The sequence below is a fragment of the Diadema antillarum genome, unplaced genomic scaffold, assembly GCF_040938485.1.
Source record: "Diadema antillarum isolate AM-2024a unplaced genomic scaffold, OU_Dant_1.0 seq00000177_RagTag, whole genome shotgun sequence".
Classification (NCBI taxonomy): domain Eukaryota; kingdom Metazoa; phylum Echinodermata; class Echinoidea; order Diadematoida; family Diadematidae; genus Diadema; species Diadema antillarum.
This window is the reverse complement of record NW_027271244.1, coordinates 1,410,708-1,554,886: the sequence shown is the minus strand read 5'-3', so window position 1 is coordinate 1,554,886 and position 144,179 is coordinate 1,410,708. Positions and strand designations below refer to the sequence as shown.

Here is a 144,179-nt window from a genome sequence, read left to right as displayed (position 1 = left end):
GATCATTCCGTAACCGACGAACGGTTGATCACAGTGCATGGCTAGTTATTTTCCTCAGATACAATGTACTTGTAAATATATGTATCTGTAAGTAAACTGTATAAATGTCTGCAAGAATCTTCAGCCTCTTGAAGGAGGCAGACTTATAGGTGATGGCTAGCTAGCTGATCTGTGGGAATCAGTGGGAATGCTGGGGGATGATTGTTCCAATCCTTGTGGGAGAAGGGCCTACATCATACATGTATATCTATATATATCTTCAGTTACTAGCCATCCCCTTTAATCAGAAGAAGAAGAAGGAAAAGAAGAAGGAAAAGAAAAAGAAGAAGAAAAAGATAGAAGAAGAAACTGATTCTCTTCATCTTTGCTGTGGGACCTCCTCATCATTCAGAACCCTAATGACGTCATCATTTCCCCAACACGCGCGACGCATGTCTGTTGTGCAGCACCTCTTTGGTTGTTCAGTGATAGGATCCTAGGATGATCGTACACGTCCACCGCGCGCGTGCGTGGGGATCTTCCATACAGAACTCTTCAGAGCATGATGACATGCGACATACATAATGCATACATAAAATACGTACCCGTACGCGCACACAACCACACGAGGCCGCCGCCAGGGAGAACGAGAAAGAGAAGACCGATCTTTCTTCGCATATCTCGACGAAATTTTCCTGTTCTTGCGCTTTTTTTCCGACCAGTGAGTTTTAGAACTGTATGGTAATTGATTTGTGTTTTTGCGGTATAGAATATTGACGTGGCTGGCACTATATTCTCGGAACAGTATCATGAAAGTTTTCGGTATTGTTGGTCGTTTCACACGGTAATAAATTACACAGCAGCATACGCAGCAAGCAGCAGCAGCAGCATGCAAGCGCCACAATGCAACACACACAGCGTGCTGTTTTGTCGTGGCCATTTTTTTGCACACTGAACCATTTCTGTTCATGACGATTGGGTTGCACAAGGCCGCGCCGGTGGCTGAGATGAGCTGAGCTGAAGAGAAAATACCACATGCTGACTTCCTCATGATCATGTTCAAGCAAAGAGAACTTAGGCTATGATATGTCTTGTAATTTGAAAGTGTATGTTGACTTTATAGCTGACAGTGTGATTATGATTGGTTGTAAGATGATATAAAGTTTTGGTACCTCAAAAGTTTCCCTGAGTTTCCTTCCAGCTTGTCTGTACTTACTCATAGTCTTACAATAGTTTGAGTTTCAGGTTAAAGTACCTTTCATATAACTAACTAACGCTAACACTGTGAGACTTACTCGGCACAAAGTGCTCTCATGTCTTTACAAGTAATCATACAATAATGGTTTCGTACCAGAGCAGAGCAGGCTCTGACATGTCTGAAAAATTCGAATGAGCCGTTAGTTTGACTCGACGCGGTACTGCGATAATTATTATACACGTATTGTACGAAACCATTATTGCATGATTACTAAAACACGAGAGCACTGTCTTTGGGGCGAGTAAGTCTCGCAGTGTTACAAAGGTACTTTCACCTGAAACACAAACTAAGACAAGGAAACTCAGAGAAATTTTTGAGGTACGGTACCAAAACTTAATATTATCTTATAAGTTATAAATACATGTGTACCATACATGGTAGTGATGAAATTGGTGGGTAAAAATATATGTGGTGTGGAGAAAATACTGATCGGTAGGCCCTACTGTAGAAGTGGAAATTTCTGTGGTTTTGATTTTTTTTTTTTTTTTTGTGCATTTTGCGCAACCAGAAGCTAGCGTGAAAATAATGTGAAAGCACGCGAAATGTTTTTGCATGCCATATCATGTTCCAGCTGTTGATGTCTTGATTCTGGGGGATTAAAAACATGCGGAACTGTACTCTTCTTAGTCGGCCAAGTGCAGAAAAATTAGTTGCGAGAAAATATCCACTTTTACAGTAGATCTACTACTAGTCTAGTGCACATACACATAGTGACAGTGTAGAAACTAGAATCCACTTGTTGGATGATCAAGATTCGAGAGGCTTGTAAAAGACAGAATTTATGATGGTCTAAATTAGTAAATATGTAAATGTTGCCCAGAGACAGTGTACATATACATGTGTTATTAAATTACCAATTCTAAATTTAATCATTTTATGCCATTCTTAATTATTGTTGTTCAAAGGTGACATTTAACAGTTTTTAAAGCTGAAAAAGCATTTGTCCCTCATGTGGGAGGGTTATGACTATATTCTATCTTGCTGTATATACTTGTTACAAGTAGTCAGAGGAAACAATTGGTCTTTCTGCCATCAATTTCAGATACTTGTATCATGGCCTACGGGGGTTAGGACTGTCGGACTCGTGTATGGCCAAAAATTTATTTTGCTACACGCTTGGCCTTACATGTCACCATCGAATGGGGGACTGAAATGACACCACAGTCCACATGAAGTACCTACAACTGAAAATTATATTAATTTAGTTGTAAACATCACAAATAATTTCAGTGATTGGTTGTTTGAGATATATGATGAAAAGTACCTAAAATTCATTCTGTGTTTTGTACAAATAGAAGTACGCAGTATATGCAACTTACAAAGTGGAGAAGGCTGAAGTGATACTAATCTTTGCCATAAAAATATGAAATAGATTTACATCAGAATGAATGAGGGTGCTTACATACTACAATGTATTTGGGCATTGGGGGAACTCTAACAACATGTGCATTGTCTCCATGTGCAAATTGTCTTGTATTCACTAAATAATTGGTATCTCATTACATTAATTTGATTTGATATGAATCTGTTGACAATTCCACAATAAACTAACATACATGCAATGAATGTGTCTGCTTTCATTTGTAGTTGTCGAAGTTGTCATGAAATCTAATCTTTTTCTTTTTTGTTTTTTATGCATTTTTCAGAGTGGTGGTTTTTTGAATTTTCAAAGACCTAGAATTTTGAAAGGCTGCTACCATTTTTCTTGTGGTAAGTACTTTTTGATTTTTTCCCCTCCAAGATTGTTGTACATGGGATTTGTTTTTATCAGAATGACATCTTATAGCTACTTGTTCATATACTAGTACACTGTATGGTGTGCTGCTTAAATGTTGAATGTTGATTAAATGCTGGCTCCCTTCATTTTTACTTTTGATTAGGGGAGCTGTATTTTAGTACGTACTTTATATTTTTGATTTTTTCAAATGGCAAATGTGTTAGATATCCCTTGTTAAAAATTTTGTAACTACACGTATTGTGTGCCAAGGTTTCAAGTTACATTGTACGTACATTGTATGTCATATAAAGACAGACCACACAAGTTATGTTGGTACATTGTAGCCAGTACCAAGGAGGCAAATGGAAAAAGAAATACAGCTGTGTTGTGGGTACTTGAGACAATTACCCGGTATTCCAAATGAACTACTCAGTGATATAAGATGCATGCCTCAAGTTCATGGAAAGGGAAAAGAAGATGGAAGCTGGTACCCGAACTGTGATCCCCCCCCCCCCCTAATTATGATAAACGAACTATTTGAACAGTTTTAATAATACATATTACATGGACTTAGCTGAATCTACCTCATTTTGGCATGACATCTGTACTGATATATTTTTTTGTAACTATTACAAAAGTGTTTTTGTTGTATCTGAACTAAATCAAATCTAGGGGATTCTCCTATCTTTTTAGAAGAGGTTGATAGGCTAAAGTATTCTATAATGAAATTTGGCATCTTTAGAAGATAGGTCTCTCTTTTTAGTAGAAATCATGGAATTGCTGAAAGCTAGTTATCAATGGCATTATTCAAATTAACGGATTTGCTTCTACAAAGCATTTTTTGATGTAACTTGTTTGGTGGCTGAACTTGTGTAGTTGCTCAAATCACTTGTATGTGTGTGGTGTATCTGTGTGTGCCTGTGCACATGTAGTTTGTTTTGCAGTGTACATGCAGGGGTGGATCCAGGAATTCCGTAAAGGGGAGGCGCCTTTACAAAATCAAAGGGGGGGGGGGGGGGGCGCACACCCCCTTTTTTGTTTTTATTTCTTTTGTTGGAACAAAAAATAAAGAGACAGCGTGCGTCCTTCCTGTGGTTTCACCACTGTACATGTATAGGGCCTATGTAGGCCTACCTGCTTTAAATAGGAAGCTAAACCCAAGACATTAAGGAGAAAGGGGGGGGGGGGATTACAAAGCTACAGGCAAATCTGTCCATATGATGGGGCAATTTCAACTTCTGATTAATGTGCATTTTAAAGAAGAGAGTCCAAAATACACTTCACGATGTATTTTGGTAAATATTGGATGGAACACCTGCTGGTAACATGGAATGGTATGGTGTGTAATCTGTGCTGGTTACGAGATTAGCTTGTTTTATGCGCTGACCCTTTGTCCTACTCTGTCTTTTGTCATACAGTGCACTCTTGTTACAACGAACATGGTTACAACGAAATTTCGTTATAATGAAGTAAATCTTCTGGTCCCAAAATTATCTCCAGTAAAGTCTATGGTACAAAATTGGCTTATAACGAACACGGTTATTGCGAAATTTCCGTTTTAACGAAGTCTTTTCCGAGCGCCACAGACAAGGACAAACAAAAGTAATGTGCTCTGTTATAACGAAATGCGAATTGCTTTGGAAAATACGTAGCGGAACAGGCATATAATAGCGTCTCTGCATGGGTGAACGCTTCACACCACTGTGTGTTCGCTCCTTGTGTAGATGATGCACAGTTTCTGAGGGGAACTTCCGTTTATCATTGTAATACAGTTATCCCATCACATTTCACATAGCTTTCCAGTGTATGATGAGTATTCAGCAAGCAGAATATGACATATATACGTGGTTTCCTTGTTTTCGTTATAAATTGTATTTGTTTGGTTATAACGAAAGAAAACTGCCGGTCCCAAGCATTTCGTTTTAATGGGAGTGCACTGTACCATAGGATTGCAATAGAAATGAAGAAAAAAACTTCTCTAGTAAGTAAGCAAATGCAAGTATGTGCGAGTCTGTTTGTGTATGTGTTATGGAACAATACATGTGCACAATATGTATGCTGATGTCTGTATGTTTGCAAAATACAACATTTGTGCTGTGCATTGTCAGCGATGATTTTATTATTAATTTTTTACTGTGTGTGCATGTCACATTTTTTTTTTCACATTTGTGGCAAGAGGAAGAGGAGACGCAGAGGAGGGAGCATTTTTAATTTTTTTTTTTGCCCCAATCTTTTTTTTTTTTCCCTGAACATAGCTTTTTGACCCCCAAACTTCCAAACAAACTCCGCCAAGATGAGCAGACATCACTATCAGGGCTCTGTAGGAAACTATGTCGGTCTCGGTTACGCGCCGTCCAACTTTGCTATCAGTAACAACACCAACAACAGTGATCCGGCGTCAAGGGCATCGCGGTTGTTTGTGGGGAATCTGAACCCACGGGAGGTGACGGAGCGCATGCAATTGTACAACTTGTTCTGCAAGTATGGACACATCTCAGCCATTTCACTACACAAGGGATACGGCTTTGTGCAGTTTACCAATGAGATGGATGCTAGGGCAGCTGTTGCCGGAGAGGATGGCAACCTAGTTGGAACGCAGAAACTTGGTAACATCCAAATCCTTACATTTTTTTTTCCTTTCTTTTTTTTTTGGGGGGGGGGGATTGCTGTAATAGATGGAGAAGTCTGCATCAATTCCTGGAATAGGCTAGGTCAGATAAAAGATATCACATGGTACTTACTTTGTATTTCCCCCCCCCCCCCCCCGAAAAAAAACACCCAAAACAACAAAACATGTAATAATGATAATGAGTGGGAATACTGGGAATGTCAAATGTATTACCAAAAACTGTAAACCTCTTGATAAAAAAAAAAACAAAACATTGCTTTCTGGCATTATGGCATTACATCAATATAGGTTTACAACTTCTGGGTAGTTTAGATTGGGCATGGATGAAGGGGACCCCCAGGTAAAGAATGAAAAACATGCATCGACTGTGCTGACGTGCCAGATAATACCCAGTCTCCACTGACGAGTATAATTACATGTATTTACAAACCAGGTTTCAAGAAAAATTAAAATTGTCCTCTTGTGACATGTTGAATTTATTTGTCCATAGTTTACCTTGGAAGGGGTCCCTACCATGTGTCCGTGATTTCTTTGTTTTTATATTTGTATGTTTTTGTTTGCAGTCTCGGCATAAATTGAACTATGTTTTGCATGTGATGACACGGATTTGCTCTACTTCTTACTTTTTTTCTCTTTTTTTTTCTATCAGATTTGTGTATTTCAACAGAAAGGAACAAGACTGGCTTCAAGAGGGGGTCATAGTAAGTATTGTTACACTGATATAGAACCCATCACATACAGACTCGCACAGAAATAATTTGCTGAACATTGATTTTGATCACGTATGCAGGCTGAGGGGCAGTCATGCATGCAAGAGATTACACATACTGAAAGGACACAGTCTCTAATGGCCAAACATCCTTCTAATCTACTTATTGGGTCTAGATGTACCAACAGCATCAAATTTGAACGATTTTTAGCTCACCTTAAGTGAGCTATTGCGATCGCTCTTCGTTCATGATGGATTTTCACCAAACTTGGCAGTTAGCATCTGTAGGATGTTGTGATCTCAATTTTTTTTAAATGGGCACCATGCCCCACCCAGCCCCCCCCCCCCCCCCCCCCCCCCCCAAATAGAAAAGAATTAAGGTATCTTTGAAAACCTTCTTCTCTGGAATCAGAAGTGATAGAGCTAAGTTAAGACTGAGTTAGTACATTGATGACTGTATTTTAAGTTTGTTTGATAGCAGATCCAGGGGTGCCCCCTTGCAGGCAGGGGGAGGGGTGGGGATGTCCACATTCGGGCCTAAATTGTACATTTTCACTTTCTTGAAAACCTCATGATGGATGTTCACCAAACTTGGCAGGTAGCATTCCTATGGTGTGAGGATCTCAATTTGTTAAAATGGGTACCATGCTCCAGAGCCTCGATTCAGAAGTATATTGATATAGCAACGAGACCAAATTGGTTAAAAATTCATTTATTATGACTGAGCTACTCATTTGGAAATGCTATCATAGCTTGATAAGCATATCTATGCCCTACAAACAAAATGACACCAAAAAGGTTTGCCACCTCAGGTGGTACCAATATCTGGCCTGGCCCATGAACTAATAGTCTCGTGCCCCTCATATACTTTCTGAATTTAATTCAGCTAACTGCATCACGATATGATGACTCATTTTTGGTATCAAGTGTATGGTCATTCATGCTTGTTTGTGTGATTTTTCTCTTATCGTATTCTCAATCTCTACCGATCTCGGCAAATTACAAGAGGAATGTGGAAATTAAAAGGGCTGAAAAAGTATGGCTCTTCCATAAAATCGATGTACATCGATTGATAGGTATTTGATTGACGTACTTTGCATTTCTTTTGAAATAGCGACACTGACTTCGATGGAGGGTATGGTGCCAGTGCCCAGGCCAAGAAGAGGAGGTTCCAAGATAACACTTTGATGGACAAGAAGAGTGGTGATGGTAAGTATGCACAAAACATGTACATGCAATTGAGGTTTTCTCTAGCTCTTTTATTTCCTACCCATGCATTTCTATGACATGCCACATGCATTGTGCTCCTTTCCCTGTGGTTACATTACTAGAGTCACATTCATTGCTTTATGGATGGTCAAGTACAACAAATTAATTTAATCCAAACCCTGTGAATCCTGTTATCTCTCATAAGATCCTTCTGGTTAAAACACGTACGTTGTAGTAGTTTAGTTTAGTTCCCCAAGTTCAGTTAAAGAGATATAAATAGACAATCAAATCAAACATATAGACAGTACATATACAAACCAAAAATTATTTTGGGTAAGTACATAATCATAGTTAAAAAGTGTGTTTTGAAGATTGACATAACAATTAAGATAAATGGTGGAGGAAATCAGCAGTAGGCCATTGGCCTTTCGAGGCTGATCCCATGAACAAATTTACATTATTAAAGCTGTATGTCATTACACACTGTGTCATAAAACGTGAGTCACATTAGAAAAGAAACCGGATTTACAATGAATAAGGACAAGAAAAGAACATCCAAAAGGAAGGGACCCAGACGTACCAAAAACAACCATAAAGGAGTGGGACAAGTGGGCAAGAATTATGTTTAAGTGTAATTAAATAAACTCAATTTGTGCGTACAATATTTCATAAAAATCTGCATAGGGGCAAACAAAATAACATGTAACAATAGTGAGTACCGTCGAATATACTGTACAACTGTATAATCATGAATTTTAAAGGCATTATTTACCATTTCCAGATGAAACGAAAACCCAGCTTTAGTGCTTCAAAATAGTGCTAAAAATGTGTTTGGAATAGAAACAACCAATGTAAAAATTTGAGTCAGTATGATTAATGTTAAGATTGTTAAATATACAAAATGTGAACAATAGTTCTGATAAAAATATTTCTAGACTGAACCATATACAGTTATGGTTTATTGAGAAAAATAGTGATATATCCTTTCATTTTAGGCTTTATATTGCACAATTTGTACATGGTACTCTATGTTTTGTGATCCAACTGACCAACATATATGCATCAAATGTGATATCTCAAATATTTTTGAAGTCGCTACTCTCAAAGGTAAACTGTGCCTTTAACCTGATTCTACAGTGGGTATGTCGAGCAATAACGGGAGCCGCGCCTGGCCACTGAGGGCGCACCGCCGCGAGCAGAGCACCATGGGCGCGCGCTATTTCCAACCTGTACCACTCCGCATGCCCCACCCGAGGTGGCCCCCCTATGACCCCCACTACGGTGCCCACTACGGCGCCCACTACGGCGCCCACTACGGCGCACCTCGCATGCGCGCCAGGGTGAAGGTCACCGAACAGGCACCCCCAATGGAAAACACAGAACAACATGAATAAGCAAAATATCGGCCAGTGCACTGGATAGACAAAGTTCTATGAAGAATAAGCTTTAATCAACTGTAATTTAAGCTATCTTTTGAATGATAAAATGGTGGGGCGTAATTTCAAACTGGGGGTAACTTGAGTTCCTTATATTTGGGCCAGTATACCGTATTTACTTTCTTGACAGACTTAAGATGGTAATACACAAATTGTCAGAATTTTTTAGTTTTGTATAAAGTAACTTTGTTATTACAGATAAAATAATCTTTGTGACAACCACATAAAATATATTGATGGATAGGTACTAAACTTTGTCATGTGTTTTGTGAAGGAAAGCATATATGTCATGTATGCTATGTATATTTTGCAAGCAAGGACTTGTAGGAGAACTTCATGAATGGTTGACTTTGTGATTGAGAATAAAGGTGATTGAATAAGAAATGGCAGCGTCCCCATTTAGGAGAAGAGTTGGCAACATCCCACTGTGGATATAACGGCCATACTGCATTTATGTTGCAGGAAGCAGTATGTCCTAACTCACAAAATTTGTTAGGAACTGTATACAGTATCAGTACAGTGCGTTGCTGAAAACGGGCGTGTGAATTTTTTGATTCTGTCGACATGATTTTTCAGTGCTGACTGGGTTGAAATATGTACAATTTTCCTTCCTTGGAGTGGCCATATATTTTGTGAGTCTAAATTTTCACGAATCGAGACTTCCTGACGATTTAGCGAGTGGTTAATTTCACGATTATAGAGTCCTGCACTGAGCGGAGAAATATGTACGTGTAGGTCACATTCATATCAGGATCAGAGTCAATATTTTCGTGTGTTTTTAATTTTGCGAATGGCGGCTGATTCGTGAAATTAGCGAAAATAAAAAACGTCACGACATATTTGACATTATACAGTATTTGTTTTGCTTAGATTTCTATTGCCACACTCTAGAAATGAATTATTCTCGCGCTCTGATTCGTAACATTACCACTCTGTACGGAGTGGGCCCGTCTGAAAAAAAAAGAAAGAAGGAAAGTTTGTTAATCCAAAAACGACATCTTATTTTCAGATTAACTAACCTTCGTAAAAAGAAACGTCTTTCCATTGTCAGACTAATTTAACTTTGGACCGAGATTTAAACCTTCGGCATAGCGAACCATAACAATGATTTGTTACAATTTTTTCATTGATATTTCGTGAAGCAGCATGCATTTCGGTAGTTTGAAACGTGTAAATGTAGTGATGTCATTTCCCTGCTAGTTCACACTAAGTTCGGTCACGGTGAAAGTTCTGTGTGATATCTTAGTTTTGCATACGAAATTTAAAAAAATGATGCAAGTCTTTCCAGCAATAACGCACTTCCGTAGATGCGTTTAAACGCAGTTTCTAGTTTTGTACGAAAACTGCAAGTCTTTTCTGCAACACTCTTGTGTTTAATATACAGCGTTGCGTGAGATTATTTTGATGGACTTCCATTTGATTTTTTAGAGTTGCATTTAAACGCAATTGAGTTTTAGTTTCCTACAAATTTCTAGTCAGTATGATTATCAAATGCACCCTTTTTCAGTGTTCTGCGTGAGTTGATGGACTTGCTTGTGATTTTCAGAGTTGCGTTTGATTTTATATTTTGCATACGAAATAAAAAAAATAATGCAAGTCTTTTCAACAATAATGCACTTCCATAGATTTTAGAGATGCATTTAAAAGCAGTTTTTCTTGTTTCGTACGAAACTGCAAATCTCTGCAACACTCTTGCGTTTAACTACAGCATTTCGTGTGATTTGATGGACTTGCATTTCAATTGATTTTTAGAGTTGCGTTTAAACGCAGTTCGTACAATTATTTTCTAGCTTCATATATGATTATCACATGGAAGTCATTTCAGCAACGCACTTGCGTTTAAATGCAAAGGTGCGTGTGATTTGATACACCTGCATTTGATTAGTTGCATTTACACTGTACATCAAGTTTCTAGAAACGGGCCCGGTTTCCAATACTGCTTCAGAATATTTAGCGTTAAGATATTCAGATTAACTAAAATGCCTAGATATCATGTTTGGAAAGTATATATCTACTAGGACCCAGGTGTTCGAAATGTGTCTGTTTTGTGAATAACAATCGAACCTCATCCCATTTTTGGATAAACAAAATCACCGGTAACAAACATTCCTGCAAGATGCGTGAACAACCATTTTTAATGATTAAATGCAGAGCGGAGAGGTTATATTATTTGACAAAATTGTGTACGTTACTAAGTGTAACCACACATAATATCTTTTTGACTTAGCTTAGAAGGCAAGTGTACATCCCAAGGTACAATGCATGTAATTGTAAGACTAAAAGCGAGAAAAAAAAATGTTCAAGAACAATTTTTCATTGCACGCTCATTGGACCATGCAGCTTTAGCTCCACGTTTGCATCGTAAGTTGCATCACGCTGACCCTCACCAAACGATACACACAGACACAAACACTCAGAAAGAAAGATGGAGAAAAGGGAGAAAATGAACTGCCTTGTATGCTCTCTCTATTCAGGCGTACAAGACGATGGATGCATGGCGCGAACGCCATCGTGCCATACACTAGCGAATGAGCGAGTAGAAATGTTGCGAATTGGAGCGGGAAAACAGTTGTTTTCAGAGAATGGCAATCAGAATCTAAGTGAAAGATTATGTCGACTTGAACAAGGGAATTAACACATATTTCAGCTCATTTGGCACTGAAAATCATGTCGATTTACGTGAGTTGTCGATTTATGAATGTCGACTAAGACGCGAAAATTTTCAAGGAATAACAAAGGCAAAAATGGGGACTTCTCTATCGTGTCGACTTAAGCGAGTTGTCTCAGACTGTGGGAGGGATATCACCTTGAAGTGTTTTCATTTGGAGATACATTGTATGTATTGAATAGAACACTTCATGGAAAAACTACTGAAATGCGTGATCCTTCTTTGCATTCCTTTTGAGGTGAGGAGAGACTAAGGGATCACCTGCGGCGTCTGTCCGTCCGTCCATCCGTCGTCTGTCCGTCCGTCCGTCCGTCCGTCCGTCGTCTGTAACGCTACAAAAACTTCAATAACTCTTTACTCTGGGCTTCAATTGCAATCAAACTTCGAAGGAAGAGAGGTCATTCAAAGTTTCACATTTTACCATACATGAGGTCACCTCAAGGTCAAAGCTCACAGGCAGGGGTCAATGAACTTTAGGGCCCAACGTTAAGTTTTTATGGCGCGTTTCTATTATGGGTCATAACTTTTGATCCATGACTCCATTTGTGACTTAACTTGGATGGTAGATGTCCCTTGGGGAGTGGATGGTCACCACAAGGTCAATGGTCACAAGCATGGGTCAATGAACTTTTAGAGCCCGATGTTAAGTTTTTATGGCACGTTTCTATTATGGATAATAATTTTTTATCAATAGGTCCGTTTGTGACCAAACATGGATGGTAGATGTCCCTTGGGGAGTGGATGGTCACCACAAGGTCAAAGGTCACAGGCAGGGGTCAACAAACTTTAAGGGCTCAATGTTATGTTTTTATGGCATGTTTCTTTTTTGCCGTAAATTTTTACTCTTTTATATCTCTTTATCTGTTATATCTCTTTTTTTATCTCTTATATCCCATTCACGTACAATTTCTTGTACGTGAATGGGCGAGACACATTATGGCACTTGCCTTGTTATCTTTGAATATTGCCCATCAATAACACATGGGGATGATATCATGGACATTGGACAATTTAAGAAACTAGTGAAGAATTCTCTCTTTCACACTCAAAGGACTTCTGTTAAATGCTATATTTTTTTTTTGCTTTTTCTTTAAATTTCCCGAAATCTCAATGTAGAACCCACAACATGGATCTGCTCATATTGTAAGCATGTTGAGGTCTCTGCGTGGGAGCTGATGAAGCACGCTGCAGCTGTCCATGGTACTCAGATCTACGACCTGAACGGAGCGAAAGCAGAAGGTGATGGTGCAGAATAAGCCCCCTTTTGCTCCGTACAGGGCACATCTTACACCAAAATTGGTATGGGAATGGTAGGGGGAGGGGGGAAGGGGGAAGGGGTTGGAGAAGTACATGACTTAACTAACCACAATGTTCTCATCACTGCAAACTCTTGCTTGCTTCAGTAGTATACAATTTTGTTGTTGATGAAACAATCATCACAATACTCTTTAAAGATTTGGGTCAGAATATTATTCCTTTGCTTCCTCTGAAAGAGTTAGATTTTGTATTGATAGGAGGGACTAGGGTATATTGTATGTGTGTCTCGTCTGGCTGGGGATTTTGTATTAATACGAGGGAGTTGGGTATATCGTAAGTGTGTTGTCTGGTTTGAGATCTAAGAAGCTATCTGGGTAACCATCACAACAGTTTTGGCACACACCATAGAGGAGTTAAAGATATTGCACTGCCGTTGCCACCATGTGATGTTTACTTCTCTCAGACATTGTGTTAATTTGCATTTACGTTTTCCATAGTTTGTGTGCTCAGTGAGCTGAAGTTGTAAGATCAGCAGTAACTTGGTATAATGTAAATTGGTCAACACTACTGTACCCTCATTCTACCTTGCTGACCTTCCTGATTCAATGTAACGGTAGTACATGTATACGAATCAGTTGTATGATTGTAATTATTTTTAGTAACAACTGATTTGACTGTGAAAAAGTGACCCTTAAATGTTAAGAATGATCGTGTGGCAGGTGGAAGAGAGGATCTGACCGTATGAAATTGAGTAACCTTTATGTGAGAGCAGATGAGACTTTAGGAGGGCTGACATAAAAGTGCTAATAACAGATCATGCATTTCAGGCTTTGGAGAACTGTTCACCTAAATTAGTGAGAAGAGAACTGCTCTCTCATTTGATTTTTTTTTTTTTTTTTTTGGTGTGTGTGTGTGTGTGTGTGTTTAATCATAAAAACAAAATAGCATAATTTGAGCCAAAAGGCCCAAGTCAAAACAGGTACCCTTCATCTCAAAGTAGTGATGGATAAGAACTGTATTTATAGGTATAGGATCCCCATGGTGGTCACACATTTACGTTGTATCAAATGGCCCCACAACATTGCTATCCGGCCATATAGAGTCTGTTCAATGCATCGGGTGCATCATGTCTCTTGAACAGCCATGACCAGTGAAATAACACACAGAGCTTTTAGGTCACATCCAGCTGTTGACTGCAGTAGCTTCCATTAGTTATCAGACTATCATTGATACTCTGCAGTGGATGTACATGGCTTACAGGACAATAATTCACATGGTATCTATGTGTTAGTATGAATGAGTTGTTCTTGGTGTTAAATATTTGAGGATGTAGTGACATTGTACATTAAGTATCTCAAGCGTTCTCCTAACTGTCCTAAGTGTATTAGAGTCTTTTGGTTGTTTAGGACAGGGGAGAAGGGAGATCACTGGTTTATGATACACTGTAACAAGTTGTGATTACAAGGATTTTTGTGCGTTCTAATTCCCATGTACACCTTCAGTTTTGTGTAGAGATGATGTATATTTTCTAATTTAATGCAACAATACTTTTCTGCTTGTTAAAATGTGAAAAAAAAAATGATGAGACTAAATTCATTCAGTAAGGACAGATTGCTCTTTCCTTGTTCCTTGTCATTCTTATTGTCAGTTCCATTCTGTTTGGTTTTGATTTGTTTACTGGTGTACATAAATCCGTCATTGGATCTGCCTGTAGCATATGTGAGGACCCAAATGTGCCTAAAATATTTATTGTTATACCTTTACAAAATGAGCTGTGATGATATTAGCAGCACAATGTGAATCCACATTGCAGAGCATTGTAGGAGTTTGGACTGCCCATTTCATATAAATGCTGTGTTGTATGCCATCTGGCACCGATAAGTCCAGACATTGAACTAATGAGACTTGCACAGCTCAGATGATTCTCATTTCAATGACCAATGTTTTGTTTTGTTCTGTTTTTTGTTCATTCTTTTGTTAGTTTTGTTTTGAGGTGATGTAAATAATGTACTTTAACGAGGAAGATGTGGAAAGCTGAGCCGAGAATTGATAAACGTGCATGTAGAATGTATGTTTGATTCACACGGCTAGGACCAAGTGTATTTAATATGAAAGTCCTTGTCATTTCCCTGTATGATGTTCAGACTATTAGGGATTTATTTCATGATTCCTGTACCCTTATGTCATTGAAAGTAAATGTCAATGATTTTTGTGAATCCTGAATAAAACATTCACATTTGTCAATACCCAAGCAATGATGTTTTACTGTCAGCCAGTAGGGAAACATGTACATTATAGAGCTGTAAGAGCGTATTCTTGGTTGTGAGAGGAGATTTTGTTTTTCCCCTTTGCTTGCATGAATGTGGGTTAATATGAAGCGACTTGAAATATGCTGGTAGCTGGAAAGTGAGAAAAAAAAACTGCGGCTGTTAACTGAAATGTTAGGGAGCTTTAGATTTTAGATGCGCGGATGTTCAAAAGGAAAAAAAAACACATTGTCTGAGCGTGTGCAGAAGCACGCGTCAACTTGACGTGCGCTTCTGCGCACGCTCAGACCATGTTTTTTCCCCTTTGAACGTCCGCGCATCTAAAATCTAAAGCTCCCTATTATAACATGAATATTGGTGCAGGGTGTACTTAGATAGTGATTGGTGATTGGTCATAATGTAATCATGTGACTGATGAAGCAGGGATTGAAGTTGTTATACATGTACATGTATTGCCTGCAGTGATATATGTACGTCAGGTGATATAATTCCAGAATTTGACTGGCTGCTGACAGAACTAGAATGAAATGTGTATTTATGTAGACCACAATTATGATATGATATGTATAACGTATTGCCTGTTTATCATGGTACAAGTTTGTAGTACGCTGTATAACACTTGACTGTCCCCTGGGAGTTATATTTTCCCCTTGAGACAATATTTTCCCTCGATGTTATGATCTTCAGGAAATCGTCTTTTGGGGAAAACACTCCTTTTGGCCTTTCGGGTGCTATATTACACCTTTAAAAAGGCAACATCTGTTTGATGTGAAGTGGTGTACATGAAAACTGGTCAATGATTAGTCATAATGTAATCATGTGACTAATGCAGTGAGGATCTAAGTCATTACAGTAGATCATTCATATTGCAAGCACATTCTACATGCGGTGATGTCATGTTGGCTAACATAAATGTACAGTAATTCCAAAATTTTGCTGGCTGACGACAGGTCGAGAATGAAATGATATGTAAATACATGTACACTACATGCATGTAGACACTGTACCCAGTGATATAGCAAATACTGTACAGTTGTATTGCCTTGTCTGTCGTAATGTAACACTTGACTTCTCACAGGAGTTTATATTTCCCCTCAAGATGATATTTTCCATCAGCGCTGCACCCTTCTGGAAAATATAATCACTAGGAAATATAGAGCCGTGTGGGGATGTAAGGACAAGTACATTGTACATTGTAAATACCAGGTAAACATTTCCAGCCCCACTAGCAGCCAGTGAAATTCTTAACTATGTAAATAGCATTGTACCTGACATCACTGCAGGCAATACAATTGTATAACAATTTTGTTCCTCCTGCATTAGTCACATGATTGCATTATGACCAACTACTGACCAGTATTTTTGTAGACATTTAAATAATGTTATATACTTGATGTGTGTGTGTGTGTGTGTGTGTGTGTGATTGTTTCTGTGATAATAAATGAATATATATGTATATATTTATACATATATATGTATGTATATATAATTATATATATATATGTATATATATATATATATATATATATATATATATATATATATGTAATGTGCATTATATCGTCGTGCGCATGGCAGATTGTCGTTAGCGCGCTTCCCTGCGCCTGGCAGATTGTCGTTACAGTGTGGGAGTGCGCATGGCAGATTGTCGTTAGGGTGTGGGAGTGCGCATAGGGCACGGAAGTTAACAACATTCTGCCATAACGCAATCTGCATGCGACGATATGTGTACTAGCAACATGTTTATATATACATTGTATCTACATGTACATGCTTATGAAATGCAGGTGTATACACAAATACACACACACACACACACACACACATGTACTAGGGGCGGATCCAGGAATTCCGTAAAGGGGGGGGGGGGGGCTTTACTAAATATAAAGGGGGTGTTCACACATTACATATGCATGTATTGGGTAGTAAATCAAAATTTCAAAATTAGATGTCCACCAAGGCTATCATCTTTAAAAATGTGATTATGTACTGTAAAACTACAAATGTTTGCTTGCATTTTACTTGCGAGAGCCAAAATTGACTAATATTTAATGTCACAAACTTTTTTGCATTATACAGTACAGTATATACAATGTAGTACATGTATGGTAAAAATAAAATTCCATCCAGATACATGTATTGCATTGCCAGGTATAGAAACAAAAATCAGATAAGTAGGTCATTAAAAATTGGGGAGAAATTTAGACACATAAAAGAATTCGAAAATGTAAAAGTTAATGACAAATTTGGAACTGTAATCAAGGTGTGAAGAAGCTCAGCAGTTGGTTTGTCAGGGATGCCAAGTTCAAAAGATTTTTATGAGTGAGATTTTCATGACCTGGCATCTCGGCGCGTGAATGTGCGCGCGAGCGAGGGTGTGGGAGGGGTTTTCCCCCTGTGGCTTCGCACAGTAGGGAGCTTTTTCAATTTTTAGCTCTTAATGGTGCGATCAGGTGCATACTTAAGTGGCTATTTTTTACTTGTTTCGGAAGACAAAAGGGAAATTTACCTTCAATTTCAACTATCACTTTAATCTTTTAAGCTATGCTCCTTATAGGCCCAAGTCGCCCGATGAGTGAGAAAATAGGTGCCATGCGTGACATCGTGAGACGGACCCTAAATGCTTAAGTCTCATGCTGAATGCGTGAGACTTGGTAGCTCTGGTTTGTACATGTACACAAAAATTCATAAATTCTTACATTTCTCCCCAACACATTTTTCTTTGGACCCTTTCTTTGTAGAGATAGAGTACAGTTAATAATATTTCTGTGTGTTCTCAGTGGACAAGTTTTCTCTTTGCCCACAGACAATGTATTTGAGGAAAATGAAAATTAGTGAAATTTTGTGAGCCAAAGAGGAGGTGAGCTGCTTGATGCCTAGATCACACAGATTTGCCAATTTGCTTTACTGTGTAAACTTTCATAATTCATAACTTATTTATGTGTCTGCCTTTTACTCTAAATTTTCACTGATCTACTGGCTTTGATATTTTTACTTTCATACAAAGTAACAATACCATTTGAAGAGTTTGTTCGCAAAAACCGATAAGTCCATATTTGTCAAATGGGGATATTTGCGATTAAAGGTCAAGAAAAATAAGGAGAATAAAAAATAATTTTTTTGCTTCTTTTTACCATAACTTCAAAAATGTGCCTTATATGTAATGACCAAGATATCATTTAACAGGTATTATTTTGTACTTTATGACAGAGACCGTACTTCAAAATCTTCAAAAATGGATATTGGTTTTTGCGAACAAACTCTTCGTTTGTATCATGAGGAAATTCTTGATTAGTTGAAAATTAGTCTGAAGAGAAAAGAGTAAGATTTTCTAAGCTCACCAACGACAATCTGGGTACATGTACCACTTCATGAAAATTGTCATCAGTGACAAGTTGGCAATCATGACAATTTCAGTAAAATCCCTGGTTTTGATTCGCTGAGAAACTCCGGTCACTGAGTGCATGTTACTATGGTGATTGTCAGAGACTGATGATTTGTCAGGGCTGACAACAACTCTCATGATCAGATGCCCTGGTCAAAAACATAGAAATAAAGGATGTGAAATTGTGAATTTTTGCTTCATAATTTTCTCTAAAAAATGTAATTCTGCAAAGAAATATTCAGTGTACTCCCATTACGATAAATATGGTTACTAAGAATAAGATTCTTGTACAACAAAGTAAGAATTCAAGTGATTAAATTATCTTCTAATTTATAATACATTTATGTACACATTATTTATCAGCTATAATGAAATTTTGAAATAATGAACGAAAACTGCCAGTCCTGAGGACTTCAAAATAATAATGGGAGTTACCTGCATATAATCTTGTTATAATGTGTGTGTGTATACATATACACTGTATATAAATATATTATACTGAAAAACGAGGAATTTTTGCGTGCATTTTAATTCGCAAATTTCGCGAGCGCCAAAATTCGCGAAATTAAAATGCACGCGAAAGCTTTTGTCTACACTACATGCATTGAATGCCAGTAGCAATTCGCGAAAATTTCATGCCACGAAAAAGGCTGTCGGCTCCAATTCGCGAAAATTTCTTGCCGCGAATATATCATGTTTTACAGTATATATATATATATATATATATATATGTATAGGGCCTACACCCACACACATATATGTAGGGCCTACACCCACACACACACAACACATATCCATAGACATGTATTTATCTATTTATGTGTTTTATCAATATTCAATTCAATTCAATTCTAAATTCAATTTATTTGTGTTTCTGGAAATTTAATTTGTTTGCATGCATACCCGATTACATCGATACATTATACAAAGACAAAGCACACATATACATTAATTGCAATTTGTAACAGATACTTGGACGTTACCGTCACATTACCATCTTCTTACAACAAAACAAAGTGCTCAAGCTATGTTAATCAGTGAATTTGTTCACTTTCACAAGAACAAAACATATATTGTGTGGCATACGATACAACAAGTAGTAACAATCTATCTAAATGATACGTTGTATATATGCATTGTATTATCAAGGAGGTACTACTCGTAGTACATGGCCGTCCGTGTGGGTCGAGTCGAGTCGTAATCGTCGGGAGTCGTTCGACGTTGTACGCAAGCGAGAGATTTCCGAGGCTAGAGGCCGTGCCCATGCGGATGCGGCCGTGCCGATATGCGTAGTATAGACGACGTGACTGGTGCGTAGCGGAGCGGCTGTTGGGTGGTGCATGCGACACACGTTGCGGAGAAGTGCTGTTCCCACCAAAGAGGTGCTCGTGGTGCCATTGAAAAACAGGTAAGTGTTTCCTTAGTCCAGTTTGTATTTGCGAAGGATGTTCTTCCTTTCTATGAGACGGCTATCCAGTGTCTAATGTTTTTCTCCTATCATTCTTCTAGTCTACCTACCACATCTCATCTCATCTGATGTTCGTTGACCCACATGTGTGTGATTGTGTGTGTTACAGTGCAGCAGGGAGTCAAAGCTGCGGTGCACAATATATACATTAGGGGCCTACACTTGGCTGACTTGCAGTGATGGCGATTTTGTACTTTGTGATTATGAATCGTCGGTACAGAATCACGTATCGGGTTATTTTACGAAAATCTGCCATGCTCCTATTGTACAGTGTATTACACAGTATGTAAACTGGTATGTTCCATCCAATTAATACCCATGCCTTGTTGAGCCTGACTCTGAGACTGAGGCTTGCGCTTGGCCTTGGGGGTGACCACTGTCCATGACAGATGAGCTGAGTCTAGGGCACCATGCCAATTTCAGTGAAGGAATGACGGTAACTGACGTTACGCTTACATTTGCCATAGGGTTTACACATACAAAATCATGATTGGAAATAGTGTTGTGATGATATTTTATAATTCTGACCTTTCAGAGTGATATGCCGATATGTTTGACATGGGATCATACCTTGGTTCATCAATTACAAGTTATACGCAAACGAAATGAAACATTTGTCATTAGTCCATTTTCTTTGTGTAGGGCTAGGCTGTGGCTGGAGCTGGAGGGAAGTTTTTACTAATGAAGTGGGGATGTATGGTAGAACAAGCACAAGTAACGTTAGATCTGTCGTACTCCGACTCGATTATCTACCATTTACTCCATTCAATTGTATTTGTACTCCATCCCCAACACTGCAGTCACAAGCCTGTGTGAGTGTGTCATCACCAGCCAGCCACACATTTCAGTCAGGGAAGCCCGCTCATAAGGTGGGCTTCTGCTCATAAAAGGAACCCTCCTTGTCATGCTCAGTCATGCTCATGAGGCCCTTTGGCCTGAGATGCTGATGAGACTCCCTGTTCACTTCTCATCCATCTCACATCTGACACATTGTTTCAAGTCTGCACAGTTAATTTTTGATATATATACACACACACATGTCCATTCTCCAGTGATTAAAAGAAGAAAAAAATCTGTTTCTGCCTTTTGACAAAAAGTGAGTTGTAATCAACCTGTGTGCAGCGACCCTCTGATGCACGGGCGCCATCAGGCTAGGCTCGCTCAAGGCAGGGCTGCTGCTACACTTGACCGAAACTCTTCTGTATCTGGTCGTCGGGGAAATGTTCTGCGGAGACTGCGTCTGGCTTCACGTATCCCCTCCTTATACACGGAGGAGAGCGATAACGTCAACAAAATAAAAGATTCCTCCAGACAGACGGATCTTTCTGTCTACTGCTACACCTATTGGCCTGGACCGACTCAAAGTTTTCTGTGCTTTTTTCTTCGGCTCTCACCTCTCCACGCACGAATCAGCCCCATAAAACTGAAGTCTGACATTTTACAAATATTTGTAAAGATGAAAATAAAATCAGAACTACCCTGATCATGTGGATATATTCCAAATAACTGTAAGTGATGGGGTAGGTTGGTACTTGAATATGTCAGCAAGCTAATCGCTTTCTTTGTGAATTCCTACAATTGGGCGCCTTTTATGCAAGCTTCCAGTAGCAGACAGTGCGTAAGCCATGCAATAATATACAAATGATGCACAGGATAGAGTGCGTTAGTGTAGGCGTAGTGCACTCGAGGGTATTTACAATTGTGAAACATGCACGAGGCGAAGCCGAGTGCATGTTTACACTAACGCCACGAAATAATCCTGTGCATCATTTGTTTTATAAAATGGGTCGAAAATTCGAAAACTAACATCATTTTTCAGCGTTTTTCACGTACCTTTGTGGGTCAAGACGTCCGAAGATGTTCGTCCCAAACTTTTACGCACGTCGCACTCGCGGAAGTCCCGCACATACAGTATAAGTATAATGGGGGGTTGGGTTTCCGGACACCCGCATGAAAACTTACTTATTTTACATAGAATATGCACCCTTTACCTTAAAGACTTGATATAGACTCCTCATATAGGCCTACTAGACAACATACTCTGAAAACGGCGTGAGAATTAACCTGCTAAATCGTTGGATTTGCTCTTCAAAGTGACTCCATTACGCGTCCGGTCCCATAACGCTTGGTCTACTGTACTGTACAAAGTGTACGTATAGTACAGTATACGTACGTACCCCACATATGTTATGCACAAGGGAAGACAGGCCGGCCGGCCGGCAGCCCGAACTAGAAGTTGTTTACAGGATTGACAGCGCGTACGCGTATGCATGCAATTCATCAAAGGAGCCGCCGCGCGCACAGACGATCGGCAATCTACCATAGGATTACAGGCAGTGCAGTTGTACTGAAGTAGAGGAAGGAGGTGTGTTTCATTTCAGCGCTTCCTATTGGCTACATTCTTGAACCCATTTTATAAATTGCTATGTACAGAAGTCTCCTCCCGTGCATGTGTGGACAAGCTCACTCTGAAAATCCCACAGCTTGCATTGCTTTTATGATAAGTTTGCTGACAAATTTGACTATCCACCTACTTGTGTCAGTATGGAATATTTATTTTAGTAATTTTGAATGTATGCACAAGATCAGGTTAGTTCTGATTTTGTTTCTTTTTACGAAAATTTGTGAAATTATGTCAGTCTTCAGTTTCATTGAGCATAACATTTTTATGCACAGAGAGGTGAGAGCCACAGAAAAAAGCACCAAAACTTTTGAGTCGGATCTGGCCTATGGGTCTGTGGCAGCCCTGCATTGAGCGAACCTGCTTCAGTGGGTTGCTGCACATGGTTGATTGAAACTCTATTTTTGTGAAAAAGTGCAGATAAAATTTTTCTTCTTCCTTTCATCATGGAGAGTGGAAATGTGTATCAACATTAAACAAAACAAAAAATCACTGTGCGAGCTTGTGACAATTTATATATGTCAGATGTGAGATGGATGGGAAGTGAAGAGGGGACCTCATGAGCATCTCGAGTCTAGGGCCTCATGAGGAGGAGAGATCCTAATGAACCGGAGGCCCCCCCCCCCCCCCCCCCCCCCATACAGGTTTCCCGGACTGATTTGTGGTTGTATCCATGGACCATACTCGCCCAAGTGGTAGTATTGTGAGACAGAAAATTGGTCTGTGCAGAGGAGTTTGATAAGAGTTTTTTATTTTCATGTGACGGTTTTCAAAAAAACAAAATCACAACAACAGCTAGAGAAACCTCCCATGTCATCTATACACTCCAAGGGGAGATTTAACCACTGTACTGTCCCTATGTCATAAATGAACATCCTAGAATGATAAATTCAAACTTTTTAAAGCAACATACATGTATATGATAAATACAGTGAACTCACCAGCTTTTCGAAATATCAGAGAATTGGATGGTATTTTTGTAGAAATAGACACAGCTACCAGCTCATTGACACATAAATAGCATGCTGATAACTGATCATCGGGACATCGGCAACTGCTGCCATTCAAGCTAATTACAGTCTGACCTTTCCTATCTAGCCTTCCTCCATCTGGATCTCTCTATTATCCTTAAATGCAATCTCAGGCATGATTTTTTTTTTTCTTCAATGTTATAATTACTGGAAAAAAGGTCGGATTTCAAACTTATACAACATGCCTGTGCAAACTCACATGAATTATTCTCAACATAATTGATTTATATTCACCTCTAATTTTCATCTAAATAACATGCATTCAGACATTCACTACCCCCAGATCACTGCAAAAACATTTACAACAAACATTTCATTGAATCAGGGCATAGTACAGGCGATCGTTTTTCGGCAGCTGTGTATATTATACATCAAGTTTCTCATACCTGGCCAAATCTTTTATCTGGATTAGCGCTGACATGTCTGGATAGGAGAGATCGGATTGTACATAGATTGGTTTTCATGGGCAAAGCATCCCCCTTCAGTATTGGGTACGAGAGCCTTCAGTCTGCATCTGTTTTAGGAGAGGGATTCCACAGAACATAAATTATACCAGTCAAACCTGTCTATAGCGGCCACCCAAGGGAAACAAAAAGAGTGGCCGTTATAGACAGGTGGCCACTATAGACAGGTTATCCAACCTTTTTTGCATTGCCTACATGCACATGTTTCATTGATGTATACTTCTATTGTAAGTAAGCCTACTCACATGTAGGCCTACATGTATGTGTATACGTATGCACACGTGTGTTTCATCCATTGAACAATGCCGGTGCTTATGAAATTGTTGCACAGTATAGCATTATTATGTACAGTCGTGAAGAAAGCTTAACACTAGTGCATTATTATGACTGAATGAGTGATGAATGCAACGGTGGCAATCACTGAACGTTGCCCATGAATGACTAGCACGGCTAAGCAGAAAAACATGCTGAATTATCAGCTCGGCTCAGGCTCCATCAGGTCTGTGGCCGCTATAGACAGGTTGAAATCTACCGTGGGAAACAAAATTTGTGGCTGCTGGCCGCGTCAACAGGTGGCCGCTATACACAGGGTCTTTTACACGACTTTTCTCTCGGGGGGATTTTTCAGTGACTGCTATAGACAGGTGGCCGCTATAGAGAGGTGGCCGCTAAGGCAGGTTTGACTGTATCTGCAAAAATACAGAATAATCTTTTTTAGGATACAGCCACTACATGTGACTAGACCGAGACTGCATTTCTGCCAGTGTGTCATCGAGGAGGTCAGTAGCTACACAGTGTGAATAAGCTCACTGGAAAACACTAGGCAGACTTCACAACAAAACAGCATGTTGACACATTTACTAATATACTTCTCATCATGTTGGAGTGTAGTTTGAAACAGCGAACAAAACTGTCAAAGTAATGTTTTATGCAGCAATAGGCGCAACCTGCAACAAAGAACATGTAGATTCCCATTATCACAAGAACAGTATGTTGCTCAGTGCACTCGGGTCAGAATAATTTGCAAGCATGAATACAGTGCAGACTCTGCAGTGGTCAATGATCATGTTGAAATCTAGTCCTTCATGGATCCCAGGATTTCTAACATTAGGCAGGCCAGTCAGCGGATGCAATCTATTTCAGGAAGGGAGAGAATATCTTGTTCAATAACATATATATCCAAAAGAATAGGTATAATTCAAAAGTGACAACACATCTGAAACAGTCACTATGTTTGTGGTTGAAATCAAAGTTGCCATTGCATTTTATCAGCAGGGCATTGCAAATGCAAAATTTTGCTCACCTGCCTGTACATTCTGTATGCTCCCTCGGGCAAGGGCCCTTTATAATTTTAACAGGCAGCTGTCATTTCAGCTTTAGTTTTAATTGAATTTGAGTTTTGAGCACCTGTACGAATTGTTGCATGTACATTCATTGATGGTGTTGACTTTATTTGAGAGAGTAAATCGGAGAAAAAAGCTCTATGCACCCAAGCACACTATTTGGATTAATTATCCTAACATTGGTGATTGATCTGTAGCTTTTATGACATTCATTCTGAATCAAAGTTGTGATCATGGAGTTCATTTTCATATTGCATCATTTTTTGTTTATTACTGTTTTATTTTTACATTTTTTATTATTTTATTTCAGATATTATATTCCGAAGGAAGGGCTCCTCATATTTTTTTTCTTTTATTTTATGTTGTGGTAAGTAAGCATGCATCCCTTACAATTTATTCACCCTTTGTGCAGAAAATATTTTGCAACATTTCAGAATTACGTCATTACAGTATGGATGGAACATTATGTGAAGCAGTAGCGGATCCAGAGGGGGCGCATGCGCCCCTCTCTTTATGTTTTGTTAAAACAAGAGATATAAAAAAAAAAACATGGGGGGAGGGCTCTTACACCCCCTTGTGATTTTTTAAAGGTGCCTCCCCTTTACAGAAATCCTGGATCTGCCCCTGTGAAGGGTTAATGATCCGTACAATTGTTATGTCCACTGGCAGATGAAAAACCTTATATTTCATTGTTTTGTTTTCTTGTGTGTTGAACTATTTTAGAGTAATTAATATGTGCTTGCAGTTCTCACCAACTTCTCAAGCCTGGAAATGTATTGAATACATGTATTGAAACATGGTTGGTATGTAAATAGCTCACTCTTCCCTCCCCAAAAAGATCGAAATGTTCTGAATCAGAATGATGCTTTACTGCACTGACGGTCACCTGCAGTATAATAAGGATGTGAACAAGGATGTGAACCATGTACATATAATTTAGCTGCAATGATTTCTCTCAACTGTCCCCAAAGCACCATTCCTCCTGAAGGATGAACAGAGCTCCATTTGGTGGTCCACGACCAGTCAACAATTTTATGGGCGGTGGAGGCGGAATGGGAGGGCCACCACACAACAATCCATCCAGCCACCTGTCCATAGGCACCAGCACCAACAGCCAAGACCCCGCAGCCAAAGCCTCGAGGGTCTTCATAGGAAACCTGAACCCGCTTCACGCAGATCGGCAGCAAATCTTCGAGATATTCCGGGAGTATGGCACCATTACAGGAATCTCCCTCCACAAGGGCTACGGCTTCGTCCAGTTCACATCGGAGCTGGAGGCCAGAGCTGCTGTGGAGGCGGAACATGGCAGGAGGCTAGGAGTGCACAACCCTCAGCACTTAGGTAAGCCAGTGCAGTGGCAAATGTTCTCCACAGTAATTTGCATTTGGATATTAGCTTAAAAACATTCAGAACACAGGGCCCCTGTTGTTGTAAACGGTCCACATTGTCCTGGTCTACCTTGCTTGGGATTTCCATTAAGCTTTTGCCTTCAGAGAGAGTCTGTTGTGAGAATATTGTGAGGAAATATTGTCATTTGGGTGGTAGAAGGCTTCCCCCACCCTCCCCATTTTTTATTTCTATTTATTTTGTTAAAAAAAAAATAAAAGGGGGGGGGGGGCACGCCTGATGCACCCCCACCTGGATCCGCCACAGGATGTCGTGGCCTGAAAAAGGCCTACCCACTCCCGACATTTCAACAAGCATGTTCTCGCTAAAAACTTTCATGGGCTGGGGATGATGAATAATTAAATGACTGAGCTTCAACCAACCTTGAATTGTAGAGGGCAAGCTTTTGTCCTCTCCTGAGGACTTTCTCAAGCCTTATGCAGTGGAGCTATACCCTTTCGCCAATCTATGGTCCAGTGATTACCAAAGACAGGCAACGGCAGCAAGACAACACTCCACTGCATAAGGCTTGAGAAAGTCCTCAGGAGAGGACGAAAGCTTGCCCTCTACAATTCAAGGTTGGTTGAAGCTCAGTCATTTAATTATGTTCTCGCTGTTTTCAAGAGAAAGAGTAGGACTCTGAAGAACACTACTTTGACTGCTGGTGAGGCCACTTTAGGTAGGGAAAACATAATGTTTGACTAAAGGAATGCATGAATTGATAAATAAACAAAGAAATGAATGAATGAAAGTTTGTGGATAGAAGGAGGCCTACGATTCACCATAGTCATGATACTGCTGTGGATCAAGTAGTAATTATTCATGGAAACTGCACGCTTCTGTCTGCTTTTCCAGATCTCCGTGTTGCCAGTGAACCCGACGAGAGCAGACCTGTAGGATTCAAACGAGCGTTTGGAGAGTTTGCAAATTAGTGAGTTGTCATTTCTTATGCTTCTAGGTGATGTGATTTTGATTAATTGCATTCATATACCGTTACAGGAAAGTTGTGATGAATGAATAATCCTTCAAAACGAGTGTAATCCTTGGAAACATTAGCTTTCATCATGAAGCAGTAGAAAAAAAAAACAATAACACTACAATATGTTCCCCATTTATGGAGAAGACAAGCAGTTCTATAGTTAACGTTTTTAAGATGTGTTAGGATGTGTGAAGTGTAGTGTTTTTAAGATGTGTTAGGATGTGTAGTGCTTTTCCTATCAACTGAATGATAAGCAAGCAAAGGAAAATCTTGAGCAATATTGTCCTAAATTTCCAAATCTGTGTTTGCAGCATTTAGAATGTGTGGTGCCATGATCTAATCATTTGCTTTGTTTAACTGGTCCACTGTCAATGGCATTTTGTGGTTATATATTTGTAATGCACTATCTACCACACAGACAATTGGGAAGGGTTCTCGTGAAACTATTTATATATGAAGGATGGCAATGTACAGCAGCATCGTATTCAGTGAGGTTAACTTTCAGTTTCAGTCAAAAATAAATTTCTGTAACATGAGATACACTTGCAAGGCAGGATGGTCATGATTGAATTATTCCAGGGTATTCGTGAATATTCTTAACCCTAACTAGGCCGGGCTATTTAGGTAGTTGATAGAGCCGGGGCCGTCGACCGCGCGATCGCGACGAAAATTGGCACACACATTGCCTATGATGTAATCTAAAATACCATGGAGTTATTTTTTCAAAAAAAAATCATCATTTATGCTAAATTATGCTAATTTATGCATGATGATGCATAAAATCAGACTATTTGGTATAAATCACAAAATAAAGCTCAAAACAGGCACATTTTTTGTGTAAATATTCTTTTCAGTGTCCTTAGCAAATGTAATGAAAAAAATTGTGATATCAGAAAAAATTCTTAAGTATTTTATTGTTTTTTGGAATTTCTTATGTATTTCTTTGTTTTTTCGACTTTACATTTTTCATTGTTTTTTCGATGAAATTTGTCCGCGACATCGCTCCGAACAAGAAAATATGTTATTCATTGATTTTAATCAATAAAACACCAAAATAATCATGCTTTTATGAAATTTGCCTGTAAGCACAGTTTGCATTGAAATTTACACGAATTAACGTTTTTGAGCAATTTTTGGTCTGACATGCATGTACATATTTATGCGTAACTTCGGAACCGCGTGCCTGGCGTCGCAAATTTGGTGTCAAAAGATGCGGGAGACTCGAAAGAAAAAAGTCATGAAACGTCGCGGCGATAGCTTTTTGCGATTGCGATACGTCACGCGGAACGTCGAGGGGGGGCCTCTGAGGCCCCTCCCCCCGGCCTAGTTAGGGTTAAACCTGGAACTACCAGTAGTACACATGAAATAGGAGAGAGAAAAAATGTTAGTCCAGATCTGAAAGTCTTTTATCAACGGCAGTGTTTTTCAGTGAACAGTCATTGAATTTTCTATCATGTAGGTAACTATGCTGAATGTTTTTCCTCAGTGACTTTCAGGACATATTTGTTTCAGTGAAGAACAGCAGATTGTATCCAATCGAAAAGATTGGATTTCATTCTATGATTGTCATTTACTGTCTGTCACTTCCACTGGTAATGCCCAACCTGTCAAAGGAGATACTGAGCAGAGGTCAGTCAGTGACAATATGCTTACAAATCATGTTTGATTGGATGAGGACATAAAACCTTCTTGCTCTGAACTATGACCTTCACAGTGAGTTCTATGATCCAGCACTACTGCCTGCACAGCCTTCTGCAGCCAAGAGGAGGAGATTTCATGATGCTTCCATGGATGATGAGAGGAGTGGAGATGGTGAGTACCTGCCCCCTTTTAATGAATTGGGAGTGGTAGATGTAGTGACCAGAGAACATGGTATAGAATGATACCACCCAGGGTGCTGCAAGTCGGCAGTTTTCTTTTGTTATGTCTAAATTTAGTTATGACCAAGCAAGTAAATAATAAAATTACTTTGAGTGGATAATGTTGCTGCCTGAATGTTTGCTTCGTTGTGATTGAAATTTCATATTAGCCATGGTGGTTGTAACAGGAGTGCACTGTACTGAACAAGCTGACTTCACATAAGCGAGGGGAAACCTATTTTAGGCAGGTCCTTTGAAATGAGAAAGTTTCTGTATATCAGGTATATATGTTGCTATATCAGTAGCAAAAACAGAAGGAATTTGTTTTATAGGGATCAAGGATAAGAAGTATTTTGCCACATGTGTTTGTGTCTTTGTAAAGAAGTTTTTGCTGTGTGAGTAATCAACATATCTGAATATCTTGTTTTTCCTACCACCCCTAAAAGAACCCCCTGCATGGATCTGTGCCATGTGTAAGCACGTGGAGGTGTCACCCTGGGAACTCATGAAACATGCTGCCGCCGTCCACCAGGTGCTCATTTATGACCTCAAGGCAGGTGGGGGGAGCAAGGCCCCCAGCGGCAATGGCACCATGTAAGGCCTGCCAAAAGGGGCGGTAGGGTGCCTGCAGTCGCAGCTCCTCTGCCAGTTTCTGTACGTTGAGGGGGTGGAGACCGTCGTTGAGGGGACACGTGAGTCGGTTTAGAAGTAGCAGATGGAGGTTTAGTTTCGTAACAGATTTGTGCCAAGTGAATTGGTGCTTGTACACAAGTGTTGTACTCCTTTAACAAATTTTGGAATAGGACGCTATTGGAGGGTGATGATGGATTGCTTGGAAAGGGAAAGTACAAGCAGGATCCATTCTGACTATTTCGCATTTTGGTATCATCTCAACCATTTTACTTTTATTTTTCTTAGGTTTTTTGCCTTGGGACAAGAAATTTTGCTATGATTTCTTGCATGTAAAAATGGCCTGTGTTTTTTTTTCCTCTCTCTCTCTCTCTCTCTCTCTCTCTCCCTCTCTTTCTTTTTTTCTTTTTTTTTTTTGGTGCATCAGGTCCCAAAGTAGGCGGGGTGGGATGTAATGGGGTGGGGAGGGGGAGGTATTTATAGTGGGTGATTTCTTCGCGCTGCCATTTCAAAGTTTGTTTTTTTTTTTTGGTGCACTGAAATCTCCAAATGCCCCAGCATGTGTATTACTGATCATGACTTGGACTATCCAGCAGCATGTTTTGCAAATTCTTTGCTCCAGAAATAACGCCCGTCACACTGTTTAGTGTAGGTTTTTTGGTCACACAAATCAGATCTCACATGCTGCACTTTTCGGTCCGATGTTCTCATTAGGTGCAGGTAAGGGTCGATTTGATTCAACAATGTAGCTGATTTGGCGAAGTTCTTCAAAGAAAAATGAGGACGATAGCAATCAGAAGACTGCAAGTGATGGTTGAGTAAGAAAAAGCAAAACTTAGCATAGACTTGGGATTAAGGTCACTGTTGTTCTTGCTTTTAGGGAAGGCAGTGCACTAGTGGCACCATCTCACATATTGATTCACTGTTAACACATTCTTCGACTGAAAATTCACCAGATGTCATTCGAAGGTCATACATGTAAAGATAAGATATTTCACGCTTTCTCACAGATTTCAGAACTAATCAATGCTTACCCTTTATTTATTTTTTTTCAATTGTGAGCATTTGTCGTAACAAACTTAGTGCAGTAGTTTACATGTAACTCCTCAAGAGACAGATTCTTACAAAGGTAACAGATGTGCAGTAAACAGAAATGAATCAAAAAGTAACAAAAATAAAAACAATGTGTTCATTTGATGTAAGTCATGAAGAGTAGTGTACATGCTTGAAACAGTTGAGAAAATTAACAGCAAGTATTGTAGGGCAAAGTCTGAGATAAAGAATGGTGTGCAGGTGTGTTGCATTCTTCAGGACTCGATATGTCCTAGATAATCTTCAATTTGCATTGTTTGACCAAAGAAACCATTTTGCAAAGATCTTTTGATCAATTGAAGCTGTCATGACAAAATATATTTGTAGGATGATGTTTTCCACATTCCGATGGTACTTTGTCTGCGTAAACCATGTACAGCTAGGCGAAACAATGACATAAAATACTCTGTCAAGCAAACATATGAAAGGAAGATACAATTTAATGCAACGCTTTGCTGCTAAGAAAGTAGGAATCGCAAAAACTCTCGTTGTGCCTCTCCCAGATTTCTCATAGTGTGTATTTTTCTGTGTACCTGAAATTATTGGACTTAAAGAGTGTATGTTTTTTTTTTTTTTTAGATGTGGCTCATATTTCAAATGAAAACAAAAATGTGTTACTTTCTTCATTATGTGTTTGTATCATGTGTGCTTGGCCATGAAATGGTTAAGTTTTAAACCATGTTGTGTCTTTGATATCCTACACACTACTCACTAATACAAGGAGAGCGGCACGAAATGTTATGCTGAGCAAGCAAGGTGTGCATAAATACAGCTTGTAAGTTCATGTAGAAGTTGTATAAGTGTATCAGTATCGTCCGGTACATGCTTTCTACATGCAAAGAGAATGATAACTTTTGTGGAAAACTAATTTTATAGTTTCTTGTACATGCGCTATTTTTACGATAATCAATGGGAAAAAAAGTTGCCTTCCTACTTTCCTGTGGAAAGAGTCAGTACTAGAGTGATACAAGCACTTGTGATGCATCAGTTCTTGTCTGTCAGTTGTGTAGCCTCATGTCCAGAATGCCCCAGTCATAGTAAAGGATGTGTATCCAAAGCAGCCACCATTTTCCTCTTCCCTAACCCACTCAACAAAGCAATAAACTTTAACAGGATAAAAACAAAGCCAACAAACAAACCACAGACCACACCTTACTGTTTTATTGGTGATAGTAGTGAAATAAGAGGAGTGGCTTAGACTCTGTATTTGATGGTTTATTATGACCAAGAAGTGACATTCTGGAGTATATAACATTTGAAAATAAGCCATTGTACAAATGTCTAGGGAAATATGTTAATGTCTTTAAAACTCATCCCTGAACTGCCAATGACCTTTGTGCATACATGTAATTCCCTTTTTTTTTTAAAGTAACACATAGATGTTTGCTCAACAACGCACATGGCAAGGGCAGATCAACTTTTTGTTATAAATTTTCCATATCAATTTGTGAGTTCGTGAAATATTCTTAAAGTTGCTCTGAAAGCCTGTCAAAAAAAAGAAAAGAAAAATGAGGAGCTCTTTATCAAATATATTCTACAGTACATTAGGTTAAATTGTCCTCTGTTACAGAAATGCAGTTCAACTGAATGTGCAGATAAATTTTTCATTTTTAATTTGTGAATTAATATACATATATGTATATATTTATATCGTCGCTGGGGTGACAAGACCTCATATCTACAAAATGTCAAATGTTCAGGAGAGCAAAAAAACATGGCAGCCAAAGCACTGCATCAAATGGGAGAGCATTTCCTTTGACATGCCATGGTGGCTTTATTGGGGTAAGACAGCTAGGATTTGGATGGGACATCACTTAAGTGATTTTCTGACAATTGATCCAAAAAGGTCATTTTCACCAAAATTTCAGATACGAGGTCTTGTCGCCCCAGCGACAATATATTCCTTTTTTACAGGGAGGCAATGAAAGTGTCTGCTTACAAGTTTAAAGGAGACATATATTTTGCTTGGGGTGGGGGTTGGGTCTTTTTCATCAGAAGTTTATCTGAAAAGGCTTTCTACTAGATTCCTTTGTACGGTCACATAACTGATTTAATTTTTAATTTGAACATGTTTGTAAGTTGAGAGTTTGCACAATATTACATATACATACACACACACACACACATATGAAATTATATCTTCTTCAATGCTCCAGAGACAACTGAATTCATGTTACACAGCTATCACATCTCTCCCTGTTTCTGTCAGAGGCTCATAGGAAAAAAAAAAAAAAGATCTATCTCTCCATGTCTTGACAATATGTTACAAATGCCTCTTGGATTTAGGAATTATTTTTGCCCATTTGAGGTGCGCGCAACACACAAGTGTCTCACTGGAAGCTTCTTTTGAATCTCCCTGCCTTGGGTCCTTGTGTGAATGTTTGGCAGCTCTGATACAGTGTCAGGTTTTGAATCTGTAGTCAAGTTCTGCCACCCAACATGCACAGACAAACAAACCAACCAACCAAGATTGGCCCTATCTAGAAGCATGCAACACATGCTTTTGTCTGCTCATAGTGTGTGAAGCCTTTTGCTGTTTTGAATCAATTTGCCAAGCGCTTTGCTGTCTTGTGTGGTAATGCAAAGATTGATAGGAGTATGTCAAATGGTTTTTTTCTCTTTTTCTTTTTTTTTTTTTTTGTGAAACACAGAAAGGCACACTACAAAATTGCTGTGTGTAAGATGTGCACAAGTGCATTTACCACACCCTATGTTTTGACTTGTGGTTTCCTAAACGTCATTTTGTTTACCCCCCTCGCAGAAAGTTGATCCAATATTTGTTTGTACTGGCTGTCAATGTATACCTGCCAAGCCAGTGCATACCTAACTGTTCACTTAGGTACCTTGTGTTCATTATGCAACTCTGTCTTCTTCTTGTTAGGTAGTTGATGTTGTGAAGAAGTGGATTAATGAATTAGCTGTAGCTGTTGGAATGGAATAATTGAGACATGTTTTAAAGTTGCCTTGTGTATTCTAATGTGTAGAAAAAGACATGTTTTTTTCTTTATAACTGAATAGTGATGATGAAGGCATACGTGGATTTGTGATTATCTGTAAAAATTCATCATTAGAATTAGTACTAAAGAGCAATAAGACAGTAAGATATTCGTGAAATTTGCCACAGATGTTGTCATTTCATTCATTGTTCACTCCCACATCACCAAGCCATTATAATTAACCACCTTAATGACTGGTGATTTTGTTTCTTTATTCCAGAAAGTGTGTAATGTTGCAGTAAGCTAACAATTGCAGCGGAGAATGTACATTATCCGAATAAGTGGCTTGCACACGTTAATGGCTGTAATAGTGTAGGCTGTGGTTGTGCTGATTGTGTTGAAATTGCATTCATAATAGGGAATAGCAAGAAAAAGGAAATGCACAACATGGAAGTTTGATGTCCATGCATCTTTATGCTCATCAATGAGTGTACCATGCCAACATTGCTGCCATTTGAACATTAGTTTCTTTATCAAAGATTGTCTAAAGCCTATTGCTTTGATTTGTTTGTGTGTTCTTTAATGCAACTCTATTCATCTGTAACAGTCTCAACTTCTTGGCTTCTCATATGTGATCTGTCACAGGAGGCATCAAGTTATAGATGCAATTTAATTTGGTTTTCCTTGTTGCTGTTATAACGCTAAGTTTATATTTCATTGTTGGTCCAAAAAAGGAGTTAATCTCACATCTCAATGCGATGTGTGAAAGTGATTTTGTTTTGAATTCATTGCTTTTCCTATACTGTTTCCTGTAGTCTGAAAAAGTTTCCCCATATCCTGAAGGTTGTTTGTGCAACAAAGAAAGACAATGCAAAAATGAAATATCTTTTGTGCACCACAATATGGAATATATGTGGCTGTCAACATTCACTTTATATCGTGTTTAACCATATTCTATGGCATGGTTTGCTGATAAGCTTTTTTGCTGATATTTTTCTCTGAAGCAATTTGGTGGTTGGTGTCAAAAATTTAGGCATATTTTGGTGCCCCAGTTTAGTATATTGTTTGTCACAGCCTGGAACGATAGCTGGTAGTAGATTTTAATATGTGCTGATGAATGCCTTTCTTTAAGGTCATTCATCATAATACTGATACATTAACCCTAGATTTCAACAGTGTTTAACAGGTTAACCTACATTTGCCAGGAAAGAAGATGTAAAAAATGAGAATGATAAATAAGACTAAGAACTGATTGGAGTGTGCAGTATTGTAATTTGATATACATGTTTAGAAATGCATGACAATGCATCAAGAGTAACAATGTTATATTTGAGATCAACCAATGAATTATAGATGTGGATTTTATAGAATTTATTATAATACACTGTACATGTATCATCCTGGTAGGAGGAGGTTACTTGTTTGGCATTTTGTTAGCCATCTTGTATCAACTTCCATTCGAGAGTATTTATTGTACCTGCAGCATTTCAACTTAACTTCTTTTTTCTTTATCTTTTTTTTTTTTTTTAAGGCAAGAAGAGGTTAAAGAGTTCACCATCAGGTCCATTGGTGCTAACTCTTTGATAATCTTCTCGTAGTAAAATCCATGTAAATAGTGCTATTAAAAATGAATTCCAGTTCAAAGAGTAGTTCGGTAGTCAATGTATAACAAAGAGGAAGTGACCAAAGTTTATTGTTAGAATAAATGCTAAGTGTATCCTTATGTGTTGTAAATACTGCTAAATACGTATTCTTGTCGAAGTGGAGAGCAATATTATACAATAATATAGTTTCCCGCTATTGGGCACCAGATAATTGGGCACTGCTTTCGAATGACGCTGGTCACTGACATACATTGTAGTTGGAATGTAAATGAGGCATGCTCGTCATTAATTGGGCCACTGCTTTGTTACGTCAATTGTGCATCTTCATACCCTGCATGCTAGGGTAAGGGGAGAGTACCAAAGTTTGACACTGTGAAGAGAGACATTGATACCCAGGGGCTGGACCCTTCAATGCAGATATTTGGAATGTTGCTCAAATTCGAGTGTTTTCCTCCATTCAGTTAAGCTAGTATTACACATAATCCTTTTTGTCATGTTTACTTCGGTATTGTGTGGATGAAACAGACATACAGATGTCAGTAGCAATTAACATACAAGTGTTGAATTTCTTTTCTTTTCTTTTCTTTTTTCATGCTGTAAATTCAAACACACTAGTCATGTCTTAGACATTTCAGATTGTGTTGTGTCCATGTTGGGGTAGTTCTGCCAAAGTATACAACTAGCAAAGTCATATGTAGAAATGACATGGTGTGTTGATTAAAATACTTGATGTTTCTCTGACGAAAGATGTGACTTTCATGTTTGCTTTTCCCTCCTTTTTATGGCCTTGTTAACATTATGTGTTCTTTATATGTGCACATGGTGTCATCATCTTGTATCATGTTGGGTTTTTTTTTTCCTCTCTCTATCTCTCCATATTCTATTCAGTATTGAAAGAATGGTTGCCATTAAAAAACAGTATGTTAATGGAAAACTTGGAATTCTATTGCATATGAAATGTGGTTTGTGTCCTGGGTTGCCTGAACATGAGTGTGAAGAGATACATGTATATCACCAATAGTGAAATGTATCACAAATATATATCAAGGGAAAATCCACTTAATGTTTACAAGAGTACAGCCAAACAGAACAGTTTCATGAAAATGGATTTGTAAGTGTATACACGTATCTGGCCTATTCATGTCTACACCTCAATAGTTATCTACATTTGTGTATCCATCTGTTCATCCATTTTATTTGTCTATCTGTCTATGTGTCTGTCTATAAACCCAGCACAAAAAGGAAGGAAACTCAACTTTGATCAATTATGTTTCAGTAATACAGTATTAGAATAATGCATTTTGTAGTTGCCATTTTACAATATTGATAGGCTTTGTCAAAGTGGCATGTGTGTGGTGAGTAAGAGCGCAAGGGCGATCAGAACAGAAAAGTTGCAAAAAATGTACTTGATTATTAACAAGAGACCCAGGGGTCTAGCGCTCACTTGAGTAGGATTTGTTACAAGTTCACCTTCCACACTTTCTTACAGACGAGTGGTATATACGAAGAACATAGAAACGGGGGGGGGGGGGGGGGGGTGCCTTTGGGGGCATGGTGGGGGGTATGATGCCCATTTCTTGTATTCTGTTACAGTGGCAACGATACCTGCCAAGTTTGAAAAACAGGATGATGCAAAAGATACAAATGTGAAAACTGGCCCCAATTTTGTCCCAGGCCCCAAGGGGGCACCCATGGATCTGCCATAAATAAAACAAACTTTACAGTACATTGTACTATACAGTATAATACACTGAAGATTCCCTACATGTGGGGCTCTAAGATCATGGTGTCCATTTGTACAAATTGGACCATGTGTTGTCAAGAAAAAAAGGCCACTGTGGTCCCCCCCCCCCCCCACCCCCCCCCCCCCGGACTCAACAAGAGCACATTTGGATCTGATGTGAACAAACTTGAAATATAAACTCACTTATGTATATACACCTTTTTAGCTCTATCATCTCTGGTTTTATGGAAACATATTTTTCTTTTAGAGATTCTCCAATTTAGGGGTTTGGGCCCCCTTGGGTGACTCTGACGCAGGCATGGTGCCCATGTATACAAATGTTCTACCACCACAGTGATAATAAGTGTACTTGCCTAGTTTGGCGAACTTTACCAGGCATTTTCAAGAAGATTAAGATGTGAAATTGGCCCCTTATTTGGTGGCCCCTCCCCCACAGGGCTCCCTGGGAGCACCTCTAGATCTGCCACGAACAAACTTGAAACTACACTCACCAATCTTCTGATCATGATTAATTTAACTTAGCTCTTTATTTCTAGTTCTAGAGAAGAATAAAACAAACTTGAAACTACACTCACTAATTTTCTGATCATTAACTTAGCTCTTCATTTCTAGTTCTAGAGAAGAACGATGGGAACGTGGGGAGGGGGGGGGGGATATGATTCCCATTTAAACAAAGAGAGGTATTTCATCACTCTGGAGATGTTTCCTGCAAAGTTTGGTCAAAATCCGTCATGGGGTTTCGGCCACGGACGACGCACGACGGACGTCTCATGCCGATCGAAATGATGAATGATCGCTATTTTAGCTCACTTGAGCTTCTGGCTCAGGTGAGACAAGGATTATGTAGTGTTTATTTTGCCAAGTTTATCTGAGTGAATGGCATTTCCCTTTTGTCTTTCAAAATAAGTAAAAAATGGTCACCTAAGTATGCACCAGATCGCACCATTAAGAGCTAAAAATTGGAAAAAAAAGCTCCCTGCCATAGGAGGGAGGACAGCCCCCTCCGACACCCTCTCCCCGCTCCGTCGCTTCGCTCCGTCGCTCACGAGCATGCACGTGCGCTGAGACGCCGAGTCATGAAAATCTCACTCATAAAAAAAATTTTGAACTTGGCATCTCTGCAAAGGTATTGACAACATCCTGATAACTCCATCTCATACTGTTGTCCTCCCTATCATCAAAGAGCTTAGACGCGCACGCACTGTGCATGCGTGTACTTCAATACTCTTTAATGTTTCCGCTAGTGATCACGGTTCGTTTTGTTTTTGTTTTTGTTTTTGTTTTTTTCCAGCGGACGCCATTTAGGCCTAATACCTCCCCCATCCCCCACCACGCTCCCACTTTTATAAACTCAGGAACGCCAGAGGCCGTACAGCGGTGATCCAAGATTTCAAAGCGCCATGCATAATACCCGTGCCCTTCCGTCAATGAAAAGCAACACCTTGATTCATCACTGAAAATGACTGACGGACCATCTGGCTTTAGCAATTCATGTTATACAGTATGCCATCTCATCCTGATCGACTCCAGTGCAACCGAGCCTGAACTTGGTGGTAACCCATGTAAGGGGAGATGTTTTAGGGTCGGGCTCAATTCGGAGGAAAATGGGGGTTCTTTTAGTATTTTCCTCGCAATATCTTCGAGGGGTACTTTTCAGATTTTTTCCGAACAATTCTGAAATGGGGTCCCGAAAAGAGTTAGTTTCGAACCCCGAAAATTCCGAAATAGGGTGCGGCTATAGGGTGTGCGGCTTCTAATTCGTGTTTGCCCCGATTCTCCCGAATGTAAATAGGCATAATACGTACTGTGCATGTTTCGCTGTTTTTTTTCGCATGACATTTCGCAAAATCGCGCTGTATGATATTATGTCCGTCACCCTGCTCTGGCTAGCTCAGCTTCCGTTCCAAAAACCTGTGATAGGGGGTCAAGTTTTCTGACTTTCCTTCCAAAAGTCAGTGATAAGGGGTAATTTTGATGGTGTCCGTTCCAAAAGCCCGTCAAGGGTCAAAATCTCTATAATGCCCATTCTATCCTTTATAAAGGGATATACGTCTCTAACAGGGCCGGCGGAGCGTTTTCAAAAGCGGGGGCCCACTTCCGGGTTTGATGAGCTAACAAGCAAAAAATAAAAAAGGTCCTCAGCTCATCTCTCTCCTTCCACTTCCGGGTTTCTTCAGCTGACAAGCCAAAAAAAAAAAAAAAAAAAAAAAAAAAAAAAAGGGTCTTCAGCGGAAAAACATAACCTTACCGCGATCACATTTCAAGATCTCTATCTATTTCTTTTTAGTACCACTTATGTACTTCCGTACTTACGGGTTAAAAAAAAAGTGGGGGCCCAAAGTGATGACACCTTATGTATTCCTCTGTATGGTGCACAAAAAAATGTGGGGGCCCGAGCCCCCACGGCCCCCTCGGTTCCGCCGGCCATGTCCATGATGTCTAAGAATCTACAACAAGCAAAATGTGTATGGTGGACCACCTGGGGGGGGGGGCGGAGGTAGGACATCGAATACGAGTCCCTCATGGCCATAGCACGTCTTCGAGCATGAAGATTTGCCTCAAGCAGTCTCATTCGGACGATTTAAACAGGGGGGGGGGGGGGGGTGGGTGTAAAAAAATATTGCCCGCACTTCCGCGCCCGCATACCAAAGCTCACATGAACCCACATTACAACCCATATGGGACCCAGTTATTTTGCTATCTGGGTTCCCTCGCTAATCGTCGTTGGTCCCTTGCTTGTTTGTTCATTTTCCATCTGAGAAGATGGCTGGATAGCCCATATTCAGCCATGCTAAGCTGGTCTTTCATGAGGTCCAACGTTGGATGTGAGGCGGGACCACTTCACCGGGTTAAACACCCGGTGTTCTTTTCGATGAATGAAGCAGGATCTTTTACGTGCATGAGTTAATGTGACTCTCTCACACACGGGACCTCCATTTTATGTCCTATCCGAGGGGCAGAGTGTTTTGCCTCTTGCTAGAGGGGACGGCATGATTATGACACAACATTGCTCAGTCCAGACTCGGGTTCGAACCCGGGTCGCTTGCATATGGGTCGGAGGCATACGCGTTACCGACTGAGCCAACTCACCGACCCTGGCGACATCCCGACAAACCTGTCTTCATTGATGACGATAAATTTGACATTCCTAATCCTGTTCCGCAATGTTTTAAGATTTAGACTTGGAATTTTAATTGACTCTTTCGACCCCCTCTCGGAGTATGAACGTGTACGAACAAACAGAGAATATACATATCGTTAAACAGACCAGTGAACACAATGCATGGAGATTATACACTGACGCAAAAGATACTAAATGATGAATATATTGTGTGAGAATACAAACTTGAGTAAAATATTTTAAAACTAGATATATCGCTACGGCGACTGATATGCCTCCGCCATAATGCATGGTTCTCCTAATAGGTCTATAGTACAATGTCTTGACAATGTGTGATGACAGTTTCACACAATTGGCAAAATATTAAAATGACAGGTTTGCCACAAATGTGCTGAATGTTCACTTTCCTAGAACTAGGTTCAATTGGATGAATGATTAAAATGTCAGAGTGCAGGTATTTGGGGAACTGATAATTTTTACTTGACTTTTGACCCTTTTATAAGTTTATGCATTGAGTAATTTTCAAGGTATTGAGAAAAAGTATAATTTCAGTATCAAATGGGAAAATAGCATTATCTAAACCTGGCCTTTGACCTTTGACCTCACAGTTCCAAAGAAAATCACTGTTAGGTTTAACATGCATAAATATGTAAGTTTCATGATGATACCTTGAGTTACTTTTGAGATATGGAGGAAAAAGTGCAATTCAGCATTTTCACTTGACCTTTGACCTTTTGACCTTTGACCTTTTGGCAAGAAACTTCCCACAGAATATGTATTGGGTACTCTCTAAAAAAATCGAGTGAAAATTTTCACTCTAAAAAGAGTGAATACAAAAAAGAGTGAATTTCGAGTGAAATTGGAGTGAATTTTGAGTGAAAATGCTCATTTTCACTCATTTTGGAGTGACGTCAGGGATCACTCGAAGATTTTGGAGTGATCCCTGACGTCACTCCAAAATGAGTGAAAATTGTATTGTATTACGTTAGCGGCCAATGCACGGGCACCCGACGTAATGAAATGCATCACCTAGATTAGTATGTGAGAAGTTAAACAGAGTGTGCCCTGCATTATCACAATGTTATATGTTCACATTAATAAAGCGGCCATTGTTTATACAGGTGATTTATGTGATCTATACACCGACACTCGCACACGGTAAAGGCATCTGATTCATTTAGGGTGAAAGTAGTTTTGAATTACTTGTTTGCTTTTAAACATTCCATAATTTGTGCACACATGGTTCGACCATATTGCGACTCCACATTCCTGACAAAAATGTACTTCAGTCTTAGTTTCAGCAAAGAGCTAATCATTGAAACCAAAACTTTGGTTTTAGTCTAACTAAACGTTGAATAGACCGCAGCTTGATAAAGTGCAACGTGTCTTCAATAAATTTTAACCATGATGAGGTAAAATTCATGTTCATTTTATGAATGGCGGAGATAAAAAACAAACAAACAAACAAAAACAAAAATATGAATATTTATAAACTTTACCTCTCAATATATTCTCAACCAAAAATTGATAACTCGGCACTTCATTATATGGTTTAAGATCAGTCCTCGACTAGTCTCTCCATATGTCGGGTGTAGGCTTACATGAACCTGCTCGATAATAAAGTTCTAAAGAATTACCTATGGAAAACTTTGATTTGCTTTCAGCAAGTTGGGTTTATTCTTTTTTATTTTGTTTTTATTTTCACAGACTTCACTACCATATAGGCCTATAAAGAGAACATTGGATATACATGTACTGACAACTGCATTTACTTTGCTGTAGTCATGATACTTCTGGCCCGAACTACCTGCCTCGAGATTGCCTTTTTAAAAGAACCATAGGGCCTATAATTAGATTGTACGCCAATACAAACAAAGTCATAAATCACTGCTTCTACTCTTTCATATAGGGCCTGTCTATCATCATGTAAAATTCGAGATGTTCCTATTAATTTTGCCTCTGGAAAAAAAAAAAAAAAAAATCAGTTTTAGTTTTACTTGCCAGTCATTACAATATCCTTGTACTGCATTCAGAGCTACTTGCAATTCGTCAGGGGTTTCTGCCAAGATTATTGTGTAATCGGCATGCAACAAGCAAACCATCTATGGGGGGGGGGGGGGGGGGGGGGGGGAGCTCCAGCCCCTCACCCTGTAAAATATCGCATAATTTTCATTTCAATTTTACTGGTTTTGCCCTATGACGAAACGCGATCGCGTCGACCGTACGCGTGTGATAGCGCGCCGAGCCGGTCTTTTTCTTTCTTTCTTTCTTTCTTTTCTTTCTTTCTTTCTTTCTTTCTTTCTTTCTTTCTTTCTCTCTTTCTTTCTTTCTTTCTTTTTTTCATATTATCGTTCTGTCTGTCTGTCTTTCTTTCTTTCTTTCTTTCTTTCTTTCTTTCTTTCTTTCTTTTTTTCATATTATCGTTCTGTCTTTCTCTCACTCCCTCTCCTCGCTCGGCGAGCTTGCTGCTGTCTACTCAATCGATCTCTCACATACTGCACATGATGCACTGCGAGCTCGCCCGACCTTTACCTCTATCAAAAAAAAAAAAAAAAAAAAAAAAAGAGAGAGCGATAATTATGTGTCTAGTTCCGTCTACGAAGAAGCCAGGTGGATGTTACACGTGGGTTATTATTCTCTAAAATCTGCCAGGAAACGAAGATCCTCCATCGATCCATTTCAGAAACATGTACGTGCACATAGTTTGTAAGATTGTATCTTTTGAGATTGTTGAAAATAAAATACTTTTGGAGTGTTAGAGAATTCATGCGTTTCAGTTTTGAAGTTGCATGCTAAATGACGTATAGAATGGGACAACTTAGTAGTAGTCCCGAACGTTTTGTTCGATGTGATGTTGGCAACGTGCAAATTTCACGTAGGGTCTATTTAAATATATTGAAATGTCATGCTATGTTTTTGTTTACATTCTCATGAAGCAAATTGATAATGTGCCACAGCTAAGCCAGTCCGGTTTAAATTTGGTTATTCGATTGTCTCATATGATAATGTCATTAAACTGATATAAACTGAGTAGTGTTAGAGATTCTAGTGGAACTTTTTTATTCAACTGCACGAGTCTTAAACAGTCACAGTGCAGTGTCAGTGTCAGTGATACTGTTATTGCACTGTCCAATAAAATGCTACACTTAAGAGTATATTGAATTATTACCTCCACCAAGGGAGGAGGTTATGTTTTCATTTCTGTTTGTTTGTCCATGTACAAAATAACTCAAGAAGTTGTGCACGGATTTGGATGAAACTTGCAGGAAAGGTCGAGAATGACACAAGAAACAGATCATGATTGATTTTTGGTAGTGATCCAGAAATTTTTATGGATTGTATGAAGGTTTTTCGATATTTTGGCAGGTAGGGTCAATGAACTTGGGAGTTCAAGCTGCACATTTTTTAGGTTTTCATACGCGCACTAAAGACTAGTGCATACTCTAGTTTCTGCTAGGGCAAGGCGCGCCACGCAGCTGATGGTTTATGACGCAACAAAGGCTTCTTTCTTGGGAAATTGGGCAATTTTTCAGCATGCACACATACGTATGGGTGGAAATCACTAATCTCTATGGAAGAGCAAGATCTAGATCATGGGTGGACAAGGCCAAGGCTCTTTTCCTTTTTTGTGTCAGTATCCTTTTACGTCTCCCTCTTGTGTTCACTATCTGCAGAAGCCCACGAAAAAAGGACAAGGCAACTCTGGCACCGCCGCTGGTTTATAATGAGGTTCATTGCCCCGCCCACTGGCCTGTCTGTCACGCGCATCGTGTCCAAATATAGCTTGCGCGTAAATGCGCTCTTCATGCTTTTACATGCAGTACTCACGCTTAGTACTGCTGACAGGCACTTCAGAGAGCCAACGGGAAATGTTCCCTTTGATTTTGCAACCGCCCATGCATATTATCTGCATTGCGATCTTGGTGCAAATCATCCAAAATATACCGGGCTGTATTTATGAAGCTGTCTCTGTTATTGAGCTACAGAGGGTGTTATTGCTAATTGGGGATGGAAAATACCACCCGGGCAGCAGGCTAGATCATCAGTGGAAAGTACAAGCTGCTTGGCGGAGGTCTGCGGCGCTTGCTCTCAGAGTGCTTTTCTAGTTACATCTTTTATTGATAATTCTTAGTGATGCATTACATCACATGTTAGGTAATCCCATAGTAATGTGTCCTGTTGTATTAACAGCCTAGTGCAGCCTATTTAATTCCTGAGTGTTTACAACTTAATTCAGATAAGCTAAACTATGAGATGATCTTGATGATGCTGGCTTCAACATGTTTAAAATAAAAAAAAGCACCAAATTCAACCTCCCATGCCAAAATTCAACCGCGCGCAAAAGCATAGGTTTTACATGTAGCTGGCGGTCAAATTTTTGTCGGTGTTATGGTCGAATTGTGGGTGGCTTACTTAACAAAATGGAAACTCCATACTATGGGCCTAGCTACCTACGGTGTAGAAGCAGTCATGGTCAAGTTTGCGCTTCAAATGCATATTGATTGCATGTATGCAAGCAACTTGCATTTGTCCTATATGAACTGATGAATTATGAGAACTACACGTAATTTAGCAGTTTTATGAATGATCAGTGCTATTTAGCATCAGGATTGATACCCTTGATATTTCAAATTCCATTTGATTTTAATCAAATAAAGAGCAGTGAAAAAAAAAATCTGCATGGAAAATTTTCAATCATTTGTTGATGGATGTTTGCAAAATGCTCAGAGGCATATAATGTAATGTCTACATGTAAGTTGTAGTTACCTATCTTGATACTAACGATATTCATTCTTTCAACACTTTATCATGTGGAAGAAGTTTGTTTTCCATTAGAGTTATTTGCATGTAATATGAATTTATTGATATATGTATAAATTACTGAAATGTGGGTTAAACCAGAGACTTAGTTTCACACAGAAAAGTTCTACAATGTTCTTTCAAGCCATAATGCCTGGAGTCTTTCAATTCCTTACCGTGAATTATTGTTTGTTCTCGTGAAAATGAATAAAAAAGTTTGCCACACACACCATTTATCTGTGTCACTTTCTTCATTTGTACAGTTGAAAGAATGAAACAAATAAATCAACCTAGTATTGTGTAGACTAGATAATGAAGCATAAATTTGGCTGTTATATATAATAATTGCATTGTCTGTGTGAAGTGTATGATTGTATGTCACAAATGTGTGTGCAAACAACCTTGCCCCCATTTAATGTTCATTTAATGTTGTGTTTAATGGTGCACTTCATGAATATGCCCTATTATTGTATACTTTTTGAAAAGATTGACACTTACGTTGTGAGGATCTTGTTATTTTTTGTTATTATTCATGCTCTCATTTTAAGTAGCTCAAATATTTTTTGTTCTTTTGTATTTATTTTTCTTTTATTTCTTCCTTTTTTCCAGAGATGGTAATTTATTGAAAGGCTGCTGCATTTTTTGCTGTTTTTGGTGAGTACTTTATTCTTCACCACATTTTTTCCTTTCATTTGTATTTTTCCTATACTTTTTTTGTTTATTTGACAAAAAATATAATGTATATTCTCATTATATGCTACCTAAATACTGAATTGCATATTTGTTTTCATACATTTGAAGACATCCGTGGCAAGGCATTTATTGATAATCCTGTACATCCCTTGTCATTTGTGTCAAATTGATGACCTAAAATGTATTTTTTAATTTGTAATTCTTCTTTCATCATTACTTTCATGGGTTTTTTTTTTCCATACTTCTGAGCTGTTGTGTTTGTATGAATTTAAGTTGTGTTGTTCATCTGTGTACTGTGGTTCTCTGTGAATGATTTATCTTTTTAGAGGTTGCACAGTTTTCACCACCCCCCCCCCAAAAAAAAAAAGGCAAACAACAACCTGAAAACAAAACAAACAAGATGAATATCGTTAAATGATGTTGGGTAATTTTTGATGCATCAACAACAAAAAAATGGAAACATTGATGCGTGACTTTTTTTTCCTCTCTCTCTCTTTTAATTTTGATTGTGCATGCTTGTTTACAGTGCTCTAGAAGAATAATGTTATCCAGGTAATAACAGGTACCAGGAACATGTGATGCAGAATTTGTTAATATTCTTGATTTTAATGACAGCCAAACTCAAAGAAAGACAAGAATGTGAGTGCTTAACAAATGTATATTGCAACAATCTGGAGAAGGAAAAAAAAAGAGGAAAATTTGAACCTCGCCAAATGGGTTCCCCAGTTACAGATTTTGCTAATTTTTGAGTGATGTCAATAGATCAGGTGCTCAAAAGGGATATGTCAAACATGGTTTGTGTCCGTATCATTTTGTCAGTGATTATTTGTTCTGTGTTTTATATATTCTTTTTTTAGCTCACCTGAGCCAAAGGCTCAAGTGAGCTATTGCGATCGCCCTTCGTCCGGCGTCCGTCGTGCGTCGTGCGTCGTCCGTCGTCCGTCGTCCGTCGTCCGTCGTCCGTCGTGCGTCGTCCGTCGTGCGTCGTGCGTAAACTTTTTACATTTTCATCTTCTTCTTGAAAACCCCAAGACCGATTTTCATCAAACTTGGCAGGTAGCATCCCTAGGGGGTTAGGAACTCAATTTGTTAAAATGGGCACCATGCCCCGCCCAGGGGGCCCCCAGGGGGGCCCAAACCCCCCAAAATTAAGGAATCTGTAAAAATCTTCTTCTCTAGAACCAGAAGTGATAGAGCTAAGTTAATACTATGAGTTAGTACATTGATGACTGTAGTTTCAAGTTTGTTCATGGCAGAATCAGGGGTGCCCCCCTTGGGACCCAGGGGAGGGGGGTGGGGAAGGGTTCTAATGGGGCCTAAATTGTACATTTTCATCTTCTTCTTGAGAACCCCATGACCCATTTTCACCAAACTTGGCAGGTAGCATCCCTAGGGGGTTAGGAACTCAATTTATTAAAATGGGCACCATGCCCCACCCAGGGGGCCCTCAGGGGGCCCAAGCCCCCCAAAATTAAGGATTCTGCAAAAATCTTCTTCTCTAGAACCAGAAGTGATAGTGCTTAGTTAATACTATGAGTTAGTACATTGATGACTGTAGTTTCAAGTTTGTTCATGGCAGAATCAGGGGTGCCCCCCTTGGGACCCAGGGGAGGGGGTGAGGAGGGGTCCTAATGGGGCCTAAATTGTACATTTTTATCGTCGTCTTGAGAACCCCATGACCCATTTTCACCAAACTTGGCAGGTAGCATCCCTAGGGGGTTAGGATCTCAATTTGTTAAAATGGGCACCATGCCCCACCCAGGGGGCCCCCAGGGGTCCCAAACCCCCCAAATGAAGGAATCTTTATAAATCTTCTCTAGAATCAGAAGTTATAGAGCTGAGATAATACTATTTAAATCTATTGAAACAAGAGGTCAGTGACCTTTGCAGATAAAGTCTGAGCAAATATTATTCTTCACCTCCATGTAGATACTGATACTGTGGAGCATTATGACAGTGTGTGTGTGTGTGTGTGTGTGTGTGTGTGTGTGTGTTTGTGTGTGTGTGTGTGTGTGTTTGTGTTTTGATTATTACCCAGACATGTAGGTCCTACAACTAAATGCCTTTTACCACTTCCCTGATTCAGACATAATGCTTAGTGTTGTAAAGGATCTAACTGCAGGATATTACTGCTATCCTACTATTGAGTTATTCAAGTGAAAGTCAATGAAGGGCAACCGCAATCTTATTACACATTGAACAGTCACATGATTGCACAATTGAGGACATGGAGAAAAATGCCTTTGCTGTTCCCTGTGTGGCTGTGCCCGTAACTTTCAGTTAATATATTTCACTTTCATTTCGTTCAGTCTATCTCTCTATAGTCAATTGAACATTGGACTTACAACGATGACCTCTTATTAGGAAAGCTTAGCATATAATTATGGTCCCATGTCTATGTGGTGTAGAGACATATCCTCTTACACCAAAGGTATGGATGTGTGATGTAGGGAGTTCCCCAAACCTCAATTCTTTTCTTTTTAATGAACTTGCCATTCAGTGATACCATACAGTCAGTAAGGACCACGTGGCAATGAAAAGATTAGGGAAGTTTCATGCTCTTTATTGACATTGAAATGCAGAGACTCCAGCCCCAAGCATCTCGTAACTGTTGAGGATGGGTTGATTTTGCTACAACACGCATTTTCCAAAGACACTACCGAGTATACTCGGGGACTCCTCCTCAACGGGTTAAAGCCACTAATTACCATTTGCAGACAGGTGAAAAAAAAAGGAAAAAAAAAACGGCTTCAGTGCTTCAAAATAGTTCTAAAATGTGAGTTAGGTATAGAAACACCCAATGTAAAAATGTTAATCAGTATAATCAATGTTAAGTAACTGCATGCTAAATATGCAAAATGTGAACAGTAGTTTTAGCAAATCGTTTCAAAATTAATCTATCTCATAGATGCCAAGTTCAAAAAATTTTTATGAGTGAGATTTTCATGACTCGGCATCTTGGCGCGCGCGCATGTGTGTGAGCGAGGGAGCGAAGCGACTGAGCGAGGGGAGGGTGTGGAAGGGGGGTGTCCGCCCTCCCACAGAAGGGAGCTTCTTTCAATTTTTAGCTCTTAATGGTGCAAGCTGAAGCATATACTTAAATGACTATTTTTTACTTATTTTGAAAGACAAAAGGGAAACATGCCTTCAATTGCAACTCTCACTTTAATTCTTTAAGCTATGCTCCCAATGCGTGAGAAAAATGGATGTCATGCGTGAGATCGTGAGACAGACCCTAAATGCTTGAGTCTCACTCACAATGCGTGAGAGTTGGTAGCTCTGCGGCATCTACAGTTATGGTTTATTTAGAAAATTAGTGATATCTGTGTACAAAATATATTGTATTTGTGGCTTTATTGCAAAACTTCTATTTGGTAGGATGTTTTGTGATACAACTTAACTATACTATGCATCAAATGCGATAACTCCCAACATTTCTGTAATCACTGGTCCCAATGGTAAACAGTGGCTTTAAACTGGAGATTCTCCTCCCTGGACCCCGTAGCAAACTAGAGACTCTGATTACACAGACATGAGCAGCACAGTGCAATGTATGTGTGCATAGTGTGTACATCATGAGTATGAAGCACAGCACAGTGCCCCTTGTGGCTGGGGTCCAGTGTCTGCTGGAGGGCCCGGGAAGATCTTCAATTACAGATGCTCTCTTGTGCTATCTTTGCCTTACATAGGTGATTTGAACATAAATGACAAAACTGTACCTAAATCATCTCTGATAAGTTAGTTTTAACCGTGGCCCTTGAAAAATTGTATACTGTGCTTTCTCCTCTTGCAATATGTGCAGTGGGAAGGCTACTCGCCATTGACCCTGTACACAAATCTTCATGAAATGTCATTGTTAGATGTAGTATTAAAAAGAATGAGTTACATCCTCCTGAAATGAGTACCCGGTATCCTCATTTAATGAATTCATATGTGTGGTCGTGACCAGTATTATAGTTTCCTGAAAACAGTGGTGGATCAAGGGGGGGGGGGGGGGGGGGGGGGGCGCACTGGTCACGCTCTCCCATTTTATTTTTTGTTAAAACAAAAGAAATAAAACAAAAAAAATGGGGGGGGGCGTGTGCACCCCTTTAATTTTGTAAAGGCGCCTCCTCTTTACGGAATTCCTGGATCCGCCCCTGGAAAATGTGGAACCGTAAAATTCCACTTAGTATTTTCTTATTTAGGTCTGATGTCAGTGACACTTGATCCGTTCTGATTTGGTGCTGAATAGCTAACTGAACATAGAGTGGTGAATCATAATTTTGATTATGAAAACAGAGAGTGTGATCTGATTCTTGGTTATTAATGTGTCAAAATGAATTATTTGCTTGTGTGAGAGCTGCCAAATGACTGTTGTACTTTGTCCGAGTGAAAAATCCACAGTTCATGTCAAGATGCTAATACCTATTACAAATGAGGACAGTTTTCTAGCAAAAGCAATTTCTCAGGTACTCCTATTACAATAAATGAAGAAAATAAATTCAAAATGGAAGGAAATGAAGCCATCAATCAATCCAAAAAAAAATGTATATTCATTATTCAGAGGAAGAGAGTGATTTATGGATTAAGTGGACTTTGTTGTTTTGAGATTATAGGGCAGGTATGAGCCAAGTCATGTCTCATTGGCCATAGTATACAGAGATAGGAAATTTAATCATTGCATTGCATGTCCCATACAAGAAGAAGATCACAGTATGTTACAATTCACATTCTTCTTTTTTTTTTCATTTTATTGCAAACAAGTGCCATTTTGTCTTCCATGTTTCCTGGTTATCAATTTAAATTTAGCAGAGACTCTCAACCAGTGATATATTTCCAACGAAAGTTATTTTTGCCAAATCCAAATCTACATGTGCAAGTTTTAAAAAATGGCACACATATTACTTGTATGAAAATGACATAGAGTGTGACAGGGTGAAAGTGATAGGGAAGGATACTGTATACAGCATTATGTATTCAGAGACTCCAACCCCAAGCACCCTCTGATCTGGAGATTCTCCCGCCCGAAACCCCTAGCAAACGGGAGACTCCAAGTTGATGTGTGCGAAGTGCGAAGTTCCTAGGATTCTAGATGTTCTCTGGTGCTATCTAAGGCTTATTTTTTCAACATACGATAGAAATAAGTAAGAAATCCTTTCCACCAGGAGACACAGAGCCAGGGTGGGAGAAATCAAATCTCAAACGGGAGAACGGGAGATTGTGCAAAAATGGGCTTTCGGCGGGAGATCTCCCGTCGAAAACGAGAGAGTTGGAGTCTCTGTGTATTTAGCGAGTCTAAATTTTTGTGAATCGGGACTTCCGACGATTTTGCGATCACGGAGTAAAGTACTGAATGGAGAAAGGTATATGTGTGCATCACATTCATATCACGATCAGAGTTGATATTTTTGTTTGTCTCTAAATTCGCGAATAGCACCTGACTCACGAAATTCGCAAAAATAAAAACCTCACGAAATATTCACCGTATACAGAGAGATTGAGTAGAAGCATGATAGTAACCTTACGCGGCAACCAGTGATTCTAAGAAATTTGTCAGAAAACTTTAACCACTCATTCATTGCAAACAACTTGCAAAGACTCCAACTCTCCCGCTGAAAGCCCATTTGTGCAAAATCTCCTGTTCTCCCGCTTGAGATTTAATTTCTCCCGCTTGAAATGATTTCTTACTTAGTGTCATCGTATGTTGGAAAATAAACCTTAGATAGCATGAGATAGCATCTAGAACTCTAGAGCTGGACCCCGGCCACAAGGAACTTGTGCTTCGCGCACATCAAGTTGGAGTCTCCCGTTTGCTAGGGGTTTCAGGCGGGAGAATCTCCAGATAAGAAGGTGCTCGGGGTTGAAGTCTCTGAACTTGTTGTTCTCATGTATTGTCAACATAGTGTGCATTAATGCAATACAATCAATGTGTTGATGTTATTGTAACAATAGCTTATTACTAATGGCTAATTGTAACAATATACAATACCTGTATACTCCATATTTTGCTGATTTTACCCCCACATTTAATTGTTGTTTTTTCTTCCCAGGAGTGCAAAGCCTAAGCCACGTCTGTTCCTTCCCTTCTGTCAGCTATGCATCGCAACTACAACTCGGGCTACGGCCACCATGGCGGGCACCAGAGCCACCATCATGGGCCCCACCCAGGCGGACCCCACGGAATGGGCATGGGAATGGGGATGGGAATGGGGGGCATGGGGATGGGGCTGGGGATGGGAATGCCCAACATGGGGCCACACCACAACATGGGGAGCGGGATGAACTACAACAAGTACCCCGCCGTCAGCAACTACACCAATGACATGTCCCCCACGGCCAAGGCGTCGCGCGTCTTCGTCGGCAACCTCAACACGTACACGCGCAAGGAGGACCGGAAGAACATCATGGAGCTGGTGATGGAGACGTTCATGAAGTACGGCCGCATCCGCGGTATCTCCATCCACAGCGGGTTCGGCTTTGTGCAGTTTGAGACCTGTGAGCAGGCCAAGAATGCTATTCGGGGTGAGCAGGGAAGACTAGTCAAGAATCAACCACTGGGTGAGTTTTTTTTTGAAAGCCTTTAAAAGGGATTGTACAGTACTGGTTGAGGTGAGGATTCAGCTTGTAAAGTTTTGCGAGATATTTAGAACCCACTCTGTGAAATGTTAAAGAGCATACAATTCTAAGGGGAATCATAAGTTTATTTGATGTAAATCAGTTCTGCAATGACTGAGATATCTAAAAACAAGGAAAAACAAAGAAATCCTAATAAAAGCTGTGGCTTGTCAATCTTAGTATTAGGATCGCTTTTTTCGATATCTCAGCCATTTTCAAGGCCAATGTTCGTCAAATAAATCTTGAATCCTTGAAATTACATGTTCTTTTATATTTCATACAACTGTAAGAGGTTTCTCATTATCTCACCAAAAAAAAAAGAGAAAAACGTCATAAATCTGAATCCTCACCTCAACTAGTACTGTACAGTCCCTTTAAGAATTTGCTCTCTTTCTGCAAGTCATGGAAACATCCACTCATTCTTTTTTCCTCTCACTTTTTAGTCATAGGTACCAGCATAGCTTAAACTGCATTTTTATACCCCCGCCAAACGAAGTTTGAAGGGGGTATATAGGAATCAGCGGACGGTCGGGCGGTCGGGCGGTTGGTCGGGCGGTCGGTCGGGCGGTCGGGCGGTCGGTCCGTTGCAAATCTTGCGTCGCGAACTACTTCCTCAGTTTTCAACCGATTCCCATAAAACTTGGCACAGATGTGTACCTTGGGTTGTAGATGTGCAAGACGTTTTTTTTTGACAGTACCCAAAAGTACGTTGCCATGGTAACGGCATATTATGGGCAAAAATGGGTACAAATCTTGCGTGGCGAACTCCTCCCACAGTTTTTGATCAATTTTTATGAAATTAGGTACAGATGTTCGTCTGAATATGTTAATGTGCAAGACACATATTTCCGCAGTGGCAAAAAGTGCGTTGCCATGGTAACGGCATGTTATTGGTAAAATATAGGGCAAAATGCTTCTTGGCAAAACTGCTTCATCAGTGTTCTTCCAATTCTCATGGAATTCATATTGAATGTTTGTCTTAGGATATAGGTCAGCATGACGCATTTCTTGACAGTGACAAAAAGTATGTTGCCATGGTAACAGCTCACATATTATGAGCCAAAATGATGGAAAATTTTGTGTTGCAAACTACTTCCTCAGTTTTTGCCCAATTTCCATGAAACTTGGTACAGATGTGTGCCTTTGGTTGTAGATGTGCAAGACGCATTTTTTGACAGTACCTGAAAGTACATTGCCATGGTAACGGCATATTAATGGCAGAAGATCAAGGAAAGATCTTGCGGATTTAACTACTTCCTCAGTTTTTTGACCAAAGCTTATGAAATGTGGCACACACCTTGATCTTGGTGGGAAGATGTGGAAGACATATTTTTCAGACGTGTCGGAAGCTGTGTTGCCATGGTAATGGCATATAAATGGCAGAAGATCAAGGAAAGATCTTGCGGATTGAACTACTTCCTCTGTATTCGACTGAAGCTCATGAAATGTGGCACACACATTGGTCTTGGTGGGAAGATGTGCGAGACATATTTTTGGGACGTGTTGGAAGCTGCGTTGCCATGGTAACGGCATATTAATGGTGGAAGATCAAGGAAAGATCTTGTGGATTGAACTACTTACTCAGTTTTTGACAAAAGCTTATGAAATGTGGCACACACAATAGTCTTGGTGGGAAGATGTGCAAGACATATTTTTCGGACGTGTCGGAAGCTGCGTTGCCATGGTAACGGCATTTAAATGGCAGAAGATCAAGGAAAGATCATTCCTTGGGTAAGACTGTCGTCACGGGGGCGGGGGGTATTAATCACCTTAAGTGATATTTCTAGTTTTAAGTTTCATGAGTAATTGAAGTGCTACAGGTCAAAGAGATGTTTCAATTTTCTTTTAGCATTTTTTAGATAAGCTTAAATTGACCACAACTAAATGGAGAGGTATAATTATTGAGAGTATATTGTGTTATGACTGTGGATTTTATATCATCATGTGTTTACAACATTACATGTCATTTGAAATTCTAACTATAGAGGTTTCATATCAAGATTCCTTTTTACCACATCATGATATACCATGTACATGTACTTCATATCCTTGTATATAAAACTGTCATCTTCTTTCTGAATGTTTCATGTTGTTAGTAGAAAAAATAAAACATATATATTTTCATGTCATGCTGTATGTATTACTCCCTGACAGGTGCTTGCCTGCTGTTTTGTTTTCATGTTCGTTACAAGAGGTGTTGCTATTTATCTAGAGACTTCTGTGCAGTAAATCATGGATGCATACAAATGTTGGGTATTTTCATTGGAAACATGCCCTCACAAATCCCTTATTCTTTCTTGGCAGATTTATACCTTGCGAGTGATCCAGACATGAACAGACCAAAGGGTTTCAAGAAAGTTAACCACGACTGCGGATATGTGTGAGTATCAAAGAATGATTGGTGATGTGCTACAGGGATTTAGAGATCAATGCGATTTCACGGTGCAAATTGGTATGAGAGGAAATGCAATGACTTAATGCTTGTGACAGTGTTCATCTTGGGGAGTTGTTTGAATTCATGGAGGCGTAGTCTCATAAGCTGTGGTAGTGGAGTGGTTAAGACCACATGGGTAGACTTCGAGCTTTCCTTGCATATCCATTCATGCGTGAGGTTCGATTCCCAGCCCAGCAGTTGTACCCTTTGGCATAGCACTTTGATATCCTCTTTGCAAGGTCTTTTTGTGGAGACTTGAAGCTGTTGGTCCCATCCGTTAGAAAGCCGTATCCTGTGCACATCAAATAACCCACTTAACTTCTCTCATTGAGGTGAGGGAAAAATCCTGGTGAAATGGTCACATACCAAAAAAAAACAAAACAATAACAACAACAACGACGCCCTGATACACTTGAGTGATAAGGTCTATGGGTCATAGTCCCTAAGTTGACTCTTCACTGCCCTGGCAGACTAGGATTTTGCCGTAGAATTGATAATGATAATCCTCAGCCATAAGTGACAAATTGAGACAATGTGTAGTGTAGTAAACTTGAAAGGACAGGAATTCTGGCTCTTCCACAAATTTTCATTCTCTCTGTTGTAATAGCTTTGTTTTATTTTGTTTTGTTTTGTTTTGTTTTGTTTTTGCTGACAGAGCGTACGTCGATCCTTCCACTCTGCCCACCATTCCAGCCAAAGGCCCTACATCTCAGAAGAAGAGGCACAGGCTCACAAAGAGTGGGGACGGTAGGTTTTGGATGTAGTTTTTCCTCTAGCAGTGATGATACTCCTAGTGATACTGACGTGGACAAATGAAGAAGGCAGATGCCATGCAGCTTGTAGTGCTCCTAGCAGCTTTTACCTAGGAAAAAGACAAATTAGCCAACCCAAAGTTAAATCTGATGGACATTGTTACCCAGACAGGAACAATATCACATTCATCAAAATACTTGCCTGAAAATCATCCCCCACCCCCCCCCCCCCCCCCCTCAAAAAAAAAAGATAAAATCAAAGAGCAGACGAGAAGAGAGGAAGAGATAGTGAAAGTAGCCTTGTTGTGCATTTGTGAGTTCTGGCTTAGCCTCTGCTCAAGACTGTTCCTGCCTCACACCAGAGGGGATAATATATTGGCATGACTGTGTTTACCCAATATTAGAGCAGAGGCCTCTCTGCCAAAAGCTTTGTTATTTGTGTCATGCAGTCAAACGTGAATATGAGACCACGCTCGGGAATCCAGAGTCTAGTTGCATTTTTCATAAAGGTGACATTGATCATGCCACTGCACATGATGTACTGCAAAGTGTACGCATACAAATGTGTGCAATGTTTGCAGTGGCGGATACAGAGGGGGGCGCACCGGGCACGCGCCCCCTATTAATTTTTTTGTTAAAACAAAAAAGAAAAAGAAAAAAATGGGGGGGGGGGTCGGTGGTGCATGTGCCCCCTTTAATTTTGTGAAGATGCCTCCCCTTTACGGAATTCCGGGATCCGCCTCCGGTTTGTATGCGGATTTAAATACACAAAGAAGTACTGATATGGTTCTCTATGACTTGGGGCCTGTGATTTCCTGTTGACATTGATGGAGTTCAGTTCAGATTAAAATTCATTTGATAGTTTGAGAAAAAATTTAATCAAGTTACAGAAAACATGAGCTGCAGATTATGCCAGGATTGCCAGGGAGCAACAGTCCAGGCAGATAGAGCCTGTTAAAATGCAGTGGCATGCCAGAGAAGCAGAAATTAAATCATCACGACATTTGTAATACTGATGATGATAATGGCTACTTGCTATATCCACATAAAAGCTCAAAGCTCTTCAAAGAAGTGAAAATGGAAAGTGATACAAATAGGGAGCATTGCACAACAAACAAACAGTGTCGAACATAACCAGATATTTGTATGCCAAAGTGAAAGGTGCAATTTTAGCTTAATTTCAAATACTTCATTATTGTGTGTTTCCTGAATACTAATAACAATTTATTTCAAAGTAATGGATCTGTATGAATAAATGCCGATCCCCCATTTGGTTTGATCTTTTGTTACAACATATGAAATGGAGTCAGGTGAGCGTAGCTGCCTAACAGAGGTATATTACTGAACAAGAGAACCATCATACAGGTAGTCGCATGCAAATCATGATATTCCATGTGTAAGCCCTCAGATGTTAATCTAATGAAGTCTTTTTTGTTGTAGGTAGATGAACTTGAATTTTGCATGATGCTGTTTTGTTTCATTTTTCCCCCATTCCACAGAGCCGCAGAGCTGGGTCTGTGTATTCTGCCAACACGAAGCCATCACTGCCTGGGAGCTGATGAAGCACGCCTCGGCGATCCACCAAACCCAGATCTACGACATGGGAGGCATCGAGCAGCCCAAGGCCGAGGGACAGGAGGCCATGCAGACGCAGCAGCCGATGATGTAAGATCCCTCCCACATCATCGTCGTCGTCATCGTCATCGTCGTTGTAGCCCAACTTGACGCAGCAAGAATGAAAAAGGACTGAGAGAAGTGAAAGATTGAAGGGAACAAACCGTCAAGGCCGCCATCTGCTGGGAATTAGTAACCACCACCACCACCACCACCACCACCACCAAGGCTATGGCATGTGTAAAGTCGCCAGACATTGCTCCTGTTGTTGGTTTTGTTTTTTTGTCTCATTGTCTCTGTCTCCCCTTGTGCGACTGAAAATGCCTTTCAGATGGTGGTCCAAGGTGATTTTGGAGGTGTGCAGCTAGCGACCAGGGGTTTCTTAAAGTGGCCTTGTGACCCTTATGTTTGTTGGTATGTGTTTATGTCTTTTGTTGTTGTTTTTCTTTCTCCATTTGTGATTGACTAGTGCATCTCAGATGGACTATTATTAGCTCGGAGTACCAATGGGATTCTGTCAACTCTTGGTGACTTTGGACTCCTTCTGCACAGGACCTTAATGTGGAATTGCCATTTGGGCCTGTGGCTCAAAACAAAAAGAGCAAATCTAAAAACTTGAAGTAGTTGAGGTCATGTGTAGGCTTAGATGATTTGCATATTTCTCCACGGTACTTAATAGACCTGACATCACATGCAAATTAGGATGTCTACAGGGGGACTTGCTGGTAGTACAGATTGATAGACCTTCGCATGACTCTACAGAAATTTGATTTCATAACACTAATATTCTTCAGATCACCTACATTGCTGGTAGTGATACCATGTGAATTTCGTCTCAGAAGTCCTGTTTGAGATCGAATGCTCATGCTCATGCTCATGCGTAGCACCAGTCAGAATACTTTTCCTTCACAGGAAAACCTGCGATGAATAAATAGGCACTAGTTCTCCCCTTATATTTGCAGTTTTTCCTGACAGTAGCTTTATGAGCATTAACATGCCAGCTTAAATTACAATACCAGCTGTTACAACTGGGCACTAAAAATCAAAAGTCATTCTTTGCATGGAGCACGGTTGTTTGTCAGCCATCATCAGTGCTTTTTTGAAATTATCTGTGTGCTACAGAGAAGCAGCTATCGTTGTATGTATTTATGTCAACCTGAGTATAGCAACTCGAAAAAAATACAGAAATCCAGCATAGCTGGTAGGCCTACATGTATGTGTAGCATAATTACATATGTTTCTTTCAATAGCAAGGGCTTGCCCCAACAAGGTGTCTACCAATTCCAGGAATGACAGCGTTGATTAACTGTATCAGGTTTTTAATCTTTGTCACAAAGCAAACAGATTATTGAAAATAGAGTGCATTCTGCATATCAAGTTAAGGAATACCCATCAATTTATAGAATGCCTATTCATAGATTGAAGCACAGGGCACAACACTACACATGCATACACATACACATAGGAGGATTAGAAATAGAGTATGATGACGTTTACAAAGAATGTTTTTCTGTACTGCAGAGATCCTATAATTAGTTGCCTACAGGTCACAGATGAAGGAGCTGCAGTTTCAAAGTCATTTTTCTCTGCAAGATCTTGCAAGATGGATGGTATAGCTTGCAGGGCCATTAAGAAAACCAAAGGACATGTATGTGCCATAATAGCCAGATCTTTTATGAAAAACAAAATAGAAACGAAAGAGAAAGAGAGTTCAAATACTAAACATGCATGTGACTTTGGTGGGGGAGCTCTTGATAAGGGACCCATATATGAGTTGTTGCTCTCTTTCCAATTTCTGTCATGATATCTATTCAAGAGGTCACATCAAGTTCCCAGACGAGTATTTTGCTATGAAAGCTGTGCAAACCTTTGCACAAAGCGTGTATCGTGATTGATGCTGTATGTATGTGTATTCACGTGGTCCGGATTATACCGGTAGATAAATATTCTTTGTGATACAGGATACAGGAATGACTTTTGCTGGTCATGAAAGTTTATTGTTCGCTTTTTCTTTTTCTTTTCCTCATGTGATTTGTGTCATTTATTCATTATTCGATATTTGCAGTCATTTTTTTAGCACTAGATTTAGATCATGCTAGTATTAAGTTTGTTTTTTCTGCATTTTTTTGTTTATTTCCTTCTTGTAATTGTAAGATTAAGATTTATTTACTCTGCATATACGGTAAGTATGCTGTAGTGGATTATTGTAGTTAATGGTTTATTTTTCTGTAACTGATCGCATGTAACAAGTTTATTGTGAGTAATGATTATTCTAAGTCATGGTTTATTATCTTTAACAGTTTATTATCTTACATGTTTTGTTTCTTCGCCTCATTTATTTAGTTCAGACAAGTCATGTAGACCAACAGTTCTGGTCTTTTCTTCTTACGACTATTTTCTTTCTCTTTTTTGCCAATTTCAAGTTCGCTATGGTACATCATGTCATTTTTATATTCCTCACACTGTGTCGAATAGCACTAGTACTATTGATACCTATTATCTCTATCTGTAAATAGTGCAGTACAGAAGTTTATCGTACTGATAGCTTCACAAATGGAGTGACCGACTGTGTACACTTTCTATACAGATGTCTGAAGATCAGACATGTGTTGTGTGTGGAAGGCACATGGCCTCTTGTGGGAAGTCCAAACTGCGTTGAATTTTGGTTTTCGCTTGAGTAGATCGTGTCTTTTTTTTTTCAGAGGAGGTAATTGAGATGATGGATGATGTCGAGGTTTCGTTATCACCCAGTTTCACTTTCAACAGTGCAGACTGCATATTGGTTTTGAGGCATGTCTTATTTTAGACTAAAAAAGAAAAAAGAAGAAGGAAGATTTTAAAAAAGAAGGAGATTAGTACATCCTCCATATCTGTATTACATGATATTACTTTAATCATAATATGATGTCAAACCCTATTCAAAGTCCCATTGGGGACTGTGTGTGCTTCTTTTAAAACCTTGATAATGAATAGTCCATGCTTCAATTCTCCTGCTGAAAATGGCACCCCCAAAAAGATGGGTCAGTGTGTGGATGACGTAACAGTATTAAAAACCCATCAGGAGAAAAGGGGTTACTGTAGACTGCCGAAAAGAAAAAAAAAGAAAGAAAACAAGACGCAGATAGCATTTAAAACTCAGATCTGTTTTTCTGTGGCAACACAGCCAGTTCTATGGTAAAGCAGCTCAGATTTGACTTCTCTTCATCAGAGTATTTTAAAACTGAGTGTGAATATCCCACAAGTGGCCGGTCAGTGCACACTTTGCTTCCTCTGGTATGCTGTCCATGAAATTCTGAAAGAATCATGTGAATGTATTTCTAGATTTTGTTGAATTGATTTCACAGAGTTATCATGGATGTTTGCTAAATGTGCATTGCCTATGTGACAATGGAGTGTAGAATTTTATGGAGTTTGTGTGTAGAAATGGCAGTCTTTCACGACCATCAAATTCAGCTGTACATGTAAAAATTAAAACAACATTTAAAAAAGAAAAGATTAAATATGAAAAGTTGTGTATGGGGCCAAATTACTACTGTAGAGAAGAGCGATGAAATGTAAATACTGAATGGAAGCACAAAACTCCGCTTCCAGTTCTGAATGTTCTTGAGGGGAAAAAAATGCAACAAACTTTTCAGTAGTTAAATGGAATTATTGATTCCAAATGCACCTTTGTAGTGTAAAAGATGACGTAGTCAATGAGCAGTTGTTTCATTTTCCAATGCATTCATGAAGATTTTTACAGATTTCAGTCAGTTTCACCAAAAATTCTTAAGGCAGCTAGATAAAACCAAATAAAGACTTTAAAAGTGTTGCCATTCGATTTCTAAATTCAAACATTCCTTTTAAGTGTTTGCTTTGCCACCAAATTAGATATCTACTTTGAACTTTGCATGTCTTTATGTTCCACTGTTTTCTAAGTCAGATGACATGCCATTGAAGGGGGGGGGGGGGGTCGTTTTCAAAAGTTGATGTTACTTGAAATTTGTCCTCACTTTGCATCATCTTATATTTTTGGGAACTGGGATTATTCTTGATGGACAAGGTGCAACATTTGAATGGACAAGGTTCAACATTTGAATGGATGAGGTCTGATTAGCCTATCATCGTTGATGATTAATTTTCAAGAAACAGTCCCATTTTCTCAAGCATAGACAAATTATTAGCAATATTAGATATCTTGGCTGTAAAGTTCAATTTCAGCTGTGAAGATGAGATGCAGGAGACAACGCTCAGTATTAATAGCGGCCTCTCATGTTCAGTTCAGTACAGTGCTCTCAACACCCGGCCCAAATGCACTATTCACATCTTACTATTAATCCTTTCTTTGCCAATGAGTCAAATGTGCACAAAGTTCACACATATACCTGTGGACAGAAAATTGATGTGGCATGCATAGGCTTAAAGAATGAAGAGAGATTGCTTGACTGACGGCAAAGTGTTGTATCAGTTGGAGGACAGACATATGTTTATTAGATGGGTGTCAGAGCATAGAACTGTGCATGCAGGCCCCCACACTTGTGCATAGATTTCATATACCATTCATTAGATGCAGTGGCTGAGCAGCACACACATACCAGTCTCTGTGTGTACACTCTCTGTATGAGACACACACACACACACACACACACACACACATGTGAATGAATAAATTAATTGCCGACACACTTGACCACAGTGCACAAGTTGACGAGATGTATACTGGTACAATGTATATGTATGTTAGTGCCATAGAGCTGCGTTGAAGATTTTCGGTCACAAAGACAGTCACCATGCATGCATCAGTTTGTGAGCATGTCAAAGATGGTTGACATAGCGCCCTCGGGTGAAGATTTTTTTGTGCTAAATTTACAAAATGCTTGATGTTACAATGTGATACACATGTTTCTTCACCTGGCCCTCTGTATTGCAGAAGCCAAATGCCAAAAGATTGTGAACAACTCAGCAATTAATGCAAACAGGCCAACAAATATCATCAGAGGACATTATTTTATCATGCACTGCTGGTTAGTGACACATCCAAATCTTTGCTAATTCTACTTCTAATGATGTGTCATGAACCACCTATGTTTGCCTGCTTCTCTTTGTAATAATTCTAATAGGGCTTATAGGAATTTTCTCTGTCTGCATAAGAAGGTGCTAGTCCGGGCAAGCCTCTCGCAAATCGTGGGTTGATTGATCAAGTAGTGCAGGCTAATTGGTGACGGATAGATGCATAAAGTTTTAAAATATATTCAATCTATTATCTCGTTTTCCCTCGACCCAAAGTATTACTCCAACTTTGCTGTTCACACTGGTGTACATTTTCATGTATTTGTGTAGCTGAAAAAAAAAAAAAACAATGTCCACATAATCTCTAATATACGTATGAGATCTCATAACCTGCACTCTACATGTATAGATAGCTGCACACACTACTGTACCAGTTATTTTGAAAATGCTTCATAATTAAAGATACATACAGCTTTCAATATGTTTATTAAACAGATGGAAGACTGAGTGAAAGTTATTGCTAATTCTACGTCCGACAATGGACATGTATGGTAGTACACATTGCATGTTTATTATTCAAGTGCCCTTGTCTTCTTATAGAACAGTCAGCCTCACATGAGTCTCTCGAGTTTTGAAGAAATTGGCAGAGGAGAATTTCCATGATACCTCCTGCATAATCCAGATCAGTATTCATGTTTGAAGTCCGACATCGTGCAAGTTGAAACCCTATTTTTCAGGTCCCCAATGATTTGAGTTGGGCAGGGTTCACTGTATCTTGCGTCCTTGTGCCGGTAATGCATTCAAAGCTTCGTGAATCCTCTAACATTACGATTGCAAATATGTGTAGAGTGTTGTGACAGCCATATCTTGTCTTCGGAGGGACGCACATTCATGGAGATTTTTTTTTCTTCTTCTGTGAATGTGTTATGGTGTCAATTTCAAAACCTCCCATTCATTCTCATCAGCTTCCATACTAGCCAAGGTGTACACAGACACAGACACACACTCACACACACAAAAGAAAGGGCAATATGCCCTCATGAAAGACTGCTGTGGGTTATTAGTGATTGAAGTTTGATGGAATGATAAAGATACTCGACTGTACTGTGACACAAAGTTGGGGAAATCCTGGATGGTCTCTGTTGAAAATTGATACAGTAGTTGTTTTCTCTGCCACCACAGCTTGTTTACTTTGAGGAGAAATGCAACCGAGCAAGCCTGACCCAATTTTCGCAAACTTTTGATTGGTTCAGAATGTGTAGTCCTATCTGTGTGGATATTCTATGCATGACTCTGTCCCTGCATTGTCGACAGGATTTAAAAAAAAAAAAATCAGCATTACACTACATTAACGAGAGAAGACCAGTTTATAAACATAGGATGTACATGATTACCAGTAGTGTCTTGGTTGGATTGATTGTTGGTATAAGACGAAAACTGAGTCCGGGAAGTATTTTTGATAAAAACAGCGCAAGGAAAATGCGACTCGAGCTTCTGCTTATACTTAGATGTATCATTATTACATGTGTATAAAATAACATCATGTACAGCAGACGTATCGGCACTCTATGTAACGAAATATGGCAACCATATGTATGTTACATGGAGAATGTTAATAAACGTTGGAATGTTCATAGAACACCAAATATTGTTGTCACTGTTGTCGTTTTTCTCTTTGGAATTCTCGATTTAAGAGTTTACTCTGATAATACAGTCCGACCTCTCCTATCCCGACATGTCAGGACCGGCGCTCATCTGGATAAGGGATTTGGCTGGATATGGGAGACTCGATGTTTAATACATGCAGCTGCCAAAGAACAGTCGCCTGTACCATGCCCTGATTCAATGAAAAGTTTTCTGTCCATGTTCTTGCTGTGATTTGAGGGTAGTGAATATCTGAATGCATGTTATTTAGATGAAAATTAGATGTGAATGTATGTTAATTATGTCAAGTAATACATTTATGTAATTTGTGTGAGTTTGTGTAGGAAGTATTGAGTTTGAAATCCCCCTTTTCCCCGTAATTCTTAGATTTAAAAAACAAAACAAAAACAAAACAAAACACGCCAAGATCGCATCCGGATAATAAAAGGATCTGGATAAAGGGAGGCCAGATAGGAGAGGTCAGACTGTATTTATTTCTTGTCACTATATTCTACCCTAATGAGCCTTCAGCTTAGGATGACAACACTGGCATTTGACTAAAGTGTCTAAACAAGCATGTCTTGTGTGAGATGGAATGAAACTGTGAGGAGAGAAAAAAAAAATGTGTACAGTATTACCTATGCTGTTTCACCATACAGTCTATTATAAGGAGCATATAAGAGTCATATACATGTAGCATTACTTCAACAAATTTAGCCTGATGCATTAATTTTTGTTAAATCAAAATACTTGTTACAATATCAGGTTTTGAAGTTTCATTGTAAAATTTAATTGAAAAAGAGAAGCCACACTAAAAAGATAAAAAGAACACAACTCTAAAACAATAACCACACAAACGAACAAATGGACATTTATTTTGTCTATATTTAATTGAAGTAAACAATATACATCATCTCATTACAATGCCTCAATAATTTCTGATACAATAATAAATTCTGCTGGTCAAATTGCCAACCAGAATATGTTGCCTTAGCAGAGTTACCAAGTCTCCCTGATTCCGCAAAGAGGTACTGTATATGCCATATATTTTTAGAGAGTCTAATTTTTTTGCCAAACATGACTTCCCGACAACTTTGCGAGAGATTAAAATCATGATCGTGGAGTACAGTATTATCACAAACTTTGTTCATGTATTGCATACCAGTATGTGTACGCATGCATGTCAAATTCTTGTCTGGATCAGAATTTTTATTAATGCTTGTTCATGAATTTGCAAATAGCACCTGGCTCGCAAAATTTGTGAAAATTAAACACCCGTGAAATACATGTATATGGCATACACAGTAGCTTGGCCCTCTAAATACAGCTGGAACATAGTATTTGCCACCTACCATTTTTGCTATGCTCAAACCCTTGGGTGTTTACAAAGGAGGTCATGGGGTTTAAGATCAAGATCAAGGTAAGACACCTAAACACATGAAATGATATCAGAGAAGAGCCAAGATAATGCAGCAACAAAATCAAAGATGAGCAGCGACGCCCAGGAAGGAGGTTTAGGATGTGAGGTAATGAGAGAAAGAATAGACCAAGCTGTCATTGAGTGTACAGGATCTGTCCCATGTTATGGCTGGCTGACCAGAGGAGAAGGCATTGCTAATTATTCCTGTGACTATTCCTCTGCTGCATTACATCCCTATCAACTCGAAATTATTCAGCTTACCAATCAAGACCTGGATGTGCTAAAAACTCATACTTGATCATACTTGATCACTTGGAACGTCTTCTAGAAATATCCGCTCAATTTCAGGGACAGCACTAAAACACTCAGCACAAGGGCAACCAAAACTACAGCTTCAATCAGCATATGGTGGTCAAGTTCTCTCCTGAGGGCCCTGTTTCATAAAGCTGTTTGTAAAGTTACGCACAGCTTTACGAACGACTGTAATGTGGCAAGCTAAGAGTTTCCTAATCATTGTTAATTTCAATAGCTAAAGTTGAAATTTGCAGATGATGATTACTCTTAAATATTGACATACAGCTGTACTTTGTAAAAACGTTAGGAAAAAAACACACATAATGCACTTCATATTCTAGTCATTCATAAAGTCGTGTAAATTTACAAACAGCTTTATGAAACATGGACATGGGGGTGTTTCATAAAGCTGTTTGTAAAGTTACGAACGATTTACGAGCCACTGGTGATAAGTTCTTGTGCTAAATTATGGAAATTCTGATAAGTATAGCACATCAGAACTGATCACCAGTCGCTCGTAAGTTGTTCGTAACTTTACAAACAGCTTTATGAAACGGGGCCCTGGTTTGTTTCTTTTTTTTTTTGGGGGGGGGGGGGGGAGGAGGGAGAGGCAAATGAAAATATGTGTTAATTTGAGGTTGAAACATACAGCTTGCATGAACTGGTAAACCAAGAAATCTTCCTCCTGACAAAGCATGTATTCTTAGCAGTGAGTTAGTAGGATATTGATGGGAGAGCAGGTGCTATCACTGGGTGATATTCTCTTCTTCATCATCTCCATCCTCCAATACCTTTCCTGGGCTGGCATCCCCTGGGCGCACTGGGAGCATGTCCCCCCAGTTTGTGTAGCGGGAACACCGGTACAAATCCCTGTGAGATACAAAGCAACCAATACAATACACCTATTGCTCTAATACTGAACATTTTTTCTCAGCAATTTTGCAACATGGTAATGAGATGAGAAGGAGGCAAGCATAAAACGATGGCAAGATATTGAATGTGTTACACTTTTAGTGGCTTGGACAATGTTGGTCAGTTTGTATTAATAAATATGCCAGTAGTGTGGGTCTCTCGCCAACCGTTGTGGGAAGTTTTCTCCCAAAATAAAGCAAATACTCCTCTTATCTTTAAATGACTTGTTGAGAAATATGCCCAAAGAGCATAATGTAAGGGCAAGCGTTCAACAAATTTACATCAAGACTTAGCTTTTCTCGTTATAATAATTAAAGGTCAAAAATTTTGCTGGTATTTGAAATCTACTCTCACACACAACTGGTTGTCCAACATAATCCTATCCATTCACATAGCTACCTAGGGCTTGGGTATAATGTCCAGGGTGTAGGTGGTAACATAGAAACTGCTAGGACACACAGAGCTCCACTGAATCCATCAGGTACCAGAATGCCCATTTCAATTGAATTTCAATTTGAACTTTTTTTTTTCCATTTTTTTCAACAGAACGCACAAAGTAAGGGTTGAAATTATACATACTGACCATGAAATGGCATAAAAATGTATGTCATAAATTTTGGAAAATTGACTTAGTCACATCCTTCTATTTTATTTCACTCACATACTGAAATTTCAACTCTCAAGACTGTATGCTCTTTCATATGTCATAAGAGGTTTCTAATTATCACCTACCTCAACCAAAACTATACCATCCCTTTACAATGTATTCTACCAGAAGACAGAGATGGTAGATATGATGAGAGGGGTGGTATGAAAGAGGTGTCAATCTATTTGTACTTCTCACTCACTTGCTGTGTTTTGACTTGGTAATTACTGCCTCACCAAGACTGCCATCGGGACGGCAGAGACGACATATCACATGGCGCGATTTCTTCAGCACAGGTCGCACGACGCGTGGCCAATTTGAAGCTTACAGCACAGAAAGTAGAATTAACAAATGGAAACATTAGCCTACAAACTTCACTTTTTAAATTTCTGTGAGTTTCCAATGTAGCAAGGTACTCATAGGGATTAAAATGCAAGATGATTTAATTAGTTCTCTTCCCCCTTAAAAACATATCCCACCCTAGTCATTAATTCATATAATACTGTCTTGCAAAACCTACATAATGGCACACATGATGAGTAGACTTTATTCTAATCTTCAATAAGATACTGCAAGTAACTAATTTCACAGTCATGAAGTTTTAGCAACGTGGATAAACCTTGTTATTATTGTAATCATATAATTGAAAGATTGTCCTCTTTTAAACAAGTCCAAAAACTCAATGTCTTTATTGCAACTGCGATCAGAATAGCTCGTGACATACATTATCCCACAAAATTTTTTTAAAGGAAATGCACATCATGGTGCCAGTGCTGTCCAACAGATAAAGTGAAAAAACAGCAACAGAGAAGACCAAGTTTCAATGATGCTTATAAACATTTACTGTAAAACCAGAAACATTTGTGGCACGAAACTTTCACGAAGTGTCACTGGAATTCAACACACTGTGTAGACAAACACTATTGTGTGCATCTTATTTTTGAAAATCTTGATTCCTTGTGAAAGTTTCATGAATGCAAAAATTTCTTCTTTTACAGCATTGCAAGGATACAACACTGAGATAAATAATGCAAATATCAAGACAGTAAATCAAACATAAATGATTTGTTCAAGATACATTATTTGCTTTCACAAATAATTGTATTGATGATTCTGCACATCTTCGAGAAAACAAAATGATTATACAGTCAACCTTGCCTAAGTTGAATCTATTTGGACTGAAGAAATTGCTTTGACTTAGATAAAATTTGACTTAAAAGGGATTAAAATCAATAGCATTTCAAGAGAAAAGGACTTGAAAAGACCTTCGACTCAGGCGATTATTCAACTTATGCGAGGTCAACTTAAGCAAGGTTGACTGTACATCAAATGTACATGTAAAATTTAGCCCTCACCATCAGTCTGCCTGGAACCCTTCTTAAGAACTACATAGCAGAAGGTTTCCGTCTTCAGGCCGCTTGCCCTTGGTCCCACGTACTGAGGCAGGGGATGGTAAGTCTGTGTGAAATTGCACGGGGTCCCCCTCTGCTCCTGAAGTCTGGGACACAGCATGTCATGGGGGCACTGCATAGTTTTAACAAGAGAAACACAAGTACGTACCATGGTATCATTGACACACTAATGTTTACCAACAGATGATTTGATGATTACACAAACATGAAATGTTTCTGGTAGATGATTTGATTATACAAACATGAATGGTTTCTGTGTATGATATTGTTCTTTATGTAATTTCTGAAGAATATACTTCAACTTGACTCCAACTTCTGACCACAGAAGCAGAAAGAAGAATTTTTCCTGATACATGAAATGTATTGAAGTCAGTCCGTCACTGTGAAGTACGGTAACTTTCTGCCTCTTTGATACTTACTGGTGCAAACACATGACCTCCCACTGGCTCCTCATCCTGAATGAGTCTATCTTGTATTGGTTGTTGTAGATCAGTTGATTTCTCCTCCCTCAAATCCCCCTCTGGCTCGCCACATTCTTCCTTCAACAGAAAAAAATGAAAATAAACAAATAAATAAATATGTGTGTATATATATATATATATATATATACATGTATATATATATATATATATATATATATATATATATATATATATATATATATATATATATATATATATATATATATATATACACACACACAAATAAATATACATGTATAAACCTTTTGTATGTGATCTGTAATACCATATTGGTTTTGATGAGATCTGATCAGGACTGTTTATATTGCATCAGTATGTATAATTCTCACACAGGAGTATGGTATTAATTGTGTAAATATGGAAGCATGAACGAGTTACTCTTTTGAAGGAACTCAGTGTCCACTTCATCTTGCCATGAGTTCTAATGTCTATAATCATTTCCTCCAAGTACCATCAGTTTGGCACTTGTGTCATGCGTCAAATCATACCTGATATTTTATTTAAATCCACCTCCGTCAAGACAAAAGGTAGTTATTTCATCAAGGGATCTACAACCATGGAGTGCTATTTTTGTAGATTCTCTTGTAGTTTACACATTCTTACCTCTTGTTTGAATACCTGATATCAATACTCTGCCAAAACTATAAAGCATACACTAGTGGCAGGAGACTCACTTGGAAGTAATTTCACATTATTGGGGATACATGAAATCGCTATTCCTGGTCGCATGGTAAAAGGGGGGTGTTCCGTTGAAAGTTCTATTTACTGTGCTCAACACTTGTCTTGAGTTTTCCACTAGAATGTGCACTCTTCATTTCTGGGCATGATGACCATGGTGTCCCTGGGCACATTTTATCACTGATTAGGACACTTTGGTTCCCTGCTGGCTGAGCTGAAACAGTACTCAGGGGAGTGAGATACTCATTTAGGATAACACACCACCATTGGCTTTGGACTCACCTGAAGTATGGCATCTCTCACTTCCATGAGCGCCAAATAGCTCTCATAGTTTCCGCTCTCAATCAGCACCATGTAATCCGATGTCTTACGCCACAGATTCCTAACTGTGTTTATTCTGTCATTGAGTGACGGCAACTCAAGTAGTGAGTAGGCCGACAGGGTCACGCCGTATCTCGTCTGAAGAGGTGTGGATAAAGGAAAGATAATATACTTCCTGGTCATTCACCTACAAATGCCATAAACCTACTGCTTCTGATTTTTTTTTTTGTCCTCAAATAATGAAATGATGACACCAAAATCTCTCTTTTACAAAATTATTTTAAGCTAAGCTAAATCCTGGATAAACAGAAGTTCCAGGGGGAACTCAGTAAAGTAATTTCTTCAGGAACATGAAACCTCATTCATTACATCTCTGTTTTGTTCCAAAGATAGCAGAACAGAGAGGACACAATACAAAAGAATGTTTCTTTTGTTACTAAAAAAAAAAAAAAGGTTGTTATGGCACATATTATCTTAAAGTCTGATCTCATCAAACTAAGATCCTCTTCAGTACTCTCAAACTTAATGTCTAAATAAGCAGGAAATTTCTTCAGATTAACCAATGTCTGCATTAAAAATAAATGAGAAATGTATTATTTTTTTTATTTTCTTAATGAAGGAAATTCCAGACATGAATAACTTTCAAATAAAAATCAAATACACACTCATTCCCCTTCCCCCAAAAAATATTCATATATTAGTTACCCTGAGAGCAACTGGTGTGAAGTATCGGAAGTAGACATTTGGTATGTGGAGCTCATCTTTACCCTCCTCCTTCCGCAGTAACATCTCTGAGAGCTGGTTCATGGACTTGGAGACCTCCACCAGGTAATACTCCCTGATTACTTCACCCCACACCCTGTTAGCTGCCCTGGGATTTAAAGGAATCAATGATATTGATGATAAAAAGAGTGAATAGAGTAATATATCTCAATGGTGGATGTGTTATGTAACAGTACGTCATCCAATCATGGCCATTTGCTTTGATTGATTCGCTTACATACATTTCAGGGTAAAAGCTTAGGAAATCTTAATCATGCTTAGCTCATTCTTACAACTATAAAACGAGCACAAAAACCCAGTTTCTTTATGTCCCAGTTCGAAAAACAAAAAGAGCGTCTCAGATTGTAGGAAAGAATTTATCACATTTATCCAAAGGTGATCTTCCTGCAGTGGAATCTTGGTGTTGAGATATAATCACTTTCTTATATCTATAGCCCCCTTCCCCACAAAAAAAAACAAAAAAAAAAAACAAACAAATAAACCTACACACAAAAAAAAAACAATAGAAGAACAAATCAATTTGTTCTGCCGTAAAGAAAGAGAAAAACCCGTTCCATACGGGAACCTGGCGGCCTGTGTATTAAGTCTATGGGGATTTCAGAATTCAGTACGGAACGGGTTTCAGGCATGCATGTCAGATTTCTTTACATCAAGTTTTGTCCAGCATTGTATTGTATTTCGCAGTATTGCAGTCATTCTCTGCATGTAATTTTTGTTTCTCCTTTGTGTACATTTAATCATTCTTGTGCAGACAGTAAACTCACCATACTGCTGTGCCAACACCCGACCCAAAATCTAGAATGTTCTTTGGCTGGAAGTCTGGATCACGATGCCTGATCTGCAGATGATGTCATAAACAAAGAATATGTTGTAGACACTTGTAATTGTATCGCAGAACACACGTTTAGTGAAAGTTAAAGAGATGGTACAGTTTTGGTTGAGATGGGAATTGAGGTTTTAACTTTTGCAAGATAATATACCACTTATATGAAATACTAAAGAGCATACAATTCTAAGAGGAATCAAAAGTATATATGATGAAAATCGGTTTTGACATGGCAGAGACATAACAAAAACATGGCAATTAAAAATGCAGAGGTCCTAAAAAAAGTGAGGCTCATCTTTTATTAGGACCTATAATTTTGAATTCCTCTTAGAATTGTATGCTCTTTAGTATTTAATATAAGTGATTTCTAATCATCTTGCATAAAGTTAAACCTGAATCCCCTTCTCACCCAAAACTATAACATCTCTTCACAGTACATTGTCAAAAGAGCACTAAATACTCAAACCCTGAGCAAACAAAGACAAAGGAAATGGTTTTAGATTTATGGAAATTATTCAAGGCATACAGAATTCTCATCAGAATTGATATAGTTACCTCATTGAAAACCCTGTACAGTGCAGCATAGTTGGCTGGCATTCTTGCTATCATGTATGCCAAACTCCTGATGTCATCATACCTGTAAAAAATAAGGACATTTTGATTTCTATGCGAGTGTGTCTGTGATATATGCATGCCTGTACATGTATTGTAGAATACTGCATAGAAATGAACAAAAAGTATTATGCTACAGACTTGTGCACAAAGTTAACATTGAGTAATAACGTGGAAAACATAACGTCGCTGGGGTGACAAGACCTTGTATCTGCAATTTTGGTGAAAATGACTTTTTTGGATTAATAGTCAAATAATGGGTTAAGTGATATCCTGTCCAAATCCCAACTGTCTTACTCCAAAAATGAAGCCACCACGGCAGGTTAAAGGAAAGGCTGTCCCATTCACTATAGTGCTTTGGCCGCCATGTTTTTTGGCTCTCCTGAACATTTCACATTTTGTAGACACAAGGTCTTGTCACCCCAGCGACAATAAAAACTTAAGAAGTACTTGGACAGATTAGAAAAACCTTTGAAAACAGAGAGAGACATGAAAAAGAGACATAGATCAATGGAGCATATGTTGGTTGTACACTGCTGTTTATCTCTATTTTGATAGCTGACCTTAAATGAATGTTGATACGGCTTGAACAACTCACAAAACTATGCGGCACTGCACACATTTTCCGTCAGCATTTCTTAACCCATTGAGGACAAGTCCCAAGTATACTCAGGCAAGTGTCAATGGGAAATGCGTGTCGTAGCAAAATCAGCTCGTCCTCGAAAAGTTAAGAGGACATTTTCATAGCTCAAATGTTCTGATGCAATTCCATTAAGTCACTGTTTCATTGCTAACATGTCCTAACAATACCAAGAACACTTACTCAATAGCTTGCCACCTGTATAGTCTCTGCCTCAAGATCTTCATTACATTCTGCATCTTCTTCTTGGTGTCGGGTGAAAGTGATTGTCCGGAAACCTCATCAGCATCCACATCTTAGGGGTACAATAAAAAAACAAACAATCCGAACAAACACTTTGTATTCATGACAGATATGCGCAAAATAATGATAATGATAATGATAATAATAGTAATAATAATAATGATAATAATAATAATAATAATAATAATAATAATAATAATAATGATAATAATAATAATAATAATAATAGTGATAATAATAATAATAATAATAATGATAATAATAATAATAAAAATAAATACATTATTTTTTGTACAGACGTATAAACAATTCGGATAATACACATCTTTGGAAACACAGTGGCTCTAAAAGCCATGACAAAAATATAATACATTGTATCATTTTACTCATCACATGACATCAGGCAAAGTCACGTTGAGATGATGGATATTGGGTAGATTAACAAGACCAACTACTGTACTGTCTTTTCTTAGCTCACTCATACTGGATGACCAAGCACTTAATCACAATAAATAGAGTTCACTGCAACCGATTACATTGATGAAGGACAATTTATCAATCAGTGGCAAGAAGAACATTTCGATGCAAGAATTCTATAATTTGAATAAATAGAACTTTTCTCCTTTTTTTGTCTTGCTTTAGTCCATCTGACCTGTCACAGAAACAAGACATAAAAATGCTAATATATTGAGACCTGGAAAGAAGTACAGGTAAAAGTCAGTCATCATCATTTATTACATTTTTAAGATGTATCCAAGTGGATAGTTGGTCATAGAATGTAATTGTACAAATATATCATGAAAAAATGAGCTTAGCATGATTTTTAAATGAGAAGAGAATCTTAAAATGATTTTACCTGGCATGCCAATCTCTTCAGAAAGGTGCTTTGCTGCACTCCTCAGTTCTGCTTCCTCTACAGGTCTCTTCCGACTGTGCAGGTAGTTTGATAGTTTGGCTGCCTCCGGAACGAGGTTGCGAATGGTTTGCCCTAAATATCAGAAACCAACACAATATTCAAAGAGTAAGTTTACGCACCGAAAATGAAAACCACTCTCTGATGTCAGTTGCTTTATCCGCTATGAAACAAAGTCCTGACATGATAATATGCAAAGAATGTTCATGCTCACAAAGATCAGGCAAACTATGCCAATACCACAGAAAGAAAGTTTGGTGATGTTCAAAATGGCTTCAGATTCAAAATCAATTATTAAAATAAAGAGCACATATTCAATGTAATGGCATGAATTTCAATTTTATCACATTCAGCCAGTGCCTCAATTCTAAATCTTCACTTTCAGCTCTCTACGCAGAACTGATGATTACATCTGTAGCATTACGAAAACATTGTGTATGATCTGAAAGCCAGTGTGACAGTCTCAGTAACCATTTTAGCTTTGAAGTATAACTCAATAAACAGACACCTTGCAGTAGGGTATCTAATGCAACATGATGGAGATATTTACAAGAAAGAAATATCAATATTTTGCAACAGCTCCTTTTTGAAAACTGTCACAATATCTGAGCCAATATCTCCAGTTTTAACACAGGGAAAGTTTACCAGGTAATTGCCAGTCTAATGGCCATATGAAGGCAACAATCAATCTACCACGTTTTGGGTGTACCATAGGAGGCCCACTTCCTGCAATAACACATTAAAAGCCACTAAGAAAGGAGATCTCACTCTGAAGGACAGCATTGATGTTTGTGAGCAGTGGTTCTGGTAATCGGACAGGCTTGACCTGAAGGACTCCCACATGATGTCGATGAGATTCAACCTTAGTGTCCAGGTGCCAATTAGTCCTGTCGCTGACCTTTGTCTGAAAATCTTCCTGTGGCACTGTGGATGATGACTGTTCAAGAACAAAAAGATGATTTCATCATAAGAAACAACAACAACAAATAATATGTGCAAAGGGTGAGGTTAAATTCTATGCTGAATTCAAAGTGAGAACCCCAACAGGATTATGCTTAAATGTGTACTAACCATGTACTTGTACAACTAGCCTTTTCCTATCAAGTGCCCCAACAACAACAACAAAATTGAACCAATCTCATTTCCTTTAAAAAAAAGTAAGCATGAAATGAAATATTGCAGAACAATTACATTAAGTAAAGTTGCCAGTCATTTCACCAGCAACCGCCCAAAATGGCAGAAAATCATGAGGTGGATGCCACCACTCAACCCTTTGTTGAAGTGAAATACATACGTCAAGGTACAGATGTAGGTCAAAGTTGAAGTGCACCCCCCCCCCCCCCCCCCAATATGTTCTGCAGTTTGTTTTCCAGGTCTATGAGTTGGGAGATGTCTAGGCCTGCATGTCCTCATCTCTCCCTGTGATATTGTAAGAAACCAAGCTATTTAGAGTCTACTGGCTCACTTAAGGACACCATACTTTCTCTGCAAAATTTGGCCAGAGTTTGATCTCAACAGCATAGAGTTTCTTGAAATATGCATTTCTACCCACAGCAATGAACACCAAACAAGATCTTGCTTCAGTATCAATATCACCAGTGACCTGTGCACTGTAATTATTACTCAGATATATGTAGACCACTGTGTGTGTATACAGGGCTCGACACTAACGGTGGCCCGGTGGCCCAGGGCCACCAAAAATGAAAGTCGGGCCACCAAATTTCAAAAAAGGGCAAATTTGGTGGCCCGCCTCGGGCCACCAAATTTTTTTGAAAAGTATGTCAATAAATTCGCAACTTTTTGCGCCGGACATTAGCAGTTAAATTTTTTTAAAGGATGGATGAAAAGGACTGAATCATTGAGTGCCTGAGAGTGAGTGTTGCAAGTTCGTTGAAGTTTAGTAGATATGTCCAACTTCTAATTCTTACTATCATAAAACTAAATATTTGACTCATTAAAAAAAAAGGACTTTTAATGTTTTTTATTGTTTTTTTCGGGACACCAAATTTTTCTCTCGGGCTACCAAAAATTTGAAATTTAGGATTTTGGTGGCCCCATCAGGCCACCACCCAAAAAAGTTAGTGTCAAGCCATGGTGTATATATGTTTACACCCATATTCAATGCACTCTAATAATATAAGCACTCATTTTGTGTAAGTTCCTTGCAAAATTACGATCTGTACAAGAATACTTTGAAACAATGAAGATCACATCCCTAAAACTAAATGTTTTATGACAGTGACATGTACTGTTCATAAATGGTGGTAGATTTGACTGGAGGTCACCATACATAGTACATACAAAGGCACACATGTGCCTAAAATACATGGCTACATTCCATTTCAAGGTTATAGGGTCTTCTATAGAGTTCTAAATCTGTAGTGTAACTTTATTCATCGTCTGCACCAGACAAATATCTGTCTGTTCAGAGGACATTTATAAATTTTTTTTATATCGGTGGTTCTTCTCCGATTCCATGAAGCCAAATAGTCTCCGCTGAACATATCCCCAATGATAAACACAGACTGCTCTTCCGGTCCACGCCTGTACTAACTCTAGGTGACCAGCCTGAACGTGAAAGCAATTAATTTGCATTTAGAATCTCATACATGGTGGTATTTTGACATCAAATTAAGCTTTAAAAATTGAATTATTTCAATTTAAATACAAATTGTATAGAAGTAGGCCCAGGTAGATCATTAATAATTCACATTGGGTAAAATTTGATTCCTTAGGCTTTACTGTCAATATATTGCTATGACAATGTAAACCACCATGAAATCTCTACACTTTGATTGCATAAAGTAAGGAGTTTGGAACTTAATTGTGTGCATGCGCTAGATAGCTGATCGTTGCATTGCACGCACACCTGTCCGCAGGTGCCTACACAAGTTTCGAAGACATAACCTTGGGGCGCTCTTTTGTGAATTGCGGAAGAAGATGAACAAAGACAAATGTCTTTTCAAAACCATTGGGAACAGTCGGGCCTGAATTTTGTATCGAATAGAAGTCTAACACAGTATAACACTTTAACAGTTTCAAGTGGAAGTGGTTATTTACGGTGGGGTAGCCTAAAAGTTAATTCATGATGAAATTTTATATACATTTTCTATCAAGCATGAATGCCAGCTCCCTGCTGATGAAATAGGACACTAGAGGTGCCTGAATCTATGTTTTTCTGTAACTACACAAAGAGCCCTCCCATCATGGCCACAGTGCAGTCAGATGCATATGCATGCAGTGAGAAAGTGCAGTGGAGCTGGAGCGAGCGAGCGTCCCGCAGACGCAACAATTACGTCTGCACATGAAATGCTATAGGTGGGACCTCGGTTGGAACGTGGTAGGTTATGAATATGATTAATACACATGTAAATCTGCATTAGATATTTCCATTGAACTACAGTTTGGAATTACCCTCTTTGGCAGACGTGCAGCAGAAACGAAAATTACTCTTCGTTGAATGCAAGACTTGCAGTAACTCATTGAAGGACGAGCAGCGTGACCACCAATGGACGCTGCCATTTTCATTGCCATGAAATTACAGTGACTCTGATTGGACTGAAGTTATTTGCCATCCAATAATATTCTTTGTTTCATTGAGGTACACGTGCGGTAAAGGTCGCGTACGCGCACGTCCAGGGTATCGCACCATTTCATCGACACTCACGCATAATCCGTCTGCTATACAAGAGGGTGATCAAGCAGACTGCATGGCAGCAGAGGATCGAGGATATCTCCAAGACAAGTGACATCTCCAGGTTGCGAATTTGTTTTCCGGTCTCGAAGAAAATGGAAAGTGCTCGGGTCGTGACGTGCAGAGCTCCTATTAATATAGCAGTCATCAAATACTGTGAGTAAACATAACCGTTACTGGCGTTAGATGCTGTGCTATCTGCGATACGCGATAGACCGAACGCCGAACCCTCTCATCTCAGGCTCTTGTGTACAAGGAGCTCTGGAGCGCCCCGCCCCGGGCCGGGGTTAGATGCTGACATTAAATAAATTTTAAACCTTAATGAGAATCCACCAAGCACTAGAGCACTTCTACACTGTATTGTAAATTTACTAGTAAATGCCAGTTGATGTCCCTGCTTTATGTTGAATGCTTGATTCGTAAATTAAACTTTCAGGACAAGATGTTCCAGGACGCGTTTTTTTTAAAAGACGGCACAGATTGGGGCATGGCGCGTGTTAAACCTATGGGATAAGCGTTGGGTTAGGGTTTTTGGTTATGGTTATGGTTAGGGTTAGGGTTGGGGTTAGGGTTAGGGTTAGGGTTAGGGTTTGATGGTTAGGGTTAGGATTAGGATTAGGGTTAGGTTTAGAGATAGGGTCCCCGATAGATTTTTAGTTTCCCCAATCTGTGCCGTCTAAAAAAAACACGCTTCCAGGACAAGAGGTCACATACTCCAGTGTCCAGTGACAGTGTCCAGGCAAGCTCAGAAAACCCTACGCAAACTCAAATGCCAAGACCAAATCAGGAAGCTTGAAATGGTTCAAAGACGTGCCGCTAGGTTTACTCTGGGAGACTTTCACCCTCGACACAGTGTCAGTGAAATGCTTCACTCATTAAAATGGCAATCTCTTGCAGAAAGAAGGGCCCAGCTGAAAGTCATCATGCTGTTCCGCATCTTAGGCCAAGTAAAAAAAGAAAGTAGTTTCTCGTCCGGGTTTTTTGAGCAAGGCGACGAGGGAGGTCCTTACTATTTGATATCTTACTATTTTTTCGAGGATTGTCAAAATGAAAGTAATATGTGTTTCTCGTCCGGTAATTCTGAGAAAGGTAACGAGAGAGGGCTTTACTATTTTCTATATCCAATTTATGAAATGAAATATCACTCTGGTAGCTGTGTTATGAGAGACCAGGTCCCAAGTGTATGTCTTGCCTGCACTCTGTGCATTTTCAAACAAATAGATATAATATGTACCATACTTGAAATGAAAATTCATGCATGCAGAAATACATTTGCTTTTTCTTTCCACTACAGATGTCAAGGGTAAATGACCATCTTAATACTGGTATTTAGTGTTGTAATGGCATTTCTGACACCAGTGTACTTGCAATTCTGATGTATTGTGCTATTAATTGAAACAGGTATAAAATATTTTATCAACAAATGTACGACTGAAATAACTTCCATGATATTCAAAACACTGCTTTATTTATCATTGGTGTTTGTGACTTTTTGTGTCCACACAGCTGGTCTGTATGTATCTGCATCTCTTCACAGCACAATTGTAGCACATTCAACTGGAAACTGGCTGGTACATTGCAGATGGATGTCAAAGTGATACTGATATGGCATTATAGCATTAAACATTTAAAGATGTTTCTTCATGTTCTAAAAAGACATTTGATAATCACTCATCGTTTGGATGATGAATGATTGTATCACACTACTGGTGATGTACGACTCACGGCCGTGTCCGTGAATTTACATCGTAAAGAAAAGTATCCCGCAGAAATACGAGACAAACCAGAATCCATGGAAAAGTTATTTATTTTGTAGATACACCCATTAAATAATTCTACATTTGCTGGGAAAGCGCATTCATTTTCTCTTCAAAATAGAACAATACATCGCCGTCAGATGCAACGTTACAGAGCAAAGTGTTTGGGCCTCTACACATTCGAATGTGTTCATGCGACTTGCAGCGTGCGTGCAGACAACTGACAGACCAGGGCCCTGTTGCATAAAACCCTTACCGCTGGACTTACCGCTCCTTTCTAGCGGTAAGTCTTCAAATTAGCGGTAAATTTTATAATCCTTGATGCTGATTGGCTGTGACGCCTAATTTTGACAGTAGTTACCATTGAAATTCAATGGTAAGTTTTATGCAACGGGCCACAGGGCCCCGTTGCTAGAAACTTTGCGTTTAAACGCAACTTGCAACTGATTGTCTCTGGCCAATCAAAATCATTGTTGCGTGCATGTCTTCTTAATAGGGTAGACCTTGAGCCAATCAGAATGGTTGTTTCAAAATTAGCAATTATTTGCAATTGATTGCAACTTTCTTGCAACGGGCGGGGCCCAGGCCTGGGGGATGGGGACCCTGACAGTTACAGACACGCATACGCGGCCGGCACGGCCACTGCACTGGCACTGTACCTTCCGACACTGCACACTGTCATGCACATATTCACAATGACATGAAAATTTATACATACAAACTCAGTACAATCCTCACAAGCATTTGCACGGTACAATTCATCCGCTTAAAATATGAGAAACGGGGAAACAATGCGCGAAATATGCGTGGAATATCAGCGATTGTTCGCAAAAAAATAATGTTGCCGCTATCGCGTTCACGACGTACCGAGTGCGCTGTACATCACAGCCCAGGGGGCCCGCGCGCCCATCCAACTACAGTTCGACGGCTTTGTGGGTCATTCCTTCTTGCCGAGCTCGCAGTGTGAAATGCATGCGTAGTTACATACGCACTACAGAAGCTACAGCAAGGCGTAATTAGAAATGAGACATCACGATTGGTAGGTGAATTGTCGATTTTGTTTTTTCGGCGGCCGAAAAAATAGTAAATACAATACTGTATCAAAAAAGTCGATGCGGCAACTGAAAATCCATGCGGGCGGGGAGCGGGCTGGGAGGAGAATTATGAATTTCTTGGTATTTTCAGCGCCATTTTGAAAATAGTAAATAGTAAAAAAATCGATGCGGCGGCCAAAATCGATGCGCGCGAGGACGAGAAACTGGTTTCTTTTTTTACTTGGCCTTACATCAACTGATTGCTATTCCACCTGAACCACCTTACATCTACCCGGTAACACGATCATCTGGACGAAGACCTACCCAATATCGACAACAATTCTGCAGGACCTCTAGCTTTCAAAACTCCTTCTTCCCAAGTGTCATACTCTTCTGGAACCAGCTCCCCACCAGTGTGACAGCTGCTTCTTCCCTCGAACAGTTTAGGAGGCAGCTGGTCGGGGTGACACTGCATCAAATCTAGTTGGAAGAGGAGCTAATTTTACTTGCACAAAGAACACTCTTTACTTTTTAGAGTGTATATTACATCAATTGCAACAACAACAAAAAAAAGCATCAAACAATGCAGCGTGGCACGCTAGTTTCAACACTGCACAAAGTACGAAAATACTCTTTCCAGAGGTCAGTACTTCACCCGGAAGAAGAAGAAGAAGAAGAAATGTAAGGCAAAGGAATTTCTCACACCGAGTAAACTTGGTAGTTAACCTATTGAACAGCCTACCACCTGAAGTCATCAATACCGGCAGTATCAACACCTTCAAATCAAGTCTTGAGAAGTCATGGAAATATAAATTTATCTGTTACGACCCGGATACTAAATTCAGAGCTACCAAGTCTCACGCATTCTGCGTGAGACTCAAGCATTTAGGGTCTGTCTCATGATCTCACGCATGGCACCCATTTTTCTCACGCATCTGGTGAAGTCTGCAATTTGGGCCGAAAATAAGGAGCATAGCTCAAAGGATTAGAGTGATAGTTGCAATTGAAGGTTTATTTCCCTTTTGCCTTTCACAATTAGTAAAAAATAGTCACTTAAGTATGCACCAGATTGCATCATTAAGAGCTAATAAATTAAAAAAGCTCCCTACCATGGGAGGGGGACACCCTCCTCGTTCGCGTGCGCGAGCACCGAGACGCCGAGTCATAAAAATCTCACTCATAAAAGTTTTTTGAACTTGGCATCTCTGTAAATTCCCTTGATGCTCCTACCCTAGTAAGCTTGCAAATAGTAAATTAGTGCAAATAACAATATATACGTAACACTTTACTTGCAGCAAGACTCAAGAGGATGCAGAGGGGCAAATAAGTCCAGTATAGTCTTTATGCCCAACATCAAAGTAAATCAAGGTAAATCAAGGTAAACTTGACATGCGGATCGGATTGAGCAGGAAATCAACCATTAAACTTTAATTAAATTTACATGTAGCATTCATTGGCCATGTTTACACTGTAGGCCCTACACTATTCAATTCTTCTTCCAGTATTAATTGCAGCTGAGCTAGCTTCATGCATAAAGATTTTGCACAGTGTAGTGTATACGTGTATGTGTGTGAGTGTCTGCAGCCATATCATGATATCATGTGTGCTCCACCAGTCAAATTCCACAAAATAGTGTAAAGCAAGCTGCCCATAATTTAGCCCGACCAGAGACGTCGACAGGCGGAGCCTCGTCATCACGTCGGGGAACCACAACACAACTACAAAACTTTAAAAAATTTATATGTTACTTAGAAGTGTCTATAGAAATTTAGATGTTACGTAAAGTGCATGCTTATATTACAGAAGGTACACAAGTCCATAGAGGGCCCTCGCGATAAGTCCATGGAACAAAAAAAAAAAGAGGCACTTTCTAGCGCAATCCCCCACTGTCGGGGTTCATCGTTGCAGAATTCAAAATGGCTTGTTGACCACGCTGCAAATTTATGCGCAGGCGTGCGTGGCTGGAAGTGCAGCTATTGCATGCGTGCGCTCTTTGGTAGCAACACGGTCGACAGCGTGACCTTTAACAGTGCATTCAGATCGTGTGAACTCCCGGTTATCAGATGTACCATTCGCACATGCTGCATATAATCTTCATTTTAAGTAAGGTGTGAAAAGTGTATGTCAATAGTGATAACACATGTAGTGTTATTAATGAAGATTACATTCAATGGCCCGAATTCACGAAGGTGGTACTAATGAAACCATGGTTTAAATCATGGACAAAAACCATGGAGGGCCAAGTGTTGCACAGAATATTTTGTTACAAAATTGGTCATTTGATCGACAAAATGACTGTTTTGTTAACGAAATTATCATTTCGTGGACGAAATGCTCATTTAGTTACAAAATGTTGTCATTTCGTTACAAAATAATCATTTCATCGTCTTCTTCTCAATGCAGTTATCACCAAAATTCAATTTTAGTTTTCTTTCTTTCTTTTTTGCAGGGGGAAAGAGGGACGAAAAACTAATACTGCCCGTAAATTCCTCGCTAAGTGCCACACTGCACATCGATCATCTGTGTACAACCACCAGTATCGCAGCTAGTCAACACTTCAAAGAAGACAAGTTATGGCTAAATGGAAAGTAAGTACTTTTCTTACAGATTTCTCACCATGTTAACCAGATTTTGCTGTTTTGACTGAAAAAAAAAGAAATACAAAGATTGTCAAAATGAATGCTATAAAAATTAAAAGAACTCTTGCGAATGGCATATATGATTATCAAATAATAACATATAATGTCAAATCTAAATGATTTGGAAATAATAGAAAATGTTATTAGCCAGATTCACACGTACAAAATAGTGGGATGACAATCGCACTCCAAATCTCGAGATTTTTTGAACTGTTCAGACGCTCCAAATTAGCGGAATAGCAATCGCGTTCGGAATCTGGAGTTTTTTGCAACCGTTCACATGTACAGAGAAATAACCCGCTAATTGCCGATCGAGATAACGGGCAAACCTGCAAACTGGGTCACACAGCGCACTTCACTGCCTGCGCTCGTCTTTGGCCATTGTTTTTTTGCGCATCTTAATGTGGTGTGGTTTGCGCACTGTTGTTGTGGTACACAAAAGAGATGAAGAACCTCTTCGCAGAGGCCTCGCTGTTGTGATGTGCACATTGCATGATGGGATATAAAAACTTGAGATTCCAAACCCGACCATTCACACGTACCGATGGGGGCAAATTAGCGCGATAATTTTGAAACAAGCACAAGATTTCTTGGGATTAGCATCACGATGCTGATCGTGCTAATTTTCTGGTTTTTTGTGTCCACACGTGCAGAAATCTCGAGATTGCGATCGCAATGCAAATCTTGAGATTTGTATCCAGATAATTGGTGTACATGTGAATCCCCCTATTATAGCATCTTTATCTTAACAAGAATAGAACATAACCTGTTCTTTATTTCTTCATGAACCTGTATGATATCCTTAAACATTGATGACTAGTGTCAAATTGTAAGGTGAGAGTGTCAGAAAAATCTACTTGAGTACTTTTTAAAAATCCCCAAATTTGCACTCATATATCTATTGCACTTATTAAACCGAACACATGTGTGATTGCACAGGGTGCTCTTCTTTGTGTTTTTTAAAATTTGTTTTGTTGTTTGTTTTGTTTGTTTGTTTGCCATCATTGCAATCTCTTTATTTTGCAGGGAACAATCTCTGGATAATCCAAGAGTGAAGACATGCCTTCAAGAAAGTAAGCTAACCCACCTTATCTGACCATTGCACAGCCACAATTAAAGTGACTAGTCAGAGAATAATACTCTCACATACATGTATATATATATATATATATATATATATATATATATATATATATATATATATATATATATTACTTTTAGTTACAGAATGTGCACATCCCTATCTTTGTCTTGTCAGGAAATTGTGAAGTGAGTTATATCCATTGCATTAATTTTGCATAGACATTTCCTTTATAAACACATATTACCATTCTTTTTGTTTTCTTGATATTTGTTTGTTCTGTCACTCTCTCAGAGCAAAAGAGACAGAAAAAAAAAAAAACTCATAACAACCAACGGGGAGGAAATTGCCATATTCGTGCAACAATTCAGGACAGAAGCCAGTATGCCCTAAGAAATAATCGTAGTTGCAAGCTGATTTCAGCAGAATGTGCGTGTATGCCAAGCATACATGGGTACACATACGAAGAGTAGCAAGCGAATGTTGAACCTTTATCTGTTATTTATACAGGCACGTGGCAATATTGCAATAATTTCATTATGTATGGTCAAAGTTGGATTGTAATGACATTGTAGAGAAGTTGGAATGTGTGAAATTGCTATTCTATAACCTAATATGTCAATGAAAGTCAGTTTTGAGGTCAAAGCAGTGCATGGACTCAAAATTCCTAGATTGCGGCCTCCCCCCCCCCCCCCAAAAAAAAAAAAAGGGAAAAAATGTGTGTATACATATATATATATATACATATATATCATTTAATTTCATCACAGAAATCCCCTGCTTTAACTGGACACGATTTTCCACAACAATGTCCTCAGCTGCATTCCTTTTTCTCTGATTGTACATAGAGGGAACTCCTTCCCAAACACTGACCACTTCTACATGAGTTGAATAAAGAGTCTATTGTGAAAATGTTGCCCAGACCAGCTGATTCAAACCTGTTTTATGCATGGTTAGTCTCGGCTTGATTCAGGACAGAAGCCAGTATGCCCTAAGAAATAATCGTAGTTGCAAGCTGATTTCAGCAGAATGTGTGTGTATGCCAAGCATACATGGGTACACATTTGAAGAGTAGCAAGCGAATGTTGAACCTTTATCTGTTATTTATACAGGCACGTGGCAATATTGCAATAATTTCATTATGTATGGTCAAAGTTGGATTGTAATGACATTGTAGAGAAGTTGGAATGTGTGAAATTGCTATTCTATAACCTAATATGTCAATGAAAAAAAGGGAAAAAATGTGTGTATACATATATATCATTTAATTTCATCACAGAAATCCCCTGCTTTAACTGGACACGATTTTCCACAACAATGTCCTCAGCTGCATTCCTTTTTCTCTGATTGTACATAGAGGGAACTCCTTCCCAAACACTGACCACTTCTACATGAGTTGAATAAAGAGTCTATTGTGAAAATGTTGCCCAGACCAGCTGATTCAAACCTGTTTTATGCATGGTTAGTCTCGGCTTGTATCATAATGCAAAGACATTTGATGTTAGTCTATCTCACTACAAATAATTGGTGACAGTTTCTTTTTATCCTCTTACATACTGTCGTGCCATTACAGTTCGAAAACGTGTGAGAAAAAGGAGGCTATCGGAAAGTGGAGATGACTCAAGCACCAAGGAATGGCTGTCGTGGAAACTTCATATTTGTTCAGAGAATAATTTTCCTACTGCTGCCGGTCTGGCCTCTTCAGCTGCTGGCTATGCTTGTCTTGGTAAGGCTTGAGCTGGAACAGTCAGGAGTTGAGTAGCATGAATCATTGCCTTGTGCTGGTTTCTTAGTGATTAGAGACATATTCCAGCTCTTCACAATGTTTATTAAATGCACATGATATGTGACCCTGCATCACAAAACCACCAAAAAATTGTCAGACATGGATTTTTAGTCAAGATCAGATTCTGAAAGAACAGACTCCAAGCTTTGAAATGATGCATAACTCGATGCAAATGGACTTTCCTAACCTATCTGAATAATGGAAAGAAAGTACAGAGAAAAGAGGCTTTGAAGTTCGGGTCTATTCAAAGGCTAAATCTCACCAAGCTGTGCTCTGTGCAATGAATGGGACAAAAAAACAAAACAAAAAAAACATAAAGCTCAATAGTATCCACAACAAATAGATTATCAGATTAAGCCAAAATTTTGCACACGCTATCAGCACATTCTATTCATGACTAGTACTAACTTTCAGTGCAGTAACATCATCCTTTGAAAAGATTTTTATAGAGTTGAGAGCAAAGATTGTGTAAAGGATTTTTAAGAAAGTAACAATAGTGTGCTCTCAGGCATACCTAATCACACTATTCTACAAAACTGTGTTCTAGAAAAACTGCAAAAAAAAAAAAAAAAAAAACGAAAACAATTTCTTATTTGAGTTATAATCCCAAATTTTAGAATTATGTAGAGAAATTCCTTATTCAGAAGATATAAAAAACCAAACCAACCTATATTGACTCATTTCACCTATTTTGAGTCCTCATGTAAAATTAGGTTGTGCAACTTTTTGCAGGGTTTGTGATGCACAGTCACATATATCTGATGAGATAAAACAATCCTATTGAGCAACAAAAATATTTAGACAGCAAACATGCTTCAAAAGCCTGGGTGAACATTAACACGTATGGACAGTAGCTCTTAAAAGTGTGTTGCTTTCAAATGGTCAGTGTAAGAAATTCTTCACAAATATTTTGGGAAATTCATAGAAGTGTTTTTTGTATGACACATGGGGGAAAATGAGAGAAAAATTTAATTTGAAAAGCAGAAGTTTAGAAGTTACTCATAAAATTTGTAAGAATTGGATGAGATTCCTATATTTCCTATTTATGATGTAGTGGGGAAATTTGCTTTCTATGGCACAAGACCATTTGATTACTGTGATCTTGAATACTGATAGTTACATTATAATGTTTTATGATGCTTTGAGTAGGATTTCTGTACCAAAATAATGATATAGATAAGACTAGTTTCAAATATAATGGTAATGATGATTTTCATCATTGTTCCTATGATCAGCAGCAGCATCATCATCATCATCATCATTATTATTTTTGCCATCTCTACTGCTAGTACTGCTACCAGTCCTTCTGTATTACAAAGTGACCTTTGTCTCTGGTTTCATGAAATATGTATCTTCAAACTCACTACTATGCTTCTCCACTCTCACATCACAGTGGCTTCTCTGGCAGAGGTGTATGGCATCACTGGCAACATGTCCGACATAGCTCGTCAGGGCTCAGGCAGTGCGTGCAGGAGCATGTATGGTGGCTTTGTTGAGTGGCTGGATGGAAAGTTAAGCTGTGGCAGCGATAGCATCGCCCAGCAGGTGGTAGACCAGGACTACTGGCCGGAAATGAGAATTCTCATTCTTGTTGTGAGTGCAAGTAACTTTTTTTGAACAGTTTGAGAGTGTTGTATTATTTTCATGTGTTATTTAAAAAAAAAAAAAAAAAAATGAAAAATTTTTGTCTGTGTAACCGGAAGTGCTAGGAAAGACATTGCTCTTTCGTTAATACACTCCTGATATTCTGTGTGTATTGTGCTATGCCTGATATCGATATGTATTGCTTTTTATGCCTCCGCCACGAAGTGGTGCCGGAGGCATTATGTTTTCGGGTTGTCCGTCCGTCCGTACGTACGTCCGTACGTCCGTACGTCCGTCCGCTTTCGTTTACGCGATAACTTGAGTAATATTGACTGGAATTTTACCAAACTTGGTCCAAGTATGAAGTATGATGGGACAATTACTTAATTAGTTTTTCAGTGAAATCGGACAGAGGTCAAAGGTCAAAGATCAAGGTCAAATCCTAAAATTCATCTGTTTATGTGATAACTCAAAACTGGATGAAGCAGCTTTCACCAAACTTGGTCCAAGGATGATGTATGATGTGACAATAAGTTGAGTAGACTTTAGTGACATTGGCAAGAGGTCAAAGGTCAAAAGGTCAAGGTCAAATGCTATAAATGTTACAATTTCCCCCATATCTATGCAATGCCCAAAGGTATTTTCTTGAAACTTGGTGTGGACATGTACTACTGCGTAGAGATTCTCCAGAGAGGGTTTCACGTCATAAGGTCAAAGGTCAAAAGGTCAAAGGTCTAAGGTTAGGTGAAAATGTTGCAATATCACTTTTCTCGCAAATGATTCAATGTATATTTGTGGAACTTGGTACATACGCATGTACTGACGGGCAGGGATTATCTAGGGAATTTAGGGGTCATGAGTCAATAGTCAGGGGGTCAAAGGTCAAGGTCAACTCCTCAAAATTTTACTATTTCCCTCATATACTAGTATATATGCAATGTTTGCATTATTACTTTCAAAACTTAATACATGCATTACCTGATGGAGATTCTCTGGGAAATTTCCAGCCAGAAGGTCAAAGGTCAAAGGTTAAGGGTCAATGGCTAGGTTTCAATGCCTCCCCACCCCCCAAAGGAAAAAAAAAATGTTTTGTACCGTCATTACACTCTTTCTTCATACCTTGGAAATTACTCATTGCATAAACTTACAAAAAGGTCCGTCAGAATGCAAGTAAAAATTCTCAATTCCCCAAATATGTGTACCTACACTCCTAGAAAAATATAGCAAACCCAGTTCAAGACATTTCTGACAAACCTGCCATTTCAATATTTTGCCAGTTATGTGAAACTGTCATGGATCACACATTGTGAAGACATTGTACTATACGCTTATTGGGAGAATCATGCATTATGGCGGAGGCATCAGTCGCCATAGCGACATTTCTAGTTTTTTCATGCGAATGTGTGAAATGGAAGGGATTTTGTTGTACAGCATAATTAACTTGAGTGCTACTCTTTGGAGAATGTATTGCAGTATTAAAAAGATAGAAGTGATTTTAATGTGAATGCGTAATAAAAGGCATCAAATCACTGAAAACTTATGAAACAATGGACATGTCGAAAGAAATTTGCATAGCAGACACTGTGTTTTGGAAAGATCACGTGTGGGGTAAGGACCTGTATGAATCTCTTCATTTGTGGCTTTTATCCTCTCTTGAGTTGGAGTTGTGCCTAGGAGCAATATTCTCGAATGTAATTGACATGAGGGGATTATCTAGGGAGTAGTAATTATGATGTAAGTTTTTGTTCATTGTCTGATATTATATGGATGTGGCCTTTAACATTATGTCTTTCCGAATGACAGGTGAGTGACCAGAAGAAGCACACCAGCAGCACGGCAGGGATGCAGACCACGGTGGAGACCAGTCCTCTCCTCCAGCACCGGATGACCCTCATCCCCGCCCGCATGGAGACCATGAGGAGAGCCATTAGGAATAGAGACTTCCAGTCCTTTGCTGAACTCACCATGCAGGTACAGGGTTCATTCATTCAAGCATATGGCAGTGTGTGCCTGGTTGATACCATTTGCTGACTAATGTCAGTCACCTGGGGCAAACAAGGGGGGTCGGCATCATTCACCTCTTTTCTTGTGTGGGTGGGTAAGAGGACCACTTCACCAGGTTGGCACCCTGCTCTTTACGATGAATAAATGAAGTGGGATCTTTTACGTGCGTGTGTCGTGGCAAACACACACACGGGACCTCCATTTAATGTCCTATTTGAGGAACACAGTGTTTTGCCTCTTACTAGAGGGGACGGAATGTTTACACACAACATTGCTTAGTGAGACTCGGGAATCGAACTCGGTACTCTTGGCTGTGAAGGTAGATGTGCCATATCCTGCCCTTGCCTCCAAAGTAGCTGGATTACAAGCGCATGTCAAAACGCAGGTACAGGGTGATATGGCAAAGATAAATGGTAACAGTGCTTGTCATAGCAGTAGCACTGAAAGTTATGGAAGTAGTCGTGATAATGAAGATAATGTTAATGATGATGTTGAGAGAAGGTGGAGTAGATGATAATGGCAATGCTAATGATGGTGATGTAGAAGATAATGAGAATGATGATGATAATTATGACAAAGATTGTGATGCTGACAGTGACTTAATGAGGTTGAGGAGAAGGTAGTAATGCTTTGTGATACACCCTCTTTATCCATCAATATCTGTTTCATGCTGTTGGCTTCAAATAATGGGGAGCTGCATTTTTATGGATGCTGGCACCAAAAATTAGCTGCCTCCAAGACACATCTGTAAACACTGCCTTGTGCCTTCTCTCATCTATTTTAAGCTGTTTTGAACCAGTTACCAGGGATACAATGAGTTCAAAATGGTATTACTTTGGTTAGATTTTTCTTATCTTGTGTTTTATTGACTCAATTTTGCAGGACAGCAACCAAATGCATGCTGTGTGCCTGGACACCTTCCCACCCATCTCATACATAAATGACACATCAAGGGCTATAGTGCAGATGGTACATGACTACAACTCCTACAAAGGGGAAACAAAGGTGAGAACCTTGTAGACATTGATTCTTTATTTCTCAATACACTTGACGGTTTTAATGTCTCTTTTCATAAACTCTTTTACAATAAACCTCAATGTGGCCAGAATGATTAGGAGTTATAATGAACTGAACATTTCCAATTTTGGGGAAGCTGTGTTCATGTAAGTTAGCAATAAGCTTACATCAAAAGCCCTGTTTGGGTTTCATATTATATTAGATACTTGATTGCTTCTTTCATTGTTGTTTTTAAAAGCCATAATCACAGTCAGCACAGCTATTTCAAACTGTAAGTTCAAAGAATAGAGAGCCTCTGAAATAGCTTTGTGTCTAGCGTTATAGTATTGTCTAACCTGTGCAAGTACTTGCTACATTTTTATCAATGTTTATTTTCAACATTTCTCTTTAATTATAAAACTGCAGTCCCCCCACAACATGTAACTATTTCTGATGATGCCATTGTTCATATAATTCATTTCAGGTATCATTTTGACAAATGAGTACAAAACTGTAGAATTAAGATTTTGACAGAGTGAAACTGAGAATTTGAAACATTTTCATACTGCCTTCATGTTTAGATGTAAATTCATGTCACCTTGTTACTCAAAATATTTTCCACAGGCTGGCTACACATTTGATGCTGGTCCAAATGCAGTGTTGTTTGTCTTGGATGAGAATGTTCAAGAGATGTTGTCTCTTGTCAACTATAGCTTCCCACCACAAGACACAGATGGAGAGAAGTTCATCCGTGGGCTTGACAGTCATATAGAAGATATACCACAGGTGAGTAATCATTCATCATGTATGAAAACTATACCAGATGACAGATTTTATACTTATAATAATATATTATTTTGAGGCCCATTGTTATATATTTCAGTACATTATAATAAAGTTTAATGAATATTAAAATTTGTGTACAGGGAATACCAACACATGTTGAAAAATTGCCCATAATCATGTTCAGGATAATTAAGAACAGAAGGAAAGTTAATCTATTTTTGTAACAAAACAAATATTGATAATCATATTAAATAAATCAATTTAAAAAATGTAAAGTAGAGGTACATTGTAGTGTGTTTATACAATATGTGAATAAATATCAAGAAATTTGCAAACAGTTTCTTGCAAGCATTTTAAAAAAAGTCATCTGGGTCATATCTTTCATTTTCAAGAAATCATAAAAATTGTGATTTTCCTCCTGTTTCTTTGCCAGATTTTTCCAACGTCTTTTAACGATTGCAAGTCTCAAATAGATTCACATGGAAATATATGTAAACATTGTATCATAAGTGTACATTTATGGATGTGTTCCTCGGGTACAGATATGAGTCCGGATATAAATAGGTGAATTTAAGCAGACCTTATAATTTCATTCTAACAAGATTCCTGTTTTTTCTGTACATGTAGAAAAAACTGATGTTCTCTCCACCCACTTGTCTTGTACAGGATATGAAAGCTGCCATGAAGCGTGACCCAAGCCCTGGATCACTGAAGTATGTCATTCACACAAAAGTAGGACCTGGACCTCAAAAAGTGGCAGACCAAGAACTGTGTCTCCTGGACCAAGATGGCTTTCCCAAAAAATCTGGCCAGTTGACAGAAATGGATCTCTGCAATAATTCCTGTACATGTCTACTTCTTAGCATATACTGTAGTTAACACATTCTATCTCAATGAAGCTTGGTATTGGGAATCTGTATAGGTATGTGGGTGTGACTGGGCCAGAGCTTTACAGTGTCTCTGGGCTTATGTACTGTGGTTTATTAATTTATGGTGGTGCAAAAGGTCTATACACACACCTCAGAATGGTCCATGTTTGGAGGCACACGTGCGTGCATGTCTATGTGCATGTCTATATAGCTACCATAATGGCTTATTTGTACAAGTGTATGTTTGCGTGGATGAATGTGGTGTGAACGGTGGCATTCTCTTGATTGATACTGTAACAATGTAGCCTGTAGCAGTGTTTCTTTTGTAATTTGTACAACAGAATCGACACTCTGAGGACATATGTGACAGTGATGTCCGTAATAAACTTAACATGTTTGGAATAACAATTTCTATGAAGAAATAACAAATTGAACCCCCTTTTGCCCGAAACCAATATGATTCACCCTGCAGGCAAAGTCCCAAGTGCATAGTCAAGTGAGATCATAGTCATGTGACCACAACAGCCATCTAGATATGCCCTTAGGACTGGGATGTTATGAAAAATCACCCACTGGCTACACTTTTGCGATAATTGACCCAATATATTAAGTTTTAAGTTATTAATACTGATCATATACAACTATGTAGTTCTTCATTTTACTAACTCATTTTTTTTTTTTTTTTTTTTGGTTTAAATATCAATGCTCTCTATCTTCATATTTGATGGCACAAAAAACTGCCATTTTGCACTGCATGCTTGGAAGGAGGTGTACTAGCTTTGCCAAGTACTTGTACAATTTCTTCACTCATCACTAGATCATCAAGTTATGTAGAACCAGAAGCACACAAACACAATCCACTTGCATAGTGATTATAAACTCTGTGGTCTGTGGGTGATGAAAATGACATTCAGAAAGAGAGTGAACAGATTTTCCCTGTAAAACATGATAAAAAGCAATGATAACCAATTTCCACAGGCTTTAGATTTTGTTTTATTCTTGATAGCAAGCATCCACAGTATAAAATATTAGAGGCAGTTACAATGCTGATGCACGATACAAATCTTCTACAGTGTAGTCTTATTTTTTTTTCTTACACACACCAGTCACTTTGTTGTATTTAGCAAGTTTTAATTCTTGCTATAAGAGCAAATATTCAACATTGTTATATAAATCTATTTCATATCATTTGGCATTGTTTCTAATAAAATATCTGAAAATAATCTATATACATTTTCTGTGTACATGTGTCAACATTTTTTCCACATTTGAACTCTTATCACAGTCAACCTTGCCTAAGTTGAATCTACTTGGACTGAAGAAATAGCTTCCACATAGAGGAAATTTGACTTATGAGAGATTAAAATCAATAGAATATAAAAAGAGACCTTTGACTTCAGCAATTATTCAACTTATGTGAGTTCAAATTAAGCAAGGTTGACTGGAATTGAACAATGAGATGACATCACATTCAAATTTTCTCCTCAATTGGATATTTCATAATTACATGTACGTGTATGTACTTTTGACCTGAAAAAAATATAAACATTTTACATACAGAAACATATATCTTTCATTCTAAAGGGACCATCAAAGTTGCATCTTCATTTTAGCTCATAAAGAGTTGGGTACAGTCCGACCTCTCCTATCTGGCTTCCCTTTATCCGGATCTCTGTATTATCTGGACGCGATTTTGTCGTGATCTTCTTTTTCAATCTAGTACACGTAATTACGGGGGGAAAGGGGGATTCTAAACTCAAACAAAATTCCTGCACAAACTCGCATGAATAACATATTATTCCCAACATAATTAACATACATTCAAATCAAATTTTCATCTAATTAACATGCATTCAGACATTCACTTTCCCAAAATCACAGCAAAAACATGGACAGAAAGCTTTTCATTAAACCAGGGCATGGTATAGGCAATTGTTCTATAGCAGCTGCGTGTATTGAACATTGAATCTCTCATATCCGGCCAAATCCCTTATCCAGATGAGCCACGGTCCCGACATGTCCAGATAGGAGAGGTCGGACTGTATATGGCAGGATATTTGTTATCAATCAGAAGGCAGAAAAGGAAAGACTTAGTATGAAAGGGAATGACATATTGTGCAGTGTTTTTGACATTACACATGCACTTGCACAGTTTTGTTATAGGAGAATTTCAATTGAGACAACATATACAAGGCTTTGCAGGCTGAATCAAATCATTACAGAATTGAATCTTATTTTGTCGCACAGCCTTGTTACTTTCTTGGTCACCGTCTACCGCTCATTATGAAAACTGAATACACCTGTGCATCTCTTTTCTTGCTCACAATTTTAAAAAATGAACAGCATCAACATAAAATAGTAAGCACAGTGAAGCATCCACTCAACCTTAACCGACTGCATACAATGAATAATTTGCAGCTTCTTATATTTGTTGGCAACAGCTTTAGTCATGTAGACTTTTTTTTTTAATAGAATGTTACGGTTCACCATGTTTTGGTGAAGTTACCCACATTTAGAACTTAATGCAGATTAATACAATTAATACTTCACATTATTATACATTGCTTTTAATCAGCTGCATTGTGCTAAAAATCTGATGTCATTGTTTCAATAAACAAATCAATACTGTATTTGTATTTACAATTTCCAAGTTTGTATGTGTGTGTGTGTGTGTGTGTGCGAGTGTGTATATGCATATTATGTATATGTACACACATCAGTGATACAGTACATGAAAGTCATGGGTAACTTGCACAATGATCTTCTTAACCATTATTATACCTTTTGTACATGTATCATACACTTTATGAAGAATGCATAACCAGGAAGACTTGTTCTTTGATACAGGTCAGAAGGAATTTTACACAATTTTTCATACAGTGCACTCCCGTTATAATGAACACAGTTGAAACATAGTTTCTGATAGACAAAGTAAAATCCAGGGCCCCAAATTGTCATCTAGATATGTTTATACACTTTATTTGTTCAGATATAACAAAATTTTGTAATATTTTTTAAAAAAATGAAAATTGAAGGTCCTGAGGACTCTATTGTAATGGGAGTCGCCTGTATCACAGAATGAGTTTCTCACTATGGTCCTTTCATCAGGTGACGGACCTGTTCAGTTGGTTACGTGTGAAAAATTACACAGTACTCCACGACAAAAGAAAAAAAAAAAAAGATGAATGAAGTATACATTTCAGACCAATGTGTTTGTATGTCAATGTCGATCATCAAATGATCATGTACTAAAAATATACATGCTGTAGTGCTTTTTGTTCACTTTTATTAGCTCCTACAAGTGTAAATGAGAAAACAAAATGTTCCTCTTAGGTTATTACTGTATGTATCTTACAAGACACACCTGTTCATGTAGTTTCTGAAAAGCTTAGAAAAAGCATGTCTAACACAAGGAAATGGAGAAAGAAAAAAAAATGCTATGAAAAAAAAGTTAGTACATATAAGATTTCCATTAGAATCGATTGTTTTGACGTGAATGAAAATCTGATGCCTTCTTTAATGGTCAATCTTCCACTTACTAAAAAGTTGCATGGAGTTGCATGGTGGTTTAGTGCTCTCCAGTTGAAAACCATAGGTTCTCTCCCTTTATAGTCTCTCTCTCTCTCTCTCTCCCTCTCTCTCTCTCTCTCTTTCTCTCTTCTGACACGGGTTTATTCTTGAGGTAATACATACGACAGTACAAAAAGAGAAAAAGGCATCCTGAATGGTAGCAACATATATCAAATGCATGTATTCCAATCACGATAAAGTGGAGCTTGCAGTACCTTTCTTACAATTTGTGTCTGCTTTTGCAGTTGTTTTTTTTTTTGTGCTACATTTTAGAAGACAAAATCTGTGCCCCGCGGACAAAAGCTCGTAGTCTCTCTAGCTTCTCCTCCTGTGTCATGCTTTTTTCTTGGCTTGCCTTCTGCTCTCTGAAGGGGGCGCCATACAGCTTGTCCTTTACAGCTGCCACAACGTCTCTGTCAAGTCCGTCACCTAGGTATGATATTGATAGTATAAAATTAAAGGGATAGCATATTCACTGGCTAGATAAAGTGCAAGAAAGACATAAATGACATAGGCAAAAAAGAAAGTAATTTTAAAAGCGGGGGGGGGGGGGATGAGTACAGAGACAACTGAAACAAACTAGCATACATAAGTATGAGATTGGCAATCAGTGGTTTATCAGTGGTTTACCATGCAATGACAAGGAGACTCCTTTCTGTGTTCTCAAACATTGGTAACTCTGATCACATATAAAGTAATGCAATTCAGAAACATAATTACATATTAGTGGGTGTTTGTTTGTGTGTGTGTTTGTCTGTTTGTTTTTGAGGATGAACCCCCTCCTTGTCACCTTGCTTTATGTCCCCTGCAAAGAACACTATATCTGCCTTGGAAGTTCTGTACTTGTACAAGAAAAGACTCTTACAGTGCACTCCTGTTATAATGAAATTCAAGTTACAACAAAGTCAAAATTCAGGGTGCAGCATTATCTATCTATGTATTTTTGTTGTTTATTTGTACAGTTATAACGAAAATTTGATGTAATGAAAGAAAACTGCCAGTCCCAAGGACTTCGTTATAATGGGGGTCGACTGTAGTATATTGATTTTTCAGTTTGGTTGCTGAAAAGTGTATGATTCTTTTCGAAGAATGTGCATTAAGAACTTCAGCACATTCATGAAGACAGTTTCTTTTCCAGACAATTTAGATCCTGCTGATGACTTATGAATTCAAATCAATATCTTGGACGAGCTCCTCTAATCCTCAATCTGCACACGGCATTTTCTCCTCTGCAAAGACTAATTATATTACAAACAAAGAGGAGGAATACATGATTACTGTTAATTTGACTCATGTAAATAGTAATGTGAAAGATATTATCAACATTAGAAAAGTACTTGGAGAGTACGGGCCACCGCCAAGCAATTCATTTCCACCCATATTGTGATTCTACTCTATATCATAGTCCTGCATTCATACTGCATACTAAAAGTCAATGGTGGTCATCATAATACAATGTATAAAATAGTGACAGTAATGCCAAGTAGTGTGGCTTTTTATTGTGGGGTTATATGCACATAACTGAAAATGGCCCTACCAGTATATGTATTTTGCAATGATACAGAATCCTTTTAAAAAAAAAATCAGAAAAATTCCTGGATCAAGACGGTACTCGAGATCATTACCAAAATTTAATCTTCCGTTTCTTATGTCATAATCAACTTTTCCTGAAAATTTTGAGCCAAATCCATTCGTAACTTTGTGAATTACTTTGCAAACAGACAGACAAACAAACCAATACATGTATGTGTTGTTTGAAGGCTTAAACCAAGGAGGTACTAGGCAAGCTTGCCTAGTACCTCCTTGCTTAAACAAACCAATCCCAGCAAAAACACCACCGCTTTGGCAGAGGTTTAAAAAAAAAAAATGTCTGCACGCCTGTGATATGAAGTTTAGATTTGGGTTTGAAAGTTCAGGTCTAAAAACTGTTGACACTATACCTTGTACCCAAATAATCACATCTTTCTTTATGTCAGTGCCATTTCAGACTGTACACTGTTTACCCGGCAAAGGACTTTGAATTGTTTACTCATCAAACTACTACAACCAACCCAATGCTACTTAAAAGGGATCTATGTCACCAGTTATATATCAGATACATGTGTAATGGCTTGTATAGGACAGTGTAAAGGCTTGTGTAGAATAAACAGTTCTTTTTATTTATTTGTTTTGGTCATAATCAAATCACTACCATTATCATGATTTTATTATCATTCTAAATACAGGCAGATATGATCTGTGCAAATTGGAAACATAAGTCACAAGAAACTCTTTGTTACACACTTCACAATGTGAATTGGAGTGCATACCGGTACTCTGACAGTGTTTCATCAGTATTTCCTTGCAGCACAACATACATGTATTATGCAGATCACCCCATAACTAATAACACATTTGAAGTGGCACACATATCTGAAGGATGACTTTGAGAAGAGAGTTACATGTATTTCAAAAATAATTTACAGGTACTTCTGATGGGGTGGGTTACAAACATTCACACGTTAGAATTAGGAAGGATCCTCAGAGCTTGTGTTTAACATCTGCATTGCAACGAGCAAAAGTAATTCTCAAATCAGGAACATTTTTGTTTTCTTTTGTTAGGATGTAAAGAAATATTCCGTCTATCAGGGAGCCTCCATAATCAGAGAGTCTTGGCTTGGCAGCTCTGGATGGGGCATGAGATCTTAATGAAAGAAAGACCCGCAAGATCTTGGGTCAATAAACATGGCATGTAACTGTCAGTTAACAGCCATGTCTTGCTCTTTCATCCTGGGCCTGAATTTGATCTTTTCTTGGGGAAGAATAAACTCATACATACACACAAAAATTCAGCAACAACAATGTCAGAAACAAAATGTGAGTATTCTTAAACTCGAAAGTTGTTAAAGATGGGCCATACTGAACAGCATGCACTAACCTGCAATGTCCTGCCCAAGTTTGATAGCGGCGTCTATGAGCTCTGTCTCATCAACGGCAGCGTCAGCTATTTCAGCCCTCACAGCTTCCTCTGCTCCGTACCTCTTGCTGAATATGGCAGAATCTCGCAGGGTTTGACCTCTGCCCAGTTTTAGTCTGTGATGGTGAATGGCATGACACGTACAGGTACAATGAGAAATTTGTTACCTTAAAGAGATAGTTTGGTTACATTACTTATCATTGGAATTAAACCAAACAAACAAAAAAATCAAAAACAGCTATGCATCATTTAAAATTTTAATCAATGTTAGAATTTTAAGTAGAATTAAAGTACAGATGCAAACTGTTTGAAATCAAAATTTTCACCTCTTACCTTACACAGAAAATGCACTTATACTTAGTAATCCTCACTACAATTATTATATCACCTGCAGATGACTACTTGGTTAGTTATTTGATATGTGGAAAATGCCACTTTCTATAAGAGAAACCCCTTTCTCAGTCTAGACAGACTGGAAAATAGAACAAGTGCATGGACATGCATTAAATTGATAGAAACGTGATCAGCTAGGAAGCGTTGAATGGAGAATGTATCTCTTTGAAAAGTGAATTCTTAGTTTATGAACACACTGATGCAGTTCAGGTGAACGTACATAATATTGTGTGAAAGAAAAATGCCAATTTGATTGACCTAGCCCACATCACAGCACACAAATGATGGTGTTGAGTGTTACTGCACATAAACCTCATGGTTTATGCAAGAGGAGCTGAACTGACATTTTTAATGTTTAAGTGAATGTGCACATTATTGTGACGGAGAGATCTTTTTCCTTATTTCTCTAAAGCCAGAGTAAGCCAGTAAAGTAAAAGACTTCCCAACTCTGGTTGTGTGTTCTCTCTCGTAGATCAGATCATATTTTATATTTTTAATCCCCCTCTTTTAAGGGACTTTCCCGCTACATTATGTTCAACATTCTTTTACCTCTAAATCATGTGATGGAGACATCTTATCTATCCTGGCCAATATTCCATGTCTGATCACAGATTGTAAACATGCAACATTATGCTTCCACAGGAACCCTTTATGTTTTCTTTCTTCTTTTTTTTTTTAAAGGTAAATTCTTTGGCTATTTTAGATTTCATGTGATTGCCTGATCATAAAACATCGCAATCTATGCCTATAATTCAACACTTTGTCTCAGTTTTGCCACAAAAATATTATCATTTTTGTACAATTCCCTTTGAATACACACTCTGTTATCTGTTAATGTTCTATGAAATAGATCAAACTGAATCATATCTGCAGTATAACAAAATACTTTTGTACTATGTAAATGCAATGAAGATAAGGACAACAAGGTTTGAGACAACGCTAACAATGAAGGCAAAGTTGTGATTTGTAGCAGCTTTACTTGATGATTTCCAGGGTTGGGTATGAAAATTTCAGGCGAATCTTGGTTTCTGGAAGACAAAACCAACCACGTCCTTTCTTCATCACCCGATAATCACAGGTCAGAGCGAGAATGGCTCCATTTCCAAAGGCATGCCCTGTATATCACATGATCAAAATGTTACAAGATGCTGGAAGTTGGGTTTAACATCTACACGCAACCAGATACTTGTGAAATATTGTCAAACATGCTCAGCCAGTTTAAAGGAGAAATTGAAAAATAATGAGTATGGAGATGAGCTATTCAGAAAAGCCAACAAATACAAAGTAATTCCTTTTAGCTGATTAACCTGTTGAGGAAGAGCTGATTTTGCTACAACGAGCAATTCCCATCTAGACATCTGCCCGAGTATATTCGGGACTCGTCCTCAATGGGTTAATTGGTGAAATTAGCACAAATTTCTACAAATTTTACTTTGTACAATACATCATTACAATTTATTTATACCAAATATTCCAAAAAAAATCTATCACCTTCCAAAATATTCTGTCGACAGGCTTGTGACAATCATATATGATAGTCAAACATCTCAAATCTGCAATATGTCAATGTTCCTGATCACTTCTACAATACGTAAACAAAAGCAAAATGACAACATCATTTGCTTGACTAGCCCTATCAGGCCTTACCATTCAGTGCAGCAATTGTTGGCATCGGAAATGTTAGTATTCTTTGTAGTATTCCTTCACTCTCTGCAAAGAATTTTGCATTGACATCAAATGGCTGACTGGCAATCCAGGGCAAATCCAGGCCATAACTGAAGAACTTGCCCTCTCCAGTGATGATCAAGAAGTTGACTTCTGGATTGCTGAGTATTGCAGTAAATGGAAAATATCACAAAGTTGGGCCAATTATCCAAACATAAACGAAGAAAACGAGATCACCTTGACAATATGAACATCGACTTCAGTGATTCAACTTGAAACATAAGGCTGGAGCAAAAGACAGACACTTGCATTTTCATCAATTATTAAAGGAGGAATAAATTGCATTGCTTGTGACACAAACATGTTTAGACTATTTTTGTACTTTGTGAAATGTAAACATGCATGCAGTGATGTACCCCCGTCATTCATCTGTTCAAAAAATATGGAACCTTCAGAAAACTGTACCACATTCTCTTTCCATCATCAAGTTCTGGTATAAATTTTGCACAAGATATCATCTTAGCAATGTCCTAATTAAAATGGCAACTTTGAATTTTACTGCATATATATATATATATAGTAATAATCACTAATATTAATTAATATGCTACAGTGCAGAAAGAGTAATATACTAATAAGAAACATTATGTAGCATTAGTGAAATCAATTAGATTTGCTAAAAATAATAGAAAAAATAAAAATCATTTAAAGTATGCCAACTCTAGCTACCGGTACAAACATTGATTTTTCTCTCCTAATATCAACAGATTTCGGAATTTTAGAAGCTTTCCATAATTTTGTATCATACCAAAACAAATCAGGATTGGTACAGAAACTTGACGATGTGACAAACAACACAACATATGACTTATTAATATACGGCTAAAATGAAAGAGAAATTTGGTTCTGCTACCATAGATCTCGATATAAAATTGTGGAAATATTAAAATGACAGGCTACATGAGATAAGATCTGCTTATCAGTTGTGTTCTGACTTATTAACCCAAAAGGAATGATTGCTATATTAACTGAGCCCGAGCTAGCCGAGGAAAGGGTGTAGAAGCATGACTAACTTAGTGTTGAGGATGAGATAACTCTCTGCATCTGGACGAATCATTCCTTTTAACTCACTTAAATAGTTTTTCTTTGAATTTCTTTTTCTTCTTTTCTTTTTTACTTTGAATTCAGAACACACCAGCTTCAACTGCACTAATCTCCGTTTACATCACTTACTACTAGTATTGCCAAAAACATAACAGCAGTGCACATGTAACTGAAAAAGCCTACGCCAGTTTTTAGAGCAATGCATTTAAAGGACAGGTTCACCTTCATAAACATAAGGATTGAGAAAATGCAGCAATATAAGTAGAATACATCAGTGAAAGTTTGAGGAAAATTGGACAATCGATGCAAAAGTTATGAATTTTTAAAATTTTTGTGTTGGAACCGCTGGATGAGGAGACTACTGCAGCTTGTGAGTCATATGCGTACAACAGTATAAAGAAAATGTAAAGAAAATTCAACATATTTTCACTTTTTTTCGCATAATAAAAGACCACTTGACTTGTCTCTTTCTAGAGGCAGGGGGAATAATATTACCCATAACATATGTCGGTAACGAGTCAAGGGAATGTGTACTTTTTTTCAAAAGACGAAATTTTGTGAAATTCTCTTTATATTTTCCTTATATTGTTGTACGCATGTGACATCTGAGTTATTCATACACTGCAGTAGTCTTCTCATCCAGCGGTTACTGCACAAAAACTTCAAAAATTCATAACTATTGAACGGATTGTCCGATTTTCCTCAAACTTTCAATGATGTGTTCTACTAATATAGTTACAATCTCTCAATCCTTATGTTTATGAAGGTGAACTTGTCCTTTAACATACGAATGATCTAGGGTACAGGCGCACGGCGCGTCGCAGGCCTGGAATGAAAGGGTGCACCGGGTGTGCTTCCACGTAGATTATTTATCAAAACATCGAGCAAACGTTGCCTTTACCGTTCTACTTGGTCCAGTGTTGTCCTGAAATCGTGGGTAAACATCCCATTCCACTTGTTCTCCCCTTTGACCATCCGCAGGATGGCACAACCGTTTCGAACTTGGAGCTGAACAGCTTTTCGGGCAACATTAGCAGCCGCCATCCTTGTTGTGTTGTGTTGTGCTGTGTTGTTGTGTGTTGTTTGGGCCAAAGGATTTCTGACAGCACAGTTCTATAATACAGGCGCGGCGCAGGCAGATTCAAGCGAGCAGAGAGGTGAAGCTACATGTACGCCGCACTACGCGGCACGACGCTCGGCGCGGCCGCGGCGTGGCGACAAGCGCTATAACGTTTGTGCTGTGGAGGAGAGACTAGAATCTAGAGCCCACTGTACTGAGTTTGTTCAATTATACCGCTATAAAATGTAATAAATTTCCCGTATCACACGTCATCGAGAATGGACAAATTACTTCAGACGATGATATTGGTGAGCTCTTCTTGATTTTAACAAAAACGAGCTATGACAGCTTTTCGTGAGGGTTTCGGATCATGGTTAATGAAGGTTTATTTTTTCTTAGTCCCATATGTCAAATAATATGTTTGTTTTGTTTTTTTTTACTGGGGGGCGGAATGGGGGAGAATAATGTCAACTGACTAGACTAGATCTATACATGTATGTGCCTTTCTCTTTCTTTGCCTTAGCCTACACCCTCTTCTTCTTTATCATCACCGTCTTCCTCTTCCTTGTGTGTAGAAGGTCAACGTTACATTTAGAACACTCTAATATCAACGGTAATTTATCTTCAAGTTCTTGATCTATTAACAATCCTGATGATATGATAGATTCTAAATTTGATTGGCATGGGCCATGTCTTTCGGTGTGGTTGTTTTCAATATGCGGGGGGTAGACCTAAGTACATAAATGAATAGACAGAAAAGTCCGTCTGTCCGGAGGAGTCTTTTATTTTCTTTTTTTTTACATTATCGCTCTCCTCCGGTCCACAGTCTTACCGGAACATATCCGCGACGACCAGACAGACTGATCTTTCGGTCAAATAAATGATAGAAAATGAAAATCGAATAAAAGAATACCTCATAAAATTTATCAACAACTATAAAAAGAGAAATTGAATGAAAAAGTGACCTCATTGTCGTTGCCTTCTACATCGAAACTTGAAGTATTTTTAATTTAGGGTCTTTGTAAATAAATGAAAGTTTTCCTTATACCATGATAGTTTTAGTCACTACTTGCTTTAAATACAGGTGCCATCACAGGATGGTTGGACTTTGGTAGGGTCCTAAATCTCATACTTATTGTGTGATGAAGATGAATAATTGTTATAACTGTAACCATCATCATCATCATTACTGGCATCATCACCGTTATTATTTCATATCATTTAGCAATGCTTTTCGAACAGTTTCCACACAATGTTTCATTAGATGTAGATCTAGTCAGTGTGTCCCCCACCCCACTTTTGAAAATGTGGTGCCGGCCATGATAGACCTAATGGGAGACACTTATAAAAACAACTCAAACACACACACAAACATGCACCACTCACACATCCCCACACACATTCCTGCTCGTTCTTACTGGGTACACGCTTTTACATCTAGACACAGTTCATTAAAGGGTGTGTACAGTTCTGATCGAGGTGTAGATTTAGCTTTTAACGTTTTGCGAGATATTCAGAAACCACTCTATGAGATGTCAAAGAGCATGCAATTCTAAGGGGTATCAAAAGTTAATTCGATGAAAATCGGTTTTTAAATGGCTGAAATATCCAAAAACAACATGAAACAAAGAGATCCTAATAAAGTTGTGGCATGTCGCCTTCTATTAGTAGTACTTTTTTGGATATCTCAGCCATTTGAAAACCAATTTTCATCAAATAAATGTTGAATCCTTCTTAAAATTACATGCTCTTTCATATTTCATAAGAGGCTTTTCATTATCTCACTTAGGAATGTTCAAAACATGAATCCCTACCTCAACCAATACTGTACAGTCCCTTTAAATGCAATATACACTTCAATGGAACATAACTTCATCAATACTGGCATCATTCTTTTATGTTGCTACAACTGCAAATATCAAATATTTGACAAAGACATTTTGACATGATGATTTTTGAAAGTAGACGCAGTTAATCTGTGTAATGGTATTTACAAATCCACTTTGAGATATTAATTTGCAGACATTGGAATTCATCATTCCTTATAGATTTCTCTGGCTTTTTATGCATGGTGTGAAGAGAATGATTGCTCAAGGATCAAGTCACGCTTTGCATATTCGATCCTTGAAAAGGTAAGTCTGTAAAATCAGAATTGAGTTATGAAGTTTTAACTACAGCAGTATATTAAAAGATTACTTTCAAGAAGAACAGATAGAATCTGGATGAATTATAGATATGGTTTAAACCGATTTTTTGTTTAAGTTTACCTGTAGACCTATGTTTGGAATGATTAAACCTAGTACTCTTTTGTAGGCTTCAGCAGAAACTGTCGAGTCATACAGCCATACTACCTTATTGATAATATGCTTGTGTGAACTCATCATTTATCCTTGCAAAGTATACAATGTAATGAATATCTTAACTTAACTCTTGAATTTTATGAGATGTACAAGTGTTGGAATAAAATTGAAAGAATTATAATTTTCTTTAGTTCCCTACAGGTCAATCAAGTGACTGATTGGGCCCATGAATGCTTGATCTCTTCAGAGCGGATTAGAATTATAAGAACCAGTGATATCTGTTTGATATAATTAATGAAGTGACATTTCCATCATGATCTTGTGACATTCCATTTGAGTGTCAAACATAACATTATGTTCTACTCTGTGCACTTGTTTGAACTTCTTCTTTTGGGCAGGGATTTATGTCCAAATTTGCATTGTTTGAATATCATTCTTCACATAGGCCCTATCTTTGAAATGCTGAATTTGTTAAAGTCATATCATTTAACCCTGCAGCAGCACATTTAGAAGCTTTAATGACAAAAGAGTCACAGAGTGATCAAAAAGGATGCCATTCTAGGGGATATTCTTTAAGTACTCCATTTGTTATTGTTGTGTATCAAAATTCAAGGTTTTCAACTAACCTGGAAGTGTGTTGTGAAGATTTTTATGTCAAGTGATCAGTATCTGGTGTTATCCCTTTTCTGCTCCATATATTCAGTCTTTTTTGTCCATCATGGAGAAAGAGGGACTCCAGCCAGGACCGGAATGCCCCTTGAAACAGGATCGGAACATGTACTGGGACAATGAGCGGCACAAGGCTTCTGAGGCTTCCAACAACTGGCAATGTCTCTACTGTGCGAAGGCCTTCTACAGCGAAAGGTTCCTCGACAATCACTTCGTCAACAAGCATCCAAACACGGTGTTTCGGGTGAGAAGATGCTTTAATCACCAAGATGGGTAAAGCATGAACAAAAACATAGCTAGTCATGCATCCTCTTAGGATACTTCTGGGGTCATTATCAAATTTGTTTGCCCATCTATCTATCCAATCAGCATGCTTTGTTTTGTTTTGTTATTTTATACACCTCAGTATATGGAAATTTGTGTTGTGTGATGACTTTAGAAAGTATCGATAGTAAAGCCTGACATGTAAAAGAAATTGAGGATTACATTTTTGGATATTCCGATGAATGTTGGGTGTTAAAGTTCAAGTTCAGATTCTTAAAGAATGCCATTTTCCAAAATCGCTTGGGAATGATTTGATGAATATGTGTATGTGAAGTTCAAATGACTGCTGACAAGATTTTTAGGCAAAATATATGTGGTGTAGGTCAGGTAACTAACAAATGTCAAGGATCAAAGTTGGAATATAGAAAGAGCATGCAGGGTTAATAGCTGAAGAGATTTTGGCAAAATATTCATAAGACCACTGGGGGTCCCTACTCCCACCTCAAGTCAGTACCGTATCTGAGCAGGATACATTGTGATATACAGAGGTACCTTAGTCAACCTCGTACTCTTGCTTGTCACAAGGTCTACTAGATCAGATTTATTTTAAATTGGCCACAACAAAATGCAACACAGGATGTAGACCTTGAGGCAAGTCAAAGCTATTTCATCATTTGCCAGAAATGGAAGGAGTTTTTTTTTTTTTATATCGTAGTATCTGTAACAGCTAGTTATGAATTGGCAAAATCCGCTTCCATGTAAAGCAGTGAACTGAATATGAAATACATTTCTCACATCGACATTTCGAATACGATATTGAAAATCATTTAAGTATATGAATACATTGTGTGGACACATCCAGGTTCCTGCTGCTATCAGACACTTTCCAGCCACAATGCCTGTCAACATGTTTCTCTTCGCAGGGAGCAAATGCAGTCTGCCTGGCCGACCACTGTGACTACCTGCGCTGTGATGTGATCTCAGAAAGCAAGAAGTCGTCCTACTGGGAAGAAGCGCTCTGCAAGCAGAGGGAACTGGAAGATCTTAATAAAAAGTGTCAGGTGGGTGCTAACTCTGTGATAATTTTTCACTTAATTTACTGTAATCCCACGATGATACAGTGGACTCCCGTTATAACGAAGTCCTCGGGACCGGCAGTTTTCTTTTGTTATATCGAAATTTGTTATAACTGAACAAATAAACAATAAAAACCATGGAGAGGATAATATTGTGACCCTGATTTTTTTATTTCGTTGTAACCGGAATTTCATTATAACAGTGTTCGTCATAACGGGAGTACACTATATGGGATGATGCCTGTTCAAAATTCTCCTTCGACCCTAGAGCATTACGTTATTTAGCTTTGCATGCAGTTTGTGATAGGTGGTTCCCATGCAAAGTGGCTACTACTTGGCTAAATTGATGCCTCTCTCTGCTTTTACAGCTTCAGATGAATTGTGTGGTTACTTTATTTCTGTCTTCCATCCTTCTTTTACAGAGCATCATGAAGATGTGCATTCCACCACAGGTTACTGGTACTGACAGATATGAGCTTTTAGGTTTGTACTGGTATTACGTTGTTTACAGATAAGTGTGTTTATGTTAACAGAGTGGCCTAGATGTGTAAGGCAATGGACACTTGCACAGGATATCCCAAGTTCTATTCCCCTTCAGGTGCACATACATCCTTCATGCAAGGTGTTTTGCCCATGATACCTCTCCTCTCTCTGGTGTAAAATTGATGCCTAGCTATACTGTGGTAATAATACTATGAAAATAGTTCTGGTTAGGATAATAATACTGGTAGGGCCATCAGGCAATGTACTTCTAATTACTGACATCTGTGACAAGGGAAGCACAATAACACATTGAAATCCTCTTGCACAAAATTTGTCCCCAATGAAAGGTCAACCTTGTGTGTAGAGGCTCATAAAACCTCTCTATTGTAAATCGAGAGTATTTTCGCCTTTTTTTAGCTGCTTATATAAACTTTATATAAGCAGCTACCTAACAATGATGGTCAATCCAACAACCCAGGAGAAGTGATGTAGCATAGACCCTCAATATTTAAAATCTAAGGTGCATTTGAGCACTCTCCTAAAGCAAACTGTACCCTACCGTACCCGCGCCAGAGGAGCGCTCAGATGCTCCTAGAGTGCACCATACCGTACTGTACTGAGCCAAAAATGGACCACTTCCTGATGTGCTCCAAAAGTGTACCAGAAGCATACCAATAGTTTGCATGTGAGAGTGGGCATAGCATGCACATACATCATAGTGCAAAGAGTTCATTCTCTTTGTTTGGGGCATCTGTAAGTAGTTCGAGTGCGCCTGGGGAATGACCCTCTTGCTACAAGATGTATGACCCCTTCCAAAAATAACCCGTGAGGTACATTTTCTCCACAGAGTGCTCGAACGCTCCAAATCTGGCACAGTTCAGTATAGTACGCTTTAGTTCAGCATGCTTTGGTTCGCTTTAGAGCGCTCAAATGCACCCTAACATGGTCAACCAAGCCTAAATCAAATTCAAATGTGTTTAAAATACCATCAAATGTTATCAATTGCAGAAGAGATGAAAACTGCTGTGTGTTCTTATCTTACCTGTGACAAGTACTGGGAGAATCCCTACAGTGAGGTGAGTTATCACATGTTTGTAGGCAGCCACTTCTTCTCTTCAAGATATGTGTGTAGGAGCCAGCTTGCACAAAAAGGAAAAAAAAAGTGATTAGATAAGATGATATTGCATACAATGTTGATAGTAATCATGACAATAATAAGAATTATAACAATTATTTGGAAAGTGACAATATTAATGATGATAATGATGCTAAAAAATTGTGCTATTGAATAAGTTATTATCATTATTATTATTATTAATTTTATTGAACATTATAATCATCATTGTTATTATTGCAACCTAGAAATTATCAAAGTGAAAGTGTTGGACAATTTTTCATTGAGTTGAGTTGCAATTATGTACAAGCAATCTAATACAGAAGGGCCCTGATGAACATGTATTGACTTTTCAAACCCTTTTGATGAAGCATGACCTTGATGGAAAGGTTTTTCACATACATATAGGCCTATATGTGTCTTTTTTCAGACAATTATTTACATTTGTTGATTAATGAAACTTCTAAAATATTTAATAAGGAGCAACGTTTAGCAAATCTGGCCACCAATTCTTACCTCTACACTCTATTAAAGCAGAGGAACAAAATATTCAAAGCCAGTTGAATATATTTCCATGAAAGAAAAGTGACCCTTAGTGAGGCAAAGCTTCTGATGTGTTGAGAGAGTAGTTGAAGTGAGTATATTGATTCTGATGTTTGTTGCATTGCTCGCTGCCCATGGTGTATTGTGTAAGGACATTTTGAATTCACCAATTGTGAAGAATATATGTATACATGTTTTTACATACATGAACTTGTTCAATGCAACAGTAGTAGCAGACGTGCCAAGCATTTGTCTATTACTTTCACAAGGGTTTAATTTTCGTGAATTTTGCAAGTCACTGTTTGGCCACAAATTGAACAACACATGAAAATATTGCAAACAGACAGGCAGTAGTGCACCTAGGATAGCCTTGGTGTCAAATTTTGAAAACAAGATCTTGCGATAATGTCTGTGCTGCCTCATTTGCAAAAAAAGAAAAAAAAAGCGAAAATAACAGCTTTTACTGTACCCACTGAGGACAAGTCCCGAGTACACTCGGGCAAGCATCTATTGGAAATGCGTGTTGTAGCAAAGTCAAACTGTCTTCAACGGGTTAACAGCATACTTGTGAACCTTGGCAGTGCAGTCTGTCTTTCTTTTGTTCTTCGCTACTCAGCCTTCTCCAAGAGTGACAGCTGCATACATCGTTGCCACTGTATTCATGGTGTTTGGTTTCATCATGTATTACACCATGGCATGTGCTCACTTGTAGTAAGTTCTGCTTCCATGTGAAATTTGAACGGTGATATGTGTGAAAAGACTTAGTGCACTGCAAAGATATGACTTATTTAGAGAAGAAAAGCTACAGAAACAACAAAAGCTAGAGACTCATAAGTACAAGCCCCCAACCAGCAGTCAAGGCTGTTGGAGTTCATCGAGTTCATCATGAACTCCACAATGGCTCGTTTTCTCTTTTCGTAACTGCTGTCTACTGATAAATTTATAGCAGTGTGTGGGAGTATGTGATGGAAGATCTGATGTTTTTTGAACATGTGATGTGAAAAGAACAAGAACAAACAAACAAAGAGGTTTTTCAGGAAAAACACGAGCCAAATGTTGATGTAAATGAAATGATATTTCTGTTCATTTCTTAATATTATTACAGTATTTCGCTACTTTTTAGAGTGTGTAACGGCAGCACATATTTTCACGACTTCAAAGAGGGAATCACAATTCTTTCTCTTCTAAATGAAACCTTGATCTTCATACCATATGTCTCTTGGCTTAATATAGAGTATTCAATGAAATTTTTGTTTGCCGCTAGAAATTGTAATTGCTGTTTTTTAAGCATTTTTCCCACAGATAAATGACTGACCAGTTGTGCCAAAAAGCAGATTAATACCAGTGTCATATTCATTGAAAGTTAATAGATGAGTATCAAAGTCCAATTTCATACTCTGTGAAGTCAATACATTTACTTGTTTTTGGTCTCAAACTTTTAAAACCAATTGTTACTACTGTTACGGCCCAAATCACACTGAGAATGATCGCACTAAAAGAACCTATATGTTGATGTTCAGGCGGTTTTATAACTGATATTTCTGATATAAATGCTTATATATCAGAACAATAACAATGCACTCACTGCCATGACAATTGATCTGTTTGGACAGTTACGATGATGGCGTGCTCGCGGACAGCGATGGACTGGTGAGGCACAAGTCTAGGCTTCATGACAGTCGCCGATATGTCAGCCGTCCTCCCCCTGAGGGCCAGTCGATACGCAGCAGACAAGGACTGGTGGCTGGAAGGTGACGAGTGTTGTGTGATGGAGACAGCCACTCCAAAACAATTAAAGAACTTTGTGCTGGCACTATCTCCTTGTCCGATCTGACATCGTATGTGTCACCTGATGATGATGTATATGTAAAGCATAAACCAACAAGATGCCATGCTTTTATGTCACAGCTCTTGAATGGCTGTCAATAGAATTACTTCTCCAGAGATAAGGGGCAAAAGTGTCAAGACGCCGTTTTGAAATCTGACAGTCATGTTCTGCCACCACGGCCTCACATTGTTGATGTGTTGGCCATTGGGCAGGGCCATGTTGTATGTACATGTAGGAGATCATGAACGGAAGCATCATAAGACTCTAGGAGTACTACGTACTATCGTGAAAACTTATGTAGATTGTCTAAGTAAGAAAGTTGCATCAATACACAGTACTAATACATGTTCTCTTTCGGTATGTAACCCTGAGACTTATTGCCACAGTGCCTTGACAGTACTCGGCAGGTGAGACATGTGTAAAGTTGTGACACTTTAAAAGGAGCTGCCTTTATTTGCAAGCCTTCATACTGTATACGCTATAATTTTCGCGTACATAAATTTTCGCAAATTGCCGCTGTCACACATTTTCGCGAGTGGTTAAATTCGCGATTGGGGGACCAGAGAAAATATGAAGTGGCTAAGAAAGTGTGAATTTTCAACTTACTAGCAAATAAGAATGATACTAGTTATACACTGCATGAAAAAAAACTTACCAAACTCTGCGAACTAGTAAGTTAGAATTCAACATTTTTGAAGTGGTGAAGTCCATCGCGCTAGATTTCTGACGAGTGGTCCCCTTGCGATAATGGATTGGCTCTCTACAGTATTCGTAAGTAGACGTGGACGTGCGTAAACAAGCTTAGCCAATATGGTCTGTTCGGTATTAGCCGTGACATGGTATACTAGTACTGAAATGTTCGTATCATCAAGGCAAGGGATTCATTTTGGAAGGTAATATTTTCGCGTGTTGTTAATTTCGTGAATAGCTCCCGACTCGCGAAATTCGCGAAAATAAAACCCCCGCGAAATATATAGCGTATACAGTACTCTTTAAAAAAAAAAGTGAAAAGAAGATAGGGAGAGGGAGGGGGGGGGGGGGAGGGGAGGAGGAAGAAGAGAATACTGTATCTTCAAATTGTAGTTAGTGTGAGTGTAAACCAAATATCATCCCTTAGCTTTATGAGCAATGCAATTTTCTGTACGTTTTTGGTATTTAGCTTTCAGTTCAGTTTTTGTTTGTGTCAGTTGCTTGTGAATACAGAGTAGAGTGTATCTGCAGATGATTGCTTGTGGAGGAATATTGGTCTTTATTTACTATTTATATTACGGATGGCAAAGAAGTGAGCACATGCGTATTCCTTAGCAGAAAAAAGAAGCGAGTAAATGTAAAGACAGGAAACTACAGAGTATTGGTATGCAGTTGTACATGCATTGATGTCTTTCTCATTTGTGAGGGAATTCTAATTTAATGCAATGAAAAAGAAACTGAACTGCATCTGGAAGAAGTTTTTCCAGATGAGGGAAACTGAATCTATGAATTTCCATTATGAATTCCATTGTATTGAAGTGGTGATGAAATTCAGTAATGCTTGATTTCTTTTAGTCTTCAGAGATTTACAGTCACCACTGTTTAATTGGGATGACTTGGGAGTAAGGTTTTTGTTCTGATTGAATGACTATCCCACAAAAAAAGGGGTCATGCATTAATTGGACGATCTCTATATTATACTTGTGCCTACATATGACATCCTGACTCATGCACACACACCTGGATATAACCAACAAGTGCAGCTCAGACTTTATCATGTAATCATAATTGAGTGCATCCATTGATGACTTGTTTAAACAAAAAACAAAAAACAAAACACCTGTTTTGAAGGCAAATTTGTTTTAGAATCTTGGGATTGATGTGCTTGAATGTAAGCAACAAAAAAAAAAATGAAATAAGGATGAAAAACAATGTACTTCCCCAAGACTTGATGTGGACTAAATTGTGTATTTATTGATTATTCTTCCTCCAACCCAGCAAGACAAATTTTATACAAATTCCTATCTTGACAAATATTTGATGAGAGATGTGTCTTGTTTAACCAATGTCTTGTCCCATCTCAAAGATATAAATGACCTACCTGGAAAGTGTTGCTGCGTTTTGCAACTTCAATGCAGTGTTCCTGTTTATCTTATATAAATGAAGAAATAAACTGGTATTGCATTTTTGGCCAATAAAGCATTAGTTTATTTGACTCATGCTTTATTGGCCAACTAGAAATGTCGCTATGGCGACTTATGCCTCCGCCATAATGCATGATTCTCCCAAGTGTATAGTACGATGTCTTCACAATGTGTGATAACAGTTTCACATAACTGGCAAAATATTGAAACTAGAGAAGCACTCTGAGAGCGCAGACCTCCACCAAGCATGCAAATCATTTTCACCACTGATCTTGTTCTTCCGTAGAGATATCAGTGATTTCCACCCCTACGTACTGCATTGTGTGCTGAAAGTTGCCATATTTCCCAATATAGAAGCCTTTGTTATGTCATAAACCCTCAGCTGCACGGCGCGTCTCACCCCAGCAGAAACTATAGAGCACGCACTTTAGTGCGTGCAGGCAAGCCTCAAATACGCGCAGCCTGAACTCCCTAGTTCATTGACCCTACCTGCCAAAAGGTCAAAAATCCTTCATAAATTCCCCCAAAATTCTCGGATCACTGCCAAAAGTCAATCGTTCGGTACTTGTGTCCTTCTCAACCTTTCCTGCAAGTTTCATCCCAATCTGTTCACTACTTTTTGAGTTATTTTTCACACAGACAAAATAACTAACTAACTAACGAACAAAGCAACGGTAACGAAAACATAACCTCCTCCCTTGGCAGAGGTAATGACATGTGTGTCAGAAATATCTTAAATGTTCACTTTCCTTGAACTGGGTTTGCTATAATTGTCTAAGAGTGCAGGTACACATGTTTTGGGAATTGAGAACTTTTACTTGACTTTTGACCGACCCTTTTATAAGTTTATGCATTGAGTAATTTCCAAGGTATGAAGAAAGAGTGTAATTACAGTACAAAATAGATTTTTGGGGGGCATTGAAACCTGGTCTTTGACCCTTAACCTTTGACCTTTGATCTTCTGGCTGGAAATTTCCCAGAGAATCTCCATTAGGTAATCCATGTATATTTTAAGTTTTAAAACTAATAATGCAAGCATTGCATATACTAGAATATGAGGGAAATAGTAAAATTTTGAGGAGTTGTCCTTGACCTTTGACCCCCGACTATTGACCCATGACCCCTAAATTCCCTACATAATCCCTGCCAGTCAGTACATATATATGTACCAAGTTCCATGAAGATACTGTACATTGAACCATTTGCGAGAAAAGTGATATTGCAACATTTTCACCTAATCTTTGACCTTTTGACCATTGACCTTATGACATGAAACTCTCTCTGGAGAATCTTCACACAGTAGTACATGTCTACACTAAGTTTCAAGAAAAAACCTTTGGGCATTGCATAGATATGGGGGAAATAGCAACATTTTTAGCATTTGACCTTGACCTTTTGACCTTTGACCTGTTGCCAATGTCAGTATCTACTCAACTAATTGTCCCATCATACATCATCCTTGGACCAAGTCTGGTGAAAGCTGCTTCATCCAGCTTTGAGTTATCACGTAAACAGATACATTTTAGGATTTGACCTTGATCTTTGACCTTTGACCTCTGTCCGATTTCACTAAAAAAAAACTAATCAAGGAATTGTCTCATCATACATCATCCTCCGACAAAGTTTGGTGAAATTTGCTCGATCCAGTCTTGAATTATCGCGTAAACGGATACAATTTCATGATTTGACCTTGACCTTTGACCTTTGGCCTTTGGCCGATTTCACCCAAAATCTAATCAAGTAATTGCCCCATCATACTTTATACTTGGACCAAGTTTGGTAAAATTCCAGTCAATATTACTCCAGTTATCGCGTAAACGAAAGCGGACGGACGTACGGATGTACGGACGGACAACCCGAAAACATAATGCCTCCGGCACCACTTCGTGGCGGAGGCATAAAAATGCATTACCAGTTTCTTCATTTTTTCATGAAGCCAGTACATGAAATCTCAACATGTTTATATATATATTATATGTGTTTGTGTGTGTGTACATAATTATGTGTGTGTGTTAAGTATTTCGTAGTCCACATGTTGGTCAAACAATACCAATAGCAGGAGAACATTAAACATTCTTCCAGAAACTTATCATGCTGTAGCCCAACAGTTTATTTTCAATACACAATTTTTTGGGGTCCTTGCTATGTGTCAAATGACTTACAGACTGATACAGAACAATAATAATGATATTGTATCGCCAATGAATTCCCAAGGATGCAGAGAGGGTAGGTATCCTAGCATCATCAGCATATCCCTGTGGGAGTGTTATAGTCTTACATGTATGTATCTATACCAGAATAACGTACAATATACATACATGTACTACTTCGCATGATACAATACGATGTGATGATAAGTTATTGTGAATATGCTGTGTGTGTTTCAGCACTGAAACTGAATCAATAGTAATGTAAAATTTCTATAATAATGATAATAATGATAATGATAAAACACATTTATTATGCCATCTATGTAGTGTAACAATTTGGATGTGCATTGGAAGAAAGAGAAGCCTATATTCTGATGAAAATTCAGGCAACATTTATACACATAAACTTTCATTCTGTTTTATTGTAAATCTTAAATCATTTACTAGTACTGAGAAGGGCATATGCATTTAATGGTCCAACAAAAAGTAACATTTCATTCATAGACTGAATTATAATGATCGAGCCCAGTTGCAGCAGGGTGTTAGGGGCAATTTACAAGTATGAGCTCTGCTTCTATTTGTAGAAAGTATGTTTGTGAACCACAACATGTCTTTGTTTAGTCCTTGTCCCTGGAAGCCCCCGATGTTGATTATTGTTTTCAGTTCTTTTATGTTTCTGTCATCAAACGCTTCTGTATCTTTTTATGGAATGCAGCATTGTAGGTTTGTGATCTTATCGTTTATCATATTGAAGCGTTGTGGGACTGCATGGATGTTGGATTTGATTGTTGATGATGTTACTTTCGTGGTTGTTGAATCATCTGAAATTTGTTGTTTCTCATGTAGAAGGCTTGGGGACATTGTTTGCATGTAGACTGTATATCTTGCTGTTGCGGACTGCTGGCATTGGATGTAAGGTCTGACTAGGTCCCAGTTTGACTTTTGTATCATTTACAAGATGATAGCATATTTGGCCTCTGTTGTTCCACATTTTTGGTTGCCAGGTGATCTGATCGATATGCAGACATGTGATTGTACTTTTAGCAAGCATTTAAGATTTGGTGGTTGTCTGTGGGCATGAAGGGAATATACTGCTATACTTCAGGAGATAGTGAGGGAACCTGGTTGGCCATTCCTTCCCGACCTCTTTCATTAATTGCTGTGATGTTGGATGGTATGTGGTTACAAAAACTCTGCATGTGCGGATGTGGGAGACTGGGTTTGTGGCTCGTGCAATTTAGTAAGGATGGATCAATGCTCCAATACAGACACATTAATTTCTGACTCCAAAGATTTCTACCTGTAGTTGCATCTGTTAAGCTGGGATAGACATTTATATGACTCACAGAGAATCTTAGCATGGTATAAAAGTTTACTCATCAAACAGAATAAACACCTTCGGGTAGTGTCTCTTGAAATGTCAATTTATTTCATCTAATTTTGATTTGTTTGTTCTGTACTGTGTAGTTAAATAGAAACAACTATGATATGTGTCAATATTGGTAAGTTATATACTATTGTATATATATACACGTGTATATCCAAACATGTTGAGATTTCACGTATTGGCTCCACGAAGAAATGAAGAAACAAACTGGTACAGTGTAGTGCATTTTTGGCCAATAAAGAATGAATTTATTAGACTCAAATTTTCGGCGTCCTGTGCCTTCTTCAGGAGTCTTTGACAGTGACAGTATCAAAACAAAGCAAAGCAAAAATTGAACACGTGGAGCGCGCACTCATAGACAGACTTGGTTGCTATGAGACACGGCTGATGATTGCACCTCATGGAGGTTGCATGACACTCAGAGTTGCAATAAATATGGATGAACCTGCAATCAACCGCGTGAACTTGTTTCATTACTCCTGTTCTAAATATACATATAAATAATTTTAATATATATGTTATGATACAAAATATTTCAACACGTGTGCCCCCTTTACTACTGCTTATTTCTGTGTATTTTTGTTAATGCGCATGCGCAATTGTTTGTTGTTGCCATAGAAGAAATCATAACAAAAGAACGCTTTCATCCCCTGAGCTGATCCGAGTCCAACGTTACCGGACACCCCGCACTCTCGCTTGTTTTGTGGATAATTTATCCACATTTAACACCAGTTAATATCGGTGGCTGAGGCATACTCTCTCCATCACGGAGTTTGTCAGGACTTTGTTGTCTGCCTCCTGTTTTAACGCTTGGATCACGATGGAGATGGTTTAGCTCTCTACCTTGAACACAGTGTTGCGTTGTTTTAGGTTTACATTTTAATTTCATTCTTTGTGTTCTTGTATTCCAAAATATATTGTTTTGTAATTGTTATTCAGATCTAAAAATTTAAAAAATAAATAAATTTACTATTCAATTTAAAAGAATTGCTATGATGCGTCGTTCTTTCTCCCCCAGTCTTCTTATTTGAACAACAGATTTAGAAAATTGCTCTCCCACTTTGATATTTATATTTCTTTTGTATTTACTTAAATACCGAGTGGACGCCTATTTGTCCCGTCGGTGACATATATATATATATGTATATATATATATATATATATATATATATATATACATGTACAGTTTCCTCAAAATTATTCATACCCCATGGAAAATAACACTCTTTTTTAAATTCTTAATCTGGAAAATTTATTATGTTGGTATACCCTGCGTATCTTTTGTCTACTTAATGGTATGCACAAATCCAGGTGTGAGTTGGCTGAACCTCATTTGCATGATAATAGATATGGCCAAAAGTTAATTTTAGGTCATGTTCAAAATTATTCATACCCCTGTCGATGTCTCATCATAAATGGCCTTCTTCGATTATGCCCATTGTTGTGCATTCCTGTGAATGTGCTAATCTTCGTCCAGAAGATGTTTCAAGATGTTTCAGTGGAATAAATACCCCTTTTTTGTTGGCCAGATGTTAAAAAACAACCAAAATAGGAACTTTCAAGAAAAGTTTGAATAGAAGGAGAGCATGCAAGTCATTCTCAGTTTCTGATCATTCATGGCCAAAAAGAAAGAGCTTGGGGAATACCTCAGACAACGACTTTTGCTTGCCCACGTAAAAGGGAAGGGGTACAAGGTCATTTCAAAGCGGCATGATGTCCCTGTGGCAACTGTCCACAGTGTCATCAACAAGCACGTGAGGCTCAACACTGTTAAAAACATCAGTGGGCGTGGCAAAAAGCATAAAATGTCCTCCAAACTTGTGAGGAAACTCTGCCAAGAGGTCAACAACAACCCCTGGACCAGAACCAAGGCCCTCCTTGAAACGCTTGACCAGGCAGGGGCGAAGGTGTCAAGGTCCACCATCAAGCGAGTCTTGCACAGAGGAGGTCTCTATGGGTGTAGTCCTAGTAAAACACTGTCGCCCTGGAAGAAACATCTGGAGGCTCGGCTGGTGACCTTTGCTAGAGGTCATCTGAAGCAAGATCCCAGCTTATGGTCAGCCATCCTATGGTCAGATGAAGTGAAGTTGGAGTTATTTGGCCATAGGGATGCTATGTCTGGAGGAAGAAACATGCAGGAAGCATGCAAGCCAAAGAATACTGTGCCCACCATCAAACGCGGTGGTGGAAACATGCCTTGGGGCTGCTTCTCTTCCAGTGGCAAAGGGTATCTCAAAATGGGTTCTGTGCCCACCATCAAGCATGGTGGTGGGAGCATGCTGCTTTAGGGATGCTTCTCTTCCATTGGCACAGGGAACCTCATCAAGGTCCAAGGAATCATGAGAAAGAACGATTATGTCAGGATCCTTGATGAAAATGTGAAGGGGTACGCTCAGAAACACCACCTTGGGCACACCTGGACGTACCAACACTAGACAATGACCGAAACATACCGCCCAGGCAGTGAAGAAATGGTTCATGGACAATGGTGTCCATGTCCTGGAATGACCAATGCAAAGTCCTGGTGGAATCTAATCAAGGACTTGTGGCGAGACTTGAAGAGTCCTGATGGAATCTGATCAAGAACTTGTGGCGAGACTCAAAGATCAGAGTGATGGTTAGGAACCCGACAAACCTGACTCACCTTGAGGCTTTTGCCGCATAATAGTGAGCCAACACGTCCATAGCACACAAGACATGCAGGAAGCTTGTGGACTTGCATAAGAATCATCTAAAAGCAGCCATAAAGAACAAAGGCTACAATATTGACTCCTAAAGAAAGACATTGGACTGGCCAGTAAGCCTAGGGTATGAATAGTTTTGAACATGACAATTCTTGAAAATCCATGAATAGAAAATCCCTTAAGTGAAGAATTTCCGGAATTGTGTATTGTTGTTATTCTGTCACTTGTTGCTCACACCAGTGGCGTATCTAGGGACAACGGCGCCCGGGGCAAGCGCGAAAATTGCGTCCCTAATTTCTGAAAAAGTGTTCAACCCCAACTCCATCCTGGTAGGGACTAAAAGTCCACATGATATGCTTTTTCAAGAACTTAAAAGGGGTCTTTTGAGGGTGATTTAAATGTAATAAATTTTGTTAAATTTTGGCGAGCGAGCGTAGCGAGCGAGCCGAAAATTTTTGTATTTCAGCTTACAAAACATGGAATTCTTGTCATTTTTTGCTTATTAAATCTTGCAATTATAATCAAGATATGGTGACGGCCCTATAGATAACGATTTATACCAACAGACTGAGGACTTGAAAAAATACTCTAGATTAGTACGAGCGAGTGAGCCGAAATTTGTATACTTCCGCGTCATCATTACGTTTTGTTCTTATCTTGTTTGATTTGTTGTTTTTTGGCGCCCCCCCCCCCCCCCCCATGTTCGAAACCGTTGGCGCCCTCTTTTGATCCAATCGGCGATCGCTTCAAAAGGAAAGAAATTGCAGCCGCTGCGCCGTGTAACATTTTGCCTGCTTAATATAAGACGACATGTGTGAACACAATAGACATTGTCATTTTGTCCGCATCATCATCACGTTTTGTTCTTATCTTCTTTTATATATATTTAGATGTTGGCGAGCGAGCGCAGCGAGGGAGCCGAAAATTTTTGTATTTCAGCTTACAAAACATGGAAATTTGTGTGAACACAATAAACATTGTCATTTTGTCCGCGTCATCATCATGTTTTGTTTTTGTCTTGTTTGATTTGGTTTTCTGAACCCCCCCCCCCCCCAAAAAAAAAAAAAAAAAAAAATTCTCCCTCCCCCCGTCCGGGAGAGTTTGTTAGGTTTTTTTTTTTTTTTTTTTCGTTTTTTCGTTTTTGGCGCCCCCAAGGAGTGGCGCCCGGGGCACGTGCCCCCCTTGCCCCCCCCCCCCCCCCGATACGCCACTGCATATAACTCATTATCAAACTTGACAAAATGCGTTCATTTCTTCACAAAAAGTAGAAAAATAACAAAAATTAACAAGGGTATGAATAATTTTGAGGACAACTGTATATAGATTATATATATATATGTATATATATATATATATATATATATATATATTGTATATTAGTATACTGTACTATATAATATGAATGTATTTTCTCCCTCTTCCGTATTTTTCTTTCAGAAAAGTTTTTGTTTGTGTCAGCCTCCAAGGTAGTGGACAGTAGATTTTATCTGCAGATGATTGATCATGAAGGAATATTTTTTGTTAACTATTCATATCATGGATTGCAAAGAAATGAGTAGGGCCTACATGTACATTCCGTAGCAGAAAAAAAAAAAGAAGAAGAGGCGAGAAAATGTCAAGACAGGAAACTCCATAGTATTGATATGCAGATGGACATGCATCGATGTCTTTGTCATTTGTGAGGGAATTCTAATTTAATGCCATAAAGAAAAATAACAGAAAAAAGTCTATTGAAATGTCAATTCATGGAGGGAAGAGAAGAGACGAGAATTAGGCATATGGAAAATAAAAATAATTTTGTTTTTGGTTTACTAGTATCTTTAATAAGCAGAAGAGATATCCACTTCCCACAAACGATAAACAATAAATTTGGTGTCTATTTTTTTTTTGGTCTCTGGGGTGTGGTTGCTGCGCTTCTTGTGGGATTCCACTAGAATTATTGTATGGCTTTACTATATTTGTATCATATTAGTGAGTTGTTATATTACATGTCTTAACTTGCCTTTTCAGGGGTCTTATTATACAAGCTTGCTTTTCTAAGACCCCTCCACTTTACATCTATAATGCATCTACATGCATTGTCAATTTATATTCAAATATTCTGCAAATTGTTTTAATCGCATATGTTCAACAATGTATTCCTTGTTACATATTATTGTTCTTATGTAATTTTTGTATTGTGGAAACTTTGAATAAACTTGAAACTTGAAACTTGAAACTTGATAACACGCAGTCCGCCATAGGCCCTACATGTGCTCTCCACGCATTTTCTTCTAATAGTCATTAGCATGCAATGAATAAAGGTAAAGAAGAGACAGGGGAAAAATACTGTATAAATTCGATCTTTAATTATTATTATTGTTGTTGTTGTTTTTGTGATGGTCCGCATTTTCCATGGGAGGTTGCGCACTGATCTAGCTATGGTGGCGCCAGTATGGACACTTGTTGCACGGCACGGGGAGGGATTGATTGGTTTGAGAACCACCAAGAAACTGCAACTGTGATCTCTACATGTACTCAAGGAAGTACGCGTTGTGTACGTGTGTACACATGGAGCGGTAGCTCCATGTATGGGCATGGTGTGTACGCACAAACCCTAGGCCCTATGTATAGTATACACGTACACGCCGAGTTTCGGACGGATCAAAGGAGAGGAATCGTAAAAACTTGTTTTCAAGTGAGGCGCTATGGTCCTGAAATTCAGTGATCAAGAAGTTACGAACTTCTCTACGTAAAATGGTAAGACTATAAGTAACATTGTTTTGCGGCTTTTTCCAAGTCAATCGAAGAGTTAGAGGGGGAAAACTAACAAAGTTGCAACCCTCAGTCTTTATACAGTTTACCTCCGCGAACATGGGTGGAAGGGAAGCGAAGGTGGAGTGTGTGGTAGCCAAGCGACCTGCGACGCACATCGCCCATTCACCGTGCCAAATCCCGCAGCGGGGGCAGCGCGGCGCGGCGTCGTATACTAGTACTACTATACTCGTCCGTGTGTGTGTCGCCTTCTCGATCCCTGCATCAGGCTAAATTTTCTTTAAAATTGTACACGTCAAGGCTCCCTACTAAGCAACACTTTTCACCAACACAATAGAAAGACTCATTCAGGAGATGCTGGAGATTTCCTAAATTTATCAACGTTTAACTTCAACGCACGGTGGACCAAGTAAGCCAAGGAGGTTCAAGAGAGTCACAAACACAAGACAGCTGTCTGAGCGTCTCTTGCTTGTTTAGTATCTAAACTAAAGGATATAAAATGAATAATCACCTCCTATTTCTTGGGCAATGGATACATCACATGGACATATAAAATCACCTTAGTGATCCTTGAGGCGTCTATCAGCCCTTGCCTTCGGCTCGGCCTGATAGACACCTTGCAGATCACCTCGGCGATTTTTATAGATTGTACCATCACCTCGCAGTCAATGATTATTTGCTTATTAACCGTTAATGGGGAAAAAAAATTGGGATGCGCAAATAGAAATCGTGTAAAGATTGATGAAATGAAAATTATATATGATTTAAGTGGGCATTATCGGGCACTAAACTAATCTGGTAGACTGTAAAAGTGGAAATTTTTGCTGTGTAGACATTTTTGCGCTTTCGCGTTACCAGAAGCTAGCACGAAAATTACAGCGGCTAATATTTGTGTTTGTGATATATTACACTATCTAATGTTTTTATAGCATGGAATTAAAAACACGCAAAACTCATTATATCCGGCCAAGCGTGAAAATAACCACTTTTACAGTAGTTAGTTTATATAGAACTACCATAAAAGTGGATATTTTCACACAACTAATTTTTTGTGCCTGGCTGGGTAAGAAGAGTTTGGCATGTACATGTTTTTAATTCTGCGGAATCAAGACATCAACTACTGGAACATATGGCAAGCAAAAATATTTGCATGCTTTTATTTTCGTGCTAGTTTCTGGTTTCTGGAATGCGCGAAAATTTCAACACCGCAAAAATTTCCACTTTCACAGTATCCAGGTATAAATAATGTTACTCGAAAGATTGTACTGTGTCACTTTATCAGTATTATTTGTCTGAATTAAGTAGAAAAGTGATAAAATCAACTTTCCAGGAGAGTAAAGTTTCAAACGCAAACATACAGCTAGGATTTACATGTATGTATTATGTTTCTGGATGGGATTCACTCAATTTGTGTTTTATATGTTTTATCATTAGGTGATTCTTGTCAGAATCCCCTTGTGTGTGACATAGACACCCATGACTGGAGTAAAAGGAATAGTGACATTGACCCCACGCACTTCCTTTTGTAATCATTGTGTTTGTTTGGTTCTTGTTTTTATGCCTCCGCCACGAAGTGGTGCCGGAGGCATTATGTTTTCGGGTTGTCCGTCCGTCCGTCCGTCTTTCCGTCCGTCCGTCCGTCCGTCCTTCCGTTCGTCCGTAATGAATTTTGTGGACAGGGTAACTACCAAAACCTTTTGAGGTATCCTAATGAAACTTGGCATGTATGTGTATTAGGGGGTGAAGTTGTGCCTATCAACTTTTGGGTGCACATGCTCAAGGTCAAAGGTCAAAAGGTCAAGGTCAAATGCTTAAAATTTTACTATTTCCCCCATATCTATGCAATGCCTGAAGATATTTTCTTGAAACTTAGTTTATACATGTACTACCCAATTAAGATTCTCTGGTGAAAGTTTGGGGTCATGAGGTCAAAAGGTCAAAGGTCAAAAAGTCAAGCAAAATGTTAAAATTTCACTTTTTTCTCTGTATCTTGGAAATTGTTCAAGGTATCTTCATGGAACATAGTATATGCATCTACTGACTGGCAGTGGTTATCTAGGGAATTTAGGGTTCATGGGGTCAAAGGTCAGGGGTCAAAGGTCAAGGGCAATACTTCAAAATTTTACTATTTTCCTTATATTTATGCAATACCAGCAGGATTTTTTTTTTTAACTCGATGTATGCATGTAACCGAATAGAGATTCTCTGGGATTTTTTTTTTTGCCAAGAACGTCAAAGGTCAAAAGGTCAAAGATCAAGTGAAAGTGCTGAACTTACTTCTTTCTCCATATCTCGGAAGTGGCTCAAGTTATCTTGAAACCTAGTACATGCTGAATTTATGTATGTTCTGCCTGACAGTGCTTCTCTTATAAATCAAAGGCCAGATGAAAATGATAGCAATTTACTGTTCAATACAGAAATTGCGCTTTTTCTCCATACCTTGAAAATTACTCAGTGCATAAACTTATGAAATGGTCAATGTCAAGTTAAAGTTCTTAAATCCCCAAATACATGCTCTCCTATTCATCCAATTAAACATAGGTCAAGGAAGGTAAACATTCAATACATTTGTGACAAACATGTCATTTTAATATTTTGCCAATTTTGTGAAAATGTAATCACACATTGTCCACATGTACTATAGACCTATTAGGAGAATCATGCATTATGGCGGAGGCATACCAGTCGCCATAGCGACATTTCTAGTTGTTTCTGTTTTTGCTCATGTCATGTCAGGCAAAATCTCTACCCTGATATTGAGGGGGAAAGAGGATTATTCTGTAATAATGAAACTGTGGATGAACAGTCCAACTTCCATTATCTCTGTCTCCTTTTTATTATGCATTAGAATTGGTCATTTGAGGAGAATGGGACCAATCAGCTTCTGTCATACATTCCCGCCACAGTATGACTGTTGCTATGGAACCAGTAGACTCTGTTGCTGAAAATGATGCAGAACATCGGAGAGCAAAGAGCCACCATGCAGTCACCGTGGACGATGTTATTGCACAGGAAAATGAGAGGAGCTGGATGGATACCTTGCTGTCATGTAGCGGGGAAGCCAATGAGGAGACCGATTATATCAGTATGATTGTCTGCAATGATTGGAAAGAGGCAGCACATGGATGGCAGGACACCCAACCGTTTGTGAAGTATGCCTGGGGGGAGGACCCCTCCCCTTCCAAAAAGCGAGAGTCCGACGATGCCTTGAGCAAGCGGATCAAAGTGCAACGCCGGCAGAAGGCGTCTGAGGAGGATTCATGGCGGAGGTGTGTGGAACCAAGGACTTACAGGTATGTGTATGATCCTAAGGGCTTGCACCACTCCACCTTGAAGTTCTACAGTGGGATAGCTCTGGAGAGGTCCAGAGAGGAAGGTTTCACCGACCACATTCTCAAGTTGAGGGAGTACTTGGAGAAGACGCTAAATCAGGCAAAGAAACAGACATCCAATGGGATCAAGGAGCATGCTAAGTTAGGTCAATTCTTTGCCAACCAGAATTCCAGGACAGCCAAAAAGAACCTTCCGAGCAAGAGGGTTTTGGGGAAGCTTCATGGTCTTGGTGATGGGCTGTATGTCAGGACTGAAGTGTCCTCTCCTGAGGATGAAGAAGACCGGAGGTTGACAGTTGGAATGATCAAGGGGAAGAAATATGAGGGTGGGGCAGCAAAGTTAACAGGTGAGCGCCAAGCGACGCCCATATTGCCTGTCCGGAAAGTGGATAAATTAAACGTAGGACAACTCAACAAACGCACTTCCTCAAGAGAGAGTCATACCCTCAAACTGTCCCATGGAGCAAACACTAGTCATAGTCCAGTCAACAGTTATGAAAAATTTCCAGCACAATCCGTGGCACCTCCCTCTGTGCAGGATTCGTCATTAAGCCCCCTCAAGAAAATAACCCCTCACCAGAGACAGATTCATGATGACAATGAAGCCCTGTCACACGATCAAGAAACTTTTATTCTCTCACACTATGTGGATAAGCCATTGAGTGCCAAGTCCGAACCTGACCACACCCCATCATACAAAGTCCTTCTTGAACGCTCCTCGGCACCTCACATGGGTGGAAGAGCAGATGGGAGTATGTTTGCTGAAAGCAGCATGGGCTACGGCAGACATATGGCCACCAAAGAGTTTCCCCTCGCCCAGGAGCTGGCATCGGTCAGTAAGCTCTTGCGCGAGCAGGAGCAAAAGAACAAGTCCAAGGGCAAGCGGGCCAGGCCAGTGAAGCTGGGCGGTGGGTACATGAACAGCTCTGGGGATCCAGGAGTGCCCAAGCTAGGTGAACCACTCCACCGTGGTGTCATAGACAGGGAGACGGCAGGGGCGATGGCATCTGAGCTGCTTCCTGGAGTCAGTGGGCACAAGCTAGGTCTTCCTGTCTATTCCCAACGAATCCTGTGAGACAGTCTCACTCAGAGATTTATTAGCTTTCTATATATCAATTTGCAATATAAGTGAATGCATGGTTGTTTTTATCATCTTTGCCACCTTTTGTATTCTAGAGAAGCTGTTTGTGTTTTTTCGTGTTTTTTTTTTAACTTTTTTAAGAGATCAATTGCTAAACATTGCCTATGCAGCTGTTGGGTTACCAAGGTATGTGAAGGACAGGATACATTTCAACTAAGAATTACTGTTACAGCGATCAGACTGTATGATTGGACTGCTTAGAGCATATTCAACATTGTTGCTGTCCTATGCTCTGGTGCTTATAGCAGAAAAGTTGAAGATGTTTGTTTTTGTTTTTGTTTGTAATGGAAAAGTAAAAACATTTAATTTTGCAGACTTTCTCTTTTGTCCAATTATCAAATTGATCTAGGTGAAACCCTCCACTTGGTTCTGGTTGCACTACTCAAGTTGTCATGCTATATATTGCATTGTATATTGAGAGTAACATTGTTGATTATACATGTAGTAAACTATGCTCACACTAGCATGAGCTCATTCATTTTAATATACATTTGTATGTTGTATCTTAAGAAAGTGTAATTTGCTAATTCCTTTGCCTGTTTTTTCACTGTGAATATATGAGCACCAGAGAAAGGCACATTGAATAGATGATATTGGAAAACAGCCAGAGTTGACTTACAAGTGTACACTGCACCCCCACCTGCACCACATACACCATGCTTTGATAAGAGATGATGAGTATTTTCCCCCCTTTTCTTCAGTCTATATTCATGCCATTTCAGAGGTACAGATGTAGATGGGACAGCATCAAAATGATGCGTGTATTATCTTTAGGAATTTGGATAAGTTACAATTGTATGGGCCACGTTATGACTTTGATAATTTCTTTGAATGCATAAAAATCTAACCAAGGGCTTTATCATTCGTAATCTATGTGTACTTTGTCATATGAGCATATTGCTGATCAATGTATTTTACTGTGTAAATACTTCAATTGAATTGCTCAATACTAAGTCTCTGTCAATGTTGTATTTGATATATAGTGAAGACCTTTACTATTTGTTTGACATCCATCCAGAGGGAACCAGCATACACTTGTGTCATGTCATGTAATTTTCGGAGAGGAGTTTGAACATTGATTGTCCATGCTGCTTTATCTTGCTCTGAACTGCAAACACTGTTTGTATAGTTAGTTCTTTTTATGGTACTTTGGCATGCAGGCAAATTCCATCACTTCCTTATTGGGGGAGGGGGCTGGACAAGAACTACAAATTATATCAGGGGCAATAAGCTGATAAAACTGCGGTCGCATCTTGCACAATAAAATGAATATGTAGCAGCAACAACAGTTCTACTGTATGTTCTTGTGTTTAATGTAACTGCTACACCAAATTTTGAGCAATTTAGAAAGAAAAATGTATGAATGTTTATTAGATTGAAATTGAAATGTTAAATTGTTTAGTTTCTTGAAAAACCATTGCCATAAGTTTGAAGCTGAGCAGTGTATGTTTTCATTGAGGTAATCAACCTCGCTATTGTTCTGTCATGAGCTACTACAACATAGTGGGACATTGGGGAGTTGTGATGAAAGGTTTTTGGAAGCACCTGATACCAGATTTTGGTGGAGGTTTTTGGTTGTTATTTTTTTCCAAGGACCTTCTTGATCATTTCATTTAAATTCAATGCATGTGGTGCATGCTCCTTAAAGATATGAAATTTTAGAGTCAGCAGAAAAACTTGGCATGTACATTGTACGATGTATTGGAGGCAGTGATGGGTTGATACCACAGTTTTAGATCACCTGCACATTGTGATACTTATAGATGTGTGGGGCTCTGTTACCAAAAAAAAAAAAAAAATGTCTTGACTAAAAATTGCCCTCGATTATTAATTTTCTGAAAAATGTAGTCATTAGAATGGCCATACTTCTCCATCCAGTCAGTTGCTACAAGTGCGGATACAATGTACCTAATGTACCATGAGCTGATGACGATGCACCAAATGTAGACTTGACAGTTAACTTTATCCTACTCAGTTGCTTGATCAATTGGGCAAACTGAATGACTACCCAGCTGCTGTCCCATCAATAATGCAATCAGTTGTGCATCTCCATGGCAACCATTGTCAACAAGTGGCATCGCTGTGAGGGGCACTTGTGTGTAGCTAATGAACAGGACGACTGCTAATGTCTCAAGCATTGCCTGGCAATTGTTTGCTCAAGCGTGCTGTGACGACTTCGAGCTTGCTAGGTGTGATCTGTAAAGTGCATGTTGGATTATTTTCAGGGTGGGATACAAGATGGCAGCCACTGAGTGACCATTAGTTGCAGGGAAATTCTGCCGTTCACATTGCTATGAGTACCTCTGAAGTATATTCTTGTAATTTTACATCACCAGCATACACACATGTACTTGTAGTTATTTCATTTGTTACAAGGTTTATTTGATAACTTTTGCATGCTGTAAAAGTGGATATTTTTATATTATGAGCGATATTTAACACGTGGCTGTACACATGTATGGGTGAAATGAATTTCGTGTGTTTTCAATTCCATGAAATAAAAATACAAATACATGTAGTATGACATTTAACAAGCAAAAGGACATGTATTTGCATGCTTTTATTTTCGCGCCAGTTTCATGTCACACAAAACTGTGGAAAAAATCCAAAACACGGAAATTTCCACTTTTACAGTATACATTTAATTCGGACTACCAGAGTGGGCACACTATCTATGTGTAGTAATGTGTAATCAACACAAATGAAGCATGTGTCAGTGGCTAAGGTTCAAACTACTGGAACTTTAACTTTTCTATGTGAGAAGATAAGTATGTATGTTATCATATGATAAGAGTTTCTTCTGAATCTGCTTTTGAAATGTAACTGGTGGTGAAGGATTACATACACTTACTTCTTGGAAAGAATGATGCATGAGAATTAGAACTACCAGGTAGATGAAGAGTTTTCCCCTTGTGTATCAAGCTTTGCATGGGTATTTCAGTCAGACAGACCTCCGATACAGTCATCAGGTACAGTATGGGGTACATTATGGATGAAGTCCTCTAAGTTGCTGCTACAAGTGTAATTCATTTTCTACTCATTATGCCTTGTATTGCATTGTATTGGTGCTACGTGGTACAAAAATATTGCCTAGACACTGATCATATAATGTACAATAGAAGACTGTTAGTTTTCAATCAGTGAAATGATGGTTGTTATTTTTGCACTGTTCTTCATAGCCTTGATATAGCATTGTGCCTAAGCATGTGAGGTGTTAAGTGTCAGAATACCAATGTCAAACCGTCCATTATATTTCTGCCTGTTTGTTATTAATTGTCTCCCTTTTTTATCAGTACAGCATAAGAAAGTACTTTTAAACTGATTTCTATTAGTATCTTGTCTTTCTGATTGCACATGAATTGTAAAAACGTCTTTCGACATACGTTGTACCTTAACTTCCCATTTTTATTTAGATGTATACAAGTATTTTTGTCATGCAAGTGTAGAAGATATATTATATGTCTATGTGTGTATTTGTTTTTATATACTCGAGACATACCAAAGTTTTTGCCTTTATTTCAAAATTTGATGTATCACTTTTGTCACCTTGATCATATTGTAAATGATATGATTGAATGGAATAAAATTGCATTATATCTAAACAAAAAACGTGTTTGTACATGTATTCCTGTTCATGTGACAATCTGAATTTGGGTTGTTGTTTTGTTTTTGGGTTTTTTTGCATCTGTTCCAAATCAAGTAGCAATTGCCCTCTAGTTCACTTATCACACTCTGTCAATCTGTCTTATTGTGTGGTTATATTCAGTGGCTTTCTGTTGTACTCAATCTGTTCATATTTATGGCTTGCTTTTTCTGATTTTACATTTCTTTTCTTTTTCTTGATGGATTCAGTCTCTGTCACTTTACTTTTCATTCTCTTTTTTGAGTAAACATGTGTTTTCATGATATGTGGTAGCTACATGTAATCTGAGGCATGTTGATTTGCATGTTCTTGGCATGTGAGACAATACAATTTGTATTTCAGTGGAGTATAATGGCTCTCAAAGGATATCATGTTTACTGAGGAAGCTTGCAAACAAAAAGGAGGGTTCAATTCCAAAGCATGTTGAAGTGTGCCGAGTGGCAGAAGTATTCTTTGTTTACATTCCCTTTTTTGATGAGCTTAACATTGTGGCTTCTGATGCTGTGCCCAAGCATGGTATTATATTGAAATCCTCAGGCTACGGTGGAGAATGAAAGTCTGCACGTCTGGCAAAGACTCCCTTGAAGAAACCATTCTATTATGCGTCTTCTTTATAAGTATGGTGCAATGAATGGCAGTTGGCTTTTACAATAGAGACATAACAAGACAAATCCCCTCTCCAGTGTTTGCTTGTAATCAAAGAGCAAGCTTTTGTCGCGTACCCGAGGACAGTTTCCATAGCGCAGTGCACACATGTCACAATGAAGCCTTTTGAGTCCAGGCAGACATCGCTGAGGCGTGTCCTCCAAGAATTAAATCAGCCTTGTGTATTTATATAATGGTACAGGTGTAGTCTCAAAGGACAGGCTGAGGTGGCCAATAATCCACCAGCTCTGATCAATGACCGCAGTTCAAGGCGAGCAGGTACCCACTTTTTGAGAACACACCCTTGTGAAGAAAGAGAAGCTAACACAATTTAGTAGTGTGATGAGCTACTAGTACTCTTGAGTTTACATCAAAAGCATTTGTCTGTTTTTTGGTGTGTGTGTGTGTGTGTGTGTGTGTTTGTTTTGTTTTGTTTTGTTTTGTTTTTTAGTCAAAAGCCACAATAAGTTTACTTTAATGAAAAGTAATATAAAACAACAGAGGAAGATTTAGTGAATCTGGCCCATAACAAGAAGAAACTTGCAGAATTTGACATTTGACATGATATTGACCAAACTGTGATATACATGTAGGTTGCAACAAGGAGCTGGTTGCAATCATAGAGTGTGGAAATTACAGGAGGACAGGTAGTGATGTCACCACCTGGCATCTCTCACATTGATTTGTGATACCTATGTTGAATGCTCCAAGTTTATGTGTGCATCTAGGATTTTATGGGATATATATGAGCTAATCTCTTCATTTTGCGAGTTTATTCCCCCACATGTGCACTCCCCTCCCAATTACTACCACTGATCTCTTCATTTCGAGTTTCATTCTTATAATTTTATGCTGATAGGCAGACTGAGCCAAATATATTGGAACAGTGTCATTTGGCAACTAATGATGATTACATTCTCTGCTGATAGCTAGGTAGACCGAGCCCAATGTATTGGAACACTGCAAATTGGCACTAATGATGATGGCATTAATGGCTACATTTTGTCTCTAAGGCATATTGTATATCGTCGGGTGCCTGTGCATTGGCCGCTAACGCAATACAATTTGTATTGCGTTAGCGGCCAATGCACGGGCACCCGACGATATACCAACGGTCCTCAAATGCATCATAAAAGACTCTGCTATATTCTTCATTATGCAGTGTACTAATTGTTATCATTAGTAGCAGATAGCAGAAAAATAAGTAGTAAACTTTGTAATAAAGATTGTAGTAACACACTGTAGTATTGTAATACATGTACAATGTATTACATTACTCCTACTACCATCACAATAGTAGTACACTTGTAGTAGTAGTAGTACATGTAGTAGTAGTAGTAGTAGTAGTAGAAGTAATGATATTAATAATAATGAAAATTATTATCATCATCATCATCATCATTACTACAACTGCTACTACTACTACTACTACTACTGCTACTACTTCTACTACTACTACTACTACTAGCAACTACTACTACTACTACTACTACTACTACTACTACTACTACTACTACTACTACTACTACAGTACTACTACTACTACTACTACTACTACAGTACTGCTACCACAAAAAATTACTACCACCACCACTACTACAGTATGTCCCTGTACAAAAAAAAATTACAACGGGGCCCTCCGCAATGATACCTTTAAAAATAGCGAATCAATCTAAATACAAATTCAGGGTATGAAACTATAACTCATTGCCCACATCCTAGAGAAAACCCCGTTCGATTTGCTTCAGTGGTCAAAGAGAAATATGGAATTTTGTAGAGGATGTCGGGAATCTCTTCTGTGCAAATTCTGTCTATTATTCACACACAAGAGCATTGAATTGCTAAAATTGGAAGAATCAGACTCATGACATGCTTTACAACAATCCATAATTTCTCTGTGACCGCTTAACCAAATTAAATGGGGTTTTCTGCAAAATAGAGCTAAGATGTTATATTTTAAGACACTGAAGTAGCACTTAGACAGGTTGATCATATTTGGTGTTATCAATTCGAAAATCTGGTTGTAATTTTTGGGGCGACTTACTGCAGTATGTCCCCAAAAAATTTCAATCAGATTTTCGCATTGATAATGCCCAATATGATTACATTTTTTTAATGCTACTTCAGGGTCTTAAAATATAACATTTTAGCTCTATTTTGCAGAAATCCCCATTCGATTTGGTTGAGCGGTCACAGAGAAATGTGGATTGTTGTAAAGCATGTCATGAATCGGATTCTTCTGAGTTTAGCATTTGGATGATCTTGTGTGTGAATAATAGACAGAACTTGGGCAGAAGAGATTCCCGACATCCTCTACAAAATTCTGTATTTCTCTTTGACCACTGAAGCAAATCGAGTGGGGTTTTCTGTAAGATGTGGGCAATGAGTTATAGTTTCATACCCTGAATTTGTATTTAGATTGATTCACTATTCTTAAAGATATTATTGCGGAGGGCCCCGTTGTAATTTTTTTGGGACATACTGTACAGGGCTCCACACTTACTTTTTTGTTTGGTGGCCCGATGGGGCCACCAAAATCCTCAATTTCAATTTTTTGGTGGCCCGAGAGAAAAATTCGGTGGCCCCGAAAAAACCCCCAATAAAAAACATTAAAAGTTCTGTTTTTTAATGAGTCAAATATCTAAGTTTTATCATAGTAAGAATTGGAAGTTGAACATAATTATCTAGAACCTACTCATAAATAAACCTCAACAAACTCGCAACACTCACTCTCAGGCACTCATTCAGTCCTTTTCATCCATCCTTTAAAAAAAATTAAACTGCTAATTTCCGGCAGAAAAAAATTGATTGACACACATTTCCCAAAATTTTGGTGGCCGGAGGTGGGCCACCAAATTTGCCCTTTTTTAAAATTTGGTGGCCCGACTTTCATTTTTGGTGGCCCCGGGCCACCCGGCCACCGTTAGTGTCGAGCCCTGACTACTACTATCCATTGGATCCAATCACTGCCAACAGCAGCATCTTAATCATTGGAGGAGGTAACCATGATTCCCTGCCTAGTTTACTTTGATATAGGAAAGGCAGGAGTGTGGTGTGTCAAAGACTACCCAAGGTACACGAGGACAGGTGTTACAATGAACCCAGGTGGTTTGATTAGCACAAGCATGATTCATTCCTCCATGCCAACAGATTACTATGTTGTTACATAATCTTCCCCAGTAATGAAGGAAGAGAGAGTGAGAAAGAAATGAAATCAGATGAGAAAATCAATTATTGACAAGTTGAAAAGGATCTGGGTTGAGCTGTAACAATGCCACTTGTTGTGTTGGAATAATGCATGCCTGCAGCCAGAAATTCATTTGAGCATATCACTGGTATGATCACCTCATGCATATTTAATGCTTGGCACACTATTGATTGCACCCATTTTTAGCATTCCTCGGGTGTGAATGAATGTGTGATCATGTGCATAGAGTAAATCATCCCCAACAAACCTTGCTTGTGTATCAGGGATGCACAACGTATGAATGAAAACAGAGTATTGACTTGTGAACAAAGTTTGTCAACCAACCATATCCCCTCCACTATGATCCCATTACACCAGAAATGGCAGATCAAAAGATGCATTCAAATTGAACCAGTGGAGACTTTCAGTAAACACATCTTTTTGAAGGCAATGGCTCATGGTAGTTAGCATAAATCCTTACGTCTACTTTTGTAAACCAGCCATTATTGAGCAGCTCAACCAAATTGGGTAATATTCAGTTTACTATTTGTAGTACATGTAGTTATAATGAGTCTGTTGTGTGAAACTGTATTTTAGAATGATAGTTGTGTGTTCTTGCAAATCATGATCATGTGCATGGATTATTTTTTATCACCACTAAAATTCATTTTATATATATTTAATGTTCATGAAACTTGGCAATATTCTAAACTTGTAAAAACTACAAAAACTTATTCTAATGAGAAAGTTATACAGACTGTACCTTTTACATATTTTCCTAAATCTTGTATCAGACTGATACATTATAGCGATATATGTCACTAAGATTTATAATTAGTCCCCACAGTATACTACAATGTTAGTAATGGAAATGTATTTCGAACAAAACTGGTCACACTAGCTCTCGATGGCTGAATATCAACACATATGCACACACATGCACACACAAACACACAGATGTTGAATAATCGCAATAGCTCAGCAAAAAAAAAGTGAAGAAAAGTAGGTGCCAGGTGTGAGGCAGTGAACATTTTTTTTTTTCTACATTGTCTGCAAAGGGATTGATTCAAGTCACCAAATAAGAAATGCTCATACTACCAAAAGACAAGAGAACAGATACACACACACACACACACACACACACACACACACAGAAATACCAGTGTTTATCAGTACTTGAAAGTTGAAAGGCATGATCATTCAATCTTTTCCCTAAAAAAAGACCTGCCACATATAACCCATCACTTACACGTAGTTCCATGACATTTGCTCCTGCAACAATTGCTCCCATGAAATATCTGCATACTAAGGCAAACATTAATTCTACCCACAAACATAACCCTAATCCTAATCTTCACATCAAATCAAATCTAAAACCCTATCATAACCCTAACTCTAAGTCCTTGGAGAAAAAGACAGGAGCAATAGTCGCAGGAGCAAATGTCGTGTCACCCATACACGCAAGTACTTGGGGAGGGAATGAACCCACTGAGCACCATCACCTGCAAGTTTAATGGACACTATCACAAATATGCTACAAGTGTTCACAACAGAGTTAAGACACATTAGTTGAGAAAAGCAGGATTGAATTGCTGGTTAATATTTACTAATTCATTACTTGCCTTCTCTCAAGGCCTTTGGTCACAAAGTGTACACAATTATAGGCCTTGGGATACATTGATACCAACTTTCATGTGCAGCAGAATAAATATAGAATGAATACAAGTTATATTCTGTCACTAACTTTGTGTACATTAGCTATTACATTGTAACGACACTTTACATATTACTGACAAGCAATGCCTCACAAGAATGAATGCATCTATATTTCTCTCTTATAATCTCAAACACAAACTGCAAGGTTGCGCTATACAGCACTTTGCAAAACACGACAATACAATTTTTGTTTTATGCACAAAAAAAAAATAGAATGGTTACTGAATTTCACGCTACTGTAAAACCAGAAATTTTTGCGTACGTGAAATTTTTTGCGACTTTCAGGAGGGGCCAAGATTCGCAAGAGTAAAATGCACACAAAAGTTCTTGACAACACTATATGCATTGAATGCCAGTGGCAATTCACAGAAATTTCATGCTAAAAGAAAGACTGTAGGCTCCACTATGCAAAAATTTCATGCAGCAAATATTTCTGGCTTTACAGTATGCAAATCATAATATGTACTACATACATGTACAGAAAGTGCCAATGCCAAAGCACTAAGGGGACTATTCAAGGGAAAGTTTCTCCAAACCAATATTTGGATTCAGTGGATGAAGAAAGGTAAGGGAAACATGCAGGGGAAATTTAAGGAAAATCTGACAATCCATCTTCCAAATTTTTAACATTTTGGTTAATTTCATGAGCCATTCCCCCCCCCCCCCCCCCCCGCATATCTCAGTCAAGGTCAAGAAAATTTATACACTTTATTGAAACAAAAAATACAATAAAATTCCCTGATGTTTTTTAGCTTATTCTGCTACTGTGACATCATAAATTGTTGTAGCATTCCCATCTAGTGAAAATAACACAAGAAACAAACCAAGACTTTCAATGTTCATAAGTTTTATCAGATTTGCAGATTTTTCCACAAACTTTCACTGAGTGTTTTAGGAGATTTTCCTTCAGTTACAAAAATGTTCAGCATAGCATCCATATGCAAAATGCAAATATGCACGGCAGAGAAGAAAAATAAAGCATCCTCAAAAACTAAAGATATATTATTGTTACAATAACTATCAAAGTATTCATTCTTCAGAAGAAAAATCACTGCTTTTGGGGGGCGAGTTTAAAGCTATAATACAGTTTTTAAGTATGCCTGCAGAACTGTCGATTATTACACCAGAATGTACATGCATGCATAAGAAATGTGTTTATAAAATGGGTTCAAGAATGTAGCCAATTGGAAGCGCTGAAATGAGTCACGTGTGCGTGCATTATTTTCTTACTAACATGCACGGCCCGACGTCACAATGTTTACACTAGCAGTGCGCACTCAATTAGTTGTTACAAGTGCGTCACGCGCTACTATACGCGCTGTCAATCCTGTAAACAACTTCTAGTTCGGGCTGCCAGCCGGCCTCTCTTGTGCATAACATGTGGTGTACGTATACTCTTATACGTACAGGACTTATATGTGCGAGATTTCCGGTCCGAGTGCGACGTGCGTAAATGTTTGGGATGAACATCTTCGGACATCTTGACTTTTGAGCGAGTACTACGTGTAGCTGACTGGTATTGACCTACAAAGGTACGTGAAAAATGCTGTTAGTTTTCGACCCATTTTATAAAACAAATGATGCACAGGATTATTTCGTGGCGTTAGTGAAGGTGCGGCGCACTCGAGAGTATTGACAATGGTGCAACATGCACGAGGCGCAAACGCACTCTATCCTGTGCATCATTTGTATAACAATAACACTGTGATAACACAATTTCAGTTACTGTAAAACGAGAAAATGTTTGTGTGCATTTTAATTTCGCAAATTTTGTGAGAGCCGTAGATTCGCGAAATTAAAAAGCACATGAAAGTTCTTGTCTACACTATATACAATTGAATGCCAGTGGCAATTCGCGAAAAAGGCCATCGGCTCAAATTTGCAAAAATTTCATGCCGTAGCGAATATATCATGTTTTACAGTAAGTAACAATGAAAATGCAAAACATTTGCCAAAAGGTTCGCCGGAAGTCCACAGTCTCCGAGCTTATTCGATTGTGGCTGCTATGTCATTGTTCTTAATTGATTATCAATAATTGACAAATCGGGCCACAGCAATATCCATTAATCTTCTGCGCCAGAGTGAATTGCATACAGATTATAAACGCAAGGGCACAAGCGATCATCACCTGGCGTTCTACCACTCCACAATGCTGAATGGGGAGGGCCCTTCTAGAATTAAAGTTGTGAACTACAAATCGAAATTATTCTGCACTTTTAATCACAAAATACTCCAAAACAACTCATCATCCGGGCAAATGGTGCAGACAGGGTTAAGTTTCTTGGTAGACCCTTTCGATTTTTGGCAAGCAAGATCCTAATGGTGGAAAATAAAATATATTTTGAGCCCTTCTGAGAACTATGTTTTGGCTTTAAACTGCGGTTGTAATTTCCAGCACATTTACATACAATGCTCGGAAAACAGAAATCTGAGAAATACAATGAAGAGATATTTAAAGGTTTATAAATCACAAGCTGCTAAAACGCTTTCTCACGTCTTAGCTTGGACAATCAGCCAAGGCTGTGATAAGGCGCAATGCCTGCAGTACATTTGGCAGCACAGTTTTATACACATGTGACATGCGCTGATAGATCTCTACAATTTTATATACAACTAGCTTCTTGGTCTAGTAATATCCTTAAAATTGCCATTAATAGCTTCACAAATTACGCCTAAGAAAACAAGTGAGTTGTATAGGTTAAAATATCATACAATATACTAACTTTTGAATTGTTTTATTTCCTTATCTCTCCCTTTCTCACTTACACATAAACACATAAACACACACACACATACCCACACACCAACACACCAACACACATTCCTTTTCAAGGTGTTTCATATCCTACATCTCCTATGGTCATTGACGACATTGATAATAATTCTAACGATTATCTGAACTCTCCCTCAGTATTCATTCATACATCAAAAAAAGTAATGACTTCAGCAGGGTACTGCAATACTGTGTGTTTGCCTGCTTGGCTTTGACTTCAAACTTTTTTTTCCCCCTAAGTTTATTTCTGAACAGTTTCTCAAGATCCGTTTGATGTAGTTTTCCTTCATGTGGTTAAACCATACTTCAAACATAACATCAATGGTACTGCTCTCGACAATGGTCCTACTTTCACCAATCATGTCCTAGATGGTGACACGACATTTGCTCCTGAAACAATCGCTCCGGTCTTATTTTCTCCTGAAGGACTTAGGGTTAGGATAGGATTTTAGGTTTACTTTGATGTGAGGATTGGGATTAGGGTTAGGGTGATGCTTGTGGGTTGAATTTATGTTTGGCTTAGCATGCAGATATTTCATGGGAGCAATTGCCACAGGAGCAAATGTCATGGAACCATCCTAGATATATTGGTTGGGGGGTTTGGAGATTCATTTCAAGATTTCAAATCAGAAATTATCTATTTCAAATGGATTTGGTCACTTGATATATACTGAAAAACAAACACAAATGTCTTCTGCAACATGGTGTAATTTACGGGACTTGGGTCTGGGTGAAGTTATCGGATCTCATAAGGGACTCAATGTCCTCCCACAATGAGGTCTGAGTCTGGCTGGAGGCCAGTTGACTCTGACCACTCAGATGTCGACAACGGAGCCGATCGAAGTCCATGGCTTCTGTCTGGACGTCGGCACACACCATCTCCTGCTGGGTGGGGGACCCCTGGGCTTGGGTACTCACATCAATCAAGCTGTCGCTGCCTTCGAGGAGCATCGATAAGCCGGGCTCCGTCTGGACTGAGATGGAGGTGCCGAACATTTCCAGATCAAAGACAGAAACTGTCTGCGTCTCAGTGTTGGAGAAGCTGAACTGGGAGTACAGGTCGAGCCCAGTCTGGCAGAACTGGCTGTTGTCCGACATCGGGGTGTCACTGCCGCTGCTGCTACTTGTGCTCTGCGCTGTCTGTGTGTGCTGGTCCAGAAAGGAAAATTCATCCAGACTCCAGTCCCAGGCCGTCTGAGTCTCCTGGTGGCCTGTGTCTGCACTCAGGCCAGTCTGGGTCTGCTGACAGCATGACAAGTCATCCATCCTGGGCAAATCCAATGTGGAGTTTGCACGGTGCTCAGTACTGGCCAGAAAGAGTAGGTCCAGGCCAGACGGCCCCACATCGGCCTCCGCCGTTACCAGGCTGGTGCTCTGGATGCCCATTTCCATAGACTCTATGCCAGTCTCTGTGGCTGCATGCTGGCTCACCTGTGATGCCTGACTCTCGCTGGTATCTGTCATGGCATCAGAAACATTGGAGAAAGTCTGTGTCTCTGAAGTGTTGTACTCGAGGAGGTTCTGGAAGCTGAGATCTGTTTGAGTCAAGACCTCGTTAGGGGGGAGGAGAGTGGACCTTGTGTTGATGACAGGACTAACTGTGGAATCAGTCTGGGTGGTACTCACTGCTATGACACTCCATGGAGTCTGAGTACCACTACTATCAAACTGAGAGTTCTGTCTGAGGACATGAGATGGTATTGGTCTTTGAGTAGAGGGAGCGTTGAGGCCAAAAGTGCTCAAGTTCAATCTTGTTTCTGTGACAGGAGAGGCAGGCAAGGTCAGCGGGGAACCTAATGGCACAAAGCTTGCACGCCCGGGAAGCAGGTTGCCTTCCCCACTGGGGGGTGCAGTGGGATCTGCTGAGTTCCTTGAATCCAGATTTGTCTGGGTCTGAGCAGCAATCCCCTCCCCATCCAGAGTCTGGGTTTCACTGGTGGCTACCTGGCTCGCAATGGGCCATTCGCAGTTTGTCTGAATTGCCAGTGTCTTTTTGTGTCTCTTTGCCGTATGCGGTGCATTTGCTAGGGGTATGTGGCTGGGAAAGCAGCTGTGGGCAGTCTGGGCATAGCTGCTACTCGTGGTCTGCTTCGGCGACCTGCTGGCACCAGACTCGTCCGTCTGCGTGGAGGTCGTTGCCAGGGTTGGGCCACTCTTGGAAGTTCCAGCAGCACTTCTCACATCCTGCAGAGATCCGAAGTTGGGGATGGTAATGGTGGCTGGGATGACCTTGCCAGCTTGCTTTGGACTTCTCTTGCCATGTATTCCATCAGAGACTTTGATGCAGGTAGATGAGTAGGGCACGAGGGGAACAGGCTCAAGCATAGATTTGCGGATCTCGTTCGCATCCCCATATGGCACTGGTACAACTAAGAGATACCGTTCAACTGGGGGCTCACGTTTTCGCCTGGAAAAAGAATGCGACAAAAGGAAGTAGAAAGAGGGAGCAGGTGGGTTAAGAGTTCTGCAATCATGAGCAAAGCCTGTGACAGTAAGCATGGATGAAAGCAACTCTAACCTTACAATCAAATTTTCAGGTACACACACACACACACACACACACACACATACAAAGAAATTACAAAAAAAAAAAATGCTAACAAAGCATGCTCAAAAGCCAAGATGTCTGAAGAAATGTTCCAAAGGCACTGAACAAAAACTTAGAAGTTGTTTACAGTAAATAAGCGATTGAGCACGCGCTTGCGACTGATTGAGAGCGCATTGATAATGTATGCAACTGTGAATGTTATTGAGTGTGACTATGGTAAGCCACAAATGAATAAACACTTGTGTCTTTGAGTCTCTATTAAAAGCGGTTGTTAGTATTGGCTATTTAGTACCAGTCCTTCGTACAAGATGAAACTTATGCCCACGGGGTATGTTAATAGGCAAAATGAAAGACTGGTCATGTGACTACATTTAGTCAGTCATTTGACTAAGATCCATATCACTATTTTTAAATTGCTTCTAAAAGCACACAGTTTCTGAAATGAATTGTGCAAATCAAACTTACAGTTAAGAAAATCTTATTAGGAATTGTACAACACAATCAGCCAACAATTCACTTTACCTTGTCACAAAAAGCAATGGCATCCTTCATAGTCTTAAAGTACATACTGACTTTGAAAACTCACTGCGGAGTAGTCGAACACTGCACATTTAATTGGTAAATATAATGCTGAATGCTCCATGTGAAATGACTACCTCCCTATCCCACATTAGATTTAAATATCTTGTACAAAAAAAGTTTGGCAATATACTGGCTACCTGACCTGGTGATTACATACCTCTTTGATGCAAACTCTTCTGGCAGAGGATGGTGCTTCCTCTTGGCGTGCATGTACAGGGCTGTTATAGTGTTGTGTTTGTCCCCGCAGGAGCAGTAGAAGGACTTGCCACAGTTTGCCTCGTGGGTGGTCAGCTGCCGTTGAGTGCTGAACCGCTTGTCACACTTCTGGCACTGGTATTTTTTCTCAGCATGCAGAATATAGTAGTGCTAGATGAGTACAAATAAAGATAAAAGAAACAAAAATGTACAAACTTTCATCATTTCAAGAGATTACATCCTCAAGCTGTCTATTGAGAAAGGCATAAGATTTACAATGTAGCTAATACATGTAATATCTTATATCAACCATGAGGACAAAGTTCAGCACTTTAATGAGGAATTGATTAAGTTAGGGTACTTTTTACACATCTAGGAATAGTGACAGTTATGCTGGGAATAAGTGCTGTAGAGAAATCCATAACTCACAAGACAATTTTTGTTCCCATGCTACAATATTTTGAAAAATATGTCAGGTGAATTCACATCAACACCTTCATTTACTCTTTGTGCATCATAGGCTGCGGTTATCAACTTTCCCCTGTTTAAATGGCTTTCAAAAGCCGTTTCCAATGCTCTTTAGAAACGGCTTCCAAAATAGTTGCGTTTATCAACTCTTCGCGAACACGATAACTGGCCTGTCACTGCACAGCTGCATTGCGCAATTCGACCCGAGGAGAAGAGGTCACATAAGGCGTGCATTGTTCGTAACTGCAGTACAATACTACAAAGCCGTGTCAAAACAGCTTTGCGTTTATCAACTTCAAAAGGCTTTTACAAACAGGTTTCTGAAAACCTGTTTAGGAAACCTGTTTGGAAAGCCACAAATTTGCGGCTTTCGAAAAGGCTTTCTGAAAGGCTTTCAAAACGACTTTGCGTTTATCAACTCGTAAAAATTCCTTGAAAGCTGTTTGGAAAACCTGTTTCTGCTGAGAAAAAGAGTTGATAAACGCACCCATAGACGCGACTACTAATAAACCCTCATACACATAGCATAGCCTTTCTTGGAGGATCTCCAGACAAAAGTAACCTAAACAGGAAGAACACAAAATCAATGGTCCCTTCAGAGTAGTAGGTCCTAGCAACTAACTACTTTCTTTTGATGCAGCAGCAAAGGTGAGTGACACACTCTATATTTTCACTTCAACATTACAAATTTGTCATGTTTTTCTGTAAGTACAATATACAAAGAGTATGAGGGACAAGAAATTTCAAATACTGAATATGTCAACCAAAAATGAGCGCCCACTTCAAGAAATGTTGAATTCCATATTTTTCTCGATTCAATGATCATAAACCTGCCACTACCTGCTTGAGAAGGCTGAGTCTGGTGAAGGGTTTCTCCTGCTCAATGCTTCTGTTGCACATCCTGACAGGACAGTAGAAGTGCTTCGTCACCTTCCTCAGATTCTTCTGATGTGACCTGTTGAACCGCTTCCACTCATCCTCATTCTGGATAATGGAAATGTAAATGCATGTAGAGATTACTTGAAGAAAAAAACAAAACAAAACAAATGACCATTAGACCAGATAACCAGATAATGTGTACATATTCCACGTGTTGAGATTCATGTAAATCTGCTAAGTGTACAAGATAAAAGAATCTTGGGCATTTTTCTGTTATCGTTTTTTTTTTTTTGCTGACAGAAATAGTATTCATGAAGGGAACATTCTCTTTATCAATATCAGCAGACTGAAGGCAAATGAAATCCTGTGACTGGGCTTATGCACACACACACACAAAAATAAGAAAAAAACATTTTCTGTAAGCAGAAATACTTCTTTCAATCATTTTA

At 38.8% G+C, this 144,179-nt stretch overlaps 10 protein-coding genes across 14 annotated transcripts in view; 7 read left to right on the top strand and 3 right to left on the bottom strand.

Annotated features, from left to right (window-relative positions):
* Positions 1–631: 631 nt before the first annotated feature.
* LOC139728409 (heterogeneous nuclear ribonucleoprotein C-like) lies at positions 632–12,920 on the top strand. 2 transcript variants are annotated; one of them, XM_071639353.1, is made up of 6 exons: positions 632–700; positions 2,884–2,947; positions 5,210–5,560; positions 6,233–6,284; positions 7,407–7,501; positions 8,639–10,488. In XM_071639353.1, exons 3-6 carry the CDS (start codon positions 5,248–5,250, stop codon positions 8,893–8,895), a joined length of 717 nt encoding a protein of 238 aa, XP_071495454.1. In that variant the 5' UTR covers positions 632–700; positions 2,884–2,947; positions 5,210–5,247; the 3' UTR covers positions 8,896–10,488. The 2 variants fall into 2 exon arrangements, with proteins under 2 accessions (XP_071495454.1, XP_071495455.1); XM_071639354.1 differs by lacking the exon at positions 8,639–10,488 and adding an exon at positions 12,722–12,920 and having other exon boundaries at positions 643–700.
* A 6,914-nt stretch (positions 12,921–19,834) lies between these two features.
* Positions 19,835–30,450, top strand: LOC139728407 (heterogeneous nuclear ribonucleoprotein C-like). 2 transcript variants are annotated; one of them, XM_071639348.1, is made up of 6 exons: positions 19,842–19,922; positions 25,532–25,588; positions 26,193–26,562; positions 27,463–27,538; positions 29,301–29,398; positions 29,892–30,450. In XM_071639348.1, the coding sequence occupies exons 3-6, from the start codon at positions 26,211–26,213 to the stop codon at positions 30,041–30,043; spliced, it is 678 nt and encodes a 225-aa protein (XP_071495449.1). In that variant the 5' UTR covers positions 19,842–19,922; positions 25,532–25,588; positions 26,193–26,210; the 3' UTR covers positions 30,044–30,450. The 2 variants fall into 2 exon arrangements, with proteins under 2 accessions (XP_071495448.1, XP_071495449.1); XM_071639347.1 differs by lacking the exon at positions 25,532–25,588 and having other exon boundaries at positions 19,835–19,922.
* A 12,716-nt stretch (positions 30,451–43,166) lies between these two features.
* LOC139728405 (heterogeneous nuclear ribonucleoprotein C-like 1) lies at positions 43,167–57,665 on the top strand. Of its 3 annotated transcripts, XM_071639345.1 has the most exons (7): positions 43,199–43,261; positions 44,247–44,301; positions 45,982–46,026; positions 52,098–52,605; positions 54,967–55,042; positions 55,752–55,843; positions 57,348–57,665. In XM_071639345.1, exons 4-7 carry the CDS (start codon positions 52,143–52,145, stop codon positions 57,515–57,517), a joined length of 801 nt encoding a protein of 266 aa, XP_071495446.1. In that variant the 5' UTR covers positions 43,199–43,261; positions 44,247–44,301; positions 45,982–46,026; positions 52,098–52,142; the 3' UTR covers positions 57,518–57,665. The 3 variants fall into 3 exon arrangements, with proteins under 3 accessions (XP_071495445.1, XP_071495446.1, XP_071495447.1); XM_071639344.1 differs by lacking the exon at positions 44,247–44,301 and having other exon boundaries at positions 43,167–43,261; XM_071639346.1 differs by lacking the exon at positions 43,199–43,261 and having other exon boundaries at positions 43,838–44,301.
* Positions 57,666–66,555: 8,890 nt separating this feature from the next.
* LOC139728388 (ribosome assembly protein METTL17, mitochondrial-like) lies at positions 66,556–77,799 on the bottom strand. Its single transcript, XM_071639331.1, has 12 exons — positions 77,728–77,799; positions 75,046–75,214; positions 74,221–74,352; positions 73,305–73,416; positions 72,425–72,506; positions 71,808–71,881; positions 70,966–71,131; positions 70,222–70,398; positions 69,199–69,318; positions 68,723–68,891; positions 67,570–67,690; positions 66,556–66,679 (listed from the first exon to the last, which is right to left on the bottom strand). Exons 1-12 carry the CDS (start codon positions 77,797–77,799, stop codon positions 66,556–66,558), a joined length of 1,518 nt encoding a protein of 505 aa, XP_071495432.1.
* A 218-nt stretch (positions 77,800–78,017) lies between these two features.
* Positions 78,018–93,806, top strand: LOC139728387 (diphosphomevalonate decarboxylase-like). Its single transcript, XM_071639330.1, has 10 exons — positions 78,018–78,127; positions 83,212–83,350; positions 84,428–84,474; positions 86,056–86,208; positions 87,662–87,861; positions 89,656–89,823; positions 90,739–90,861; positions 91,477–91,638; positions 92,305–92,482; positions 93,793–93,806. The coding sequence occupies exons 1-10, from the start codon at positions 78,067–78,069 to the stop codon at positions 93,804–93,806; spliced, it is 1,245 nt and encodes a 414-aa protein (XP_071495431.1). The 5' UTR covers positions 78,018–78,066.
* A 1,525-nt stretch (positions 93,807–95,331) lies between these two features.
* On the bottom strand, positions 95,332–103,258 carry LOC139728410 (uncharacterized). Its single transcript, XM_071639355.1, has 5 exons — positions 103,097–103,258; positions 101,074–101,252; positions 100,406–100,541; positions 98,995–99,149; positions 95,332–96,506 (listed from the first exon to the last, which is right to left on the bottom strand). Exons 1-5 carry the CDS (start codon positions 103,237–103,239, stop codon positions 96,340–96,342), a joined length of 780 nt encoding a protein of 259 aa, XP_071495456.1. The 5' UTR covers positions 103,240–103,258; the 3' UTR covers positions 95,332–96,339.
* A 296-nt stretch (positions 103,259–103,554) lies between these two features.
* On the top strand, positions 103,555–112,506 carry LOC139728386 (uncharacterized). Its single transcript, XM_071639328.1, has 8 exons — positions 103,555–103,563; positions 105,304–105,387; positions 106,259–106,468; positions 107,412–107,549; positions 107,987–108,047; positions 109,056–109,123; positions 110,321–110,415; positions 111,318–112,506. Exons 1-8 carry the CDS (start codon positions 103,555–103,557, stop codon positions 111,457–111,459), a joined length of 807 nt encoding a protein of 268 aa, XP_071495429.1. The 3' UTR covers positions 111,460–112,506.
* A 6,293-nt stretch (positions 112,507–118,799) lies between these two features.
* LOC139728385 (uncharacterized) lies at positions 118,800–119,471 on the top strand. The gene has a single exon (XM_071639327.1). The coding sequence runs from the start codon at positions 118,800–118,802 to the stop codon at positions 119,469–119,471; it is 672 nt and encodes a 223-aa protein (XP_071495428.1).
* Positions 119,472–122,489: 3,018 nt separating this feature from the next.
* On the top strand, positions 122,490–127,028 carry LOC139728404 (uncharacterized). The gene is made up of 2 exons (XM_071639343.1): positions 122,490–122,606; positions 125,470–127,028. The coding sequence occupies exon 2, from the start codon at positions 125,529–125,531 to the stop codon at positions 127,026–127,028; it is 1,500 nt and encodes a 499-aa protein (XP_071495444.1). The 5' UTR covers positions 122,490–122,606; positions 125,470–125,528.
* A 12,278-nt stretch (positions 127,029–139,306) lies between these two features.
* Positions 139,307–144,179, bottom strand: part of LOC139728384 (uncharacterized) — a 7,621-nt gene continuing 2,748 nt past the window's right edge. Inside the window, exons 3-5 of the mRNA XM_071639326.1 lie at positions 143,692–143,835; positions 142,346–142,554; positions 139,307–141,465 (exon numbers count right to left, since the gene is read on the bottom strand). Of these exons, the coding sequence (XP_071495427.1) occupies positions 139,770–141,465; positions 142,346–142,554; positions 143,692–143,835 (2,049 nt within the window). The 3' untranslated portion in view covers positions 139,307–139,769. The remainder of the gene's footprint in view (positions 141,466–142,345; positions 142,555–143,691; positions 143,836–144,179) is intronic.

What these genes read in the sequence shown, in the direction of transcription:
- LOC139728385 (XM_071639327.1), top strand. Translation starts at nt 118,800, where the DNA reads ATGGCCAAAAAGAAAGAGCTTGGGGAATACCTCAGACAACGACTTTTG.
- LOC139728388 (XM_071639331.1), bottom strand. Translation starts at nt 77,799, where the DNA reads ATGGCAGCGTCCATTGGTGGTCACGCTGCTCGTCCTTCAATGAGTTAC. An exon ending in TGAAGAGATTGGCATGCCAG is followed by an intron (nt 73,417 to 74,220) that starts GTAAAATCATTT and finishes TGTACCCCTAAG; the next exon opens with ATGTGGATGCTGATGAGGTT. An exon ending in GGTGTTGGCACAGCAGTATG is followed by an intron (nt 71,132 to 71,807) that starts GTGAGTTTACTG and finishes TTTAAATCCCAG; the next exon opens with GGCAGCTAACAGGGTGTGGG.
- LOC139728410 (XM_071639355.1), bottom strand. Translation starts at nt 103,239, where the DNA reads ATGGCGGCTGCTAATGTTGCCCGAAAAGCTGTTCAGCTCCAAGTTCGA. An exon ending in CCAACCCTGGAAATCATCAA is followed by an intron (nt 99,150 to 100,405) that starts GTAAAGCTGCTA and finishes TCACCATCACAG; the next exon opens with ACTAAAACTGGGCAGAGGTC. An exon ending in ACTTGGGCAGGACATTGCAG is followed by an intron (nt 96,507 to 98,994) that starts GTTAGTGCATGC and finishes TATCATACCTAG; the next exon opens with GTGACGGACTTGACAGAGAC.
- LOC139728409 (XM_071639353.1), top strand. Translation starts at nt 5,248, where the DNA reads ATGAGCAGACATCACTATCAGGGCTCTGTAGGAAACTATGTCGGTCTC. An exon ending in GGCTTCAAGAGGGGGTCATA is followed by an intron (nt 6,285 to 7,406) that starts GTAAGTATTGTT and finishes CTTTTGAAATAG; the next exon opens with CGACACTGACTTCGATGGAG. An exon ending in GGACAAGAAGAGTGGTGATG is followed by an intron (nt 7,502 to 8,638) that starts GTAAGTATGCAC and finishes CTGATTCTACAG; the next exon opens with TGGGTATGTCGAGCAATAAC.
- LOC139728407 (XM_071639347.1), top strand. Translation starts at nt 26,211, where the DNA reads ATGAACAGAGCTCCATTTGGTGGTCCACGACCAGTCAACAATTTTATG. An exon ending in GCACAACCCTCAGCACTTAG is followed by an intron (nt 26,563 to 27,462) that starts GTAAGCCAGTGC and finishes CTGCTTTTCCAG; the next exon opens with ATCTCCGTGTTGCCAGTGAA. An exon ending in TTTGGAGAGTTTGCAAATTA is followed by an intron (nt 27,539 to 29,300) that starts GTGAGTTGTCAT and finishes TGACCTTCACAG; the next exon opens with TGAGTTCTATGATCCAGCAC.
- LOC139728405 (XM_071639344.1), top strand. Translation starts at nt 52,143, where the DNA reads ATGCATCGCAACTACAACTCGGGCTACGGCCACCATGGCGGGCACCAG. An exon ending in AGTCAAGAATCAACCACTGG is followed by an intron (nt 52,606 to 54,966) that starts GTGAGTTTTTTT and finishes CTTTCTTGGCAG; the next exon opens with ATTTATACCTTGCGAGTGAT. An exon ending in GCTCACAAAGAGTGGGGACG is followed by an intron (nt 55,844 to 57,347) that starts GTAGGTTTTGGA and finishes CCCATTCCACAG; the next exon opens with AGCCGCAGAGCTGGGTCTGT.
- LOC139728404 (XM_071639343.1), top strand. Translation starts at nt 125,529, where the DNA reads ATGACTGTTGCTATGGAACCAGTAGACTCTGTTGCTGAAAATGATGCA.
- LOC139728387 (XM_071639330.1), top strand. Translation starts at nt 78,067, where the DNA reads ATGGAAAGTGCTCGGGTCGTGACGTGCAGAGCTCCTATTAATATAGCA. An exon ending in TTGCTGAACTCACCATGCAG is followed by an intron (nt 89,824 to 90,738) that starts GTACAGGGTTCA and finishes TCAATTTTGCAG; the next exon opens with GACAGCAACCAAATGCATGC. An exon ending in ATATAGAAGATATACCACAG is followed by an intron (nt 91,639 to 92,304) that starts GTGAGTAATCAT and finishes TGTCTTGTACAG; the next exon opens with GATATGAAAGCTGCCATGAA.
- LOC139728386 (XM_071639328.1), top strand. An exon ending in ATCCAAACACGGTGTTTCGG is followed by an intron (nt 106,469 to 107,411) that starts GTGAGAAGATGC and finishes TTCTCTTCGCAG; the next exon opens with GGAGCAAATGCAGTCTGCCT. An exon ending in ATGGCATGTGCTCACTTGTA is followed by an intron (nt 110,416 to 111,317) that starts GTAAGTTCTGCT and finishes CTGTTTGGACAG; the next exon opens with TTACGATGATGGCGTGCTCG.